At 38.6% G+C, this 121896-nt stretch overlaps 1 protein-coding gene across 1 annotated transcript; it reads left to right on the top strand.

Moving 5' to 3' along the window:
* The first annotated feature begins 1826 nt into the window (after positions 1-1826).
* On the top strand, positions 1827-115441 carry LOC113885039 (A disintegrin and metallopeptidase domain 3-like). Its single transcript, XM_027530153.1, has 21 exons — positions 1827-1914; positions 2386-2468; positions 9408-9463; positions 21622-21700; positions 28043-28119; positions 28592-28745; positions 37969-38031; positions 48613-48684; positions 49137-49303; positions 50377-50458; positions 64336-64475; positions 79499-79685; positions 84268-84366; positions 87678-87873; positions 88362-88452; positions 88752-88932; positions 96793-96879; positions 99001-99124; positions 102159-102321; positions 108967-109011; positions 115283-115441. The coding sequence occupies exons 1-21, from the start codon at positions 1857-1859 to the stop codon at positions 115290-115292; spliced, it is 2214 nt and encodes a 737-aa protein (XP_027385954.1). The 5' UTR covers positions 1827-1856; the 3' UTR covers positions 115293-115441.
* The last annotated feature ends 6455 nt before the right edge of the window (positions 115442-121896 follow it).

The following is a 121896-nucleotide window of genomic DNA, read 5'->3' as shown; positions in this document are numbered from 1 at the left end:
AAACAATCCAACAGATGACTCTATACATGGACATCACCAGTTGGTCAACACTGAAATCAGACTGATTATCTTCTTTGCAGCCAAAGATGGAGAAGCTGTTGAGTTCAGTTCAGTTCAGTCGCACAGTAGTGTCAGACTCTTTGTGACTCCATGGACTGCAGCATGCCAGGCCTCCCTGTCCATCAGCAACTCCCAGAGTTTATCCAAACTCATGTCCATTGAGTCGGTGATGCCATTGAACCATCTTATCCTCTATCTTCATCTTCTCCTCCCATCTTCAATCTTTCCCAGCATCAGGGTCTTTCCAAATGAGTCAGTTCTCCACATGAGGTGGCCAAAGTATCAGAGTTTCAGCCTCAGCATCAGTCCTTCCAATGAACATTCTGGACTGATCTCCTTTAGGATGCACTGGTTGGATCTTCTTGCAGTCCAAGGGACTCTCAAGAGTCTTCTCCAATACCACAGTTCAAAAGCATCAATTCTTCGGCACTCAGATTTCTTCACAGTCCAGCTCTCACATCCATACATGACTACTGGAAAAACCATAGCCTTGACTAGATGGACCTTTGTTGGCAAAGTAATGTCTCTGCTTTTCAATATGCTATCTAGGTTGGTCATAACTTTCCTTCCAAGAAGCAAGCATCTTTTAATTTCATGGCTGCAGTCACCATCTGCAGTGATTTTGGAGCCCCCAAAAATAAAGTCTGACACTGTTTCCACTGTTTCCCCATCTATTTCCCATGAAGTGATAGGACCAGATGCCATGATCTTCGTTTTCTGAATGTTGAGCTTTAAGCCAACTTTTTCACTCTCCTCTTTCACTTTCATCAAGAGGCTTTTTAGTTCCTTTTCACTTTCTGCCATAAGGGTGGTGTCATCTGCATATCTGAGGTTATTGATGTCTCTCCTGGCAATCTTGATTCCAGCTTGTGCTTCTTCCATGCAACTCTTTTTGAGAATATATTGAAACCCTTGCCAGTTTCACATTCCAGGAATGTTTTTCTTAAGGGCTTTGTAGCCATTTATTTGGAGAAGGCAATGGCATCCCACTCCAGTACTCTTGCCTGGAAAATCCCATGGACGGAGGAGCCTGGTAGGCTGCAATCCATGGGGTCACTGAGGGTCGGACACGACTGAGCGACTTCACTTTCACTTTTCACTTTCATGCATTGGAGAAGGAAATGGCAACCCACTCCAATGTTCTTGCCTGGAGAATCCCAGGGACAGGGGAGCCTGGTGGGCTGCCGTCTATGGGGTCGCACAGAGTCGGACACAACTGAAGTGACTTAGCAGCAGCAGCAGCCATCTATTTCAATCATAGTTTTCAAAGTTGGTTCAGTGGTAAAGAATCCGACTGCCAATGCAGGAGACCTGGGCTCCATCCCTGGGTCCCATAAGATGCTCTGAACAAGGAAATCGCAATCCACTCCAGTATTCTTGCCAGGGAAATCGATGGACACTGGAGCTTAGCAGGCTATACGCCATGAAGTCCGAAAAGAGTTCGAGGGAACTCAGAGACAAAATAAAATCCTGCCTCAGACCACACTTCGCCTTTTAGCCTCAACCGGCCAAAACCTGTTCCATTCCCCCCACCCCGCCCCCCGCCCCAAACCTCCCCTCGCAGCTCTAGCCCCGCTTCTCCTCTCTACCCTCCAGCCCTGCCCTTCTCCAACCCCACCCTCCAGCCCCGCCCCTTCTCTCTGCCCTCTAGCTTCTCCCCTCAGCCCCAGTCACGCCCCTCAGCCCCAGCCCAGCCCCGCCCCTCCGAGACCCCAGTGCCCAATCCCCTCCACGCTTGGCGAACCTCGCGAGCCAGGTCCAGTCAACCGCCTTCCCTGAGGCAGGCCGGCCACGCAATGTTATCTCTCCTGCTACTCCTCACAGGGCTGGGCCAGCTGGCCTCCGCGGGCCATCGTAAGTGAGGACCCTACCGGATAGGAGGGGGCCCCATAATCACAGTGTCCCTTGGCGCAGGGGTGGAGGCCGTTGCCCTCCTGGCCGCAGAAGCCCAGGTCAGGCTGGGGGAGCCCGGGTTTGATTGGAATCCTGCCCATTTTCAGGGTTCTGCCAGGCCCGCTGGTCGGAGGACTCAGAGCAGGAATGGGATAGTTGTCTCTCACGCCCAGACGGGGATACAGGTCTTCTAGGTAGACGGGGTAGGGGTGGAGGTAGGGAGAGGATCCTGGATGGGGTCCAGGGGACCCCTCCTTAAAACCCTACACAGCATGATATTTTGGGGGGTGTGTGTGTGTGTGTGTGTGTGCGTGCTTGGGTGCGTGCGCACTGGGGCTTGGAAGATCCACAAGTGATGTGATAGGAGAGGACAAGTAAGAAAGGATGCGGTCATGCCCTGGGGAATGCTCACTCTTGTTTTCCTTACTGCAGACTCTGAAACAGCACGTCTACAAATTACAGTGCCACGGAAGATTGAGACAAACACCAAAGATGGCAGTATTTCAGAAACGCATGTAATTAACAAATCACTTTAAAATAAAAGAGTGTTTTATTTTTACTGGAATGCAAGACCCCAGTCGATGCATGCCTTCATGACATTTTGTGTTCTACCAAGATTGTGTTCAAGAGACCTTTTGTCTGAGGAGAACAAGTGCTTTCTTTTCATTTCTCAAGTAAATATAAACCTTATGAAACAATTTTAAAATACAGATACAAAGAAAAGAGATGCCTTGAATTCGTATCACACAAAAAGGAGTCTATGGTCTACTAAATTTTCTTTTTAAATATATCTTGTATGTAAATGAAGCCATACAAATATTTAACTTGTAGCATGATTTTAAGATAACAGTATATACATAATATCTTCATGCCTGTATTTAACATATATGTGCATATGGATATGTTTGCAAAAATGAATGTTATTTTTGGTCTGACTAACATGGTAAAGTGTGTCCCTTATGTACGTTGTAAAATGAAATCTAGGCAGTGCAGAGACTTGTTAAGAAAGGGAATGGCTATCTCACTTTCTAAAGGCAGTAAATTTGAAGGAAGTTTTAGAGACATGCATACACACGCTCACATAAATTTTTAATGAGCGTGTATGAGAGTTGTAGTTGGATTTTTCTTTTATGGGTAGACTTAGGAGTTAATTTTATGATTATTAGTAACAGCCCAGTTATTATTTTTCTTAACTGTAGGGTATCTTATATGTAACATCATAAAATGTTTCAAATTATAGATGGCTAAATAGTTTCATTTCTTTTTTTCCCATGGGGATGGTCTTGATCCCTGTCTCCTGTACAATGTCACAAACCTCTGTCCATAGTTCATTAGGCACTCTGTCTATCAAACCTAGTCCCTTAAATCTATTTTTCACTTCCACTGTGTAATCATAAGGCATTTGATTTAGGTCATACCTGAATGGTCTAGTGGTTTCCCCCACTTTCTTCAATTTAGGTCTGAATATGTAAATAAGGAGTTCATGATCTGAGCCATAGTCAGCTCACGGTCTTGTTTTTGCTGACTGTATAGAGCTTCTGCATCTTTGACTGCAAAGAATATAATCAGTCTGATGTCGGTGTTGGCCATCTGGTGATGTCCATGTGTAAAGTCTTCTCGTGTTGTTGGAAGAGGGTGTTTGCTATGACCAGTGTGTTCCCTTGGCAAAACTCTATTAGCCTTTGCCCTGCTTCATACTCTACTCCAAGGCCAAATTTGCCTGTTACTCCAGGTGTTTCTTGACTTCCTACTTTTGCATTCCAGTCCCCTATAATGAAAAGGACATCTTTTTGGGGTGTTAGTTTTAAAAGGTCTTGTATGTCTTCATAGAACCATTCAACTTCAGCTTCTTCAGAGTTACTGGTCGGGGCATAGACTTAGATTTTGCTGATATTGTTTGTCATGGAAACGAACAGAGATCATTGTGTCGTTTTTGAGAGTGTATGCAAGTACTGCATTTCAGACTCTTTTGTTGACTATGATGGCTCCTCCATTTCTTCTAAGGGATTCCTGCCCACATTAGTAGATATAATGGTCTTCTGAGTTAAATACACCCATTCCAGTCCATTTTAGTTTGCTGATTCCTAGAATTTCAACATTCACTCTTGGATCTCCTGTTTGACCACTTCCAATTTGCCTTGATTCATGGACCTAACATTCCAGGTTCTAATGCAATGTTGCTCTTTACAGCATCGGACCTTCCTTCCATCACCAGTCACATCCACAACTGAGTGTTGTTTTTGGTATGGCTCCATCACTTCATTCTTTCTGAAAAAGAAATGCAGAAGGGCAAAATGGTTGTCTGAGGAGGCCTTACAAATAGCTGTGAAAGAAGAAAAGTGAAAAGCGGAGGAGAAAAGGAAAGATATAAGCACCTTAATACAGAGTTCCAAAGAATAGCAAGGAGGGATAAGAAAGTCATCCTCAGTGATCAATGCAAAGAAATAGAGGAAAAGAACAGAATGGGTAAGACTAGAGATCTCTTCAAGAAAATTAGAGATACCAAGGGAACATTTCAGGCAAAGATGGGCTCAATAGAGGACAGAAATAGTATGGACCTAGCAGAAGTAGAAGATATTAAGAGCTGGCAAGAATAGACAGAACTATGCAAAAAAGATCTTCACGACCCAGATAATCACGATGGTGTGATCACTCACCTAGAACCAGACATCCTGGAATGTGAAGTCAAGTGGGCCTTAGGAGGCATCACTATGATCAAAGCTAGTGGAGGTGATGGAATTCCAGTTGAGCTATTTCAAATCTTGAAAGATGATGCTGTCAAAGTGCTGAACTCAATATGCTAGCAAACTTGGAAAACTCGGCAATGGCCACAGCACTGGAAAAGGTCAGTTTTCATTCCAATCCCAAAGAAAGGCAATGTCAAAGAATGCTCAAACTACCTCACAATTGCACTCATCTCACATGCTAGTAGATTAATGCTCAAAATTCTCCAAGCCAGGCTTCAGCAATACATGAACCGTGAACTTCCAGATTTTTAAGCCGGTTTTAGAAAAGGCAGAGGAACCAAAGATCAAATTGCCAACATCCATTGGATCATCAAAAAAGGAAGAGCATTCAAGAAAAACATCTATTTCTGCTTTATTGACTATGCCAAAGCCTTTGACTATGTGGATCACAATAAACTGGAAAATTCTGAAAGAGATGGGAATACCAGACCACCTGACCTGCCTCTTGAGAAACCTGTATGCAGATCAAGAAGCAACAGTTAGAACTGGACATGTAACAATGCACTGGTTCCAAATAGGAAAAGGAGTACGTTAAGGCTGTATATTGTCACCCTGCTTATTTAACTTACATGCAGAGTACATCATGAGAAACACTGCACTGGATGAAGCACAAGCTGGAATCAAGATTGCCAGGAGAAATATCAATCACCTCAGATACGCAGATGACACCACCTTTATGGCAGAAAGTGAAGAAGAACTAAAAAGCCTCTTGATGACAGTGACTTCTAGTGAAAAAGTTGGCTTAAAGCTCAACATTCAGAAAACTAAGACCATGGCATCTGGTCCCATCACTTCATGGGAAATGGGGAAACAGTGGAAACAGTGGCTGGCTTTGTTTTTTAGGGCTCCAAAATCACTGCAGATGGTTATTGCAGCCATGAAATTAAAAGACACTCCTTGGAAGGAAAGTTATGACCAACATAGACAGCATATTAAAAAGCAGAGACATTACTTTGTCAATAAAGGTCCATCTAGTCAAGGCTATGGTTTTTCCTGTGGTCATGTATGGATGTGAGAGTTGGACTGAGAAGAAAGCTGAATGCTGAAGAATTAATGCTTTTGAACTGTGGTGTTGGAAAAGACTCTTGAGAGTCCCTTGGACTGCAAAGAGATCCAACCAGTCCATCCTAAAGGACAGCAGTCCTGGCTGTTCATTGGAAGGACTAATGTGAAGCTGAAACTCCAGTACTTTGGCCACCTAATGCGAAGAGCTGACTCATTTGAAAAGACCCTGATGCTGGGGAAGATGAGGGCAGGAGGAGATGGCAACGACAGAGGTTGAGATGGTTGGATGGCCTCACCGACTCAATGGATGGGTTTCAGTGAACTCCAGGAGTTGGTGATGGACAGGGAGGCCTGGTGTGCTGTTCATGGGGTCTCAAAGAGTCGGACACAGCTGAGTGACTGAAGGTTTATTTGAAGGTTTATGAATAGTTTCATAAACCTTCCTGAATAGTCATCTCAATAGAATCAAGGGTCAAACCACTGTAAAAAGTTGTTGATAAATAATGCAAAATGTCTACCAGAATAGTTGCATTATGTTTTACTCTTTTTCACAAAAATAGTGATGCCTATTGACCTGAGGCCTCTCCAGGTCTCCTCTTCAATCTTCTTATCTTTGCTCTAGTGAACACCCTCAATGAATGCTTCACGTCTAACGGGTGTTTTTCATCTAAGCCTTAACAAGAGATTGCGCATCTGTATATCAACTGTTTGAATCATTTTGATTAGTTGTCAGTCTGTTTCTGGTTTTGACTTCTCTTTTAATAAGAACTAACAGCTTTGGATAGGACACTTTGTTTTCCAGAAGGCAAAAGTGTTGATGTAAAAACATAAGAATGGGGTAGGAATCCAATTACAACCCCAGTAGCAAGATCTGAGAAGAATGTACTCAAATTTTTGTTAAATGAAAAACTGTGTTAGACATTGGAGTAGGTTTTATCGACGGAGTGGTTTACTTCTGACTGGCTCACTTTGTGGCATCAAGAAACACCAGAGATTATATATTTATAAAAGCTATAACATCCCCCAAAATGATCATCGGGAGACACTGAAATGTTCAGGAGAGTATAATGTACACTGGGAAAATGCTTCCAAAAGAAAGCATGAGGTTCCATGATCAGATCAGATCAGTCACTCAGTCGTGTCCGACTCTTTGCGACCCCATGAATCACAGCATGCCAGGCCTCCCTGTCCATCACCAACTCCCGGAGTTCACTCAGACTCATGTCCATCGAGTCAGTGATGCCATCCAGCCATCTCATCCTCTGTCGTCCCCTTCTCCTCTTGCCCCCAATCCCTCCCAGCATCAGAGTCTTTTCCAATGAGTCAACTCTTTGCATGAGGTGGCCAAAGTACTGGAGTTTCAGCTTTAGCATCATTTCTTCCAAAGAAATCCCAGGGCTGATCTCCTTTAGAATGGACTGGTTGAATCTCTTTGCAGTCCAAGGTTCCATGATAATAGCAGGAAAAAAAGAGCATTTGGTACACACACACATGCAAACACACACACATATACACACCCAATATTATGAGATAAGCATCCCTTGCTTTAAAATATTCATTTCTCAAGGAACATATAATGCTTCTAAATTTCTATGAATTTAATACAATGTCATCAGCATATATAACATGAAAACTGATGGCACAGCAGAGAGAAATTTTCAAATGCATTTCCATAGACAGATCTTTAAATTTTTTCTCACATGTTGATTGGCCAGTGTTAAAATTCTTCATGTGGGGAAGGAACATTTGAACAAGAAAAAATAAGCATTTTATTGAAGAATAAAGTGACCCCAATGAAGTTTTCCCCTTTCTGCTCTTTGTTTAGACACACTGGACTCTATGGATATCACATATGAGGGTTTTATATAAAGATAAAAGCTATGTTGCAGCAAGAAAAAGAGAATTCAGTATGTATCAGGAATCCAGGAAGCTTCCCCAGTGAGCTAGCTCCATGTCAGCCTGTGCTCTGGGAATACGTTGAGACTCTGGCTTTAAAAATCACAAGATTTATGGGAGGAATCTTGGCTTTGGGAGAACTCCTTACAAAGCTTTCAGTGACCTCTTAAGTAACCAAGCCAGCCTTTTTGAACTAGTTAGGGAAACACAACAGAAGCTAACCTTGGCCGGGGGGCGGGGGGGGGGGGGGGGGGGTTGTACTATAAACTGCAGCAATTTTAAGTCTCAATGCCCTTGTTTTAGCCAAGAGTCAGAAACATCCAAATTTGTCACTATTTCCAGAAACAGAACTTAAAAAAATTTTTTTAATATGTTTATTTATTTTAATTGGAGGCTAATCTCTTTACAATATTGTGTCAGTTTTGCCATACATCAACATGAATCTGCCACGGGTGTACACGTGTTCCCCATCCTGAGCACACCCCCACCTCTCTCCCCAAGAACTTTTCTAACCAAGCTGCATGTATGCTCTGTCTCCATTGTAAATAATGGTTCTGAAGAACAATACTTATACTTTTCAAGAATATATGATGTCATTTAATGAAATATCACAGCAAGGAAAATACATAAATAAATGAAAAACCTATAGGGATAGTACAGCACTCATTATCTGGGAACAGTACAGTTAGGTTAAAACTTAACAAAAAAACTCAGAAGTGTATTTGAAAATTTAAAAATATATTTGTACATGGTTCATGGGTTGATGGAGAGATCATAAACTGTAATCAATATTAAATAATAAACAATGAATGAGAATGAAAAATTGCAAAGAAAAACTTAAGTCATGCTCTGAAGTTCATATAATACCATAATATATACTCCTATCCACAAATAAATAGGTGACAATAAATGGTTGGAAATTTAAAAATAGAAAAATAACTATAACCTTAAAATTCTTAAAACTTTCTCCTTAAATAAAGAGGTAGAATTAATGAAAAAAATACATAAACTGAAGTAGCTCAGATTCCCAATGTCAAAAGTTGATTTCTGATAAGGTAAAACAGAACATTTGGTGAGATAGACTAAGGAAAATGAGAAGGAAGAGATGCACTGTTAGAAGTGAGACTCACACAAATATGAACTGGCCAATAGAATATGAATTCCAGATATCATCCTTTAGTAGAAGAACTGCCTTTTAGCTTTCTGAATGGTGCCTTTAGGTGAACATCAGATTTTAGTTGAATTTTATTTTATCTTAGAAAAGAACTTGCTTTGTATTCTTTAATTTTCCTTTTATTTTCTCTGGAAACTGCAAAGTAAGGAAAGATCAGAAAACTCAAATTTCTTCAAATTTTACTCAACATTTCTAAATGCAACCATTTTAAGTAAAAATTTGTTTGAGACTTTAATGCTCTTACTTTTGCAGTAGATTTATAATCCTAGATTTTATGTAACTTGGATTATGATTAATTCTGTCATATGTTCCAAGATTGAAGAAAACTGTCATGGTATATCTCTGTAGAAGTGAAGATATATAGTTTGTTTTTGTTGTTTTTAGTCTCTTAGACATTTCTGACTGTTTTGAGACTCCATGGACTGTAGCCTGCCAGGTTCCTCTGTCCATGTGATTTCACAGACAAGAATACTGGAGTTGGTTGTCATTTCCTTCTCCAGTATATATAATTTTGATACATAATATCATCCCTGTTTATATTAAAGAGTACATATTTTTTAAAATTAGGACTTTTGACTTTCAGAGATTTGAAATATCTAATAATTACTTTTTCTCTGAATCCTTTGCTATAGGTCGCCTATTCCATCCAAATTGACAAGAAAACATATACTCTCCCACTTGAAAAACAGTAAGTGGACATTCTTTCTTTCATAGAGTTGTTTTTAGTTTCTTAAGTTTGGAATGGCTTCCTGTAACTGAGTCTACATTAAAGCCTAAACATTCAAAGGCATGAGTATTTTATTTAACATGTTAAGTCTTCTTGTTAATTCATGTCAGATTAGACTTTTGAGTCATTATCATTAGATCTTAAGTCTAATATTCAGATTCAACTATAATGATATAAATATTAGAGCATATGAAATACATGAACATCATTTTATGTAACTCCTTACATTTAATTACATTACAATTGTAAATGAACTAATGTTATCTGCCCATAATTCAGTTTCTTTGTTTCATGTCATTTAACATAATTATGTGACTTTATGCATTTTGTTTGATGTTACACTCTCAGTTTGTCTCATTTTGCTATACTGTATACTTTTAATGTCTTCAGATTTCTGCTTTCATTCTGTGAGGAAGCCAACATCAATTACCTATGTGTATCACTCCATGATTTTCTAATCTAAATTTCATCTTTATCTGAAATAAAACATACAGAAACCTACCCGAAAAAGGATTTCTTTGCTCAAATGCAAATTGTCTTCTGCAAGTGTCTTATTCAATAACAGCATATATTTTCTTTCTCTGTATGTATGTTTTCTCTCATTTTTAGTAGTGAGAATGCATGGCATATAGTATTGATGGGTAATGAGGTTATTTCCAGGGATTGTCACTATAGACTCTGACAAGAAGCATCCTCATCCATGTATTTTTATATCATACAGATTTTGTTACATAACAGACTTGATATAAATTAATGGACTTCTGGATCAAGAAGGATGAATGCTAAAAATAGTCATAATAATAATAATAATAATGACAAGAACAACAGTAACTGACATTTACTGAGCAAGTACCATTTTCCAAGTGCATTTCTAGCAATTTTCATGTTGCTGAGTCATGTTTGACTCTTTGGTACCTCGTGGACTGCAGCATGCCAGGCTCTCCTGTCCTCCATTTATCTAACCATCTCATATTCCATCACGCTCATCTCCTTTTGCCTTCAATCTTTCCCTGCATCAGTGTCTTTCCAATGAGCAGATTCTTCACATCAGCTGGCCAAAGTATTGGAGCTTCAGCTTCAGCATCAGTCCTTCCACTGACTATTCATGTTTGATTGCCTTTAGGATAAACTGGCTTGATCTCTTTGCAGGCCACAGGACTCTCAAGTGTCTTCTCCAGAACCACAATTCAAAGGCATCAGTTCCTCAGCCTTCTTATGGGCCTATTTTCAAATCTGTACGTGACTACTGGAAAAACCATGACTTTGACTATACGGACCTTTGTTGGTGAAATGGTATCTCTGCTTTCTAGTACACTGTCTATGTTTGTTGTAGCTTTACTTTGAAGAAGCAAGTGTCTTTTAATGTCACGTCTGCAGTCACTGTCTTCAGTGATTATGGAGACCAAGAAAATAAAATCTGTCACTGCTTTTGCTTTTTCCACATCTATTTGCTATGAAGTGAGGGGACCAGAAGCTATGATCTTAGTTTTTTGACTGTTGAATTTTAAGCCAGCTTTTTCACTCTCCTCTTTCACCCTCATCAGGAGGTTCTTTAGTTCCTCTTCACTTTCTGCCATTACAATGGCATCATCTGCACATCTCAGGTTGTGGATATTTCTCCAGCAGTCTTCATTCCAGCTTGGGCTTCATCCAGCCCATCATTCCACATGATGTACTCTGCTTGTAAGTTTAATATGCAGGGTGACAATATACAGTCTCTTACTCCTTTCCCTATTTGCACCAGGCAGTTGTTCCATGTCTGATTCCTACTGTTGCTTCTTGACCCACATATATGTTTCCCAGAAGAGAGGTAAGGTGTTCTAGTACAAGCATTTCTTTGAGAATTTTCCACAATTTATTGTGATCCATAGTCAAAGGCTCTAGCATAGTCAATGAAGGAGAAGTCGATGTTTTTCTGTTTCTCCCTTGCTTTCTTCATGATCCAACGAATGTTGGAAATTTGATCTGTCTTCTCTACTTCTTTTAAACCCAGCTTGTACATCTGGAATTACATGGTTCATGTACTTCTGAAGTCTAACTTGAAGGATTTTGAGCATAACCTTGCTGGCATGTAAAATTAGCACAATAGTAAGGTCGTTTGAGCATTCTTTGGCACTGCCCTTTTTTGAGGTTGGAATAAAAACTGACATTTTCCACTCCTGTGGCCACTGCTGGGTTTTCCAAATTTGCTGATTTACTGAGTGCAGCACTCTAACAGCATCATCTTTTAGAATTTTGAATAATTCAGCTGGAATTCTTTTACCTCCATTAACTTTGTTCATAACAGTGCTTCCTAAGGCCTACTTGATTTCACATTCCAGCATGTCTGGCCCTAGGTGAGTGACCACACCATGGTGGTTTTTTAGGTCATTAAAACCTTTCTGGTATAGTTCCTTTGCATACTCTTGCCATCTCTTCTTAATATTTTTTGCTTCAGTTAGATCTTCAGTGTTTCCGTCCTTTATCAGGCCCATCTTTACTTGAAATATTCCCTTATCTCCAGTTTTCTTGAAGAGATCTTTAGTCTTTCCCTTTCTATTATTTTTCTCTGTTTTTTTTTTTTTGTTTGTTTGTTTGTTTGTTTTGTTTTGTTTTGTTCATTGCTCAAGAAGTCTTTCTCATCTCTCTTTGCTATTCTCTGGAACTCTGCATTCAGTTGAGTATTTCTTTCCCTTTCTCCCTAGCCTTTCACTTCTCTTCTTTCCCCAGCTATTTTTAGCACATCCTCAGACAACCACTTTGCCTTCTTGCATTTCTTCTTCTTTGGGATGGTTTTGGCATTGCCTCCTGTACAGTGTTACAAACTTCCGTCCATAGTTCTTCAGGCATTCTTCCACCAGGTCTAATCCCTTGAATTATTTGTCACCTCTACTGTATAATCATAAGGGATTTGATTTAGATCTTACCTGAATGGCCTAGTGGCTTTCCTTGCTGTCTTCAACTTTAGCCTGAATTTTGCAATAAGGAGCCACAGTCATCTCCAGGCTTTGTTTTTACTGATTGTATACAGCTTCTCCATCTTTGGCAACAAAGAACATAATCAATCTGATTTCAGTATTGACCATCTGTTGATGACCATGTGTAGACTGGTCCACTGGATTGTTTGGAAAGAGTGTTTGCTATGACCAGTGTCTTCTCTTGACAAGACTCTGTTAGCCTTTGCCTGCTTTCATTTTGTACTTCGAAGCCAAACTTGTCTCTTATTCCAGGTTTCTCTTGACTTCCTTCTTTTGCCTTCTAATCCCCTATGATGAAAAGGGCATCTTTTTTTGATCTTAGTTCTAGAAGGTATCCTAGGTCTTCATAGAACTAGTCAACTTCACTGTCTTTAACATCAGCCATTGGGGCATAGACTTGGGTTACTGTGATGTTGAATGGTTTGCCTTAGAAACGAACTGAGATCATTCTGTCATTTTTGAGATTGACCCAATTACTGCATTTTGAACTCCTTTGTTGACTATGAGGGCTACTCCGTTTCTTCTAAGGGATTCTTGCCCAAAAGAGTGGATATAATTCTCATCTGAGTTAAATACACCCTTTCCCATCCATTTTAGTTCACTGATTCCTAAGATGTTGATGTTCAATCTTACCATCTCTTGCTTGACCATTTCCAGTTTACCTTGATTCATGGACCTAACATCCCAGGTTCCTATCCAATATTGTTCTTTACAGTATTGGACTTTCATCACCAGACACATCCACAGATTAGCTTTATTCCTGCTTTGGCCAAACTGCTTCTTTCTTACTGTGCAAAAGTGCAGTCGCTCAGTTGTGACCGACTCTTTGCAACCCCAATGACTGTAGCCTACCAGCCTCCTCCGTCCATGGGATTTTCCAGGCAAGAGTACTGGAGCGGGTTGCCATTTCCTTCTCCAGGGGATCTTCCCAACCCAGGGATTGAACTTGAGTCTCCCGCATTTCAGGCAGATGCTTTAACGTCTGAGCCACATTATTAATTGCCCTTCACTCTTCCTGAGTAGCATATTGTATACCTTCAACCTGAGGGGCTCATCTTCCAGTGTCATATCTTTTTGCTTTTTTCATACGGTCTGTGGGGTTTTCCAGGTAAGAATACTGGAGTAGATTGCCGTTTCCTTCTCCAGTGTACTACATTTTGCCAGAACTCTTCACTGTGACCCATCCATCTCGGATGCATGGCTTATAGCTTCATGTAGTGACACAAGCCATCTCTGCCAAAGCAAGGCTATAATCCATGAAGGGGATTTTACCTTGGGGGTCTGGCAAATTACCAGCCCAGTTTGAGACTATGTCACTTATTTTGATGGGGCCTTCCCAGGTGGCTCAGTGGTAAAGAATCCTCCTGCCAAAGCAGGAAATGCAAGAGACTCACGTTCAGTTCCTGAGTGGGGAAGATACCCTGGAGGAAGCAATGGCAACCCACTCCAGTATTCTTGCCTGGAAAATAGCATGGACAGAGGAGCCTGGTGGGTTACAGTTCATGGGGTTTCAGTGTCAGACATAAGTGAGTGACTGAGCACTACTGCACACTTACTTTTGCCAAAGTCATGTTGGATGAATTGATTTCAACAGAGGCTTAAAAAGGTTCTCATGGTTTTCTGCTCTCCATCTTTATCTGTCATCCCCATGAGAATATGTTTTGGCTAAGCTTGCTGAAAGATTAAAGACATGCGGATCATAGCCAAAGTGTTCTATTTATGCCTGCTGCTGTTAAGTCACTTCAGCCGTGTCCAACTCTGCACGACCCCATAGACGGCAGCCCACCAGGCTCCCCTGTCCCTGGGATCTCCAGGCAAGAACACTGGAGTGGGTTGCCATTTCCTTCTCCAATGCATGAAAGTGAAAAGTGAAAGTGAAGTCACTCAGTTGTGTCCAACTCTTAGCGACTCCATGGACTGCAGCCTACCAGGCTCCTCCATCCATGGGATTTTCCAGGCAAGAGTACTGTGGGTTGCCATTCCCTACATCAGCCAATATTCAGCTGAATCCTGTACCACTGAGCAAGCCTGGCCAGTTAGCAGAGTTGTCATGGCTACTGGCACATGACCCAAAAGTGTGAGCAGTAGGTACATTTTGTTTTACCGTATGTGGTTGTGGTTGTTCATAATGGAACATTATGCATAATATCATTTGTTGAGATTCATTCATAATGATGTGTGCAAAGTGGGTTTTAATGCATATGTTGCCATCAAATTAATATATCTCATAAATTATTTATCCTCCCTTATTTACAACAAGAAAGCTTTCTAGTTGACATCCCTGGACATGACTTCCCAGGCCTCAGTGTAGCTATTGCATTATAAATAAGAAAATTTTTAAGTGTTATATACTGCCAGTTTTTTTTTTTCTTCAAAACCTTTATAACTAATTTTTATGACAATAAATTAAAGGATATTTGTTTTCTACATTCTCAACCAAATGCATATATTCACTCATTTTTGTTAATTAGTGGATAACAAATACTATTTTATTGTTGCTTTAATATGCCATTCCCTGGTTGTTAATAACATGTAGTGTCTTTCCCAGTCAAAATGTACAGTTCTCATTGACTTGCTTCCCGTAAGATTTTAAGGTAATTAGTTTCTATTCATTCAGTCAGTCCAATTCAGGTCAGTCGCTCAGTCGTGTCCGACTCTTTGCGATCCCATAGACCGCAGCACGCCAGGCCTCCCTGTCCATCACCAACTCCCGGAGTTTCTCTAAACTCATGTCCATTGAGTCGGTGATGCCATCCAACCATCTCATCTTCTGTCATCTTCTTCTTCCACCTTCAGTCTTTCCCAGCATCAGGGTCTTTTCAACCAAATGCATATATTCAACCAAATGCATATAACCAAACTCTGGTCTTTTCAGAGTCAGCTCTTCGCATCAGGTGGCCAAAGTATTGTCTTTTATTCATTAGTTTTGAGTTATTTATATTCTATGTATGGCTTTATCTTTCTGTTTTTCTACTTTTTGCTCCGTCATCAACTTGTGAGAAGTTTTGTTTTCTCTGGCTATTACCACTTAATCTTTTCTATAGTTGTGAAAATAGCATGTTGAATACTGATGTTTCCTCCTATGTTTTGGGGATTTATTGCTATAAAAAAGAATTTTCAAATAATCCTCATATTCATATTTTTTCTTATAGGTTCTCATGTTCTTCTCTTGTGTCTCTCAGATCCTAAAGTGATACCAAAACATCCTATAATTTTTAAAATTGTCTTTCCATTCGAAATGTAAATCCACTACTTTCAGTTTCTTTATCAGCTCTATTTGCATTTTCCTTCTTTTTTGAAACATTTTTTAATTGCAGTTTTCTGCTGACTCAGGTATTATTTAGTTAGAATATTTTCTAGTTAGATTATTTTCTTCAGAAGGAATATGCAAATAGCATGCGTCCCTAATACAGATCTGTGGATGTCTTTTTGTTCTCATAATTGAATAACATTTTGGCAATGTGTTGAATTTGTGAGTCATATTTCTTTTCTATAAATTTTTGTAATTTGATACAGTCTATTTTAAGTTTTCCAGTATGTTTTCTTTGTATAGGTGGGTGTGAGTTTCTGTGTATATGTATGTATATTACATTAATACTCCCTGAAATATCCAAAGTCCCTTAATGTTTTCTTTTTAATTTTCAGCCCATATACCTTATTTTCTTCCATGGGGGATTTATGCTTTCATCCTGCATCTTATTTCTCTGTGCTGTATATCATATTCTATAACTATGATCAAATCTTTATTTTTGACGTGCATTCTGCCAGCATCTTTCTTTATTGGCTAAACCTTTAATTATGTTTACAGTAAGCAAATTTTCTTGGATACATTTATTCGATTCCTTAATATTAACTGTCTGCCAATGCAGGAGACAGAAGAGATGTGGATTTGATTCCTGAGTTGGGACTGTCCCCTGGAGGAAGGCATGGCAGCCCACTCAAGTAACGTTGCTTTCAAAATTTCAAAATCTCATGGAAAAAGGAGACCAGTGGACTATAGTCTGTAGAGTCAAAGAGCTGAACACAGCTGAAGGGACATAGCATTCACACGTCGTGTATTTTAGTTTCATATTATCTTTTTTTTTCCTTCTCCAAATGGTCTGCTTGGAAAGCTTATTAATTTTTCTTGAATTTAAGACTGTTCTTGTCCATCAATGCTAGTTCATTAGAAGCTAGCTTTTAAATTTTGCCTTTGATTTGTTTTTCAATTTCCTTTTGTTGGACGTTGTTTTTCTTTCAGTGCTCACTTGTATTTCCCTTATGTGCTTAGTTGCTCAGTCATGTCTGACTCTTTGCAACCCCATAGGCTATAACCCAGCAAGCTCCTCTGTCCATGGGATTCTCCAGGCAAGAACACTGGAGTGTGTTGCCATTCCCTCCTCCAGGGAGGCTTTCCAACCCAAGGATCGAACCCAAGCCTCCTGCATTGCAGGTAGATTCTTTACCATCTGAGTTACCAAGGAAGCTTGATTTTCCTTATATCACTGATGAAGGCAGATTGGTGTGTTGTTTCATATAAAAAAGCAAAAGGTGTGGTTTTGGTAAAGAGCCTAGGATGAATAAACTTACAAACTAATTTTTTCTCATTTTAATAATTCTTGTCAAATATCTGTGAAGGTTTTTACTTCTGATTTCTTTTTTTCCAGGAATTACTGTTGGATTCCCACTCTGCCACCTCCATTTAAATGCTTACAGTTATAAAATGTAGCTCTGCCCTTGTTCCAGAATTCATGTTCTAGATGCTTTCACCTAAACCCATATGGGCCATTCAGATTCTTTAATCATTATATACACTGATATATAAAGATATACATAGTATATCATTTCAGTATATATATATGTATATATGTGTATATATATAATATATTTGAATCTTTTTGTCTTATACATCATTACAAATTAACTATACTTCACTAACAATCTTTTTTAAAAAAAGAATGAGAGCAAATAAAGTAGATATGAATTGAAAAGTAGTGATTGTAAAGTAATTAACCTCCAATTAAAATAAATAAATTAATATTTTAAATAAATAAAAACAACAAAAAAAGAAGTGATGAAGAAAGCACTCTGTTAATGCTTTAGTTTCTCTCTATCCTGGTGTTCAGAGGCTTCCTGATGTTTGGAATCCTTGAGAAATCTAGGGTCCTTGGACTCTTTAGTCAGTAGAAATTGTTAAGTGGCCAGACAAGGAATTCAGGCAAGGCTTTGTTGAGACTGGCGCTGCAGCAGGAGGGAGTGAAAACAAGCAACAGGTTCCCTTGCTCACTCTCTGAGGAGGGCAAGCTGGTTCCTCATGTGAGGTGAAAGTCAGGGGGGACTGGTGGTCCAAGGCCACTCTGCTCACCACAGGAGAGGCCAATGAATCCACGAGATGAGGGACTGAGGCAAGGAAGAGACTTTATTTGGGGAGCCAGCTGACCGAGAAGATGGCAGGCTAGCACTTCAAAATAACCGTGTTATTGGGGTCTGGATGCCAGATTCTTTTATAGATCAGAGATGGGGGGAGGTGAGGTAGCAAAGTAAAAAGACCTTGAATCTTAGAAACACCTCCTAGAATGCCAAGTCTCAGGCAGAGGATGTGTTAATTTCTTCCTTCCTGCCATCTACAGCACGTGGTTCTGAACAAAGGCACTCCAGTTTACAGTCAGTCAGAGGGGCAGGATTCTCTGAGGCAGGCCATTCAAATATAGTAACAAAAGCAATGAAAAGCAAGTCACAGAAACAGTTCCAACATGGAGTCAGAATTGGCTTCTCTGCAACAGTTTGCAGATTCCCTTGGTGGTGCTGTATACAAGCATCATGCACAGATCAGATCAGATCAGTCGCTCAGTCGTGTCTGACTCTTTGTGACCCCATGAATCGCAGCACGCCAGGCCTCCCTGTCCATCACCAACTCCCGGAGTTCACTCAGACTCACGTCCATCGAGTCAGTGATGCCATCCAGCCATCTCATCCTCTGTCATCCCCTTCTCCTCTTGCCCCCAATCCCTCCCAGCATCAGAGTCTTTTCCAATGAGTCAACTCTTCACATGAGGTGGCTAAAGTACTGGAGTTTCAGCTTTAGCATCATTCCTTCCAAAGAAATCCCAGGGCTGATCTCCTTCAGAATGGACTGGTTGGATCTCCTTGCAGTCCAAGGGCCTCTCAAGAGCCTTCTCCAATGCCACAGTTCAAAAGCATCAATTCTTTGGCGCTCAACCTTCTTCACAGTCCAACTCTCACATCCATACATGACCACAGGAAAAACCATAGCCTTAACTAGACGGACCTTTGTTGGCAAAGTAATGTCTCTGCTTTTGAATATGCTATCTAGGTTGGTCATAACTTTCCTTTCAAGGAGTAAGCATCTTTTAACTTCATGGCTGCAGTCACCATCTGCAGTGATTTTGGAGCCCCCCCAAAATAAAATCTGACACTGTTTCCAATGTTTCCCCATCTATTTCCCATGAAGTGATGGGACCGGATGCCATGATCTTCGTTTTCTGAATGTTGAGCTTTAAGCCAACTTTTTCACTCTCCACTTTCACTTTCATCAAGAGGCTTTTGAGTTCCTCTTCACTTTCTGCCATAAGGGTGGTGTCATCTGCATATCTAAGGTGATTGATATTTCTCCCGGCAATCTTGATTCCAGCTTGTGTTTCTTCCAGTCCAGCGTTTCTCATGATGTACTCTGCATATAATTTAAATAAACAGGGTGACAATATATAGCCTTGACATACTCCTTTTCCTATTTGGAACCAGTCTGTTGTCCCATGTCCAGTTCTAACTGTTGCTTCCTGACCTGCATACAAGTTTCTCAAGAGGCAGATCAGGTGGTCTGGTATTCCCATCTCTTTCAGAATTTTCCACAGTTTATTGTGATCCACACAGTCAAAGGCTTTGGCATAGTCAATAAAGCAGAAATAGATGTTGTTCATCGCAGCACTGTTTATAATAGCCAGGACATGGAAGCAACCTAGCTGTCCATCAGCAGATGAATGGATAAGAAAGCTATGGTACATATACACAATGGAATATTACTCAGCCATTAAAAAGAATACATTTGAATCAGTTCTAATGAGGTGGATGAAACTGGAGCCTATTATACAGAGTGAAGTAAGCCAGAAAGAAAAACACCAATACAGTGTACTAACGCATATATACGGAGTTTAGAAAGATGGTAACAATAACCCTGTGTACGAGACAGCAAAAGAGACACTGATGTATAGAACAGTCTTATGGACTCTGTTGGAGAGGGAGAGGGTGGGAAGATTTGGGAGAATGGCATTGAAACATGTATAATATCATGTATGAAATGAGTTGCCAGTCCAGGTTCGATGCACGATACTGGATGCTTGGGGCTGGTGCACTGGGACGACCCAGAGGGATGGTATGGGGAGGGAGGAGGGAGGAGGGCTCAGGATGGGGAACACATGTATACCTGTGGCGGATCCATTTCGATATTTGGCAAAACTAATACAATATTGTAAAGTTAAAAAAAAAAAGAAATAGATGTTTTTCTGGAACTCTCTTGCTTTTTCCATGATCCAGCAGATGCTGGCAATTTGATCTCTGCTTCCTCTTCCTTTTCTAAAACCAGCTTGAACATCAGGAAGTTCACACTTCACATATTGCTGAAGCCTGGCTTGGAGAATTTTGAGCATTACTTTACTAGCGTGTGAGATGAGTGCAATTGTGTGGTAGTTTGAACATTCTTGGCATTGCCCTTCTTTGGGATTGGAATGAAAACTGACCTTTTCCAGTCCTGTGGCCACTGCTGAGTTTTCCAAATTTGCTGGCATATTGAGTGAAGCACTTTCACAGCATCATCTTTCAGGATTTGGAATAGCTCAACTGGCATTCTATCACATCCACTAGCTTTGTTTGTAGTGATGCTTTCTAAGGCTATGCCTTGCTTTTTCTCCTGGCACCTCAGAAGTGGTGGTCACTTTGTGGCCTTTTTGTGTCTAATTTGATCATACTTACCCAGACTGCTCATGCAGGCAGTTATTTTTAGTCCCTTATAGTTCCTTTATCATTTGTTACTCATGGAGACATTTGCCCAGGTCAAGTACTCCAGTAAAGAGTTCAGGTCCCACCCTATCTCATTCCTACCATAAACATGTTAGATTGTTCCAAGGTAATCAACATCCACCTAGTAAGAAGCTTATAGCTCCAAACTCCATTTATATCACATTTATGTAAAAATAACATATGATATTTGAGCCAAAGACTAGAATCCTTCTTCCAAACAAAGACTTTGAGACGTAGTGTGTGGTTCTACAATTTTTCTCCTACTGCTTCAAGAGAAGCAGTTTCCATAGAGGGACCATGTCTTTTCCTAGGTTCCAGAAGGAAGGCATTGTGGAGTTGAATCTGCAGTAACCTTGTAAACAACATTTGTTTTAATTTTAAAGCACTGGGAATTTGGAGGTTGTTTTTTAGCCTAGGATAAGTTATGAAAAAAAAATTAATGAAATAAGCGTAAATTTTTTGTTATTTATCAACCCATGGCTGCTTATTAGCAAATTATAACAAAAGCATTTATGCCATGAGATGTATAGATGGTTGAATCTATAAAAACTTTGCTTTGGGTATTGGAAGTCCTGGATTTTATTAGACATCAATCTGTGTCATTACAGTGCCCACACTTGTATCTGGTCATTCTGGTTCTTGTTTTTTCTTATATACATAATATGCTATCAGAAAGAAAGGTAGACAATGGAGAGATGAACCCACTTCAGTTCAGTTCAGTCCTTCAGTCTTGCCTGACTCTTTGCGACCCCATGGACTTCAGAACGCCAGGCCTCCCTGTCCATCATCAACTCCCAGAACTTACTCAAACTCAGGCCATCCAACTGTCTTATTGTCTGTCACCCCCTTCTCCTCTGCCTTCGATCTTTCCCAGCATTAGGGTCTTCTCCAGTGAATCCATTCTTTGCATCAGGTGGCCAAAGTATTGGAGCTTCAGCTTCAGCATCAGTCCTTCCAGTCAATATTTAGGACTGATTTCCTTTAGGATTGGCTGGTTTGATCTTCTTGCAGTCCAAGGAAGCCATTTAATTTTTGCATATTTAAGCTCATAAATTGGAAAGTAATATTTTTTTTAAAATGTCATAACTCTGGAAATTACTTTTATTAATGCTGTTATTAAGACAAAGTTTATTGTTTTGGTTGAATTAGGTCATTTTTAGACTCTAACCTCCTGGTGTATTCATACAACAAATCGAGGGTGTTATATCCAGATTCTTCATTTATAAAGGTAAGTTTTACTTTATGTTTTGTAGATTTTTATCCTTTTGTGGTAAAGACATCATTGGTGGGAAGAATGAGCCTCCCTTATGCTCAGCCAGATTGTTGGGCAAGCAGATTGATCACAAACCCAAACATAATGTGGCTGTTGCTATGAAAACATGTTGAATAGAATGAGCATTTCAGAATGTGAAACTCAGGAATCACTTAATTGAAAAGGTCATTTACATTCTCTGGAAGTAGTTGTAGGAATTTGAGAGCAGAAAGAAGTGGGAAAAGGAACTCAAAAGCCTCTAAATACAGGGTAAAGTTTTGATGAAAGTGTCATAGAAGCTGAGCAGTGGAGGGAACAGTGGAAACCACTTCACAGAAAAAGCACAGAAAAATAAAGCTGCAATAGCATATTGAGTACTAAATCGTAATATGTTTACATGAAAACCACAGGAATTTGAATTATATCCCCCAATGCAGATAAGAGTCAAAAAAATGTTTAAAAGAATATGAAGAAGTTAGCTTTAGTCTAAGATATGTATTTTGCCAGACTAGATGATGGAGAAGATAGGAATGCGAGTGTTTGTTCAAATTCTGTTGCTGTGCTACAATTCAGAGAGAATGATTTTTAAAATATGGTAACCAGTACAGCATTTCTCTTTCTCACCACCTGCAAGTAGAAAGTAGGACAGAATTCATGAGGCACCTGGTTTCAGACATTAGACAGTTAAAAGAAAAATCAGAGATTCTTCCTCTGACAGAAAGGAAGCACAGAGGGTGAGTCTCACACTGAACTTGGTCCTCTGACTAGGAATAATGTCTTAACTATAGTACAAGAGTTGAATCAAATAGGACTTCTTACGAGTTTGGATTTTCTGAATTGTAGGGATAACGTATTCCCTACAATTGGATAATGTTAGATATAGGTTTTTGGGTTTTTTTGTTTAATATGGTCTTTACAAAGTTAAGGAAATTCACTGTTCCTAGATTGGTAAGAATCTGTTTGTTTTTCTGCCCCATGATGGGGATTGTAATTAATTGTATAAGATGGCTTTTCTGTATTAGTTGATATGATCATATGATGTTGAGATAGTGTATTGCTTTGACTGATTCTCAAATATTGATACAATACCTAGAAAATATCTTTCATACCTAGAAAAATCCAAACTTGGTCTTGTTGTATGAAATTTTTATTCATGCCTGGATTTGATTTGCTAACAATTTTTTGAGAATTTTGGGGGTCAAATTTCATGAAAAACATTGGTCTATGATTTTCTTTTTTTGTAGTGACTTTGTCTAATTTTTAGATTAGAGTAATACTGGCCTCATTAAATACATCAAAAAGTAATGCATTCTCTTTTGCTTTTCAGGAGGACATTGTATAAAATACTTGTTAATTCTTAAGGTACTTGGTAAAATTCTACAGTGAAATCCCTGGGCTTTGGGATTTTGCATGTGTGTGTGTTGGGAGCTATTACATTAGCAATTCAATTTTTTAATAGTTATAGGCTATTTTATTTATCTGTTTTTTTTTAATTGCTTTGGTAGGTTGTAGTTTTTTAAGTAATTGGTCTGTATCATCTTGGGGGCATTTCTGCATGGAATTTTGTAATAGTATTTATTATTCTTTTAATGACTTACAGGAGCTTTAGTGATGTGTTGGTTGATTTCAATCATTGATGATATGTGACTCCTCTTTCCTTAACTGTCAGTCTTACTAGAGATTTTTCAATCTATTGCACATATCAAAGAACAGACTGTTTTCTTGCTTTGATTTTCTTTACTGTTATTTTCAATGTCACAGCTTTTTGCTGTGTTTCTTTTCTCCCTGATACCTTGCTTCAGGTTTATTTGGCTCTTCTTATTCTAATATGTTAAGGACAAAACTTAATAGGTGACCATTCATCTGGAAAAGATTGAGGGAAAGAGAAGGCTTAATGTCATTTGAATCAGGAAATGCGATACCTCAGCCTTACCTTTTCGGATTTGTGTGTGGATACATAAGAATTTCAGGATCATTTTTTCTGGTTCTGTGAAAAATGCCATTAGATATTGTATAGGAATCACATTGAATTTGTAGATTGCTTTAGGTGGTATGGGTATTATCACCATAAGAATTCCTCCAGTCCATGATCACTGGATCTCTTTCCATTGTGTCATAATTTCTTTCATCACTGTACTATAGGTTTAGAGTACAGGTCTTTCTCTTCTTGGTTTAATTTAATCAAAAAATTTATTCTTTTGGATGCTATTGTAAGTGGAATTGTTTTGTTAATTTCTCTTTCTGACAGTTTGTTAGTTTGTAGAAACACAAATGATTTTCATATGTTAACTTTATACTCTGTAGCATTGCTCAATTTACCAATATTTTTCTTCTTTAACCTATGTAGTAATTGCTTTTATTACTTGAATTTTGAATGTGGAACCTCCTTTGCATATCTGGGATAAACCCCACTTGGTTTTGGTTTACAATTTTTAAATTTATTGTTGATTTTTATTTCCTAATATGTTGTTGAGAATTTTTGCATATATGCTCATAAGAGATTTTAATGTGTAGCTCTTTTTTTTTTAAGTGTTATTGGTTGTTTTGGTTTTAGTATAACATTGGCCCACATAGCATGAGTTAGAAGTATTTGTTCTGTTTCTATATTCTGAAGGAATGTGTAGAGATTTGATATGGTTTACTCAAGTGTTTGGCAGAATTCAACAGTGACAACATCTGGGCCTGCCTGCTGCTTTGTGATTTGGCAGGTGATCAATTTTATTCAACTTCTTTAAGAGAATCAGACGTAGTCAGATTGTCTATTTCCTCTTACATGAGGTTTGACAAATGGTGTGTTTCAAGTAGTTGGACCATTTTATCCAGGATTTCAAATTGGTGGACATAGAGTTGTTTATCTCATTCCTTTATTATTCTTTTAATGTACATGAGGCTATAGTTAAGATACTTCTTTTATACTACTGATGTCAGTAATTAGTATCATCTCTCTTAGCATGCCTGGCAAGAGGTTTATCAATTCTAAATCTTTCTTTGCTGTTGCTTACTTCGGATTTAATTTGCTTTTCTTTTTTTCTAGTTTCCAGAGTGGAAACTTTAATTACTATCCCATAACTCCTGTAAGATTTGATCACTTTCTACTGTCTTCCTTTGCTCCTTTGATCTGCTGGAGTTGAACTGTCTTTCTTCTGTCTGATGCAATCTGCTGTTGAAGACTTCTAGTGAATTTTTTCAGTTCAGTTATTATTCTATGGCTTCCCTGGTGGCTTAGTGGTAAAGAACCTGCCTGCCAATGCAGGAGACGGGTTCAATTTATGAGGTAAGAAAACCACTTGCAGAAGGAAATGGCAATCCACTCCAGCATTCTCATCTGGAAAGTCCCATGGGCAGAAGAGTCAGGTGGGCTACAGTCCTTGGGGTAGCAAGAGTTGGACACGACTTGGCAAGTAAACAACAGCAGCAATTATTCTACAGCTCCATGATTTCTGTTTGATACTTTTAATATTTTATCTGTTTTGTTTTTTTTTCAAACTCTCACTTGGTTCATGCATTGTTCTCCTAACCTCAATGAGCATCTTTATGGGAAAATCTTCATTTTTAATTTTTTATTAGGTACATTAATTTTATTTCACTAGTGTCAGTTTCAGCCTGTATCTTGTTCCTTTGTTTGAAATATCATTTCCTTATTCCTCATTTTACTTACCACTCTACTTTGGTGTCTGCTCATTAGGAAAGCAGTCCCCTCACAGGGTCTTCATGAGACCTTCCGTGTCCTTCCATGTACAGAAGGACACCCCCACAAACCAGCCCGGCCAGTGATTTGGGGGTCCTCTACCAGCTGTTTCTCTCTTCAGGTAGAAGCAGACCTCTGTGGGGTTTTCCTGCTCTGGCTCTGTCTTAGAAGGGATGCTCTGTCATCCCAGGTCAGTGCCTCTGTTCTCCCGCAGACTGTACCACGGCTACAGTGCTGCAAAATCGGAGGGACAGATGCTGGTTCTTGGGGTAGTACTGGTGAAGAGGGAGCACTGCATTCAATCCGTAGACGATTGTCTCCTGCAGTGGAGGCAGAGAGGTGGGCTTTTGCTTCTTCTCACTCTGTGATGAGTGTGGACAAGCAGGGAAGGGAGTCAGTGGTGTCAAGTAACCCAAGCCACGATCTCCATTGCGCTTTGGGTGACTAGACTGCCCAGGTTTGGTGACCCTGTTGCTTGCGTATTCTCCTCAAAAACACTGGGGCACTGCTTGCTTGAACAACACCCTCTTCTGGTCAATCTGGAAGCTAGATTATCTCTTTCTAATCTAATCTAATCTCTGGGGCAGATTCTCTGGTGAACAGGCATCCCAAATCTCCCTACTGGCTTTGGTGCATCTGATGTTGCATTCACCAAAAGATGTGCACAAGCCAGTCTGTTATTTCATTGTCTCTCACAGATGGAATTGGTGCATTAATTGCCACTCACTTGGTGTATTTATTGGAGGATAGCAGATCTAGGGATTTCTAAACCACCATATTTTGACCAGTATTAAGCCTTTATTTCTTTGAATAATTTTTCTACTCTGCTAATTCTTTCTGGTTCTCCTTCGTGGATTCTGACATATATTTTAAAATGTTTGGTAATGTTCCATGTGTTCTTGAAACTTTATTCACTTTCTTAATTAATTTTCCTGTGATTTATATATTGGGTAAATTTTATGCATCTGTTTCAAGTTCATTGATTCCATCCCTTGTCATCTGCACTCTGCATTTGTTCCTACCCAGTTTGGGTTGTTTTCTTTGTTTGTTTGGGTTTTTTTAATTATATTATTTGGTTCTAATTTCTTAGTTGTTATTTTTAATAGCTTCTATTTCATTTCTGAAATTTCCTTATTCTTTCAGCTTTTTCAGGATGCTTTTAAAATGTTCGTTGAATGAGTATTTTCACAGCTGCTTTAAAATCCATTGAATCATTCCAGCATGTGGCTAATCTCAATATGCAGCATCTGGTGTCTTCTCCCATTTTGTTGTGATATTCTTGGTTCTTGATATAGTATATAGTTTTATATTGTATGCTTGTCATTGAAATCTTCTATTGTTGAAGACAATCACCCAGTTTAAGTTCAAATTTAGTGTGCTTGTTGCTCCAGTGACCATTTAGCCTTCTTGGAACTTTTGATATTATTTTGTTGTCCGTCATTCTTCCTGGCTTATGTGGAGCTCACTGGATCTCTGCCAGGGCAGCCCATGGCAGGAAAAGTTTCTTTCCTGGGCCACCCTCTGTTGCTTCGTAATGTTGGTTGATGAGGGAACCATATAATGGAGAACATTTCTTCTAGCTGTATGTCAGTCACTGGCTATCAATATGCTTCTCAGTCTGTCTCTGCTAGTGCCCTTGAGAGAGGAAAGTTTTTAATCTAGGCCACTCTTTGCTGCTTTGAGTTTGGAGTGTTGAGAGTTATCTCACGAGGATCATTTTCTCTTATTGGGCATGCAAGGCCAGGAGATGCATAAACTGTGATGCTGTCTTCTGCTGGATAAAATGTTGGGACCTGGTTTGCATTCTACATCTTTGTGAAGATTTGTGGCATAGTTTACTGACACCACTGTGGGCAGAACTGGCTGCTATGTTGTCTGACAGTGGAGTGTGTATGCTCTGCCACTATCGGTTGGAGATAGGAGTTAAGTCGAGTATTGAGATGAGTGAATGCTTACTGATGGATTTGTATGTATGGACACTAATGCCATAGAATCACATCCATACATGAGAATGTGATGATAATAGCATGTTCATAGTCCAGGATTAACTGAGGAACAAGGCTGATTCTAGATATCACTACACTTCTTAAGGAAGAGAAGGAAATATTCAGTACAAGACTGTATCAGTGGAGAACGTAGGAAGAGTAATGTTTTAAAAGTCCATTGAGAAGAGACTTTCAAGTAAGGATGATCAACATGGTGAGATATTAAAAAATAGTGAAGAAATGTCAGTTAAGATAGTTTGGTCTTACTTAGAATGAAACAAATGAAATGCCCACAGTGGAAGTCAAATTAATGCTGGTGATTACCTTGAGGTAGCATTTTTAGACTATATATTCAAAATGTGGACTGAGAGCGACAAGATATAGATCAGAATGTTATTTATGGAAAGTTCAGATTTACAGCAAAAATCACTTTGGAAAGAATAGGAGTTGTGATTATTTATAGTTAGAAGAGTGTCAAGGGGAAAAGACTGTAGAAAGATAAAAAGAAAATGAAGTGTCTGTTGAATTGTATCATGGAATGCTTAAATTTGATATTTGATGATGTCTAGAATGAGGGTTATCAAAAAAACCAAACTCTTTGTTTACTAATCATTACCAATGTATCTTTATATTACTCCTGTGCAGGGCCATTGCTTTTATCAAGGATATGCCACAGAGATTCCAAATTCAGTTGTGACACTTAGTACCTGCTCTGGACTCAGGTAATGACCTATTCCAGAGATGTACCATAGTCGATATCTAGTGTATCCTTTAACTTTTAGAAACTTATTGAAGGGTAGATGGAAGACAAAGAAAATAGACACTGACACTGTGACACTGTTTCTTCTCATCTACTTTCTGTGCCTGCTTGTCTTATCTTTTCCACTATACTCTTTGTGTCTCTCCCAGGCTTGCAATTATAAAATTCATTCAGAAATAGCTGTCATTGGAATGAGAAATATCCCTATTACTGAGCCACTCTAGAACTGCAATGACTCTTAAATGCTATAATAGATAGAAGGAGGTAGAAAATTGGGTTTACACGTTGATGGAAGTAGGATGGGGCTATTATTAGATATTAGATGACAAAAGCATTATCAAATTTCTACTTAATGTTTTCTTTTAATATTTATTTATGTTTATTATTAAGAAATCCATACTTTTAATTTCTTTGTTATGTGTTTCAATATTAAGGGGATTATTGCAGTTTGAGAATGTCAGTTATGGAATTGAACCACTGGAATCTTCAACTACATATGAGCATGTTATTTATCCGTTCAGAGATAAAAAAAGTGATTTTTCTCCCATATCTGCAGATCAATCCTACAAAATTCTTGTGAAATCAAATGTAAGTAACTCGTGTATGCAAATTGTGATAAACATATTCACATTGATTTCTGTTACATTTGGAAAACAAATTTAAAGTAATACTGGTTATAATAAAGCCTCTCTTATAAGGTATTTATTTTAAATATATTTTGTGTAGTCATAATATTAAAAGTGTAACAGCTGTAAATATATAATTCAAAATTCTCACATATACCTAATTTTAAGTATTTTCTTCAGATATTCCTTTTAAGTATTTTTATGCAAATATACACAAATATTAAATGAAAATATTATGTAGAAATTTGATAATGACCTTTGTCATTTAATATCTAATAGTCCCATCTTGCTTGATTAACATGTAAATCCAGTTTTCTACCTTCTTCTATTTATTATTGCATTTAGGAGTCATTGCAATTCTAGGGTAGCACAGTTCCACTCTTAAACTGAATTTCCATCCTAAAAATATAATGGTACTCCAATTTGCTGATTGTAAGTGTCGCCTGTTTTGCCATTTAGTAACTTTATTAACTTTGTAAAAATAAAAGTTAATTTTGATAGAAAATGCAAAAGTACAAACGAGGCAAGAATTGTTCCATATCTCATTGCCTAGACATAGTGTTCTTAGAACTTTGAGGCATTGGTTCTAATTCTTTTACTGTGTCTAGTTATAAAGATGATTTATAAAGGAAGATTTAAGAAAAAAATTATCTAATCATGTATTTTTCTTTGAAATTTCATTTGTGCTATTAAGAGGATAATATAAGTTTTCACTTATCATTAAGTTACATTGCATTTCTTATTATCTTAAATGAATGTTAGTTAATATTATTAAAAATTTAAATATAAGCAGAAGGATAATAAGAACTGACCATAATACTATTCTCTAGACAAAAAGCTATTGTGAAATCCAGGACAATCATTTTGATATATTGTTTTTCATATACATATATGTTATATATATATAAATTTAAAACATATGTTTTATAACATTATGGTATATTTTGCATATTTATATTCTTAACTTCAATCAAGAAATACTGCATGAATGTACCAGATTTTCGAACATTCACACTTTTCTTAAAAATGCTTTTATCTAGAAATAGGCATATTTCCAAGATTTTTAGATATATATTCTAACTTCCTACTTAGAATGTTTGCACAACTTTACATTTTGCCATCAAAAGTTACGAAAATGAAACTCTGTCCACATATTCATATCAAAATTGGATATCCTGTTTAGAGAGGCAAAACAAAATTATAATATGAAATGTGAATTTAATTTTTTATGATCTTCATCTCATTATTGCTTTAATATTTTTTATTTTGCCAAAAATACTAGTACAAATGCAGATTTTAAAAATTACCCTTTCAGAATGTCATAAAAATGATAAAATATAGTTATATATAGAAATGAAAATGTCCTTTTTAATAGAACTGAGATGTGACTCCCAACCCTATGCCATCTGCCTGTTGCAGTACAACACTGACACAGTTGAAGACCATTTTCAAAACTGAAGCAGAGCATTGTCACATAAAATAACTTTAAAGGTTTCCATGAACCCTCCTCTATGGCAGTGGGAAAACCCAAATGGATTGACATGTTATGGCAAAGACAAATAGCCCTGCACTAGAACCCCCCAACTTGACTTGAAGAGTCAGCAATAAAAGAGGGGTTGACAGAGGCAAAGGTAACATACAATTCCAGCTGCCATAGCTTGAAGTTCTAGTCAATTAGGCTGTAGCCACAAGTATTTGGCAGAGTAATAAGGCAATGGCACCCCACTCCAGTACTCTTGCCTGGAAAATCCCATGGACGGAGGAGCCTGGTAGGCTGCAGTCCATGGGGTCGCTACGAGTCAGGCACAACTGAGCGACTTCACTTTCTCTTTTCACTTTCATTCATTGGAGAAGGAAATGGCACCCCACTCCAGTACTCTTGCCTGGAGAATCCCAGGGACGGGGGAGCCTGGTGGGCTGCCATCTATGGGGTCTCACAGAGTCGGACGCGACTGAAGTGCCTTAGCAGCAGCAGCATATTATCTTTTTATATTTAAATCTTCTCATCTGTAAAAATTCAGTAATAAAAATAATACCCAAGTCACACGGGTACTTTAAAGTTTCAATAAATTTGTAATTAAAAATTACTTAGCATAGTATGTCAGAAATGTAAGTGATTGATGAATATCAATAAATATTGCTCCTACTACTACTATTAGTATTTGCTACCAGTAGTTTCTCATGTACTGAAACAAGGTAATTGGAGCTAAATATGGAAAATTTGGATACAAAATAGAATGCAATATGAAATAAAAGACACTAAAATTTCAGAACTAAGAAGAAACCAGGGATGTCACTGCTGTTACTGATTGGTGGCCCAAGACTGGGGACCCTTGCACAAGGCAACTACTGAAATGTCTTTTTAACTATGAGTCCAAATACCTAAGGAAATGATATTAAGGGTGGGTCTAGGAAGACAGGTGGTTGAAAATAAGTTTAAAAATACATATAAAACCTAATTTCCTCTCCTAAACAATTGTTTCTGCTGTAAACTCACAGCTGGTCTAAGACTCTTTTCTTGTGTGGAATGTGTGAAGTGGGGTCACCAGGCATAGATGTCTTTGTAAATCATAATAGAAGGTGGTTATACCAAAATTTGTGTGAATATATTAAACTTGACACACTAGATGTTGGGAAATGGTTTTAAACATTCTAAGATGTTCATTAGAATCCAGGAGGGAATTGAACCACCCCAAAGAATCAAAACTAAGTATGTTGACAGCAAGGTTTCCCATTAAACATTCCAGATAATTTACCCTCTCTGAAGACAGCAGCCCATAACCTCCATATGTGGTCATGGATGTTGCAATATGCTGTCAATACCTAATATGGAGAAGAACTAGACACAGGATGAAACAATTTAATATGGTAGATATTGTCATGGAAAAATTCAAAATGTTTAATCTTGAGGCACTAAGGAATGGAGAGAGAGAGTGAAGAAAGCAACATGACAATATACTCAGAGAGGTGTGCTATGCTTAGTCTCTCAGTCATGTCCGACTCTTTGTGAACCCATGGACTGCAGCCCATCAGGCTCCTCTGTCCATGGGATTCTCCAGGCAATAACACTGAAATGGGTTGCCATGTCCTCCTCCAGGGGATTTTTCCAACCCAGGGATCAAACCCAGGTCTCCCACATTGCAGGCAGATTGTTTACTGATTAAGCCCCTAGGGAAGCCCATACTCAGAAAGGGTGAAGAAAATATTTCATCCACAAAATAAGAACAGAGCACTGTTTAAAAAATAAAATTCAGCAGATAACAGTTCTTGGGAATTAAAAGCATGCTACACAGGTGTAAAAACAGGAAAGTTCATCACAGAAAATTCCAGAAATCACACACAACTAAAGTATAAACAAAAATGACAAGGAAATTTGAGAGATAAGATATGCAATTAAAATAGCAATGCAGGTGATATAGTATGAGTTCCAATACAAATGAAATTGAGAATCAAAATGATTTAAGCAGGGGTTCTGAATCAGCATTTTTAAATATCTGATTTCTTCTGTATAAACACAATGTAGAATGGCATGAAACTACTTAGCACCAATATTGAAGATTGAAAGGCAACACAAAAATTACTTAAAATAAGGCAAGGTAGTTTTCAGCCTGTAATTATTTACCCAGTCAGAACTATATAACTGATATTTTTCATTAAAACCATTTCTTTCCTCCCTATTGTTAATACCCTTCCTAATGTGTAAAACAAACCACACTTAGAATAACAGAGAGAGACTCTAATCTCACCAGGAATGAGAAGATTAGCAGGCCACAACACAACCACATTTCTAAGGAGTAGTTGTCAAATACACTGAATTATCTGTCAAATCAGGAGATGGGACAACTTTGTAAGCTATTATCCTCAAACTGTATTCTTCATGAGTAAACACTATTAGGTCAAATACAATGAAGTGATGAATTTCTGTCAGTGGTTTAACATGATGTGTGGGCTTTGCTCATGCAAAGACCAAGGTAGATGAAAATGCTAGCTGTTTCCTTTTCCAGCTTCAACTCGGGGCCTCAAAGTGTCCCCAATAGTATTTGAATTCAGATAGGAGTAAAGGGAGAAGACTGTCTGAATCCCCATCTTGATTAACCTGAGCTGAATAGGTATCTCTCACCAACTTCTCTCTCAGAGAAGGAGCAATATCATTCTTGAAAAATTGGTCATTTCTTATGAACCAAATATAGTGTAGGTCAATTATCCCCACCATTTGTTCAACAAAAGTTTGACATGAAAGAAATGAATGTATTCTGAAAGAATAATACAAAAGTAATAAACATGGGACATAAAAACAAATATAAATATAAAATATAACACAAATTACATGATCTAAAATGAGTTAAAAACAATATTGATATTGTTATATATTTATGTACAGGGTGCCACCTGTTGTTGTAAGACCTTGACAGTATGCCCTGTCTTTCCATTTCTTTCTACAATTCTGAGAGCAAGGACAATTATCCCTCTCTTCAGAAGGAAGCAGAGACCTAGAGAGTTCAAATTATTATTGTAAGTTACAGCATTAAAATTCTAGTCTAAATAATACAACCCCAGAGATCCATTCTTTAGTACTCACAAGTCTACGCTTTCACAGTCTGTTTAAAGATCCTGGAAGTGCTCAAGAAATAGACATAAAAGAAAAACAAAGCCATTTTGAAAATGAAAGCCATTGACAATAGAACTGGTGAATAACAGAATAGACATTATCATAAAACCCTAAGGTAACTAAAATGGATGGGAATGGGTGAATTTAACTCAGATGACTATTATATCTACTACTGTGGGCAGGAATCCCTTAGAAGAAATGGAGTAGCCATCATGGTCAACAAAACAGTCCGAAATGCAGTACTTGGATGCAATCTCAAAAATGACAGAATGATCTCTGTTCGTTTCCTAGGCAAACCATTCAATATCACAGTAATCCAAGTCTATGCCCCAACCAGTAACACTGAAGAAGCTGAAGTTGAATGGTTCTATGAAGACCTACAAGACCTTTTAGAACTAACACCCAAAAAAGATGTCCTTTTTATTATAGGGGACTGGAATGCAAAAGTAGGAAGTCAAGAAACACCTGGAGTAACAGGCAAATTTGACCTTGGAATACGGAATGAAGCAGGGCAAAGGCTAATAGAGTTTTGCCAAGAGAATGCACTGGTCATAGCAAACACCCTCCTCCAACAACACAAGAGAAGACTCTACACATGGACGTCACCAGATGGTCAACACCGAAATCAGATTGATTATATTCTTTGCAGTCAAAGATGGAGAAGCTCTATACAGTCAGCAAAAACAAGACTAGGAGCTGACTGTGGTTCAGATCATGAACTCCCTATTGCCAAATTCAGACTTAAATTGAAGAAAGTAGGGGAAACTACTCAACCATTCAGGTATGACCTAAATCAAATTCCTTATGATCATACAGTGGAGGTGAGAAATAGATTTAAGGGACTAGATCTGATAAACAGAGTGCCTGATGAACTATGGACAGAGGTTCGTGACATTGTACAGGAGATAGGGATTAAGACCATACCCATGGAAAAGAAATGCAAAAAAGCAAAATGGCTGTCTGGGGAGGCCTTAAAATAGCTGTGAAAACAAGAGAAGCAAAATGCAAAGGAGAAAAGGAAAGATATAAGCATCTGAATGCATTGTTCCAAAGAATAGCAAGGAGAGATAAGAAAGCCTTCTTCAGCAATCAATGCAAAGAAATAGAGGAAAACAACAGAATGGGAAAAACTAGAGATCTCTTCAAGAAAATTAGAGATACCAAGGGAACATTTCATGCAAAGATGGACTTGATAAAGGACATAAATGCTATGGACCTAACAGAAGCAGAAGAGGTGGCAAGAAACAATACACAGAAGAACTGTACAAAAAAGATCTTCATGACCAAGATAATCACAATGGTGTGATCACTCACCTAGAGCCAGACATCGTGTCATGTGAAGTCAAGTGGACCTTAGAAAGCATCACTGCAAACAAAGGTAGTGGAGGTGATGGAATTCCAGTTGAGCTATTTCAAATCCTGAAAGATGATGCTGTGAAAGTGCTGCACTCAATATGCCAGCAAATTTCAAAAACTCAGCAGTGGCCACAGGACTGGAGAAAGTCAGTTTTCATTCCAATCCCAAAGAAAGGCAAGGTCAAAGAATGCTCAAACTACCGCACAAATGCACTCATCTCACACACTAGTTAAGTAATGCTCAAAATTCTCCAAACCAGGCTTCAGCAATACATTAACTGTGAATTTCCAGATGTTAAAGCTGGTTTTGGAAAAGGCAGAGGAACCAGAGATCAAATTGCCAACATCTGCTGGATCATGGAAAAAGCAAGACAGTTCCCAAAAACATCTATTTCTGCTTTATTGACTATGCCAAAGCCTTTGACTGTGTGGATCACAATAAACTGTGGCAAATTCTTAAAGAGATGGGAATACCAGACGACATGGCCTGCCTCTTGAGAAACCTGTATGCAGGTCAGGAAGCAACAGTTAGAACTGGACATGGAACAACAGACTGATTCCAAATAGGAAAAGGAGTACGTCAAGGCTGTACATTGTCACCCTGCTTCTTTAAATTATATGCAGAGTACATCATGAGAAACGCTGGACTGGAAGAAACACAAGCTGGAATCAAGATTGCTGGGAGAAATATAAATAACCTCAGATATGCAGATGACACCACCCTTGTGGCAGAAAGTGAAGAGGGACTAAAAATAAAAATCCTCTTGATGAAAGTGAAAGTGGAGAGTGAAAAAGTTGGCTTAAAGCTCAACATTCAGAAAATGAAGATCATGGCATCCGGTCACATCACTTCATGGGAAATAGATGGGGAAACAGTGGAAACAGTGTCAGACTTTATTTTGATGGGGCTCCAAAATCACTGCAAATGGTGACTGCAACCATGAAATTAAAAGATGCTTACTCCTTGGAAGGAAAGTTATGTCCAACCTAGATAGCATATTGAAAAGCGGAGACATTACTTTGCCAACAAAGGTCCATCTAGTCAAGGCTATGGTTTTTCCTGTGGTCATGTATGGATGTGAGAGTTGGACTAAGAAGGCTGAGCGCCGAATAATTGATCCTTTTGAACTGTGGTGTTGGAGAAGATTCTTGAGAGTCCCTTGGACTGCCAGGAGATCCAACCAGTCCATCTTAAAGGAGATCAGTCCTTGGAAGGACTGATGTTGAAGCTGAAACTCCAATACTTTGGCAACCTGATGTGAAGAGCTGACTCATTTGAAAAGACCCTGATGCTGGGAGGGATTGAGGGCAGGAGGAGAAGGGGATGACAGAGGATGAGATGGTTGGATGGCATCACCGACTCAATGGACATGAGTTTGGGTAAACTCCAGGAGTTAGTTGTGGACAGGGAAGCCTGGCATGCTGTAGTTCGTGGGGTCCAAAGAGTTGGACACAACTGAGCGACTGAACTGAACTGAGGAGGGTATACCATAGGCTATAGTTTTCTGACTTCTGCTCTGGAGATACATACTGTGCTATTGGTTTATGTGTGGAACGGTGGAATACCATAGAGGGGAGGTATAGCCATGTGCTCTTGCCCAAATGATTATATGCAAAGGTGCTAAGGTCTTTGGAAAGTAAAAAATGACGTCTTCATCAAATTATGCACAAAGATTGGATTTCCACATGGAAATCCTTATTCTAAAAAATTGAATTAGAGGGTAAACTTAAGTGTCAAACCAAACAAAATTTCTAGTAGGGGACTTAGGAAAAACCAAATTAATGAGCCAAAGGCTGTGAAAAGATGGTCAACATCATTAATTACACAGGAACTGCAAATTAAAATCTCAATGAGTTCCCAGCACATAGTTACAGGAAAGGATGCAATGCAAAAGAATGACAATACCAAATGAAGGCAAGAGTGAGGAGCAGTTGACATTAGTTCTTGGCAAAAAAAATGCAGAATGATCTAATTATTGAGTTGGCCAAAAGATCGGTTCAGACTTTTCCATTTGATGTAATGAAAAGACCTGAACAAACATTTTAGCCAACCTAATAACTTTAGAAAACAATCAAATTTTTATATTTCTATATGCATATACAGGTATCATGTCAATCAGATTTTCCAGTTCTAAACATTGAACCGAGAAAAATGAAAAACAATAAGTATCCAAAGACCTGTACATGGATATTCACATCTACATTATTTACAATAGCTAAGATGTTTAAATAATCCAAATGGTCATTAACAGTTAAATGTATTAACAAATTGTTTTATGTTTCTAAAATCTCACCCTTGGTAACAATAAAAACAAATAAATTACCAATAATCACAGCAACACGGACAAGTGCTGAGTTAAAGAAACCAGATATAGAAGAAGACATATCATATGATTTCACTTATATAAAATTCTAGGATAAGTTATTGTAACCTATGGTGAAAGAAAGCAGATCACTGGTTGCCTTGAGCCTTATAAGCTATTAACTTTATAGGGTAATGGAAACATTCTTTATTTTACTGATAGTAATGGATGCATGGTTGTATACATTGTTACCAGTTCTTGTAACTGTGTTCTTATCAAAGTATGTTTTAAAAATTGTATTTTAATGATGAAATTCAGAAGAGATATTAAGTTCCTTAGTGGCTGTTAGTCCCTTTGTAACCAAATGAAGTACAATGTAATTAATTTGAACTGTACTTAAGTAATCAAATAAAGTATAATATAATTTTAAAAAATACATGTATTTTATTGAAAGTAGGCCATGGTAAATAATTGCAAGTACAAAAATGATGACAAAATAGATGAACATTTGGGGGAAAGTTGATGGGAATTTGCTTAGCTTGAAGGTTAAATCAGGGACCTAGAAGAAGTTTTTGAGGAGAAAGAAACAAGAATCCTCCCTCGTTTTAGTGACTTTTTTTGAGGATTCTAATTATCAAGAATATAAGGCAAAAGCTTCTGATTTGTTCTCAAAATGTTTATGCAAATTCTCCCAGATTATTTACTCAGTGGGCATTGAGCCTTATATTTCTTGTAATTATATCTTTACATGTTTGCATCTGTAACTATAATCTATCTATCTATCTATCTATACCTGTGTGTGTGTGTATATAAATACATATATATATATACATATATATAATTGTATAATGTACATGATAATTACAAACAAGATAAGATTTTTAAAATCTTATCAATTCATGTCCTCTGTTTTGCAGAAAGATTCAGGTGTGCTGTTGAAAAGAGTTCTGAAAATACATGTCATTATTGATAAAGCTTTGGTAAGCATTATTGATACATTTTCCTTATACCTTTTTGTTTAAATTGAAAAGGAATATAAAGATAATCTTTGCAATGCAGAAATACATTACTCTGTTCAAAATATATGTATCAGTGTGACAGGACATAAAGACATGTTATCAGTTGGCTTTCCAATGACATAAGGGGATCAATAACAATATTTATTAGAACTAATGTAAATTTTTGTATGTAAGGGGAGATCTAGTAATCTGTTGGATTATAACTAGTTGCATATATTTCTGGGTTCACCCCCAAATTGTGGCAAAACACTTCCTTAAGTCAATTTTCATTTTAAAGTGTTTTATTTATTACTAAATTGAAGAAGATCCTTTTATTAAACATAATCTTTTATAAGAATATTTTGTGCTGTGTAATTGCTTGGGTATTCTGGTGGAAATAATCATTTTTTAGATGGCTATAGTAGTTTTATTCATATTAATAAAACTTGGAAAGAACATAGATTTTCTTTAGTAAGTGAGTGGATAAGTTGTGGTACATTCAGACAGTGTGATATTATTTAATGCTAAAAAATTAAAAAAATTAACTGCTAATTAACTATGAAAAACATAATGTTGGTGAGAGGGAGGCTATGATTTGATGGTAAACATTCTGTAGAACACACTGGGTAAATATCTAGTAAATTGTAAAGGGAGAAGAATAATACATAGGAACACATTTGATTTTGGAACTTTTCATTTATACAATTAGTTTTAGCAAACACTTAAAGAAAATAAGTTTAAAAAAAAACCTGTTTTGTCCATTATTACTAGTAATTTTGTATAAGTCAGTAAGTGTCATGATATTCTAGAATTTTTGCATAAAATGAAATTTTCAAATCTTTAAATAACTTTTATAAAAGCAATAATAGAACATGATGACATCAGCTCTGGGATCCCTGGCCCCTCCAACCAGGCTCCAGGCCCCAGCTCTGCCTATCAACAGCTAGGCACTAGCCCCAGGACCAGGCTTCACCCAGCAGTGGAAGTGCCATGGCCTTGGAATGTTCTGCACCTTGACTCCATACAGCACTGAGCCAGCACTATCCCAGAGCTCCCTGGAGTTTCACAGTCAGCTGCCTTATGACCTGGTCCTGCCAACCAGCACCTGGCAGCCAATGCATGAGGCAGAACTGCCAACCAACTGGACCAGGGGGCAAACAAGACTAACAGACCTCTCACCTAGTCAGCCTTCAGCAACAGAAAAACCCACACAGCCACACAGGGGTAGCCACTAGAGTATACACCAAAGGTGATGAAAGTTGGATCGGTTGCTGAAACACACAATGCCTGCAAAAGGCCACTTCCCAGCGTTAAGAAGTACAACCAACCTACCAGGTACATACAAATGCAAATACTTAGATAGACATGTTCCTCCCCAGCGTTAAGAAGTACAACCAACCTACCAGGTACATACAAATGCAAATACTTAGATAGACATGTTCCAGATGAAGCAACAAGAAAAAAGCCCCAAAGAATGTTTAAGTGAAATGGAGATAGGCAACCTACTCGAGAAAGAGGTTAGGGTAGTGCTTGTAAAGATGATCAAAAAACTCAGAAGAAGAATGCATACACAGAGCAAGAAAATATTAGTATGAAGAACAACCAAACATAGATGAAGAATACAACACTGAAATGAAAAATACCCGTGAAGGTGCCAATAGGAGACTAAATGATACAGAAGCATGGATCAGTGAGCTGGAAGACAGTGTAATGGAAATTACTGATGTCGAACAGAAAAAAGAAAGAATGACAAGAAATGAGAACCTTGAAAGAGAACTCTGGGACAACATTAAGCACATTAATATGTGCATTATAGGCCCCCCAAAAGGAGAAGAGAGAGATAGTAATTAAAATGACAAAAGTTAACAATGAAAAGAGGACACTGAAAGCAGGAAAAGAAAAACAACAAAAAGAACATCCATAGAGCTATCAGCTGACTTTTCAGTAGAAACTCTGCAGTCCAGAAGGGAGTGGCAGGCACAAAGTATTTAACATGCTGAAAGTGAAAAATCTACAGCCAAGAATACTCTATCCAGCAAGGCTCTTCAAATTTGATTTAGAGATCAAAATTTTTATAGACAAGTAAAACTTAAAGAGTTCAGGAACTAGCATTACAAGAAATGTTAGAGCAGTTTTACTAAGATGAACGAAAAGTCCAAAACTGGAAATACAAAAATTATGAAAGGAAAAGCTCACTAGTGGGAGCAAACATACAGTAAATGTAGGAAATCATCTCACGTGCAAAGCTGGAAGGAAGGTAGGAAGAATCTTGTCTTTTAACAAAAGCATCTATATCTATAATAAGGGGTTAGGAGATACTTAAATTAGATGTAAAATAAGATATTAAAAGCAGTAATTGCGAGGGGAGGAGAATATACATACATGGTTGTTAAAAATGTATTTGAAATGTATTTATTGTTAAAAATGTATTTGAAATGTATTTAAGAGATCAATAACTTAATCATATATAAACACATATGTGTATGTATAGATTGTTACATAAAAACATCAAGGTAACTGCAAAAATGTATACTATATACACACAAGAAAAGTAAAAGATTCCCAAATATAATATTAAGGTAGTCATCAAATCATACGAGAAGGGAACAAAAGAAGAAGAAAGGAACAAAAAAGACCTACAGAAAGAAATCCAAAGCAATGCACAAAATGGAAATGTGAACACACATATCAATAATTACTTTAAATGGAAATGAACTAAATGCTCCAAGAAAAAAGAAATAGAGTAGTTAGATGGATACATGACAAGACTCATATATGCACTGCTGAGAAGCAACTCACTTCAGATCTAAAGACTCACAGACAGAAAGTGAGGGAATGGAAAAAGGTATTCCATGCAAAAGGAAATCGAAAAAAAGTCAGGGTACCAATACTTATATCTAACAAAATAGATTTGAAAAAGAGGTTGTTACAAGAGACAAGGGCACTGCATAATGATAGGGATCAATCCAAGAAGAAGGTATAACAAATGTATATATCTGTGCACCCAGCATAGAAGCATCCAAAACCATACAGTAAATATTAATGGACATAAAAGGGGAAATTAACAGTAACTCAATAACAGTAGGCAATTTAGCACCTCACTTACATCAATGGACAGATCATCCAGACAGAAAATCAATAAGAAATCAAAAGCCTTAAATGACACATTCTATATATATGGAACATTCCATCCAAAAGATGCAGATTGCAAATTTTTCCAACTGCACATGGCACATTGTACAGAATAGATCACATGATAGCCTATGAAATCAGCCTTGGTAAATTTCAGAAATCATGCCAAGCATCATTTCTGAACACATGCAGTGAGACTAGAAATGAACTACAAGAAAAATACTCCAAAACAAAAACTAAACACATAGAGGCTAAGCAATGTACTGCTTAATATCAATGGGTCACCACAAAATCAAATCTCTGCCTGGAGACAAATGAAAACACAACCATCCATAAATCTTAGATACAACAAAAGCATTTCTAAGAGAGAAGTTTTTCACACAGGTTTTGATACAGGCTTATCTCAGGAAACAAGAAAAATCTCAGATAAACAACCTAACTTTACACCTAAGGGAATTAGTAAAAGAACAAATAAAACTCAAAATTAGTAGAAGGATAGAAATCATAAATAACAGAACTGAAACTAATGAAATAGGTACTAAAAGAAGAATAGAAGAGAGGCAGACTAATCAAGGAAAACATCTATTTCCGCTTTATTGACTATGCCAAAGCCTTTGACTGTGTGGATCACAATAAACAGTGGAAAATTCTGAAAGAGATGGGAATAACAGACCACCATACCTGCCTCTTGAGAAACCTATATGCAGGTCAGGAAGCAACAGTTAGAACTGGACATGGAACAACAGACTGGTTCCAAATAGGAAAAGGAGTACGTGAAGGCTGTATATTGTCACCCTGCTTATTTAACTTATATGCAGAGTACATCATGAGAAACGCTGGGCTGGAAGAAACACAAGCTGGAATCAAGATTTCCAGGAGAAATATCAATAACCTCAGATATGCAGATGACACCACCCTTATGGCAGAAAGTGAAGAGGAACTCAAAAGCCTCTTGATGAAAGTGAAAGTGGAGAGTGAAAAAGTTGGCTTAAAGCTCAACATTCAGAAAACGAAGATCATGGCATCTGGTCCCATCACTTCATGGGAAATAGATGGGGAAACAGTGGAAACAGTGTCAGACTTCATTTGGGGGGGGGGCTCCAAAATCACTGCAGATGGTGACTGCAGCCATGAAATTAAAAGACGCTTACTCCTTGGAAGGAAAGTTATGACCAACCTAGATAGCATATTCAAAAGCAGAGACATTACTTTGCCAACAAAGGTCCATCTAGTCAAGGCTAAGGTTTGTCCTGTGGTCATGTACGGATGTGACAGTTGAACTGTGAAGAAGGCTGAGCACCGAAGAATTGATGCTTTTGAACTGTGGTGTTGGAGAAGACTCTTGAGAGTCCCTTGGCCTGCAAGGAGATCAAACCAGTCCATTCTGAAGGAGATCAGCCCTGGGATTACTTTGGAAGGAATGATGCTAAAGTTGAAACTCCAGTACTTTGGACACCTCATGCGAAGAGTTGACTCCTTGGAAAAGACTCTAATGCTGGGAGGGATTGGGGGCAGGAGGAGAAGGGGACGACAGAGGATGAGATGGCTGGATGGCATCACTGACTCGATGGACATGAGTCTGAGTGAACTCCGGGAGTTGGTGATGGACAGGGAGGCCTGGCGTGCTGCGATTCATGGGGTCGCAAAGAGTCAGACACGACTGAGCAACTGAACTGAACTGAACTGAATCAAGGAAAAAGAAGAGAGGTCCCAAGTCAATACAATAAGAAATGAAAGAGCAGATTTACAACAAACACCAAGAAACATAAAAGATCATAAGAGACTACTCTGAACAACTATATACCAATAAAATGCACAACTTGGAAGACGTGGGAAAATTCTTAAAAATGGACAATCTCCCAAGACTGAATCAGGAAGAAATACAAAATGTGAACAGAATAATTACAAGTAATGAAATTGAATCTGCAATTATAAAACTCCCAAAAAACAAACATTTATGGCTTTACAGGTGAATTTCCCCAAAAACTTAAGAGAAGAGTTAGCATCTATCCTACTCAAACTATTCCAAAAAATTGCAGAGGATGGAACCATTCTGAACTTATTCCATGGGGACATCATCAACCTGACAGGAAAGTCAGAAAAAGATATCATGAAAAAAAGAAGAAAAGAAAATTGCGGGGATTCCCTGGTAATTCAGTTCAGTTCAGTCACTCAGTCATGTCCAACTCTTTGTGACACCATGGACTACAGAACACCAGGCTTCCCTGTCCATCACCAATGACCGAAGCTTACTCAAACTCATGTCCATCTAGTCAGTGATGCTGTCCAACCATCTCATCACCTGTCGTGCCCTTCTCCTCCCGTCTTCAATCTTTCCCAGCATCAGGGTCTTTCCTAGTGAGTCAATTCTTCACATCAGATGACCAAAGTATTGGAGTTTCAGCTTCAACATCAGCCCTTCCAATGAATAGTCAGGACTAATTTCTTTCAGGATAGACTGGTTGGATGTCTTTGCAGTCCAAGGGACTCTCAACAGTCTTCTCCAACACCACAGTTCAAAAGCATCAATTCTTCGGCACTCTGCTTTCTTTATAGTCCAACTTTCACCTCCATTGTTGACTATTGCAAAAACCATAGCTTTGACTAGATGGACTTTGCTAATAATGCCTCTGGTGTTTAATATGCTGTCTAGGCTGATCATAGCTTTCCTTCCAATGAGCAAGCATCTTAATTTCATAGCTGCAGTCACCATCTGCAGTGATTTTGGAGCCCAAGCCAGTAAAGCTTTTCACTGTTTCCATTGTTTCCCCATCTATTTGCCATGAAGTGATGGGACCGGATGCCATGATCTTAGTTTTTTGAATGTTGAGTTTCAAGCCATCTTTTTTACTCTCCCCTTTCACTTTCATCAAGAGGCTCTTTAGTTCTTCTTCGCCTTCTGCCATAAGGGTAGTTTCATCTGCTTATCTGAGGTTATTGATATTTCTCCTGGAAATCTTGTTTGCAGCTTGTGCTTCATCCAGGCTAGCATTTCGCATGATGTACTCTGAATATAAGTTAAATAAGCAGGGTGACAATATGCAGCCTTGACGTACTCCTTTCCCAATTTGGAACCAGTCTATTGTTCAATGTCCAGTTCTAACTGTTGCTCCTTGAGCTGCATACAGATTTCTCAGGAGCCAGGTCAGGTGGTCTGGTAATCCATTTGTTTCAGAATTTTCCACAGTTTATTGTGATCCACACAGTCCAAGGCTTTGGCATAGACAATAAAGCAGAAATAGATGTTTTTCTGGAACTCTCTTGCTTTTTCAATGATCAGTGGATGTTGTCAGTTTGATCTCTGGTTCCTCTGCCTTCTCTAAAACCAGCCTGAACCTCTGGAAGTTCACGGTTCATGTACTGTTGAAGCCTGGCTTGGAGAATTTTGAGCGTTATCTTACTAGCGTGTGAGATAAGTGCAATTGTGCAGTAGTTTAAACATTCTTTGGCATTGCCTTTCTTTGGGATTGGAATGAAAACTGACCTTTTCCAGTCCTGTGGCACTGCTGAGTTTTCCAAATTTGCTGGCATATTGAGTGTAGCACTTTCACAGCATCATCTTTTAGGACTTGAAATAGCTCATGTGGAATTATATCACCTCCACTAGCTCTGTTCGTAGTGATGCTTCCTAAGGCCCACTTGATTTTGTATTCCAGGATATCTGGCTCTAGGTGAGTGACAATACCGTTGTGATTATCTGGGTCATGACAATCTATTTTGTATAGTTCCTCTGTGTATTCTTGCCACCTCTTCTTAATATATCTGCTTCTCTTAGGTCCATACCATTGCTGTCCTTTATTGTGCCCATCTTTGCATGAAATGTTCCCTTGGTATCTCTAATTTTTAAGACTAGATCTCTAGTCTTTTCCATTCTATTGTTTTCCTCTTTTTTCTTTGCTTTGATCACTGAGGAAGGTTTTCTTATCTCTCCTTGCTATTCTTTGGAACTCTGCATTCAAATGGGTATATCTTTCCTTTTCTCCTTTGTCTTTAGCTTCTTTTCTTTTCATAGCTATTTGTAAGGCCTCCTCAGACAACCATTTTGCCTTTTTGCATTTCTTTTTCTTGGGATGGTCTTAATCACTGCCTCCTGTACAATTTCACAAGCCTCCATCCCTAGTTTTCCAGGCACTCTCTCTATCAGATCTAACCCCTTGAATATATTTGTCACTTCCACTGTATAATCATAAGGGACTTGATTTAGGTCATACCTGAATGGTCTGGTGGTTTTCCCTACTTTCTAAAATTTAAGTCTGAATTTGGCAACAAGGAGTTCATGATCTGAGCTACAGTCAGCTCCCAGTCTTGTTTTTTTCTGACTGTATAGAGCTTCTCCATGTTTGGCTGCAAATAATATAATCAATCTGATTTTGGTGTTGACCATCTGGTCATGTCCATGTGTTGAGTCTTCTTTTATGTTGGAAGAGGGTGTTTGCTATGACCTGTGCGTTCTTTGGCAAAACTCTGTTAGCCTTTGCCCTACTTTGTTTTGTACTCCAAGGCCAAATTTGCCTGTTACTCCAGGTATCTCTTGACTTCCTACTTTTGCATTCCAATCTCCTATAATGAAAAGGATATCGTTTTGGGGTGTTAGCTGTAGAAGGTCTTGTAGGTCTTCAACTTCAGCTTCTTCAGCATTACTGGTTGGGCCATAGACTTGGATTACTGTGATATCGAATGGTTACTGGTACTTCAGTGGATAAGAATTCACCTGCCAATGCAGGGAACATGTTCAGTCCCTGCTCTGGGAACATCCCATGTCTTCGAGCAACTAAGCCAGCAAGCCTCAACTACTGAGCCCACATCTTGGAACTACTGAAGCCTGCTGGCCGAGAGCCTGTGCTCTGCAACAAGAGAAGCCACCACAATCAGAAGCCTACACACTGCAGAGAAACTCCATGCATAGCAATGAAGATCCAACATAGCCACAAATAAATCTTTTTTAAAAAAGAAAATAGCAAGCCAATACCACTGATAAACATATACACAAAAATTCTCAACAAAATGTTAGCAAACCAGTTTCAACACTATATTAAAAGGATCATACACCACATTTCACCACAGTGAAATTTATCCCAGAGATGCAACAGTTTTTCAGTATCCACAAAAAAAATTAGTGTGGTACACCTACAGATGGCCAACAGATACATAATAACCATATGATCATCTCAGTAGATACAGAAAAAGATTTTTACAAAATTCAACTTCCATGTATGATAAAAAAAACTCTATAGAAAAGAGGCATAAATAAAATGGTCCTCAACATAATATAGCTCATGTATGACAAACCCACACCTAATATCATACTTAATGGTGAAAAGCTGAAAGCACTTCCTTGAAGATAAGGAACCATACAAGCATGTCTTTGCTTGCAAATTTTATTCAACATAGTGCTGAAAGTCCTTGCCTTAGTAATCAGTAAAGAAAAGGAAATAGAATCCAACTTGGGAAGGAAGAAAGAGAATAGTCAATGTTTTCAGATGACGTGATACTATACATAGAAAATCCTAAAGTGGAAAGAAATGAAGTCACTCAGTCATGCCCAACTCTTTGCTCCCCTATGTAGCCTACCAGGCTCCTCTGTCCATGGGATTTTCCAGGCAAGAATACTGGAGTGGGTTACCATTTCCTTCTCCAGAAAATCCTAAAGACAACACCAAAAACTACTAAAGCTAATCAATGTCTTGGTAAAGATGCTGGATGCAAAATTAATATACAGAAATTTGTTGCATTTCTGTCTACTAACAATGAACTATCAGAAGGAGAAATTAAGAAGACTATCTCCTTTACTATTGCATCAGAAAGAATAATACCTAGGAAAAAAATCTAAAGTAAAAGACTTGTACCTAAACAGATGGAAAGACACAGTGTTTTCATAGATCTCAGGAATTACTGTTGTTGAAGTGCCCATACTCCCAAGGCTATTTAAGGATTAAGTGTAACCCCTGTCAAAATACCAATGGCATTTTTCATGAAACTAGAACAAGTAATTCTAAAATTTGTATGGAAACAAAAAGATCTCAAATAGCCAAATCAATATTGAGAAATAACAGAAGAAAGTATCACACTGTGTGACTTTAGACTATACCACTAAGCTGCAGTAATCAAAATAGTATGATACAAGAATAAACACAGACACATAGGTCTATGGAGTTGAATAAAGAGCCCAGATATAAACGCATGCACTTATGGTCAATCTACAACAAAGGAGGTAAGACTATACATTGAAGAAAAAAGCAGTCCTAAAAATAAGTGATGCTGGGAAGACAAGACACCTATGTATGTAGGACTGAAAGTAGAACATTTTCTCACACCATTTACAAAAATAAATTCAAAATGAAATAAGGACTTAATGTAAGACAGGAAACCATATTACTCCTGGAATAAAATATAGGCAGAACACTCTCAGTCATTAATCATAACAGTGTTATTTTATCTGTCTCCTCAGGCAAAGAAAGTGAAAGGAAAAATAAGCAAATAGTAACTACTTAAAAGCTTTTGCACAGCAAAGGAAACAATAAACAAATGAAAAGACAGCCTGTAGAATGGGAAAAGAGTAGTTGTCAATTATGACTGATAAAGGGTTAATATCCAAACTATATAAACAGTTCATACAACTCAATATCAAAAACAACCCAATTTAAAAGTGTGCAATATTGTAAAGTAATTAGCCTCCAATTAAAATAAATAAATTTAAAAAAACATAAAAGGAAGTATATACAAAGAAAATAAACAAAAGTGTGCAAGAGAACCGAATAGACAGTTTTTAAGGAAGACCTACAGATGGTTAATAAGCACAGAAAAGATGTTCAACATCTCTGAAATGCAAATCAGAACTACTAAAAGATATCACTTCACACTTATCCGAATGGCTATAATCAAATAAGCCACAAATAACAATTGTTGCCAAGGATGTGAATAAAAAGGAACCCTTATTAATTATGCAATCTTGGAATCTTAACTTTTGATCCTAAATAACTACATGTGTAAAGAGGAATATAATCATCACCATCTCATTTTAATATTGTCATTGTTTAGTCAGTCACTAAGTCATATCCAACTGTTTTGCAACCCCGTGGACTGTAGCCCCTCCAGGCTCCTCTGTCCATGGATTTCCAGGCAAGAATGCTGGAGTGAGTTGCCATTTCCCTCTGCAGGGGATCTTCCTGACCCAGGGATCAAACCCACATCTCCTGCATTGGCAGGTAGATTCTTTAGTACTGAGCAAGTTGGGAAGCCCTATTTTGTATTATTGGTTACTATATAATGTCCCTAGGTTTAAGTCTAGAACTTATTAAGTACTTGTTAAGTCTTAATTATAATTTTGTCTTTTTGTTTGCATGCTGCATTATTTTACCATTTTTATATCCATTGAAATGTGGTAGTTTAGTCATTTTCACTGATGACTAAAAAATAAAATTTGCCTTTCAGTATCATTATATGGGTTCTGAAGTGGCACTTGCATCTGAGAAAATTATCTATGTTTTTAGTCTAATCAACACTGTGAGTATTTACGTTTCATATTTAAATAAGAAGCATTCATGTAAATACAGTAGCATTGTTTGAATAACTAGCATGTGCACTTTTTAAAATACTCATGTACTTATTTGGCTGCATTGGTTCTCAGTTGCGGCACGTGGGTTTGTTCCTCGTGCCTCACTGGCTCAATAGTTGCCATGCATGGTCTTTGTTCCTCTGTGGCATGTGGGATCTTCCTGGACCAGAAATGGAATCCACGACCCTGCAGGGAAAAGCAGATTCTTAACTACAGCCCACCAGTGAAGTCTGACATGTGCAATTTTATAAAATGTATACTCCTTCAAACTAGCTTATTCCACCAGTGAATTTCATCTGAAAAAACTATAGCTAATCAGATATATTGGCATTGCATGTAAATGTATAGTATTATATTTATGATTACTTATAGCCATATATCATGAATCTCCTATTTTTAGATGTATTCTCAGCTTCAAGTGTCTGTTATATTAACTTCTCTGGAAATCTGGTCAGATCTAAATAAGATTTCAACTGATGGGGATGCACATGATGTACTACAAAGATTTGTGTCCTGGAGAGAAAAATCTTTATTACAAAGCTCCCATGATTTGGCATACTTATTAATGTAAGTAATTTATTTTCATTGGTATAAAGTTTATCAAACTATTTGTAAGTGAACTATCAAAATTGTACACAAAATTTATTATTTAGAATAAAAAAGATAGCTCAAAAAATGACTATGTGAGTACTGTGTTGGCAGAATGCAAACTATAAATCTGATGATTCAATGTAAGATACTAAAGCATGGTAGGCCTGAGTGGTCTGCTTACTTCTGAGTTTCAAGAACTGAAAATATGGAAAGCCTTGGGAAAATATAGGGCCTGTATGGTTTTAAAGAATTTCGCAGAGGTAAATAACCAAGACCAGCATTTTAACATTAAATAAAGCATACATTAGTTAACAGAATGCAATAAATCCATATAAATCTGCTTACATTAGAAAACGTAAGTATGGTAATGTGGCGATCTTATGGAATTTCTATCCTGACCTAAGGTGTAGCTATTTAGCTGCTTGCACTGTAACTTTCAAGAGTCTTTCTATGTACTGATTTGATTATTTTGGATGGAAAAAAAACAAAAACATGATTCCAAAAGGCCTTAAGTAATATGGATACATCTATAAATCTCTGGTGTCTCTGTGGAATTTAAGGTCAGGTGTGGAGGTTCAGGAGCAGCTTTAACTAAGGATTAACGTGTGTGTGGACACTTAATGCATCCCATCTCTGTTTTTCCTGATGACTGTGCTGCACACTTTTTCTCTTTCGTCCTCCAATCCAACACTTTTTATGCCATCTGAGGTTTTACTACATGCAAATTCATGGCAGTAATCTATCCTGACTTTTATGTCTTAGGACTTTGTCCATCCAGTGTTGACAGCAATAGAGATTAATTTCTGGAAGGATGAGGCACTGCTGGATTTTAAGCTGTGCACCATACAATGTCAAAGTTGACTTTTGAACTTAATTTGGAGGCACCAGGGGAGACTACCGAAATACAAAATGATTGAGAGCATTAGACATGATACACAATATTCATGTTTTAAAGAACGCAGCTTTATTGAGGAATCTAATTCTTAAAGATCATTAAGTTATTAATAATTTAAAGTGCATTTATCCACAAGGAAAATGTTATTATTTAGTTACAGGGACCATCCTAATTATGTAGGAGCAACATATCATGGAATGGCATGTGATCCAAAGTTTGCTGCAGGACTTGCTCTGGTATGTCCCTTCTCTTCAGTAATTATATCATGTTTTGAAAGTTAGTATCTTCTTTAAGAACAAAAATGTGTATAGTATATCTAACATTTTATTAAATTAATATTTTAATACAGTGCTGTATTTTTTACTTTAAACCTCACATTGTCATTTTTAATTTTTTTTTATTTTCTTAAAATACACATTATGTAAAACTGACTATCTTAAGTATTATATGTTCACTATGCAGTAGTGTTAAGTCTGTCTGCATTGTTGTGAAGTAGATGTGTAGAATCTTTATCTTGCTTTAATGAAACTTCATACACGTTGGCCAGACAGCCTCATTTTCCATACCTCCACCCCCTGGCAACCACGATTCTCCTCTCTGCTTCTGTGAGTATGATATATTTTAGATCCCACATATAAGGTAGACCATACAATATTTGTCTTTCTGTGTCTGGCTTATTTCTCTTTGAATAATACATCCAGCTTCATCCATGTTTTTGAAAAGGGCAGGATTTCATTCTTTTTATGGCTGAATAATATTTCATGTTACTCATATACATATATAAATCATATCATATTATCCATTTGTATATATAGACATTTTCTTTATGCATTCATATATTAGCCACCACTTAGTTTGGTTCCGTATCTTGGTGGTTGTGAATAATGCTACAATTAACATGAGAGATGGGAATGCAGATATCTCTTTGAGATAGTAGCTTCAGTTATTTTGGAGATATACCTAGAAGTGGGTTTACTGGATCATATGGTATTTCTATGTTTAATATTATGAAGACTCATAATGCTGAGGTCCAGAGTGGTTGCACCATTTTATAATCCCACCAGCATTTCACATTTCATATTTCATTCATCCCACCCTCATTAACAGTTGTTATTCTTTGTTGTTGTTAATTATTCCAAGGGGTATGCAGTGATATCACATTTTGTTTTTGACTGTAGCTTTATAATCACTAGTGATATTGAGCCACCTTTTCATATCCTTTTTGGTGTTTTGTACATCATCTCTGGAGAAATAAACATTTATTCAAGACCTTAGCCCATATTTTACCTGCATTACATGATTTTCTTGTTTAGTTAAAGCAGTTCTTCTTTTTAGTATCAACACCTTTGGATATCCTGCATCCAGTTTCCCTCCTCTCAAGCTCTGCGCCCTGTATCCATAAATCTAGTCCCTTTTTTTAGTTTGCTTGTTTGTTTTGAATTATAATTGACCTATATCCCTATGTTGACTTCCCTGATGGCCCAGTTGGTAAACAGTCTGCCTGCAATGTGGGAGACCTGGGTTGGGAAGATCCCCTGGAGAAGGAAATGGCAACCCACTCCAGTATTCTTGCCTGGAGAATTCCACAGACAGAGGATCCTGGTGAGCTACAGTTCACAGGTTCACAAAGAGTCAGACATGACTAAGTGACTAACTTTCACTTCACCCCTGTGTTAGTTTCTGTTATACAAAATATTAATTCAATATTTCTATACTATTCAAAATGCTTATCACAGTAAGTCTAGAAATGATACATCATTATACAAAGGTTATTGTTCACTCACTCAGTCGTATCTGACTCTTGGCGAGCCCATGAAACTGCAGCATGCCAGGCTTCCCTGTCCTTCACCATCTCCCAGATTTTGCTCAAACTCACTTCCATGGAATCAGTGATGCCATCCAACCATCTCATCTTCTCTTGTCCCCTTCTCCTCCTGCCTTCTATCTTTCCCAGCATCAGAGTCTTTTCTAATGAATTGGCTCTTCGCATCAGGTGGCCAAAGTATCGGAGCTTCAACTTCACCATCAGACCTTCCAATGACCATTCAGAATTGATTTCCTTTAGGATTAACTGGTGTGACCTCCTTGCTGTCCAAGGGACTTTCAACCGTCTTCTCCAACACCACAGCTCAAGCATCAATTCTTTGGCATTCAGGCTCCTTTATGGTCCAACTCTCACATCCATACATGACTACTGGAAAAACCACAGTTTTGACTATACAGACCTTTGTCAGCAAATTAATGTCTCTTCTTTTTAATATGCTATCTTGGTTTGTCATAGCTTTTCTTCCAAGGAGCAAGCATCTTTTAATTTCATGGCTGCAGTCACCATCTACAGTGATTTTAGAGCCCAAGAAAATAAAGTTTCTCACTGTTTCCATTGTTTCACCATCTATTTGCCATGAAGTGATGGAACTGGATGCCATGATCTTAATTTTTTGAATGTTCAGTTTTAAGCCAGGTTTTTTTCTACTCTCCTCTTTGACTTTTATCAAAAGTTTCTTTAGTTCCTCTTCGATTTCTGCCGTAAGTGTGATGTCATCTGCATCTCTGAGGTTATTGTTTTTTCTCCCGGCAATCTTGATTTCAGTGTGGGCTTCATCCAGCCCGGCATTTCATGTGATGTACACTGCATGTAAGTTAATAAGCAGAGTGACAATATGCAGCCTTGACATATTCCTGTCTCAGTTGTGAACCAGTCTGTTGTTCTGTGTTCAGTCCTAACTGGAGGCAGGTAAGGTGGACTGGTGTTCACATCTATTGAAGAATTTTCCACAGTTTGTTGTGATCCACTCAGTCAAAGCTTTTAGCGTAGACAATGAAGCATAAGTAGAGGTTTTTCTAGAATATTGCTTTTTCTATGATCTAATTGATGTTTGTAATTTGATCTCTGGTTCCTCTGCCTTTCTAAATCAAGGTTGAACTTTTGGAAGTTCACAGTTCATGTACTGTTGAAGCCTGACTTGGAGAATTTTGAGCATTACCTTGCTAAGCTGTGAGATGAGTTCAATTGTATGGCAGTTTGAACATTCTTTGGCATTGCCCTTCTTTGGTATTGGAATGAAAACTGACCTTTTTCAGTTCTGTGGCCACTGCTGAGCTTTCCAAGTTTGCTGGCATATTGAGTGCGGCACTTTCACAGCATCATCTTTTAGGATTTGGAATAACTCAACTGGAATCCATCACCTCCACTAGCATTGTTCACAGTGATGCTTCCTAAGGCCCTCTTGACTTCAAATTCCAGGATGTCTGGCTCTAGGTGAGTGATCATACCATCGTGGTTATCTGGGTCATGATGATCTTTTTTGTATAGTTCTTCATGTATTCTTACCACCTTTTCTTAATATTTTCTGCTTCTGTTCGGTCCATACCATTTCTGTCCTTCATTGTGCCCATCTTTGCATGAAATGTTCCCTTGATATCTCCAATTTTCTTGATTGCAAATATACTACATAGGTATTAATTAGATTCCCCACACCTTGCATTTCATACCCATGACTCATTTATTTTGCAATTGGAAGTTGTATCTTTTAATCTTTTTTACCTATTTCTTTACTTCCCCCAGATGCCTCCATTCTGGAAGCCACCTGTTTCTTCTCTATATTTATAACTCTGTTTCTGTTTTATGCTTTTTCATTTGTTTTTAGATTCCACATATAAGAAAAATTATATGGTATTTATGTTTCTCTGTCTGACATATTGTGTGTGCTGAATTGTGTCCAGCTCTTTGCAACCCTATGGACAGTAGCCTGCCAGGCTCCTCTGTCTGTGGAATTTGCCAGGCAAGAATACTGGAGTGGGTTGCCATTTCCTTCTCCAGGGGATCTTTCCAACTGAGGGGTCGAACCTACATCACTTGTGTTCCCTGCATCAGCAGACATTTTCTTTACATGAGAAGCCCATTTGACATATTATTCTTAGCCAAGGGACTCTCTAGAGTCTTCTCCAGAAACAAATTTGAAGGCATCAGTTCTTCAGCATTCAGCCTTCTTTATAGTCCAACTCTTACATCCATACATGACTACTGGAAAAACCATAGCTTTGACTATACAGACCTTTGTAGGCAAAGTGATGTCTCTGATTTTTAACATGCTTTCTGGGTTTGTCATAGCTTTTCTTCCAAGGAGCAAGCATCTTATAATTTTGTGACTGCAGTCACCATCCGGAGTGATTTTGGATCCCCCCAAAAATAAAATATGTCACTGTTTATACTTTTTCCCCATCTATTTGCCATGAAGTGATGGGACAAGATGCCAAGATCTTAGTTTTTTGAATGTTGAGTTTTAAGACAGTTTTTTTCACTCTCCTCTTTCATCTTCATCAAGAAGTTCTTTAGTTCCTCTTCGTTTTCTGCCATTAGAGTGGTATCATCTGCATATCTGAAGTTGTTGATTTTTCTCCTGACAATCTTGATTCCAGCTTGTGATTCATTCAGCCTGACATTTTGCATGATGAATTCTCCACAGAAATTAAAGAAACAGGGTGACTATATACAGCCTTGGTATATTCATTTTGAATCAGTCTGTTGTTCCATGTTCAATTCTGACCCTTGCTTCTTGCCCTGCTGTGGAATGAATTTCACAGCAAGAATACTGCAGTGGGTAGCCATTCCCTTCTCCAGGGGATCTTCCTCACCCAGGGATCAATCCCAGGTCTCCTCCACTGCAGGCAGATTCTCTACCATCTGAGCTACCAGCGAAGCCCTTGGTGGTCTTATTCCTATGTATTTAATTCTTTTTGATGTGATAATCCATGAAATCGTTTCTTAAATTTCTCTTTCTCATTTTCATTGCTAGTGTGTAGAAATGCAACAAATTTGTCCATATTGATTTTGTAGCCTGCAACTTTACCAAATTCATTGATGAATTCTAGTACTTTTCTGAAACCATCCTTAGGATCCTACATGTACAATAAATATCATGTCATCTGCAAGCAGTGACAGTTTAACTTCTTCTTTTCCAGTTTGGATTCCCTTTACTTTATTTTCTTTTCTTATAGCTGTAGCTAGGACTATCATGGCATCTGGTCCCATCACTTCATGGGAAATAGATGGGGAAATGATGGAAATAGTGTCAGACTTTATTTTGGGGGGCTCCAAAATCACTGCAGATGGTGATTGCAGCCATAAAATTAAAAGACGATTACTCTTTGGAAGAAAAGTTATGACCAACCTAGATAGCATATTGAAAAGCAGAGACATTACTTTGCCAACAAAGGTCTGTCTAGTCAAGGTTATGGTTTTCCAGTGGTCATGTATGGATGCAAGAGTTGGACTCAGTGAAGAAAGCTGAGCACCGAAGAATTGATGCTTTTGAACTGTGGTGTTGGAGAAGACTCTTGAGAGTCCCTTGGCCTGCAAGGATATCCAACCAGTCCATCCAAAAGGAGATCAGCCCTGGGTGTTCTTTGGAAGGAATGATGCTAAAGCTGAAACTCCAGTACATTGCCACCTCATGCAAAGAGTTGACTCATTGGAAAAGACTCTGATGCTGGGAGGGATTGGGGGCAGGAGGAGAAGGGGACGACAGAGGTTGAGATGGCTGGATGGCATCACCGACTCGATGGACTTGAGTTTCAGTGAACTCCGGGAGTTGGTGATGGACAGGGAGGCCTGGCATGCTGCGATTCATGGGGTCGCAAAGAGTTGGACACGACTGAGCGACTGAACTGAACTGAACTGAGGACTTCCAAAGCTATGTTGAATATATGTGGTGAGAGTGGACATCCTTGTCTTTTTCCTGATCATAGAGGAAATGCTTTCAGCTTTTCACAATTAAGTATGATGTTAGCTGTAGGTTTGCCATATATGGTCATTATTATGTTGAGGTATGTTTCCACTCTGCCCAGGTTCTGGAGAGCTGTTATCATAAATATTGCTAAATTTTGTCAAAAGGTTTTCTGCATTTATTGAGATTATCATCTGGTCTTTATTCTTCAATTTGTTGATGTGATGTATCACATTGATTAATTTTCATATACTGAAAAATCCTTCCGTCCCTTGAATGAATGATCTTTCTAATGTATTGTTGGATTTGAATTGATAGTATTTTGTTGAGGATTTTTGCATCTGTATTCATCAGTGATATTGGCCTGTAATTTTGTTTTTTTGTGATATCTTTGTCTGGTATCAGAGTGATAGTGGCCTCATAGAATGAATTTGGAAGTTTTCCTTCCTCTACAATTTTTGGAACTGTTTCAGAGGATAAGTGTTAACTTCTCTAAATGTTTGATAGAATTTACCTGTGAAGCCATTGGGTCATTGACTTTTGTTTGTTGGAAGTTTTTTTTTTTTTTTTAACTGGGAAATTTTATTTTATTTTATTTTATTACTTTACAATATTGTATTGGTTTTGCCATACATCAACATGCATCCGCCACAGGTGTACACGTGTTCCCCATCCTAAACCCCCCTCCCACCTGTTGGAAGTTTTTAATCATAGTTTCAATTTCAGTGCTTGTGATTCATCTGTTCATATTTTCTGTTTCTTCCTGGTTCAGTCTTGGGAAACTGTATCTAAGAATTTGTCATTTCACCCAGGTTTTCCATTTATGATCCTTTGTATTCCTGTGAAGTCAGTTGTATCTTCCCTTTTTTCATTTCTAACTTTATTGTTTTGAGTCCTCTCACTTTTTTTTCCTGATGTGTCTGGTTTAAGATTTCTCAACTTAGTTTTATCTTTTCAAATCAGCAGCTTTTAGTTTCATTGATATTCACAGTGGTTTTCTTTGTCTATATCTCATTTATTTCTGCTGTTATCTTCATGATTCTCTTCCTTCTACTAAATTTAGGTTTCATTTCTTCTTTTTCTATTTGTTTTAGGTGTAAGCTTACATTGTTTATTTGAGATTTTTCTTATTTTTTGAGGTAGAATTTCTATAAACTTCCCTCTCAGAACTGCTTTTAACTGCATCCCATTGGTTTTGGACCATTGTGCTTTCATTTTCATTTGTCTCTAGGTAAATTTTTATTTTGTCTTTGATTTTTTTAGTGATCCATTGGTTGTTTAGTAGCATATTGTTTAGCTGTCATGTGTTTCTGGTTTTTTTAAAATAGATTTTTACTGTAGCTTATTTCAAATCTCATAGCATTGTGATCAGAAAAGATGCTTGATGTGATTTCAGGTTTTTTATATTTACCAAGGCTCACCTTGTGGCCCAGCATGTGGTCATTCCTGGAGGATGTTCCCTGTGCACTTGAGAGGAATGTGTAGTCTGTCTCTTTTGGATGGAATGTTCTAGAAATATCAGTTAAGTCCTAGTGATCTAAAGTGCATTGGAATTCAAGGCCTTTGTTTCCTTATTAGTTTTCTATAGGCATTATCAGTCCATTGAGGAAAGACGGGTGTTAAAGCCCCCACTATTATTGTGTTACTGTCAATTTCTTCCTTTATGGTTGTGTGTATTTGCCTTACATATTCAGGTGCTCCTAAGTTGGTTCTGTATACATTTATAATTGTTATATCTTTTTCTGGAATTGAACCCTTGATTATTGTGTAGGGTCCTTCTTTGTCTCTTATAACAGTTTTTGTTTTAAAGTCTACTTTTTCTGAACATATCATTCCTTCCCCAGCTTCTTTTAATTTCTATTTGTGTGGAATACCATCCCCTTACTTTCAGTCTGTAAGTTTCCCTAGCTCTGACAAGGGTCTCTTGTAGATAGCATATATACCAGTCTTGTTTTTGTATCCACTCAGGCAGTCTTTGTCTTTTGGTTGGTGCATTTAATCCATTTACATTTAAGGTAATTATCAACATGTATTATCCTATTACCATTTGGGTTTATCTTTTATAGATCTTTTCCTTCCCTTGTGTTTCCTGCCTAGAGAAGTTCCTTTAGCATTTACTGTAAAGCTGGTTTTGTGGTGCTGAATTCTCTTATGTTTTCCTTGGCTGTAAACCTTTTGATTTCTCCATCAAATCTGAACCTAGAGTCTTGCTAGGTAGAGGATTCTTGGTTGTAGTTTCTTCCTCTTCATCACTGTAAATATACTTTGCCATTGACTTCTGGCTTGTAGAGTTTCTGTTGAGAAATCAGCTGATAACCTTAAGGAAGTTTGCTTGTATGTTATTTGTCATTTTCCATGGTTACTTTTAATATATTATCTTTGTTAGTTTGATTATTAGGTGTCTCCGTGTATTCCTCTTTGGGTTTATCCTGCCTGGGACTCTCTTTACCTCTTTGACTTGGTTGACTGTTTCCTTTCCTATGTTAGGAAAATTTTCAGCTACCATCTCTTCAAATGTTTTCTTAGGTAACTTTTTCTTTTCTCCTTCTGTGATCCTTGTAATATGATGTTTGTACATTTAATGTTGCCCCAAAGGGCTCTTTAGGCTGTCTGCATTTCTTTTCATTATTTTTTTCTATTTTCTGTTTTGCGTCAGTGATTTCCACCATTTTGTCTTCCAGGGCCCTGATCCGTCCTTCTGTCTCAGTTAATTCTGCTGTGGATTGCTTCTACTGTATTGTTCCTCTCTGTTTATTCTTTAGTTCTTCTAGGTAGGGCTTTGGTAAACATTTGCATATTCTTCATTCTTTTTTCTGAGATCTTGAGTCATCTTCAATATAGTTGTCCTGGATTCTTTTTCTGGATGGTTACCTATCTCTACTTCATTTAGTTGTTTTTCTGGGATTTCATCTTTTCCTTCATCTGGAGATGTAATCCTCAACACTTCCATTTTGATTAACTTTCTGTGATTGTGATTTTTCTTTTGGAAGCTGTGGGATTACAATTCTACTTTCTTCTCTGTCTGCCCTCTGGTTGTTGAGGAAGGAACTGATGGGAGGAACTGGTAGTGTGAAAAACTGAGTCTTGCTCTGATGGGTAGGGCTGTGCTCAATTACACTTTGATCCTGTTGTCTTCTGATGGATGAGCCTGTGCTCCCTCTTTGCTAGTTGTTTGGCCTGAGGTGATGAGGCCAGGAACCTACAGGCTCTGTGGTAGGGCAAATGGTGACCTCCAAGAAGGCTCTTGCCAAGGGGAACCTCCCAGAACTGCTGCTTCAAATGTCCCTATCCTGGAAATGAGCCACTGCCAACCCATATCTCAGCAGAAAACCTTCCAAACCTAGCTGGTAGGTCTGATTCAGTCTCCTGTGTGGTCATTGCTCCTCTCCCCTGAGTCCTGTTGCACACAAGATTTTGTTTGTGTCCTGCAAGAATAGAGTCTCTGTTTGCCCCAGTCCTGTGCAAGACCTGCAGTCAAATCCTGCTCTCCTTCAAAGTCAGATTTCTTGGGGATTCCTAGTCACTTGGATAGATCCCTGGGTTGTGAAGCTTGACATGGGGCTCAGAACCTTCACAGCAATGGGAGAACTTCTTTGGTATTGTTGCTGTCCAGTTTGTGGGTCACCCAGCATCAGCTGGATATGGGATTTCATTTTGTCATGATTGCGCTCTTCCTACCATCTTGTTTGAAAAGTCAAAACAAACAAACAAAAAAGAAAACTCCTTTGTCTCTGGACATGGAGTATCCATTTTTCTGGGTTCCATCATCCTCCTATTGATGTTTGTTCAACAGCTAGTTGTGATTTTCTTTGTAGGGTCCACTTGGATTTTCCTAGTTTGAATTCCTCAAGCTTCTTAAATCTGCGTGTGCTCAGATTCCTAACATTTGTGACACTGAGTTTCTTGAATACGTTTTCTTTCCCTTTCTCTTTCTGAGACACCCATAGTGCATATGTTGGTTATTTTGTCACAGTCTTCCTCTCTACATTATGTTTTTGTTTTCTGCTTCTGTGAAAAAAAATTGTTTCAAATGACTTGTCTTCATTTCTGATTGTTTCTTTTGCCTAATAAAGTCTCTTTTTAATCAGATCAGATCAGTTGCTCAGTCGTGTCCGACTCTTTGCGACCCCATGAATCACAGCACGCCAGGCCTCCCTGTCCATCACCAACTTCCAGAGTTCACTGAGACTCACATCCGTCGAGTCAGTGATGCCATCCAGCCATCTCATCCTCTGTCGTCCCCTTCTCCTCCTGCCCCCAATCCCTCCCAGCATCAGAGTTTTTTCCAATGAGTCAACTCTTTTTAATAACCCTCAGTAAAATTTTAAGTTTATTGTTTGTATTGATACATAACCATGATTAATTTTTTAATATTTTATTACTCTACAGATATTTATTTCTGAAATTTTCAGATATTTCAGTTCAAATCAGTTCGGTCACTCAGTTGTGTCTGACTCTTTGCAACCCCATGAATTGCAGCATGCCAGGCCTCCCTGTCCATCACCATTTCCTGGAGTTCACTCAAACTCATGTCTATCAAGTCAGTGATGCCATTCAGCCATCTCATCCTCTGCCATCCCCTTCTCCTCCTGCCCCCAATCCCTCCCAGCATCAGGGTCTTTTCCAATGAGTCAGCTCTTTGCATGAGGTGGCCAAAGCAATGGAGTTTCAGCTTTAGCATGATTCCTTCCAAAGAAATCCCAGGGCTGATCTCCTTCAGAATGGACTGGTTGGATCTCCTTGAAGACTCTCAAGAGTCTTCTCCAACACCACAATTCAAAAGCATCAATTCTTTGGCACTCAGCATCCTTCACAGTCCAACTCTCACATCCATACATGACCACAGAAAAACCATAGCCTTGACTAGATGGACCTTTGTTAGCAAAGTAATGTCTCTGCTTTTCAATATGCTATCTAGGTTGGACATAACTTTCCTTCCAAGGAGTAAGTGTCTTTTAATTTCATGGCTGCAGTCACCATCTGCAGTGATTTTGGAGCCCCCCCCCCAAATGAAGTCTGACACTGTTTCCACTGTTTCCCCATCCATTTCCAATGAAGTGCTGGGACCAGATGCCATGATTTTCGTTTTCTGAATATTGAGCTTTGAGCCAACGTTTTCACTCTCCTCTTTCAATTTCATCAAGAGGCTATTGAGTTCCTCTTCACTTTCTGCCATAAGGGTGGTGTCATCTGTATATCTGAGATTATTGATATTTCTCCTGGCAATCTTGATTCCAACTTGTGCTTCTTCCAGCCCAGTGTTTCTCATGATGTACTCTGCATATAAGTTAAATAAGCAGGGTGACAGTATACAGCCTTGAGGTATTCCTTTTCCTATTTGGAACCAGTCTGTTGTTCCATGTCCAGTTCTAACTGTTCCTTCCTGACCTGCAAATAGGTTTCTCAAGAGGCAGATCAGGTGGTCTGGTATTCCCATCTCTTTCAGAATTTTCCACAGTTTATTGTGATCCACACAGTCAAAGGCTTTGGCATAGTCAATAAAGCAGAAATAGATATTTTTTTGGAACTCTCTTGCTTTTTCCATGATCCAGTGGATGTTGGCAATTTGATCTCTCGTTCCTCTGCCTTTTCAAAAACCAACTTGAACATCTGGAAGTTCACAGTTCACATATTGCTGAAGCCTGGCTTGGAGAATTTTGAGCATTACTTTACTAACGTATGAAATGAGTACAATTGTGCGGTAGTTTGAGCATTCTTTGGCATTGCCTTTCTTTGGGATTGGAATGAAAACTGACCTTTTCCAGTCCTGTGGCCACTGCTGAGTTTTCCAAATTTGCTGGCATATTGAGTGCAGCACTTTGACAGCATCATCTTTCAGGGTTTGAAATAGCTCAACTAGAATTCCATCACCTCCACTGGCTTTGTTCTTAGTGATGCTTGCTAAGGCCCACTTGACTTCACATTCCAGGATGTCTGGCTCTAGGTCAGTGATCACACCATCATGATTATCTGGGTTGTGAAGATCTTTTTTGTACAGTTCTCCTGTGTATTCTTGCCACCTTCTCTTAATATCTTCTGCTTCTGTTAGGTCCATACCATTTCTGTCCTTTATCAAGCCCATCTTTGCATGAAATGTTCCTTTTGTATCTCTAATTTTCTTGAAGAGATCTCTAGTTTTTCCCATTCTGTTGTTTTCCTCTATTTCTTTGCATTGATCACTGAGGAAGGCTTTCTTAACTCTTCTTGCTATTCTTTGGAACTCTGCATTCAGATGCTTATATCTTTCCTTTTCTCCTTTGCTTTTCGCTTCTCTTCTTCTCACAGTTATTTGTAAGGCCTCCTCAGACAGCCATTTTGCTTTTTTGCATTTCTTTTCCATGGGAATGGTCTTGATCCCTGTCTCCTGTACAATGTCACAAACCTCTGTCCATAGTTCATCAGACACTCTATCTATCAGATCTAGTCCCTTAAATCTATTTCTCACTTCCACTGTATAATCACAGGGATTTGATTTAGGTCATACCTGAATGGTCTAGTGGTTTTCCCTACTTTCTTCAATTTAAGTCTGAATTTAGTAATAAGGAGTTCATGATCTGAGCCACAGTCAGCTCCTGGTCTTGTTTTTGTTGACTGTATAGAGCTTCTCCATCTTTGGCTGCAAAGAATATAATCAATCTGATTTCAGTGTTGAGCATCTGGTGATGTCCATGTCTAGAGTCTTCTCTTGTGCTGTTGGAAGAGGGTGTTTGTTATATCCAGTGCATTTTCTTGGCAAAACTCTATTAGTCTTTGCCCTGCTTCATTCCATATTCCAAGGCCAAATTTGCCTGTTACTCCAGGTGTTTCTTGACTTCCTACTTTTGCATTCAAGTCCCCTATAATGAAAAGGACATCTTTTTTGGGTGTTAGTTCTAAAAGGTCTTGTAGGTCCTCATAGAACCATTCAACTTCAGCTTCTTCAGAGTTACTGGTTGGGGCATAGACTTGGATTACTGTGATATTGACTTGTTTGCCTTGGAAATGAACAGAGATCATTCTGTCGTTTTTGAGATTGCATCCAAGTGCTGCATTTCAGACTCTTTTGTTGACTATGATGGCTACTCCATTTCTTCTAAGGGATTCCTGCCCACAGTAGTAGATATAATGGTCTTAAGATACTTCAGATACTTAAGGATAAGTAATTATGTAAAGCCAATTAAGTTAGTTGATCCTATCATTACACTAAAATGGAAAATTATTTGATTATATCAATAGATGCAGAAAATGCATTTGACAATTTTAAGACAATTTATGATTAAGCTCACCAAAATAGTGAGAGAAGCAAACTAGAACCTCACAAAGAATCATTTAGAAAAAAATAGAGCTTACATCAAATTTAATGTTTAGAGATGAAGTGCTTCCCACTAAGATTTGGAAGAAGGCGAGAATTTAACTTGCCACTCTTATTCAGTTTTGTGCCTGTGTGCAAAACTGATGATACCAAGTATTGTGAGGACTTGGAGCAGAGGAACCGTCATTCATGTTGATGAATTAGACTTTAGACAGTTTGGTAATCTCATAAAATTCAACATTGCCTGACTTCATGATCTAGTAATTATCCCCTATACCATTTAGAAAATTTCACTGAAAACTTGTATCCACAGAAAGTTGGACCTGATTGCATATAGCAACTCTATTCATAATTGCCAGAAATTAAAAGCACACAACATGTCCTTTGATACATGAGTGGATAAAGAAACAAGACATAAAGAGAAATTTTATTCAGTATTCAGAAAATTAGTCATCAAGCAATATAAAGACATGGAGGAATTTTAAATGCATAGTGGTTAGTAAAAGAAGCCAGTTTGAAAAGTCTACACACTGTATCATTCCAAATCTACTACAATCTGGAAAAGGCAAAACTATGGAGATAGTTAAAAACATCATTGATTACCAACCAGGGCTTTGTGTGTTGCTTTCATCACTACTCAAGTTTTATTGTTTTAATGCTAGTATTTTGCCTTTAGGAAAAAACTGATTTTATCCTAAAACTATTTCTGACATTAAAACTGACTGTCAGTTAAACTCTTAAGAATCTGTGCATTTTTTCAAAGTATTCAAATTAAAAGTATTATAGTTACTGAAACAATGATTAATCTTCTCAGAATACTTTTTCAGTTTATTAGAATTAAATCAGTAGCATGTAATGAAAGCATATATTATTAATAGTATTGTTTATATATGAGTGCCATTTGTATTGAGAGTACTATTATCCTAAAAGAATAACAAAATCTAACTTTGCCAATGTTCTTAAGAAAATAATGAGCTTTATATAAAAGTTTATTAAATTTGTATTTGCATTTAGCTAATATAGCCACAATTACATGAAAAAACCAGGGATTGAAAAAAATAACTTGAGCAACCATTTTGTTTTTTATTCCCTTTAGTATTCGAAGATGATAACTTTAGAGGCATTTTCAGTTATTTTCACGCAGTTACTTGGAATTATGCTGGGATTAAAGTATAATAATAACATCTATGAATGTTCCTGTCCAGGAATTGCATGCATAATGAATCCTGAAGCAATGTAAGATGTGATTTTTATGAAAACTTTGTCTTCTTTGGGGAGATATTTATAGCATTTCTTGATGTACTATATCTTTGATATAACATAGATAAAAGCATTTTTACTAAATACCTATGAATTATTTTAATGTTTATTAAAGGAATGAGTATTTGATATTGTAGGAAATGTGCTTCATATTTCTATGCTCAGTGCTGTAGTATCAAGTCATTGATGATGAGTTCTTGTGAAGCACTGGAATCTTGATGTGAGATTTATTCATCCTATCAAAAAAATTTAAGCATGTACAGTTACAAGAATTGTGTTAGTCTGTCATATGAATGATTAATAAGATAGAAAAGTGTTATATATTTTGTATTAGTCTATCAGGGACAGAATTTTAAAGTCAACATGAGAATAAGCAAAATTTAAATGACTTATATTAAATGCCTAGAGAAAAATAAATAGGGAATACATGGAGAAGAGAAACTTTATGATAAAAAAGGGGGGTCTAGGAAGCTTTCTATGAGACAAAACTCATGTTGGGACCTGAAACAGAAAAAATAAGTCTGGTCACATGAAGAACTCGTTGAAAACTTTTCAGGGAAAGACAGTGAAGTGATACGTGGATATGAAGAAATGTTAAAAGCTCAAAAGACTGGAAAGGATAAAACAAACCAAAAGAAATAACTGAAATTATATGGAAGAATATTAAAAGCATAGAATTTTTTTAAAGATGGTAAAATACAATCAGGTTAAAGAATCATGATTCAGAGAAAGAGGTCCAGGAAGGACTAGAAAATGTAGGAAAGAAGCTAAGCAAGCAATCATGATGCAGAAATTGGGATTTTATGATAAATGTAACAAAACACATTTTAATTGATTTATGCAGCATGGATAATAAAATATGTTTTGTAACATGAATGTTAAAAATTTCTCACAGAATAACAATAGGGTAATACTGTTACTGAATTAAGTCCTATGGACCCTAGCTTCTCTGCCTGGACAGGGGATGGTTCTTGGTTTGTTTTATTCAAGAAGCAGAGTAATGAAACGGAAGCTGAGATACCTCAACAGATAAAATTTCTTCAATGGACAAAGAATGAAGAAGTTCACAGATGAACTTCTCACCCACGTGGTGATAGGGATTTACTTTTAAAAGGTAAAGACGAAGGAAGGAAGAGTAAGGCTAGTGATGCAGAAGCATATACATTAGTCCTCCAGGGAAGGGGCAGGGCTTTTTCAAAGGAGTGGGGTGCCTACATTTATCAATCCTTTTTGAACAATAATGTCCATTTATGGGCACTGGTAAGTGTGTCATTTAATACTCTAATGTAGTAAAATAAACATATAATGAGACTCACGATCTCTTGGAGTTCTGATTGCTCACCATCTTGGACCCAGCTATTTCTTTCTTTATTTTATTATTTTGTGTGTGTGGTGGGGGGGGGGGTGTTTCATTTGTTTGTTGCTTCCTTTCTTATTTCTGGACCCTTTACTTTAGAGATTTATGGTAACTCTTGCTAAATGTGCAGGGTGATAGGTTTTGAGCAAAGACTGGAGCAGATTTTGAGCAAAGATTGGAGCAGCTCTGCCAATGGTATTTGGTAAATGATGATTCTCATAGTATACAGCAGTTTTGTAAGTTTGAGAGAAAGGGAGATGAGAAAGCTCTGGTCAGAGGGACTTGCTTGCTGGGTCCCATGGGACTCTAATAATCACAATTGAAGAAGTAAGTTCTTAGCCAGCTGTCTCCCCAGGGCACTACCCAGAGAGGAGATTGAAACACACTGCAGACTTTCTGTGAAAGTGGCCTATTGTTTAACATGTCCAGGAGATTTTGTCTGAAAGGGAAGCTTCCTCTTTGGCACACATCTTATAGCCTTTGGTGATTCTCTCAACAAGCAGAGCCCAGTGGGACTAATGTCACCCTCCCATTTGCTTTCTCCAGTTCCTGAAGAAAGCACCCCAAATTTTGAGAATGCCACCCATCATTCCTCTCTATATTGCCTTCCTCTGTTGACCTGTGGAACTTATGCTTACACTCAGAAGCGTGTATAATTTGCATACTTTAAAGGCTGCTAACTGAAGGTCAGGTTTCCAATCACCCCAATCTTAGGTGCTAAGTCAGGTCCTTCATTTTAGGACATTGACAGGTCTGACCATACCCTTAACAACTCAAAGACACTGAGAATGAAATTGGCTGATGCTTGGACAATATGAAAATTTTCAAAGAAAAGCAAAATCTAGGATCGGCTTGAATGACTAGATTCATCTTGTTTATCGCCACTCCTTCAAGACTGGGAGAGATGACTGTTTTGTCTAGAGTTAGATAAACAAGAGACAATTAAGTTATATGCAGAAACAACAGAATAGATTACAAGCAAAAGAATAAGATAATATATCATAAAATGACCATAATCAAATGGATATAAATGAATTGCCCAGTAAAGAATTCAGAATAATATACTGAAAGATGCTCACCAAGAAAAGGAGAAGACTGGATGAACAATGTGAGAACATAAAACCACAGGAAATATAAAGAAATACTGCATGGAAGTCAGAGGACTGACGAATACAAAACTGAACTGAAATATACAATAGAATATTGTAGTGATAAACTAAAAAGAGCATAGAAAGGATTAACAAACTCAGCAAAAGGAAAAATTACTACACAAACATTAAGGTAAGGGAATTATAAGACAACATCATGTGGACCAATAATCACATTCTATAGGTTCCAGAAGAGTGAGAAAGGGACAGAAAACTTTTTTGAAGAAATAATGGCTGAAGTGTTCCCTAACTTGGGAAAGGAGACAGATATCCAGATTTAAAGAGCCCAGAATTGTAAATAAGGTGAATTCAATGAGACCCACACCAAGAAACATAATTAAAACATCAAACATTAAAGACAGGAACCGTCTTAGAAGCAACAGCTTGTTACATACAGGGGAACCTCTTATAAGAACATGAGGAGCTTTGACAGCAGTCACATTGCAGGCCAGTAGGTAGTAGTAAGGTAAATGCACAATGCTGAAAGAAAAAGACTACTTTTACCAAGCAAAGGTGTCATTCAGAATTGAAGGGAAGAGATAAGAGTTTTACAGACATGCAAAATCTAAAGGAGTTTAACACCATTAGTCCGACCTTAGTAGAAATAGTAAATGGAGTTCTTTAATGTTTAGAAAAGGTACTAATTAGTAAAAGGAAAACATAAGAAGTATAAGTCTCAATGGTAAAAGTAAATACATACTGAAATTCAGAATAATTGAAAAAGTAAAGTAGGCAATTGGGCTTCCCTTGTGTCTAAACTGGTAAAGAATCTGCCTACAATGTGAGAGACCTGGTTTGATCCCTGGGTTGGGAAGATCCCCTGGAGAATAGAATGGGTACCCACTCCAGTATTCTGACCTGGAGAATTGCATGGACTATATATAGTCCATGGGGTTGCAAAGAGACAGACATGACTGAGTGGCTTTCACTTTCACTTTCACTTTCAAAGCAGGTAATTAAAGGTAACATGGTTTGCATAAAAGTCAAGTGTCATGAAAATTACAACTATAATATTGTGATAAGCTATATGAAACATAACAAGTTATAAAATGTTATACAAAGCATAAAACCTGTTGAGGAAAATAAATATATTCTAAGTCAAAATATAGAGTGCATTTGAAACTTTGTTATCTACTTAGACTGTGAGAGATATATATTGTATGTGCAAGCCTCATGGTAACCATAAAACAAAAACAAAACAAAAATCAAACCAAACCCATAACCAAACAAACAAACAAACAAAAAAGTGGAAGCACAAAAGAGAAAAAAAAAAAGAAGGAATGCAAGAAGAGAGCAAGAGCAGAGGAAAGCATCAGAGGAACAACAAAATAGCCAGAAAAGAAGGAGCAAAATGACAATAAGTTCACGCCATCAATAATTACTTTTAAAGCAAATGTATCAAATTTTCCAGTCAAAAGACAGGATGGATGATGAATGAAAAGCAAGACCCACCACTCTCATACCTACAAGTGATTCCAGGCAGGCGTAAGGATACACAAACTAAAAGTGAAAGGATAGAAAAAGATATTCCACATAAAGAGAAACCCAAAGAAAGCTGGAGTGACTATACTAATATCAGATAAAAATGGACTTTAAAACAAATAATGATAATAAGAGATAAAGAAGGGTACTGCTTATTTATATCAGGAAAGAAGTAACTATATACTTACTTATATACAGTAAGAAGAAATAACATTTATTAATATACATACACTCAACATTTGTTGTTTTTATTGTTTCATTGTTTACTTGCAAAGTCATGTCCAACTCTTTTGCAGCCTCATAGACTATAGCCCACCAGGCTCATCTGTCCATGGGATTTCCTAGACTAGAATACTGGAATAGGTTGCCATTTCCTTCTCCAGGGTATCTTCCTGACCCAGGGATCATACCCACATCTCCTGCTTGGCAGACAGATTCTTTACCAATGAGTCACAGGGAAGCCTGCACTCAACACAGAATAAACTAAATACTTAAAGCAAATATGGACAGGAATAAAAGGACAAACAGACAGTAAAACAGTAATAGTAGGAAACTTTTAAGTACCTATGTATTTCATCAGATAGATCATCCAGGCAGAATGTCAAAAAAGACACATTGGCTGTAATGAAACCTTAGGCCTGATAGATTGACCCGTATTACAGAACATTCCACCCAACAGAAGTAGAACTCACATTCTTCTCAAGTGTATTTGAAGCATTCTCCTGAATAGATCATATGTTAGACCACAAAACAAGTTTCAACCAGTTAAAGAATTTCAAAACCATATTCAACATCTTTTCTAACCCCAATAGTATAAACCTGGACATAAATTAAAAGAAGAAAACTGGAAAACTCAAAAATATGTGAAGACTAAACAAGGTACCACTAAATAATCACGTGCCAACAAAGAAAGAAAAGAAAGCTCAAAAAGGACCTTGAGAGCAACAAAAATGGAAATACGACATACCGAAATTTATGCCATGCAGACAAAGCAGTTGTAAGTAGAAGTTTATGGCGATAAATCACTATTTCAGGGAAAAGCTTAAAATAAAAAAAAAAAAAAACCATCCTAATCTATACCAGAAAAAAGAAGAACAAATGAAGTCCAAGTTAGTAGATGAAAGGAAGTATCAAAAGTCACAGTGAAAATAAATGAAATAGATAATAAAAAGATACTAGAAAAAGATCAGTGAAGCCAAGAAATCGTTCTCTGAGATTTTAAACAAGATTGACAAACTTTTAGCTCAAAACTCTTCAAAAAAAAGAGCAAAAAGATTCAAATTTTAAAAATTAAAAATGAAAGACAATATGTTGCAAATAATACTACATAAAACAAAAGATTATAAGAGACTATTATAAACAATTATTATACATGAACAATTTGGAAAATCTAAGAGAAATGAATAATAATCTAGGAACATAGGACCTTCCAATACTGAATCATAAAGAAATACAAAACTTGAACAGATTGATTACCTATACGGAGACTGAATCAGGAATCAAAAACCTTCCAGCAACCAAAAGTCCAGGACCACTAGTTTCCCTGGTGAGCTATACAAAACATTCTAGAAGAATTCCTACAAATCTTCAAACTCTTCTGAAAAATAGAAGAGGAGGGAAATTTTTCAATCAATATTTTATGAGGCCAGCACTGTTTTCATACTGAAACAAACAAGGATAGCATGAAAAAAAATAAATGTTATGGTTTTGATGAATTTTGATGCAAAAGTCTTCAGCAAAATATTAGCAAGCCTAATTCAATAGTACACAGACATAGTTAAGGTGTTTGAGGAGTAGGTGGGTGTAGAGTACATCTCTCTCCATGGATGATGCGTCAGGAATACACCTTCAGTTGCAGAAGTTCTCTCAGAACACCAGTTGAAAGTGGACAGGAGTCCCTTACCACTGAAAAGGAATGTATAGATTGATGCAAAACTTGGCAGGACAAAGGAAGGAGGAGAGTGATCAGGACTGAACTTGCATCCAGAGTATAGGGGAACTGAAGCATCAGTCAGATCCTTACAGCAGGGCAATATTTTGGGACAGTGGAAGCTATAGGAGAATGCAGCAGCTGATCTATGACAGTCTGAATGGAAAGAGAACCACAGAGACAATCCTTGGGGGCAGCCCCTCCCTTCCCTGGACAGGGACACAAGGCTCTTGGAACGTGTGGCAGCTGGGAGCTGGAGCATACAGACTGGAGAGCAGTCTCAGGGTAAGGTCTGTTGTTGACTATGGGGAGACAACTTGAGGGGACGTCAGGGAGGAGATTGTGGTGGAAAAGGCCAGACAGCTGTGGAGGAAAGGCGATACTGCTGAGTCATGGACAAGGGGTGGAGCCATCACTATAGCCTCTCTCCCCACATGCCACCACCAGCAGCTGACCCAGGGAGGGTGGCCTTTTAAGTACCCAATGCAGTGAGCAATAGAGAAGGACCCTAGCCAGGGGAGCCCTTTAAGTACCTGGTACACCTTATATGCAGAGTACATCATGAGAAATGCTGGGCTGGAAGAAGCACAAGCTGGAATCAAGATTGCCAGGAGAAATATCAATAACCTCAGATATGTAGATGGCACCACCCTTATGGCAGAAAGTGAAGAGGAACTCAAAAGCCTCTTGATGAAAATGAAAGAGGAGAGTGAAAACGTTGGCTTAAAGCTCAACATTCAGAAAACGAAGATCATGGCATCTGGTCCCATCACTTCATGGGAAATAGATGGGGAAACAGTGGAAACAGTGTCAGACTTTATTTTTTTGGGCTCCAAAATCACTGCAGACAGTGACTGCAGCCATGAAATTAAAAGACGCTTACTCCTTGGAAGGAAAGTTATGTCCAACCTAGATAGCATATTGAAAAGCAGAGACATTACTTTGCCAACAAAGGTCCATCTAGTCAAGGCTATGGTTTTTCCAGTGGTCATATATGGATGTGAGAGCTGGACTGTGAAGAAAGCTGAGCACCGAAGAATTGATGCTTTTGAACTGTGGTGTTGGAGAAGACTCTTGAGAGTCCCTTGGACTCAAGGAGATCCAACCTGTCCATTCTGAAGGAGATCAGCCCTGGGATTTCTTTGGAGGGAATGATGCTGAAGCTGAAACTCCAGTACTTTGGCCGCCTCATGGGAAGTGTTGACTCATTTGAAAAGACCCTGATGCTGGGAGGGATTGGGGGCAGGAGGAGAAGGGGACGACAGAGGATGAGATGGCTGGAGGGCATCACTGACTTGATGGACATGAGTCTGGGTAAACTCCGGGAGTTGGTGATGGACAGGGAGGCCTGGCGTGCTGCGATTCATGGGGTCTCAGAGAGTTGGACATGACTGAGCGACTGAACTGAACTGAACTGAACACCAATAGAGAAAGGACCCCAGTCAGGGGAGGCACTTAAGTGCCTGACATGCTGAACAACAGAGAAGGACCAGCCAGAAAGTCTCTTTGAGCGCCAGCTGCCTGAGGCTAGAAAAGTCTATAAGTGCCATAACTCCTGCTCCTGAGGTTGCCAGGGTCCCTGCACATTGGCCCTGCCAGGGTCCCTGCAATCCAAGCGGCTCCACCACCTCCATTCTTAATCCTCAGTGAAGCAGAGGTGCCAGAGGCTTGAAAAAATCCTAGTAGCACCATATCTCCTGTCCCAATCGCTTCCGGCTCCTCTGGGTACCTGGCACTGTTAGAGGCCCTGTGTTCCAAGCTGCCACACCACCGCTACAGTAGATCCCCACTGCTGCAGAGCTGCCAGAGGCTAGAGAAAACCCCAGAAGAGCCATGTCTCCTACTCCCCTGACCTCCAGCTCCCCTGCATACCTGGAGCTGCCAGAGCACCTGTGATCCAAGCAGCTGCACCACCCCCACACCGGGTCCTCCCTGGAGCAGAACCCAGTCCTCCAGGGCAGCCTCGGGAGCAAACTCCTGTGGACAACCCACATGTAGAGGTGGAGATGAAACCACAATTGAACCCCAGGGTCAGTGTGGCTAGGGAAGAGGATTGAAAACCTTCCTATCAACTGTACAAGCTGCAGATTAAAGCCAAACAATCAACTAGGCAAACTCTGTGTCTATGAAATGTATAAAGGCACAATGAGAATTCCCACAGAACAGAAGACACTAACTCTGGCAGCTGTGGACACTGGAGGCCAGAATACGCAGGTGTAGGGCCAGAATCTGAGCTGTCCCGATAGCAGGTCCAGAGACCAGCTCAGTATTGGAGGGCATCCTAGGGATGTACAGGTGGACTGTAACTCACAGTGAGGAAAAGGACGCTTGACAACAGAGATCAGAGAAAAGCTATTATTATTATTATTATATTTTGATTTGTTCTCCAAAGAAGACATACAGATTGCTAATAAACACATGAAAAGATGCTCAACATCACTCATTATGAGAAAACTGCAAATCACAACTATAGTGAGATATCACCTCACACCAGTCAGAAGGACCGTCATCAAAAATCTACAAATAATAACCGCTAGAGAGGGCATGGAGAAAAGGGAAGCCTCTTACATTGTTGATGGGAATGGAAATAGATACAGCTGCTATAGAAGACAGTATGGAGATTCCTTAAAAAGCTAGGAATTAAACTACCATATCACACACACACACACACACACACACACACAGAGAAATCGCTCAGTCGTGTCTGACTCTTTCCGACCCCATGGGTTGTAGCCCACCAGGCTCCTCGGTCCGTGGGATTTTCCAGGCATGAATACTGGAGTGGGTTGCTGTTTCCTTCTCCAGCGGATCTTCCTGACCCAGAGATCGAACCTGGGTGTCCCGCATTGTAGGCAGATGCTTTACCGTCTGAGCTACCAGGGAAGTCCATCAAAAACACAGAAGAGTAGTAGCAAGTTTCAAAAGGATGTCAGTTGAGATCTTTTACAGATGAAATCTACTTCCTAGAAGTCAACTCGCCAATTATATGCACAGCTGGAGACAAGAGGCTGCAAAAAGGTCCAGCTGGAAAATATCTCGGGTACCCAATTAGATCCAGTTATTCTGCGTCTGTGGATTTAAAATGATCATCATCCACGGTGGAATAGATGTGTCCCTCATTGCTCAGAAAATCCACAGCTAGCTTGATTGAGGCTACGGACATGTGTTGCAGTTGGTTCTTGAGCTCCTGAAAGTTCAATCCTTCAGGTCTTGGGCAAGCCTTGATCAAATTCAGCACCTGGTTCTGGGCCACAGTGAGGCCATTTGCTGGTATGAAGTTATTCCCACCGAAATTCCCAGCTTCACCCATTCCTGGATTGCTGATAGGTGCTCTCCCTGCTGAAGGCTGGCTGTTCAACTTGCTCAGCATCATGTGTGCATTGACTACTTCCAGAATATGTGTGGTGAACTCATTCATATCCTCCAGGGGCATGATCTTAAAGGCTACCAGGCTTTTCTTGTTCCATATGACCCAACAATCCCACTACTGGGCATATACCTTGAGAGAGCCATAATTGAAATCAACCCATGTACCTCAATGTTCACTGAAGCACTATTTCTGATAGCTGGGACATGGAAGCAACCTAGATGCCCATTGACAGATGAATGGATAAAGAAGCTGTGGTACATATATGCAAATGAATATTACTCAGCCATAAAATGGAATGCATATGAGTCAGGGCTACTGAGGTGGATGAACGTAGAGCCATTAAAACAAGGTGAATTAAGTCAGAGAAAACGAAGTATTGTACATTAACATATAGATATGGAATCTAGAAAGATGGTGCTGATGAACCTATTTGCAGAGCAGCAGTGGAGACACAGACATAGAGAACAGAATTGTGGTCTCGGGGAGTGGGGCAAGGAGAGGGTGGGAGAAATGGAGACAGTAGCAAGGAAACATATTCACTCCCGTATGTCAAAGAGAGAGCCCGTGGGGATTTGATGTATGACTCAGGGAGCCCAAACCAGGGCTTGGTGACAACCTAGAAGTGTGAGATGGGGTGGGGGTGGGAAGGAGGTTCAAGAGGGAGGGGACACATATATATGTGGCTGATTCATGTTAATATATGGCAGAAACCAACATAATATTGTAAAGCAATATCTTTCAACTAAAAATAAGTAAATTTAAAAAAATTCAACAGCACATTAAAATGATCATGTGTCATGTAAGGGCTTCCCTGGCGGTGCTAGTGGTAAAGAATCCATCTATCAATGCAGGAGACTTATGAGATGAGAGTTTGATTCAGGGTCAGGAAGATCCCCTGGAGAAAGGCATGGCAACCCACTCCAGTATTCTTGCCTGGAGAATCCCATGGATGGAAAAGCCTGGTGGGCTTCAGTCCTTGAGGTCACAAAGAGTCAGCTAAGATCGAAATGTCTTGGCATGCACACACACATAACATGAAGAGAGGGGTTTATTTAAAGGGTGCAGGAGTGAGTCAACACCTGTAACTCAATATGTTATACCCCATTTACAAAAAATGATAAAAATATATTCATCTCAATAAATTTAAAAATATTTGAAAAAATTCAAATCCATTTATGATAAATACTCTTAACAAAGTAGACATGGTGGAATGTGCTTCAACTTAATATGGTTATATATGACAAACCACAGCTAACATCCTACTCAACATTGCAGGGACTTCCCTGGCAGTCCAGTGGTTAAGACTCTGAGCTTCTCCTGTAGAAATCATGGGTTCAGTCCTGGTCAGGAAACTAGGATCCTGCATGCTGCATGGTGTGCCCAAAAACAAAATATGCAAAACAAAAAACAATGTAAAGATGGGTGATTTCCTTCTAACATCTGGCAACAAGACAAGGTTGCACAGTCTTGCCACTTTTATTCAAAATGGTATTGAAAGTCCTAGGCAGAGCAGTTAGGTGGTAGAGATAAAAGTTATCTAAATCAGAAAGGAAAAGTAATACTGTCACTATATGCAGATGACATGATTTTGTACATAGTAGAAAACCCTAAAGGACTCTACCAAAAACTGTCAGAAGTAATAAGCATATTCAGGGAAGTTACAGTATGCAAAGTTAATATATAAAATACTTTGTATTGCTATATACTAAAAACACATTTTCAGAAATAGAGATTAAGAAAGAAATCCCATTTACAATAGCATCAAAAAGAATAAATTACTTAGAATAAATTTAGAGGCCAAGAAAGTGAAAGATGTGTACTGAGAAATATAAGACATTGATGAAAGGAATGAAATAATATGCTAGGAAACAAAAAATACTTCATGCTTATTTACTGGAAGAATTAATATTGTTAAACTATCCACATAAGGACTGGAAAAGGTCAGTCCTTACCCCAATTTCCAAGAAAGGTAGTACTAAAGAATGTTCCAACCATAGGATAATTGCTCTCTTCTCCCATACTAGTAAGGTCATGCTTAAAATCTAGCATGCTAGGCTTCAGTGTTATGCAAACTAAGAACTTTCAGATATCTAAGCTGGGTTTAGAAAAGGCAGAGGAACCAGAGATCAAATTGCTAACATTCGCTGGATCAGAGAGAAAACAAGGGAATTCCAGAAAAATATTAACCTCTGTTTCATCAGTTGGTCCAAAGCCTTTACTATGTGGTTCATGATAAACTGTGGAAAGCTCTTAAAGAGACAGGCATACTACACTATCTTACCTGTCTCCTGAGAAACGTTATGCAGGTCCAGAGGCAACAGTTAGAACCCTGTATGGAACAACCGATTGGTTCAAGATGGAGAAAGGAGTATGACAAAACTGTCTGCTGTCACCCTGTTGGTTTAACCTATACGCTTAGCACATCATGAGAAATGCCAGGCTGAATGAGTCACAAGCTGGAATCAAGATAGGTGGGAGAAATATCAACAACCTCAGATATATGGATGATACCACTCTAACGGCAGAAAGTTAAGAGGAACTAAGGAACTAAAGAGCCTCTTGATGAGGGTGAAGGAGGACAGTGAAAGAGCTGGCTTAAAGTTAAATATTAAACTAAGAGCATGGCATCTGGCCCCATGACTTCATGGCAAATACAAGGGGGAAAGTGGAAGTAGTGACAGATACCTTCTTCTTGGACCCTAAGATCTTTGCAGATTGTGACTGGAGCAATGAAATCAGAAGACAGTTGCTTCTAAGCAGGGAAAAAAAAGTGAAGTCACTCAGTCATGTCCAACTCTTTGCTACTCCATGGACTATAGCTTACCAAGCTCCTCTATCCATGAGATTTTCCAGGAAAGGGTACCAGAGTGGGTTGCCATTTCCTTCTCCAGAGGATCTTCCCTGGAGATCGAACCCAGGGATCGAACCCAGGTCTTCTACATTGCAGTCAGATGCTTTACCGTCTGAGCCACCAGGGAAGCTATGTCAAACCTAGACAGTGTGTTGAAAGCACAGACATTACTCTGCCGGCAAAGGTCTGTATAGACAGGGCTGTAGATGACAAGTACAGGTCATCTATACTTGTGAGAGCTGGGCCGTAAGGAAGGCAGAGCACCAAAGAATTGATGCCTTCAAACTGTGGAAGAAATGATGCTAAAGAGTCCATTGGACAGCAAGAAGATCAAACCAGTCAATCTTAGGGGATATCAACCCTGAATACTCATTGTAAGGACTGAAACTGAAGCAGAAGCTTCAGTATCTTGGGCATGTGATGCTAATATCCAGCTCATTGAAAAAGTCCCTGATGCTGGGAAAGATTGAGGGCAGAAGGAGAAGAGGGCATCGGAATATGAGATGGCTGGATGGCATCACCAATACAGTGGACATGAACTTGGGCAAATTTCGGGAGATGGCAAGGTACAGGGAGGCCTGGCCTTTTGCCATTCGCAAAGAGTTGGACACAACTGGGTGACTGAACAGCAAAAATCTATATTATCCAAATCAGTCTGCACATTCAATATAATCCCTATTCAAATTGCAATGATACTTTTCCCAGATATAAAATTAGTTCAGTTCAGTCGCTCAGTCGTGTCCAACTCTCTGAGACCCCATGAATCACAGCACGCCAGGCCTCCCTGTCCATTACCAACTCCAGGAGTTCACTCAAACTCACGTCCATCGAGTTGGTGATGCCATCCAGCCATCTCATCCTCTGTCATCCCCTTTTCCTCCTGACCTCAATCCCTCCCAGCATCAGAGTCTTTTCCAATGAGTCAACTCTTCGCATGAGGTGGTCAAAGTACTGGAGTTTCAGCTTTAGGATCATTCCCCCCAAAGAACACCCAGGGTTGATCTCCTTTAGAATGGACTGGTTGGATCTCCTTGCAGTCCAAGGGACTCTCAAGAGTCTTCTCCAACACCACGTTCAAAAGCATCAATTCTTCGGCTCTCAGCTTTCTTCACAGTCCAACTCTGACATCCATACATGACCACTGGAAAAACCATAGCCTTGACTAGACAGACCTTTGCTGGCAAAGTAATGTCTCTGCTTTTCAATATGCTATCTAGGTTGGTCATAACTTTCCTTCCAAGGAGTAAGCGTCTTTTAATTTCATGGCTGCAATCACCATCTGCAGTGATTCAATCCTAAAATTTGAATGGACCCTGAATAGCCATGATAACCTTGAGAAAGAACAAAGTTGGAGACATCATGTGCCTGATTCCAGGACTAAGATAGACAAGATACAAATAAGCCATGAGCATTTGTGTCAGAATATAAGAAGATGTTCAAAGAATTTGGATATGTGCCTCATGGACACAAAACAGTTTGAAGGAGTCTTCCAACAGGAAATCTAGGACAATCTGAAAGTCATATGTAATGTTAATTAATGATTAAAACACCTTTTAGTGTACTAGGAAAATTTGAGTCCATATTCATATAAATACATGAAAATATTATTTTGAAGTGAATAAATATATTGATGGGTATATTAAAATAAGGTTATAAAAGATATATATACATAGTGAATATATTGAAAATATAACTAGGAAGGATATATATACATAAAACTTCTCCACAAATAATTATTAAGAGATAAGGAGAGAAAGAGATGTTAGAGTATAGACTTTAATCACCTAATCAAAATGACTTTTTGCAAAAAACGTAACAAGTTGGAATCGTGTGCTGTTAGGATGCAATGGAGCAGACAGACTCAGCAACACTTCTGTGATGCATTTAACAACATACATAACCTCAGTCTAAGTACTGGGAAACATTTCACAAACCTAAACTGAGGCACATTTTCCCAAATAATCAGCCTGAGACTATAAAACTTTTGAATGTCAGAAATGCCACAAAAAAGTGTAGTCAACTAAACTAAGGCAATAGGAGTACTAAAGGCAGTGGTTGGTTCTGAAGTGGATCTTTTTAATGTAGAGTGCCAGTACCGTGATGAAGGGGAAATTTGAACCTGATAAAAGAATTAGATGTTAACAACATATCTTTGTTTCCTGTTATTGAAGGTCTGTTTTAAGAGAATTCAGTTCTCTATATGAGTTATACATTAAAATTATTATTATTCAACTTGTTTAGGAAACAAAATTTGTTTCTCATGTCATTTCTCTAAGTATGAGTTTGTTACTAATTTAAACAAAAACCCATTAAACAGTGTACTAGAAATATAGAAATATCAAACTAGAGAGAATCTAGGGTTTATGTATTCTATATACTTCATGCTGAGCTGTTTTAATTTTGTTACCAAAATAAAAATAATTCTGACTTTTAATTAATTCAATCAAACATTGTGTTTATTCTTTCAGTTTTCTATATTATCCCTAGTATGTATCATTTTCTTAATAATAATTAGTTCTTACTATAATGATTATAATCTTGACAGTGTTGTAAATAATAAGCAAAGTAATAAACAGTAAGTTGTACTTAAATAGAGCCTTTTTGTCAACAAGCACTGTTTTGTTTAACATGTCCTCAATTATGCAATCTCATTAACATCCTCTACTTATTAGATATCTGTTATACTGAATTAGAATAGAAATGAGCTTATTCTTTTATTACTAATTGAATTAAAAATAAAGCACTCTCCATTTCTTGGCTATCTCTAATGAAGAAGTAAATAATTCACAGCATGTTATTGAAGAGTGTTACTTTGATAGTGATTTCATTCCTTTTAACTAAGAAATACAATTTAATTTTAGACGTTCCCATGGCATAAAGTTTTTTAGCAGTTGCAGCATAGATGAATTTAAACATACAACTTCACAGCCTAAATTTGAATGTCTTCAGAATCGAACAGTTCCAAAAGTGGTTCCCCAAGGAAGACAATCCATTTGCGGCAATGGAGTTCTGGAGCCACCTGAACAATGTGACTGTGGTTCCATGGAGGTTAGTGGAAAAGACTGATATTTGTTTTTGTGTTTGTCACGTAATCTCACAAATGTAGATGTGACATAAAGGGGGAAAACTTGAAAAAACAATTGTTCCATATAGTCAAACATCTAAGATGGGGGGCATGTGATAACTTGACTCATCCAGAATTTGAAGTTGAACAATTTAAGAATAGGGTAAATGCAGCCCAGGGTTGAATGAAGATTTTCCTTACTGTGTAAATATTACCCATCTTTCTGTATCATAAACATCAATTCCAACAGTAGTATAATTATCACCTAAATTATCCATGAATTCCTTTAAAGTGACTGATTTAAATCACTGAGTTATTAAATGTATGCTGTTGTTCACATCTTCATCTTCTAATTTCAGTCCTTGCATTGGGGGAACTTCATTTATTTTAGCTTGGTTTCACAAAATTGAATTAAAGAACAGAGACATCACTTTGCCCACAAAGAACCATGTAGTCAAAGCTGTGGGTTTTCCAGTAGTCATGTATGGATGTGAGAGTTGGACCATAAAGGCTGAATACCAAAGAATTTATACTCTTGAATTATAAAGTTGGAGAAGACTCTTGAGAGTCCTTTGAACTGCAAGGAGATCAAACCAGTCAATTCGAAAGAAAATCAACTCTGAATAGTCATTGGAAAGACTGATGCTAAAGCTGAAGTTCCAATACTTTGGCCAACTGATGCAAACAAATTGACTCACAATACCCTGATGCTGGGAAAGATTGAAGGCAGGAGGAGAGGGGGACAACAGAGGATAAGATGGTTGGATGGCAACACCAACTCACGGGATATGAGTTTGAGCAAGCTCTGGGAGATGGTGAAGGACAGGGAAGCCTGGCACACTGCAGTCCATGGGGTTGCAAAGAGTCGGACACGACTGAGCAACTGAACTGAACTGATAGGTTCATGGATTATAATAAATGCACCACCACATCTGTTACATTCCAGTGTCATGTTATTATTTTTGGTCAACTCTCATCTCTTATTTTGGAGTTGCTTTTTATGAATATTCTTGAGCATATAAACCACCTCAGTCAGTTCAGTCACTCAGTTGTGTCCGACCCTTTGAGACCCCATGGACTGCAGCATGCCAGGCTTCCCTGTCCATCATCAACTCCCGGAGTTTGCTGAGACTCATGCCTATCGAGTCAGTGATGCCATCCAACCATTTCATCCTCTGTTGTCCCCTTCTCTTCCGGACTTCAATCTTTCCCAGCATCAGGGTCTTTTCCAATGAGTCATTTCTTCGCATCAAGTAGCCAAAGTATTGCAGTTTCAGCTTCAGCATCAGTCCTTCCAATGAGTATTCAAGACTGATTTTCTTTAGGATGGACAGGTTGTATCTCTTTGCAGTCCAAGGGACTCTCAAGAGTCTTCTCCAACACCACAGTTCAAAAGCACCAATTCTTCTGCACTCAGCTTTCTTTATAATCCAACTCTTACATCCATATATGACTACCAGAAAAACCATAGTTTTAACTACACAGGCCTTTATCAGCAAAGTAATGTCTCTGCTTTTTAATATGCTGCCTAGGTTGATCAGAGCTTTTCTTCCAAGGAGCAAGAGTCTTTTAATTTCATGGCTGCTGTCACCATCTGCAATGATTTTGGAGCCCAAAACAGTAGTCTTTCACTGTTTCCATTGTTTCCCCATCTATTTGTCATCAAGTAATGGGACAAGATACCATGATCTTAATTTTCTGAATGTTGAGCTTTAAGCCAACTTTCTCACTCTCCTCTTTCACTTTCATCAAGAGGCTCTTTAGTTCTTCTTTGCTTTCTGCCATAAGGGTGGTGTTATCTGCATATTTGAGGTTATTGATATTTCTCCCGGCAATCTTGATTCCAGCTTGTGCTTCATCCAGCCCAGCGTTTCTCATGATGTACTCTGCATATAAGTTAAATAAGCAGGGTGACAGTATACAGCCTTAACGTACTCCTTTCCCAATTTTGAACCAGTCTGTTGTTCCATGGCTGGTTCTAAGTGTTGCCTCTTGAGCTGCATACAGATTTCTCAGGAGGCAGGTCATGTAGTCTAGTATTACCATCTCTTTCAGAATTTTCCACAGTTTGTTGTGATCCACACAGTCAAAGGCTTTAGCGTAGTCAATGAAGCAGAAGTAGATGTTTTTCTGGAGTTCTTGCTTTTCCTATGATCCAGTGGATGTTGGCAAATCTAGGTCTTTAGTCTAGATTTCCATTATACATTGAGTGCTGTCAAAATACACTGTCTACTGTAGCCTCTCTCTTTGATTCTAGATTTTCGATATTAGGCTATCACGTCACTAATTTTTGTTTTATTTTCCACACTATTAATATTTAGTGAGGGTTTAATATTCCATCTTCGCTAAATTCACTTGCTGTTTTTCATTGCCATGTTTATATTGTGAAGCATAACACAATTTTATTAATAATGAAACATGAAAAAGAAAAAATGATTATTATCTGATTCTTATAGATATTACAAGTGTTAAATAAGAATAGAATTTGGGATATACTTTAGTAATATGCCATTAGTGTAACTGCATTATGTTTCATTTTATAAAGGACAAGTATCCAGGTATAATAAAATATCTAATAAATTACTATTCTATAAGAATTTTAGCAGAACAGATATATTCCACTTATAGTTACATTTACAACATACTACTCAAAATACTTAATGTAAAATAAAAATACATATATGTAGATATATATTTATATATATAACAGAAACATTTTACACCTTCACATATTTACTGGGCTTAATGTGGAAGAAAATTTTATACAGAAGCTCTTGGAACAAATCACAAAAGAAAAGTGGCAATTTTCAGATTTCACAATATCACAGTAATAAAAATATTTTTAAAACCTGCCAAAATAGAAATAAGTTGTCATGACAAATTGCAAAACAATATAAAATATATAAGTGGCTAGGGGCTAATATTATTAATACAAAAGTGCTTAGAAATAAAGGAAATAAATAGAATATCTCAACAAAAAGGATGCATAAACATATGAAATAAACTAAATTGTGAAGATATGTGAAATTGAAACAGATATAAACACTTAGTTATTTGTGCCTATTCACTTTATTCATTTTAAAATATTACTTATCAATATTGTATTGGTTTAACCTCCAATTAAAATAAGTTTATATTAAAAATAAAATTAAAAATATATTACTTATCAGTCTTATATCACTCTTACACTAACTAAACTCTATAAAAAGAAGGAAATAAATGTGTATTATGAAAGAGCTCTTCAGATCAGATCAGATCAGATCAGTCGCTCAGTCGTGTCCGACTCTTTGCGACCCCATGAATCGCAGCACACCAGGCCTCCCGGTCCATCACCAACTCCCAGAGTTCACTCAGACTCATGTCCATCGAGTCAGTGATGCCATCCAGCCATCTCATCCTCTGTCGTCCCCTTCTCCTCTTGCCCCCAATCCCTCCCAGAATCAGGGTCTTTTCCAATGAGTCCACTCTTCACATGAGGTGGCCAAAGTACTGGACTTTCAGCTTTAGCATCATTCCTTCCAAAGAAATCCCAGGGCTGATCTCCTTCAGAATGGACTGGTTGGATCTCCTTGCAGTCCAAGGGACTCGCAAGAGTCTTCTCCAACACTACAGTTCAAAAGCATCAATTCTTCGGCGCTCAGCCTTCTTCACAGTCCAACTCTCACATCCATACATGACCACAGGAAAAACCATAGCCTTGACTAGACGAACCTTTGTTGGCAAAGTAATGTCTCTGCTTTTGAATATGCTATCTAGGTTGGTCATAACTTTCCTTCCAAGAGCTCTTAACACTTTTTAATTCTTTGAACTAATAACTTTTAGAATCAATCTTTAATATACAAGAGCTAAAAAGTGAAAAAAATTTCTTTGAAATGACACAACCACAATATGCTGTTGTTATTTGGAAACCTCTATTTTGTCACATCCAAAAACACTTATATAGTCACAGAACATCTTGAGGAGAATTGATAAGACAGATAAGTAGTTTCCTAGTGGCTCAGACGGTAAAGAATCTACCTGCAATGTGGGAGACCCAGTTTTGATCCTGGATTAAGAAGATCCCTTGGAGAAGGGACGGCTACCCATTCCAGTATTCTGGCCTGGAGAATTCCATGAACAGAGGAACCTCGCAAGGCTACAGCCCATGGAGTCACAAAGAGCTAGACACGACTGAGCAAGTAACGCACACATACACACACACACACAAATGAAAAAAAAAATCTCAAAATTTATTGTCCATATGTTTATGAACACAAAAAGATTGAAATAAATTGCATTACACTTTTTAAATATAAATTTATTTATTTTAATTGGAGGTTAATTACTTTACAATATTGTATTGGTTTTGCATTACATTTTTAACAGTCAAATCTTCAGCATAGAATCATGAATGATTTCATTACCACTTTTTTCTATATCAAAATACATTGTCTAGGTGAAGAGGTGCTAAAAATAGATACAGATATAAAAATTATACTGTGATGTAGAGACATGTCTTAAGATATTATGACAATAAGTAAAATGATTTAGTTCAAAATTATTTAACTTGATTGCCTTTGCTTTCAGAATTGTGAGCATACTAAATGCTGTAATCCTTTAAACTGTGTACTGATTGGAAATGCAGACTGTGGTTCTGGACCATGTTGTGGAAAAAAAACTTGTATGGTAAGTTTTCAGAATATTGCCTTATTTTCCTCCATGAAATTCTTGCTTTTGTGGGCTTTTTAGCTTTTTTTCACATAATTTTTACTCATCTTTCAAATATATTACTGTATGTTCTTGATTCATACACAGTTGATTTCAGAATTGAGAGGTCTTTAGATCTTTTCCAATCAACTATTTAGCCCTACCTCTAACCTTATTGCTTCAATCCCTACTCAGAAAACAACTTCAGGTAATTTGGGTGTTGTGAGTTCCTCTTGGTCATAATTGAATGTAGCTCCTCACAATCTACTTATGACAAAATTATGAGTAAGCCACCCCACACACACTTGAGATACAATATTTGAATAAACAGACAATTATACTAGTAACCCCTCACTTTGGAAGTAGCAGAAAAAAAGGAATTCATAGGGAATAGTCAGCAATATGTAGCATATCTAATACTGAAGATTAACTTTGTCAATCACTCACTGAATCCTTGACTTCCCTTGGGCAGTTTTCCCGTCAATTTTCCTTCATAGCCACCTCTGATAGGAGACTGGGTAAGATCTCTATTCTAGGGAGGGCTTCATTTTAGCAGCTCACCTTTTTGTGTGTCAAATTAGGAGGCTATGACACACGTGAATGCTGATTGATTAGAGGTTTTGTCGTCAGGTCTGTTTTTCCACTGCCAATGACAATCTCTCCCCACACCGTTTGACCCTGTTCTCTGCATGCTCTTTTTCACTCAGTGGGCTAGTTCTTAAAGCCAGTGTTCATTTGTTTCAAGGCACATTAATGTAGAGGCCAGGCTAGGGTTTCCACTTCTTAGCAGTAAACTGTTGTTCTTTCCTTCCCCAGAACTCTCATCTTTGTCTTTGTGTCCAAATCAGTGAGACTGAACAGTTGAATTTTCTAAACAGTCCATTTCCATCTGGACTCCCCAGGTGGTGCTAAAGAGCCTGCCTGCCAGGAGAATCCCATGGACAGAGGAGCCTGGCCCCTGCAATCCACAGGGTTACAAAGGGTTGGAGATGATTGAAGTGACTTAGTACACACCCACCATTGCCCTCAACCTACATCTAAAGGATAATTCTTTGCAACAGAGATAATTCCTGCATTTGGTCCAGTGAAAATTCATTGTATAAGTTTCTAGGGAGAGATTCAGGGTAACAGCAGTGAAATCTGTAAAGAAGTTCCAACTAAAACCTGTAACTCCAGCTATCACCTTTTGTTTTTAACATCCAGGACTGCATTTATTGGTCTGTAGAAGGTAGCCCTGGACAGCCTTTTCATTTTTCACACTTGAAGGCACCTGTGACTCAATTCTAGTTCTGGGAATATACCCACCACCACCATCTGCCCAGGACTTTCCTCCTCAATCTTGAGGCATGCTTCAATGTCCTATGTTAGTTCCCATTAAATTTCTTACATATTATAGCATAAAATCTAGCTTTTGCTGTCTTTTCAAGGGTTGCAGGTGCCTCTCATTACTGACCATAACCTTAAAAGGCTTTTTATTTTTTTATCTGTCTACTTTCCATCCTACTTTCCACTGACATGGTCTGAAATGTAATGCTTTGATCCAGCGTTTTGTTTTTTTTTTTTCCTTATAAATTTTCAGTTTAGATGGACACAAGTCCAAGTGCAAAGATATGGAATACCAATACTTTAACGTGCTATTATCCGACACATAACAGGGACTAACATGTTTTAGCCAGTACCCAGACTTTCCTCTCTGAAGTTTTAAGAAGCTGTGTCTGGTACTGCACACCAGCAATTATCATGGGTCAGTTGTATCTTGATGATGAACAGACGAGCAAAGAATAAGAAACAAGCACTCAGGAAGCTTACATACGACATGAGTTCAGCATCATGCTCAAGTGAATCTGTTTCAAACAGGAGCAACAAGATTCTTGTGCTATACGTCAGTTGGATATCCTTGCTTTTCCTTGGCAGTTCTCAGACAAGCTTTTCCTGTGTGCAGTACTGATAGCTCAGTGCAGATCCTGGCTTTTCTAGTCTATACTATGTGGTATTTCAGAAGAGCAGAGGGATCCCCTCTTTCCCAAGAACACCTATGTCCAGCCCTGGCAGCAGCAGAAGCCCTGACCTACCATTACATTCTAAGTTAAATTTCCCACCACTGTGTCTAGGGAGAAGTGTTCTGATTGTCATCCTGAATCAGAAGCAGTTTCATAGTAGAAGTGGAGTTAGTCCTGAAAGGAAATTACTTGAAGGGCAAAAAGGACAAGGGTGTCCACTAAGAAACATTTTAGAAACCTGGAAAGACCAGCATCTGAGTTAGCTAAAATATTTCGGGAGTGCAATGGATTAGTCCCCAGGAATCAAAAGTTGAAAAACAGATATGCATAGTGTTATCTCAGATATTTTCTGTTTATCTTGAAGTGAATACTCAGGATAACCAAAGCATTGTAACTAAGAGAACATTCACTAGGGCCATTTTTAGATTGAAGTTCAAGTCACACAGTGAAAAGTTAGCCATTTTAAAGTGCATTTAGTGTGCTGAGTAGCATTCAGCGCATTCACAGTGTTGTGCAGCCACCGCCTTGACCTGGTTCCACAGTCGCTTCCTCACCCAAACAGGAGACCCCAACCCATGATGCACCTGCTCTCCTCTCTCCCTTCCCCTCAGTTCCTGGCAACCAGCACTGCATTCGGTCTCTAAGGATTTCCCTACTCTGGACATTTCATAGTACTAGAACCATACAGTGGGAAACCTTGTGTCTGGTTTCTTCACTAAATACAGTGTTTCCGAGTTTCAGTCACCTTGTACCATACATCAGTACTCCATTCCTTTATGTGGCTGAACACATTCCATTGTCCATACCACAGTTTGTTTACATATTAGGGGGCATTTGGGTTCTTTCCAAACTATTTCACCAGAACTTTTAAGCAGATTTATAGTTTAAATACTTACAAACATAACGGTAATGAAAATGATAGCTACAAATTCAATGCTGTTATTTAATTTTTTTACATTTGTTATACTACTTCAGGGAGAAGGCAATGGCACCCCACTCCAGTACTCTTGCCTGGAAAATCCCATGGACAGAGGAGCCTGGTGGGCTGCAGTCCATGGGGTTGCTAAGAGTCGGACATGACTGAGCGACTTCACTCTCACTTTTCACTTTCATGCATTGGAGAAGGAAATGGCAACCCACTCCAGTGTTCTTGCCTGGAGAATCCCAGGGACGGGAGCCTGGTGGGCTACCATCTCTGGGGTCGCACAGAGTCGGACACGACTGAAGCGACTTAGCAGCAGCAGCAGCATACTACTTCAAAGCAAATATGTGTTTTTCCTTTTCTCACAGATACTTGATAGAGGAACAGAGTGTAGGAGAAGCACTGATCCATGTGATTTTCCAGAATTTTGCAATGGGATATCTGAATTTTGTGTACCTGATATGAGAGCTGCCGACTTACAAACGTGCAATAATAAATCTTCCTATTGCTTTAGAGGAATATGCCAAGATAGAACAAAGCAGTGCATCACTTTGTTTGGAAAATGTAATAATTTATCTTTTCCTCTGAGCTTTATTTTTAAGCTATCTTTTTTCTAAAGTCAGTAAAACACCAAAATAAAAAGGACTGTTTGTTAAATCCAAATTCGAACATAAAATTGAAATCATTGTAACTTTGAACTACGTCAAGAGGTAAAACAGACCCAATAAGAACAGGAGAAAATGAATAGGATATTAGTCAAATTTGAGGTGGTTGGGAGAAAGTGAGTGGAATTTAGAATTGAAGATGAGAGAGTGCAGAAGACTGTAGGATTTCTCAATTATTTCTGCTCTAACATACCAGCTCTCCTGTTCTTAAGTGGGTAGTTTTCAGTAAGTGTTTCTTTTTCTTGTGTAGCCAATAGACAATACTGAAATTTGTAAGAGATGACATTGACGAGGCATTATTGTTTAGATATTTCAGTATTAATTTACCACAGTTTTAGTTTTTAATTTTTTAAAGATGAGTAATTGGAAATGTGTTTATGTTTTTAGATGCTAAAGAATCTAGTTATCAGTGTACAGAAGAAGTGAATTATCAAGACGATGATTTTGGAAACTGTCTAGGAAGAACTTGTTTTTTTCAGTATGTACTTAGAAATTTATACATTTTTCAAATGCCTGTGTGAGTGTCTGTGTGTTTGTATACTGCCAAGACTCACTTAATGCAAATGAAAGATTAACCTGGTTTATATAGATTAATTTATATGTTGCACTTTATTAGTTGGTGTACGTTCTGAATAGCTTTGGTGTTATGATCTCAGTAACACTTTGAATTATCCTCATATTTGGTACTGTTTTTTTATCTAATCTCTTGTGTCTCTAAGAGACCTGTGGGCATTAAGAGTTTTGTGTTTTGTTTTTTTTTTTTCCCTTTATTGATAGCCAACATCTTTGTGGAAAGTTAGTTTGCCACTGGACACATTCAGCTATAGTATCAAGGAATGACATTGATGTTCAATATACCTACCTTGGAGGCCACATATGTATGTCAGCAAATCTAAGAACCCGTAGATATCCAGACCCTACTGTTGCAGCTAATGGAAGCATGTGTGATGAAAATAAGGTAAATAAAATTTTTACTTGATTCTATACATGGTGTATGGATGTCTGTGTGTGTGTGTGTGTGTGTGAAAGAGGGAGAGAGAGAGAGAAAGAGCTTAAAATTTTTTAATTTGTAATTAATGGTATAAATTTTGGTTACTATATCATTGTAAAATTAAAAGGTCACTTTCTATTGGCTAAAGGAACCTTTACTTCACTATCTTTTTATTGTGAATTTTGCTATAGTTAGTTGAATTTGTTTTGTCACATTTGAGAATATAAACTTGTCGAGTAGGCAAGGATCTGGTCTGTGACAGTTTGTGTAATCAAAGAACAAAAAGTATCAAATAATACATGAAAAAAATGGGTCAGAACAAACTGAATAATGAGAAAAACAAGGAAAACAAAAAAAAAAAAGCCAACATTTAGCATTGCAGTATTTGACTAGAATTAGTCAAATTGCAGTATTTGACTAGAATTAAATGGAAATGAAACTAAAATATTTTCTCATTAGCCTACTCTCATAGTTCTTTCTTCAAAAACATACTTGTTTAAAATTGGACCTTCTACAAGATACAATAATAAAACAGAGTTTAAATTTTATGTATTTTTCTTAAGTACTTTGATAAACATAAATAATTTTTTAAAACAGTGCCAGTAAAAGCTAGTATATGAAAGTAAAAACGGAAACAATTATTTCACATTTTAATTAAAATAATTACATTAAAATACAGTATTTTAAAAAAGTGAATAGAGGAAATTGGAAGTGAATAGTAACCTTATCTCAGAATGGCAAAAGATAGTCTCACATAAATATAATGGCTTCCCTGGTAGCTCAGCTTGTAAAGAATCCGCCTACAATGCAGAAGACCCCAGTTCGATTCCTGGGTTGGGAAGATCCCCTAGAAAAGGGATAGGCTACCCATTCCAGTATTCTTGCCTGAAGAATTCCATGGACAGACGAGTCTAGAAGGCTACAGTTGACCCCTGGGCTGGAAAGATCCCCTGTAGAAGGGAACAGCTCTCCACTGCAGTATTCTTGCCTGAATAATTCCAGGGACAGAGGACTCTGGCAGGCTACAGTCCATGAAGCTGGCAAAGAGTTGGACAAGAGTGAGCAACTTTCACTTTCAATCACAAAGAAACATACTGATGCTGACTGCATTATGAAGTAATATGTCATCCCTCTAAGCATCATTTAAAACACAATGCAATCACGTTTACCATAAATATGGCAGAGTAAATATGTAAAATTATTAACTAATTTAATTATTCATTAAATACAAAAAAAGTAATGTAATGGTATAATAGTATAATGTGGTTTAACACACACAAGAAAATTAATTTGGGCTTTTCCCTTGATTTCTGGCCCTGAGCTCCTAAACCTTAGAATTTCCTGACAGGAATATTTGGTGGTATTCATAATGAGATTCATCCAAAGAAATCTGAATTTATGCTAATGAGGTAACAGGGTGGTGCCTCTTGATGCTTCAGAGTATGCTGGTCACCAGAAAGATGAATTGACTAATGGGGTGGAGCTTTAAGCTCCACTCACAGCATCAATAAAGGGAATGATATGGCTGGAAACTGGACTCTGTAAAAATTTTTGAATGATTAGACTCAAGATAGTTTGTAAGTTGGTGAACGCAATGTGTTGTAATGAGGATGTGCCTGGAGAGGACATGGAGACAATGACACTTCCTCTTGCCCAACAACATAACTTGACCTGTGCATCTCTTCCATTTGGATGTTCCTGAATTATATTCTTTCCCATAAATTAGTAAACATAAGTGAAGTCTTTCCCTGAGTTTTGTGAGCCAAATTAGCAAATTATCAAACCATAGAGGGAGCCATCAGTTCAGTACAGTTCAGTTCAGTTGCTCGGTCGTGTCCAACTCTTTGCGACCCCATGAATCACAGCACGCCAGGCCTCCATGTCCATCACCAACTCCCGGAGTTCACTCAGACTCACGTCCATCGAGTCAGTGATGCCATCCAGCCATCTCATCCTCTGTCGTCCCCTTCTCCTCCTGCCCCCAATCCCTCCCGGCATCAGAGTCATTTCCAATGAGTCAACTCTTCGCATGAGGGAGCCAAAGTACTGGAGTTTCAGCTTTAGCATTATTCCTTCCAAAGAAATCCCAGGGCTGATCTCCTTTAGAATGGACTGGTTGGATCTCCTTGAGTCCAAGGGACTCTCAAGAGTCTTCTCCAACACCACAGTTCAAAAGCATCAATTCTTCAGTGCTCAGCCTTCTTCACAGTCCAACTCTTACATCCATACATGACCACAGGAAAAACCATAGCCTTGACTAGATGGACCTTTGTTGGCAAAGTAATGTCTCTGCTTTTGAATATGGTATCTAGGTTGGACATAACTTTCCTTCCAAGGAGTAAGCATCTTTTAATTTCATGGCTATAGTCACCATCTGCAGTGATTTTGGAGCCCAAAAAAATAAAGTCTGACACTGTTTCCACTGTTTCCCCATCTATTTCCCATGAAGTGATGGGACCAGATGCCATGATCTTCATTTTCTGAACGTTGAGCTTTAAGCCAACTTTTTCACTCTCCACTTTCACTTTCATCAAGAGACCTTTTAGTTCCTCTTCACTTTCTGCCACAAGGATGGTGTCATCTGCATATCTGAGGTTATTGATATTTCTCCCGGCAATCTTGATTCCAGCTTGTGTTTCTTCCAGTCCAGCGTTTCTCATGATGTACTCTGCACATAAGTTAAATAAGCAGAGTGACAATATACAGCCTTGACGTACTCCCTTTCCTATTTGGAACCAGTCTGTTGTTCCATGTACAGTTCTAACTGTTGCTTCCTGACCTGCATACAGATTTCTCAAGAGGCAGGTCAGGTGGTCTGGTATTCCCATCTCTTTCAGAATTTCCCACAGTTTATTGTGATACACACAGTCAAAGGCTTTGGCATAGTCAATAAAGCAGAAATAGATGTTTTGCTGGAACTCTCTTGCTTTTTCGATGATCCAGAGCATGTTGGCAATTTGATCTCTGGTTCCTCTGCCTTTTCTAAAACCAGCTTGAACATCAGGAAGTTCACAGTTCACGTATTGCTGAACCCTGGCTTGGAGAATTCTGACCATTACTCTACTAGCATGTGAGATGAGTGCAACTGTGCGGTAGTTTGAGGATTCTTTGGCATTGCCTTTCTTTGGGATTGGAATGAAAACTGACCTTTTCCAGTCCTGTGGCCACTGCTGAGTTTTCCAAATTTGCTGGCATACTGAGTGCAGCACTTTCACAGCATCATCCTTCAGGATTTGAAATAGCTCAACTGGCATTCCATCACCTCCACTAGCTTTGTTCGTAGTGATGCTTTCTAAGGCCCACTTGACTTCACATTCCAGGATGTCTGGCTCTAGGTCAGTGATCACACCATCGTGATTATCTGGGTCGTGAAAATCTTTTTTGTACAGTTTTTCTGTGTATTCTTGCCACCTCTTCTTATATCTTCTGCTTCTGTTAGGTCCATACCATTTCTGTGCTTTATCGAGCCCATCTTTGCGTGAAATGTTCCCTTGGTATCTCTAATTTTCTTGAAGAGATCTCTAGTCTTTCCCATTCTGTTGTTTTCCTCTATCTCTTTGTGTTGATCGCTGAGGAAGGCTTTCTTCTCTCTCCTTGCTATTCTTTGGAACTCTGCATTCAGATGCTTATATCTTTCCTTTTCTCCTTTGCTTTTTGCTTCTCTTCTTTTCACAGCTATTTTTAAGGCCTCCCCAGACAGCCATTTTGCTTTTTTGCATTTCTTTTCCATGGGGATGGTCTCTGTCTCCTATACAATGTCACAAACTTCTGTCCATAGTTCATCAGGCACTCTATCTGATCTAGGCCCTTAAATCTCTTTCTCACTTCCACTGTATAATCATAAGGGATTTGATTTAGGTCATACCTGAATGGTCTAGTGGTTTTCCTTACTTTCTTCAATTTAAGTCTGAATTTAGTAATAAGGAGTACATGATCTGAGGCACAGTCAGCTCCTGGTCTTGTTTTTGTTGACTGTATAGAGCTTCTCCATCTTTGGCTGCAAAGAATATAATCAATCTGATTTCGGTGTTGAGCATCTGGTAATGTCCATGTCTAGAGTCTTCTCTTGTGTTGTTGGAAGAGGGTGTTTGTTATGACCAGTGCATTTTCTTGGCAAAACTCTATCAGTCTTTGCCATGCTTCATTCCATATTCCAAGGCCAAATTTGCCTGTTACTCCAGGTGTTTCTTGACTTCCTACTTTTGCATTCCAGTCCCCTATAATGAAAAGGACATCTTTTTTGGGTGTTAGTTCTAAAAGGTCTTGTAGGTCTTCATAGAACCGTTCAACTTCTGCTTCTTCAGCGTTACTGGTTGGGGCATAGACTTGGATTACTGTGATATTGAATGGTTCGCCTTGGAAATGAACAGAGATCATTCTGTCATTTTTGAGATTGCATCTAAGTACTGCATTTCGGACTCTTTTGTTGACCATGATGGCTACTCCATTTCTTCTGAGGGATTCCTGCCCACAGTAGTAGATATAATGGTCATCTGAGTTAAATTTACCTATTCCAGTCCATTTTAGTTCACTGATTCCTAGAATTTCGACATTCACTCTTGCCATCTCTTGTTTGACCACTTCCAATTTGCCTTGATTCATGGACCTGACATTCCAGGTTCCTATGCAATATTGCTCTATACAGCATCGGACCTTGCTTCTATCACCAGTCACATCCACAGCTGGGTATTGTTTTTGCTTTGGCTCCATCCCTTCATTCTTTCTGGAGTTATTTCTCCACTGACCTCCAGTAGCATATTGGGCACCTACTGACCTGGGGAATTCCTCTTTCAGTATCCTATCATTTTGCCTTTCCATACTGTTCATGGGGTTCTCAAGGCAAGAATACTGAAGTGGTTTGCCATTCCCTTCTCCAGTGGACCACATTCTGTCAGACCTCTCCACCATGACCCGCCCGTCTTGGGTGCCCCACGGGCATGGCTTGGTTTCATTGAATTAGATAAGGCTGTGGTCCTCGTGTGATTAGATTGACTAGGTTTATGTGAGTATGGTTTCAGTGTGTCTGCCCTCTGATGCCCCCTTGCAACACCTACTGTCTTACCTGGGTTTCTCTTACCTTGGGCATGGGGTATCTCTTCATGGCTGCTCCAGCAAAGTGCAGTCATTGCTCCTTACCTTGAAGGAGGGGTATCTCCTCACCACCGCCCTCCCTGACCTTCAACGTGGGATAGCTCCTCTAGGCCCTCCTGCGCCCGCGCAGCCACCACTCCATGGACGTGAGGTTTGTCCTCCCAGCCGCGGCCCCTGGCCTCAGGTGTGGGGTAGCTCCTCCTGGCCACCGCCCCTGACCTCGGACGCGGGGTAGCTCCTCCTGGCCGCGGCTCCTGACCTCAGACGTGGGGTAGCTCCTCCCGGTCGTTCCTGAGCCATCGCAGCCTGGCACTTTCACCCACTGCCCCTGACCTCGGACGTGGGGTAACTCCTCCTGGCCACTGCCCTTCCGGCATGGGGTCCTCCAGGCTTCTGCCCCTGACCTCGGATGTGGGGTAGCTCTTCTCGGCTGCGATTCAGTGCGCCGGTCGCAGCCACCTGCGCTTTTCTTCTAATATATAGCCAGTTGGTCAGAAGGATAAAGACATGAATCTGGTGTCTGAAAGGGGAAGAGTCTTGTCGGACTGAGCCTTTTAACTTGTGGAATTTGATTCTAACTGCAGATAGATAATGTCAGAATGAGTTGAATTGAATTCTTGGACACTTGGTTGGTATCAGAGTCATAGGTATCAGGTATCATAGTGGGTATACCCCCACTATGTGTGTGTGTATATGTACTTATATATCAGAGGAGGTGATGGCACCCCATTCCAGTACTCTTTCCTGGAAAATCCATGGACAGAGGAGCCTGGTAAGCTGCAGTCCATGGGGTCGCTAAGAGTCAGGCACGACTGAGCGACTTCACTTTCACGCATTGGAGAAGGAAATGGCAACCCACTCCAGTGTTCTTGCCTGGAGAATCCCAGGGATGGAAGAGCCTAGTGGGCTGCCATCTATGGGGTCACACAGAGTCGGACACAACTGAAGCGACTTAGCAGCATATATATGTATATATATATATATGCACATCTATGTGTACCACAATATATATGTACATGTGCACACACATGTACCCCAGTGTGTATATACATGTGTACACACACATATCCCAGTATGCATGTTCATGTGCACACACACACATATCTGAGTATATATGTACCTGTACACACACACACACACGTACCCCAGTATATATGTACATGTGCACACACACATCCCCCAGTGTATATATACACATGTGTAGACACACATATCCCAGTATGCATGTACATGTGCACACACACACATCCCAGTATATATGTACCTGTGCACACACACACACACACACCCCAGTATATATACATGTGTACACACACATGTCCCAGTATATATGTACCTGTGCACACACACACACACACACACACCCCAGTATATATGTACATGGGCACACACACATACCCCAGTGTATATATACACATGTGTAGACACACATATCCCAGTATGCATGTACATGTGCACACACACACACCCCAGTATATATATACATGTGTACACACACATATCCCAGTATATATGTACCTGGACACACACACGCACAGGACTGAGTGACTGAACTGAACACATCCTACATGACTACTGGAAAAGCCATAGCTTTGACTAGACGGACCTTTGTCCATATATTTACTTGTCAATAGTGATAGAAAATAACGAATGTTTCTAGACTTCATCATCTGTTGGATATTCTCAGATAACTTGAGAAAAGTGGGCAGACAATCTTAGAACATGTCCCCCAGAGTATTCAAATTAAATTAAAATTTTGATAGAGGAATATTAACATGCAGTCTACATCAAAATCAGGTTAAATAAATAACTAAAACACAAATTTGTATTTAGTGAGCATTTGCTATGTCCCAAACTATTTTTGTTCCTTTATGTGTAATAAATTATTTCATCCTTATAACCTATGACTTAGGTATAATTTCTATTTCAAATTCAAAGATAGATAAACTGAGGTATGAAGGAGAACATTGCTTTTGTAAAAGACAAGAGATACTGTTATTAAAGTTAGAAGAATGTAAAAATGACTGGTTGAAGCACTGGTATTGAGCATTGATCAGTGGGCTCTATGATTAAAGTAGTTCTTGCACTGAATACTGGTTCTGTCAGTCAGTGGTGACATGCCCTAAAAAGTGTACATTTAATTCTCATCAAATATAAAATGTGGATAAAAATATCTCTCTCTCAAGGTCTATGTGAGCATATATATAAAAATGCATAGAAAGTGCAAAGGCCCATTTCAAATGCTCATTAAAATTTGGCTTGTTTTGTTTTTATACCAGCTATAATTTTTAGCTTCATAATATCTATGCCTTGTAGAAAAGACATAGAAAAGTTCTATGTTTTCAGGTGTATCAAGAATGTTGTCTACTTTTATTGAGGAGACAAACTAGAGAAAATCTCTATGGCACTTGAGAAGCACTGAATGGACATTTCTTGTATTTTATTTTTAAAATCCTTTTCCACATTAAAATAAAAAACCTCCTGTAACATACCAAATTACAATACTTTAATAATTTTCATTGGCTATTAGTAAACTCACAAGCCTCCTCCTTCAATGGAAGCAATCTCTTATTGTGAAAACTTGATGTTTGACTTCAAGTTTTTTATTAGAATGAGTAGATGTTATGAAATTCAAGTTCATCCTAAGTATATATCATATTGTGTATCTAATTTCTTATAATAAGTACAGTCAATGAATTCCTGACTTTAAAGTTGTTGGTTGTTTCATCATTTTAGTTTTGTGACAATGGAGCTTGCAGGGCAATCCATCAATATACACAGTATCAGGATTGTGACCCACTTACCAAATGCAAAGGACATGGGGTATGTAATTGTTACTCTATTTTATGTATAGTTTTAAAATACATATCATAACATCCCACAAGATAATAATAAGCTTCAGATTAATGGATGTGGAAATTTCTTTGGAGAATTTCAGTTAAATGTAGAAACCAAATTTCATTATTTATACATGTGTGCATGTTCTAGGTATTCTATCAGATAACTGCACACTTCATGAGCTAAAAACTTTTAAACTTTGTACAAAATTGCAATATGAAACATAAGCTATTACAATGTTGGATAGAGACTGCATACTTTTGGAAATAGATATATTTAGTGTTACATGTATATCAGTTCAGTTCAGATCAGTCACTCAGTCATGTCCGACTCTTTGTGACCCCATGCATCGCAGCACGCCAGGCCTCCCTGTCCATCACCAACTCCTGGAGTTCACTCAAACTCATGCCCATCGAGTCAGTGATGCCATCCAACCATCTCATCCTCTGTCATCCCCTTCTCCTCCTGCCCCCAATCCCTCCCGGCATCAGAGTCTTTTCCAATGAGTCAACTCTTTGCATGAGGTGGCCAAAGTACTGGAGTTTCAGCTTTAGCATCAGTCCTTCCAAAGAAATCCCAGGGCGATCGCCTTCAGAATGGACTGGTTGGATCTCCTTGCAGTCCAAGGGACTCTCAAGAGTCTTCTCCAACACCACAGTTCAAAAGCATCAATCCTTCGGCACTCAGCTTTCTTGACAGTCCAACTCTCACATCCATACATGACCACTGGAAAAACCATAGCCTTGACTAGACGAACCTTTGTTGGCAAAGTAATGTCTCTGCTTTTCAATATGCTATCTAGGTTGGTCATAACTTTTCTTCCAAGGAGTAAGCGTCTTTTAATTTCATGGCTGCAGTCACCAACTGCAGTGATTTTGGAGCCCCAAAAAATAAAGTCTGACACTGTTTCCCCATCTATTTCCCATGAAATGATGGGACCAGATGCCATGATCTTCGTTTTCTGAATGTTGAGTTTTAAGCCAACTTTTTACTCTCCTCTTTCACTTTCATCAAGAGGCTTTTTAGTTCCTCTTCACTTTCTGCCATAAAGGTGTGTCATCTGCATATCTGAGGTTATTGATAGTTAGTATCTCCCATTATCTTGATGCTTCATATTTTCTATAGTAACCCTGGAAAAATTGACCTGTGTGTCTTGTATCAAAATTTACTTCCTATTTACACATCCTGTTTAATTTCAATTTAATTTTGCCTGAATTTATCCCTAGATTCCTTATCTGCTTCTGACCCATCTTTTGATTTATCCATAAAATCATATTTATAAATATATTCTAGCCTTCCTGTGCTGTGCTGCGCTTAGTCGCCATCATGTCCGACTCTTTGCGACCCCATGGATCATAGCCTGCCAGGCTCCTCTGTCCTTGGGGCTTATCCAGGCAAAAATACTGGAGTGAGTTGCCATGCCCTCCTCCAGGGCATCTTCCCAACCCAGGGATTGAACCCAGGTCTGCCGTGTTGCAGGCTGAATTCTTTACTGTCTCAGCTACCAGGGAAGCCCAAGAATATTGGAGTGGGTAGCCTATCCCTTCTCCAGGGGATCCTCCCAACCCAAAAATTGAACCAGGATCTCCTGCATTGCAGGTGGATTCTTTACCAGCTGAGCTACCAGGGAAGCCGCCTAGCCTTCCTATTTTCTAGCAAAATCAATTTTTCTTACTGTACCTGAATAAGTAAGCTCCACCCTTTAGTTTTCTCCCCGTGTTTCATAAAAGTTGACTCTTACAACAGTTTTATAAATATCTGGCACAATTCATAATAAATTTCAACTCCTGCTATAATTTTTAGCTTTATAATTTCTATGCCTTTTTAAAAGAGACAGTTCTATATTTTCAGGTGTATCAAGAATGTTGTCTACTTTTATTGAAGAGATAAATTAGAGAAACCCTCTGCAACATTTAAAAAGCATTGAATGGACATTTCTTGCATTGCATTTTATCTTTATACTTATTTTCCACATTAAAGTAAAAACAGCCTGTAACATACCAAATTGCATTACTTTAATCATTTGCTTTGGCTCACAATCAATACTAATCCACTTAAATTTTATATGACATATAAAATGGTCTTCTTTTTTTGGTTTCATTCCAGATTTGCAATACTCGCTTACATTGTCACTGTGATGTTGGATATGTGCCCCCAGATTGTGAGGAAATAGCCTTATCACCAGGAGGAAGTATCGATGATGGATTTTGGAATTTAGAAATTGATGAATGTTAGTAATTAAATCACTGCTCCAACAGAGCCTTCTGTATCCTTAAAGCCCCACTGTCTATGTGGCTATTAAGCACTGGACATATGGAGAATGCAATTAAGGAACTAACATTTTCACTTTATTTTACCTAATTAAATGTAAACTGTCACTTTGTAGTGCTATTATAAATAGCACAGCTATAGATTATGTTGTCAATCAAAATTTTGTATGTGCTTTTTTAATTCAAATCTAGCCATGAACATTTTAATGTGTCATCTTAATTTTAACCATGGTTTCCCAAATTTTTTGATTTATACAGCAGTTTTCTAGATTTGTTGCTGTTCAGTCACTAAGTCACATTTGACTCTTAGGCGATCCCATGAACTGCATCACTGCCAGGCTTCCCTGTCCTTCACTATCTCCTAGAGTTTGCTCACATTCATGTCCACTGAGTCAGTAATCCAACCATCTCATCTTTTGTCTCCCCCTTCTCCTTTTGCCTTCAATCTTTCCCAGCTTGAGTCAGACATCCAACCATCTCATCTTTTGTCTCCCCCTTCTCCTTTTGCCTTCAATGTTTCCCAGCTTGAGTAGGCTCTTCACATCAGGTGGCCAAAGTATTGAAACTTCAGCATCAGTCCTTCCAGTGAATATTCAGGGTTGATTTCCTTTAGGATTGACTGGTTTGATCTCCTTGCTGTACAAGGGACTCTCAAGAGTCTCCTCCAGCACCACAACTCGAAAGCATCAATTCTTCAGCACTCAGCCATCTTTATGGTCCAACTCTCATATCCGTACATGACAACTGGAAAAACAATTGTCTTGACTAGATGTACCTTTGTCAGCAAATTGATGTCTCTGCTTTTTATTTTTTTTTTTAGCTTTTTTAAAAAATTTTTTAACTTTACAATATTGTATTGGTTTTGCCACATATCAACATGAATCTGCCACAGGTATACACGTGTTCCCCATCCTGAACCCTCCTCCTTCTTCCCTCCCCATACCATCCCTCTGGGTCGTCCCAGTGCACCAGCCCCAAGCATTCAGTATCATGCATCGAACCTGGACTGGCAACTCGCTTCATATATGATATTATACATGTTTCAATGCCATTCTCCCAAATCATCCCACCCTCTCCCTGCTGTCTCTGCTTTTTAATACCCTGTCTAGGTGTGTCATAACTTTCCTTTCAAGGATCAAGTACCTTTTAATTTCATGGCTGCCTTTACCATCCCCAGTGATTTTGGAGCCCAAAGAAAGAAAATCTGACACTGCTACCACTTTTTCCCCTTCTGTTTGGCATGAAGTGATAGGACCAGATGCCATGATCTTTGTTTTCTGAGTGTTATGCTTTAAGCCAGTTTTTTCACTCTCCTCTTTCACTCTCATCAAGAGGCTCTTTAGTTCCTCTTCACTTTCTGCTGTTGGAGTGGTATCATCTGCATAGGTGAGCTTGTTGATATTTCTCCCAGCGAAAGAGATTCTTGATTCCAACTTGTGATTCATCCAGCCCAGCATTTTGCATGATGTACTCTGCATATACGTTAAAAGTTGTTTTTTGTTTGTTTGTTTGTTTTAATGTTGCAAGGTATTTAAAATGTCTTGCTACATATGGGAAAATAAAATTTGGATTCATATACAAAAGTTTTTGAAAACCAGATGCTTTTTAATTTATTTTTTAATTGGAGTATAATTGCTTTCCAATGTTGTGTTAGTTTCTGCTGTACAACAATATGAGTCAGCTATAAGTATACATATATCCCTTCCCTCTTGAGCTTCCCTCTCATCTCCACCCCTGTAGGTCATCACAGAGGCCCGAGCTGAGCTCTCTGTGATATACAGCAGCTTGGTAAATTACTTTGAATCAACATATAATTGGACTGTACCTGTGTTTCAGTGGCACAGATTCTCTTGTCATCTTGAGAGGGCATTAAATTTGTTTACACTTAATATCATGAGGTAGTGCATAGGCAAAGAATCTACCTGCCAATGCAGGAGATGCAAGAGATCTGGGTTCAATCCATGAGAGGGGAAGATCCACTGAGAAGGGAATGGCAACCCACTCCAGTATTCTTGCCTGAAAAATTCAATGGACAAAAGAACCTGGCAGGCTACAGTCCATGGGGTCACAAAGATTTAGACAATTGAGTATGTCCACGAATATACACAATATCATCATAATTGGTTTGGTGGTAATTCTGATTGCTTGATTTATATTTTTTTAATTTTAATTTTCTGGTTTATTCCTTTTGATTATTTGGACCAATAGATTTACTTTTCTAGTTTTATCCAATATCTTTGTAACACCAAGAGGAATATCAACTTTTTAAATTAATGCAATCAAAATTAAAACAATATCACTTTATATCATTTGTTATGTAAATTTAACCTCACCTACTATTACTGTTTCTTTTTAATTAGCCTCAGTTCTATCTGTAATTTTCACTAAATAATTTTTAAAACAATTCTTTTTTTTTTGGTCTTAAATACTAGTCTTTATTTTTACACAAAGCAGTGTAAAATGAGGCCATTCCCCAAAGGGTGACTTGGAACTAAAAAATCCACACTGAGAGCGAGAGTGTTAGTGTTAGTTGCTAAGTCGTGTCTGACTTTTTGCAACCCCATAGAGCCTGCCAGGCTCCTGTGTCCATGAGATTTCCCAGGCAAGAATATTGGAGTGGGTAGCCATTCCTTTCTCCCAGGGAGCTTTTTTTTTTTTTTTGCTCCTTTTTTTAAATAGAGGAATCTGTTAGATCTGTTAGGTAATATCAACCTAATATATTCTAAGTAGCAGTGCAGTATGATAGGAATATGATAGTATGATAGAATGAAATACATTAGAATGTAACACATAAACATTAAATATACATATAAAGATTAAATTATATATATTTAAAAGAAATATTTTGGGGTATAGTCACAGAAGTTTGGAAAGCTCTTTTAAGTTTGAATTTATTTATTCTATGATTATATTATTTGAATTCCAAATTTTTATAATTCAAATTACTGAAATGTATCATTTTTTAAAAGTTAAAAGATATTGTTATGTCTTCAGCTAAAACTGCATACTTGATAAAACGACGTCGTGCCTCTCAAAAAAATAACCTGATGATCAGTTTCTACGTACTCTTACCTTTCTTCATTTTAACTGCTATCATTGCTCTTAAATGGAATAAAATGAAGATATTTTGGAACAAAGAGGGAACAATAAGTGGGGGGTAAGTAAACACATTGCTTTTTATATTTAATATTTGAAAGGCTTTATGAGAAAATTCAAATGTTATTCAGAATATTATAAATAGGGACTCGTATGGATTGGCTTAATGCTTGTGTTTGTGTGTGTGTGTGTGTGTGTGTGTGTGTTCTTAGTCTCTCAGTCGTGTCAGATTCTTTGTGAATCCATTGACTGTAGCCCGCCAGGCTCCTCTTTCCATGGGGATTCTCCTGGCAGGAATACTGGAGTGATTTGCCATGCCGTCCTCCAGGGGATCTTCCCAACCCAGCGAATTGAACAGGCATCTCCAGCACCAAGGGCTTCCCTTGTGACTCAGCTTGTAAAGAATCTGCCTGCAATGCTGGAGACCTGGATTTGATCCCTGGGTTGGGAAGACTCCCTGGAGAAGGGAAAGGCTACCCACGCTAGTACTCTGGCCTGGAAAATTCCATGAACTCTCTCAAAGAGTCGGACATGACTGAGCGACTTTCACTTTCACTCCTGCACTGCAGGCAGATTCTTTACCATTTGAGCCACCAAATGGTGGCTTATAAGTCACTGATAATGCTTATAATTCTACCAAATGTTTACAAATATACCAGATTTTTTTTTTATAACTTTAGGCACGTGGGTATCCTTCATGCCCATATAGGCCCAGGAACAACTGAATTTACTCAGTTAATTCTCAGTATCTTTCTAGTAGAAAGTCATGTTGGCTATAATTGCTTTAGACGGTTCTGTATACTTCCTAAACAACCCCATTTTCCTTGTCTTGACATTTGGTGGTGCCAAGAAGCCAGAATATACTGGAAGGTAAAAGAGTTCCAGAAAAACATCTATTTCTGCTTTACTGACTATGCCAAAGCCTTTGACTGTATGGATCACAATAAACTGTGGAAAATTCTGAAAGAGATGGGAATACCAAGACCACCTGACCTACCTCTTGAGAAACCTGTATGCAAGTCAGGAAGCAACAGTTAGAACTGGACATGGAACAACAGACTGATTCCTAATAGGAATAGGAGTACATCAAGGTTGTATATTGTCACCCTCCTTATTTAACTTATATGCAGAGTACATCATGAGAAATGCTGGGCTGGAGGAAACACAAGCTGGAATCAAGATTGCCGGGAGAAATATCCAAAACCTCAGTTATGCAGAGGACACCATCCTTATGGCAGAAAGTGAGAAAGAACTAAAGAGCCTCTTGATAAGAGTGAAAGAGGAGAGTGAAAAAGTTGGCTTAAAGCTCAACATTCAGAAAATGAAGATCATGGCATCTGGTCCCATCACTTCATGGGAAATAGATGGGGAAACAGTGGCTGACTTTATTTTGGGGGGGCAGGGGCAGAGGCACTCCAAAATCACTGCAGATGGTGATTGCAGCCATGAAATTAAAAGACGCTTACTTCTTGGAAGGAACGTTATGTATGACCAAGCTAGACAGCATATTGAAAAGCAGAGACATTACTTTGTCAACAAAGGTCCATCTAGTCAAGGCCATGATTTTTCCAGTAGTCATGTATGGATATGAGAGTTGGACTATAACAAAAGCTGAGCACCAAAGAATTGATGCTTTTGAACTGTGGTGTCGGAGAAGGCTCTTGAGAGTTCCTTGGACTGCAAGGAGATCCAATCAGTCCATCCTAAAGGAGATCAGTCCTGGGTGTTCATTGGAAGGACTGATGTTGAAGCTGAAACTCCAATACCCTGGCCACTTAATGTGAAGAGCTAACTCATTTGAAAAGACCTTGATGCTGGGAAAGACTGGGGGCAGGAGGAGAAGGGGACAACAGGGGATGGGATGGTTGGATGGCATCACCAACTCAATGGACATGAGTTTGAGTAAACCCTGGGAATTGATGATGGACAGGGAGGACTGGCGTGCTGCAGTTCATGGGGTCACAAAGATTCTGACACAACTGAGTGGCTGGACTGAACTGAATGATGAATAGAGACGGGGCAGCACAGAATATGGGGCCAGAGACAATAAACAGAGATGGGTCAGCATAGAATATATGGGGCCAGTGATGTGAATTGGAATTGGTGATGGACAGGGAAGCCTGGCGTGCTATAGTCCATGGGGTTGCAAAGATTCGGACATGACTGAGCAGCTGAACTAAACTGAATGATGATGAGTAGAGATGGGGCAGTATAGAATATGGGGAAGGTGAGAAAATGTAAGATCACAAAGAGCGAGGGAAAGCACATATGAAGGACATGGCCTATGTTACACGAAATTAATATTGCTCCTGTGTTTCTGAAATTAGAGTTAAGGTACTTGCTCAGTTTTTCATTTTTTTAGAATGGAATTTAATTACTTCTTTTTTTAAAATGAGGTATAATCACCTTATATATTAGTTTCATGTGTATCATACTTTGTATATAATGTAAAATGATCATAGTCTAGTTAACATTTGTTACATAGTTGCAAATTTTTTGTTTTCCTCCTGATGAGGTCTTTTAAGATCTACTCTTTTAGAAAGTTTCATATATGCCGTTAGTTATTGTTGACTATAGTCAGCATGCTGTCCATTACATCCCCATGACATTTATTTTTTTGTATAGAAGTTGTACCTTTTGAACTTACTTACCCGTTTTTCTCATCACCAGTCCAACGCATTACCTATGGCAACCACCAATTTGTTCTCTGTATCTATGAGGTTTTTGTTTGTTTGTTTTGGTTTTTTCGATCTACATATAAATGGGATCATACATTGTCTTTCTCTGTCTGACCTTATTTCACATTCATACAGCTTTTTCTTTACTGTAGCACAAATATTGTTCACAATTTGCTTAGTAAATATTTAGGAAGATGAGAATGCAGAAGTAAGTGTAAAGATTGGGTCTCGTTTCTTCATTGTAAAGTAAATCATTTTTGTTTCTCATATGTTTATCAGAGATAAAATGATATAAAATTTCTATCAGCACCTCTGCTTACCAAGTAAGTTAATCTTAGTTATGAACAAGTTAGCAGCAACCAGTAAATTCAAGGCAGTATTCTGCATGATTCATATGGACATTTATATAATCATTCAATTGTTATAAATTGATTTAATTGAATGATATTTGGCATAAGTCTTCCTGGGCTCTTATTTAAGACACGTTCAAAAAATCTGAATAGTTGCAAAGCTGAAACTGACTTCTGGAAGAAATGGTATACTTAGATATCACTGACCATAAATAACAAAATCTGCCTAAGTTTTAAGAGCATCAGTCAATTGTTTCAGGGCTACAAGGGCAAGAAATGATGTAGAGCTGAAACACAAAAGGGTAGTAAGGAACTGGATGGTTGTGAACTTGGTCATTCTCTCCATCACCCAAAGGCTTTTATGATTGACATAATCTCTTTTTGTCTATGTTCATTCTTTCCAAAAGAACTGTTCTGCTTACAGATGGCCCAGAGTACCTCTCTCAACCATTCTAGTTTCATTTTCAAGTAAAAATCCTAAAAATCTCTCAAAACCAGCATCTGTTAGTTAAGAGACATCAACAGACAGAAAGAAATAGCTGTGCAAGTGTATATAGTTTCAACAAGTGTCCTTTCAGAATTTATAATCCCAAATTGGATGTTCAAACCTGATTTTTACCATCTGTAGCCAAAGAACTGTAGCCATTACAAGGAAACTTTACACCATAATATTACTCTTCAACAAGAACTGAGTGTGTATAGGAGCCAAAGGCAAAATGGAGGCTGTCTGAATACCACAAAGTGTAAACAGACATAAGTGAAAGAGAGGCCTCATTAAGGAGCTCATTAACAGAAGTGAGATAACTATTCACATAGTTATTTGATAGAAATAATCGAAGCCATGATAATTTAAGAATTCATGTGTAAATTGTCTTTAACTTTGGAGGAGCATTATCATAGATATTTTAATATTTCATCCTGTCTTCCATGTAGATAACATAGAGAAAAGTAATAGATGGATTTAAGTTTGAAATTTTTAAAATGCTTAACATATTTAGTTTTTAACTTTTTATTTTATGTTGAAGTATAGCAGATTAACAATGTTGTAATAGTTTCAGCTAGACAGCAAAGGGACTCGGCGGTACATATGCATGTATACTCCCCCAAACTTCCCTCCCATCCAGGCTGCCACATAACATTGAGCAGAGCTCAATATGCTATACAGTAGGACCTAATTGGTTATCCATATAAAATATAGCCGTGTGTACATATCCATCCCAAACTCACTGTCTAGGCTTTCCCCTCATCCTTACCCCCTGGAAACCATAAGTTCACTCTCTAAGTCTGTAAGTCTGTTTCTGTTTGTAAACAAGTTCATTTAGATACTGAACTTAAAGGATGTCATACAATATTTTTCCTTCTCTGTCTGACTTACTTCACATAATATGACAATCTCTAGGTCCATCCAAAATGCAGCAAATTGCTTTATTTCTTTCTTTTTGATGGCTGAGTAAAATATTCCATTGTATATATCTGTTGATGGATATTTAGGTTGTATCCATATCTTTGTTGTTATAAATAGTGCTACAAAAAAAAAATCTGCAAATCAATCAGTGTGATGTACCACATTAACAAAGTGAAGAATAAAAGCCATATGCTCATCTCAATATATGCCACAAAAGCTTTTGACAAATTCAACACCATTTATGATAAAAATTCTCCAGAAAGTGGGGATAGAGGGAACATATCTCAAAATAATAAAGGCCATATATGACAAACCTACAGCTAACATCATACTCAATGGTTAAAAGCTGAAAGCCTTTTCTCTTAAGATCAGGAAGAAGACAAGGATGTCCACTGTCACCACTTTTATTCAACAGCTTTGGAAGTTCTAGCTGTGGCAATCAGAGAAGAAACAGAAATAAAGGGAATCCTAATTGGAAAGCAAGAAGTTAAACTGTCACTGTTTGCAGATGACCTGATACTCTACATAGATCTTAAAGATGCCACCAGAAAACTAGTAGAGTTCATCAATGAATTTGTTAAAGTTGCAAGTTATAAAATTAATACACAGAAATCTCTTGCATTTATAAGATCAGAAAGAAAAATTCAAGAAGCAATTTCATTTACTATCACATCACAAAAATAAAATACCTAAGAATAAACCTATGTAAGGAGACAAATGACCTGTACTTAAACTATAAAATTGAACAAAAGAGAAACAGATGTAAAGACATACGATGTTTATGAATTGGAAAAGTCAATATTGTCAAAATGAATATACTACCTAAGGCTGGAATCAAGATTGCTGGGAGAAATATCAATAACCTCAGATATGCAGATGACACCACCCTTATGGCACAAAGTGAAGAGGAACTCAAAAGCCTCTTGATGAAAGTGAAAGTGGAGAGTGAAAAAGTTGGCTTAAAGCTCAACATTCAGAAAACTAAGATCATGGCATCCGGTCCCATCACTTCATGGGAAATAGATGGGGAAACAGTGTCAGACTTTATCTGAGACTCCAAAATCACTGCAGATGGTGACTGCAGCCATGAAATTAAAAGACGCTTACTCCTTGGAAGGAAAGTTATGACCAACCTAGACAGCATATTCAAAAGCAGAGACATTACTTTGCCAACAAAGGTCCGTCTAGTCAAGGCTATGGTTTTTCTTGTGGTCATGTACGGATGTGGGAGTTGGACTGTGAAGAAGGCTGAGCACTGAAGAATGGATGCTTTTGAACTGTGGTGTTGGAGAAGACTCTTGAGAGTCCCTTGGACTGCAAAGAGATCCAACCAGTCCATTCTGAAGGAGATCAGCCCTGGGATTTCTTTGGAGGGAATGATGCTGAAGCTGAAACTCCAGTACTTTGGCCACCTCATGCAAAGAGCTGACTCATTGGAAATGACTCTGATGCTGGGAGGGATTGGGGGCAGGAGGAGAAGGGGATGACAGAGGATGAGACGGCTGGATGGTATCACTGACTCGATGGACTTGAGTCTGAGTGAACTCTGGGAGTTTGTGATGGACAGGGAGGCCTGGCGTGCTGCGATTCATGGGGTGGCAAAGAGTCGGACACGACTGAGCGACTGAACTAAACTGAAGGCAATCTATAGATTCTGTACAATCTCTATCAAATTTTCTGTGGCATTTTTCACAGAGCTAGAACAAGAAAACCTTAAAATTTGTATGGAGACACAAAGACCCCAAATAGCCAAAGCAATCTTGAGAAAGAAAAATGGAGCTGGAGAAATCAGCCTTCCTGACTTCAGATTATACTACAAAGCTATAGTCAGCAAAACAGTATGGTACTGGCACAAAAACAGAAATACAGATCAGTGGAACAGGATACAAAGCCTTGAAATAAACCCATGCACCTATGGTCAAGTAATCTACAACAAAAGAAGCAAGAATATACAATGGAGAAAAGACAGTCTCTTCAACTAATGGTGCTAGGAGAACTGGGAAGCTGCAAGTAAAAAAGAAAAAAAAAAAAGAATTTAGATAATTATTTAAATCATCCACAAAAATGAATTTAACATATTTAAAAGTTAGGCTACCATTGGTAAATATACCCCAGTAGGATATATGATCCCTGAATGGGATATAGGATGAAAAGTGGATATTGGTACATATTAACTGAGTAATTAGTAAAAGTCTAGCTGTTTTTGTCTTCTTGAGTTCATTTAAGATTACAGTGTTTCCAAACCTTAAAACAATTCTATTTCTTTCATACAGATCTCCATCAGAAATCAGCAATAGTAACAGCAGTCAGTCTAACAGGTAAAGGTGAAGTAAAATAATCAAATTATTGACAAAATGATATAATTCATTAAATATTTTTTAAATATATTTAACAGTACTTCAGTATAGGAAATGTATTATTTCCATTTATTGTTTTCAATTATTTTATCATTTTGATATATAGTCATTACTATCATATACTAAAAGAAAGACTAAAACAAAGCATTTGGTGTTGATATTACTTTATACTTCCATAGAAACATTTCATGTTAACTCACATTATCCAGATTCATTAGCCACAATTTTTGTAAAAAGAAATTACTTTAAAGGGATTTTAAATGCATTCTTAAAATATTTATGAGCAATCATGCATTTGTTTGGTGTATTTAAGATACCAATCTGCATTAACAGCTTGTCTAAATGAGAGTTTTATACACATTGCTCCCAACACTTGTATTTCTTCCTCATTGACTCCCTGGTTATTGGTCTCCTTAATTTAGAAATAAGAAAACAGATATAAAGAATGTAAGTAATTCCCCACATGTATAGAATGGTAGTAAGTTTTTGAGCTTGAGAAAATGAAAGTGAAAATGTTAGTCTCTCAGTCGTGTCAGACTGTGAATCCATGGACTGTAGCCCGCCAGGCTCCTCTTTCCATGGGGATTCTCCTGGCAGGAATACTGGAGTGATTTGCCATGCCCTCCTCCAGGGGATCTTCCCAACCCAGGGAATTGAACAGGCATCTCCAGCACCGAGGGCTTCCTTTGTGGCTCAGCTTGTAAAGAATCTGCCTGCAATGCTGGAGACCTGGATTTGATCCCTGGGTTGGGAAGACCCCTGGAGAAGGGAAAGGCTACCCACACCAGTATTCTGGCCTGGAAAATTCCATGAACTCTCTCAAAGAGTCGGACATGACTGAGCGACTTTCACTTTCACTCCTGCACTGTAGGCAGATTCTTTACCATTTGAGCCACCAAATGGTGGCTTATAAGTCACTGATAATGCTTATAATTCTACCAAATGTTTACAAATATACCAGATTTTTTTTCAAACTTTAGGCACGTGGGTATCCTTCATGCCCAAATAGGCCCAGGAACAACTGAATTTACTCAGTAAATCCTCAGTATCTTTCTAGTAGAAAGTCATGTTGGCTATAATTGCTTTAGACAGTTCTGTCTACTTCCTAAGCAACCCCATTTTCCTTGTCTTGACATTTGGTGGTGCCAAGAAGCTAGAATATGCTGGAAGGTAAAAGAGTTCCAGAAAAACATCTATTTCTACTTTATTGACTATGCCAAAGCCTTTGACTGTATGGATCACAATAAACTGTGGAAAATTCTGAAAGAGATGGGAATACCAAGACCACCTGACCTACCTCTTGAGAAACCTGTATGCAAGTCAGGAAGCAACAGTTAGAACTGGACATGGAACAACAGACTGATTCCAAATAGGATTAGGAGTACATCAAGGTTGTATATTGTCACCCTCCTTATTTAACTTATATGCAGAGTACATCATGAGAAATGCTGGGCTGGAGGAAGCACAAGCTGGAATCAAGATTGCCGGGAGAAATATCCAAAACCTCAGATATGCAGAGGACACCATCCTTATGGCAGAAAGTGAGGAAGAACTAAAGAGCCTCTTGATGAGAGTGAAAGAGGAGAGTGAAAAAGTTGGCTTAAAGCTCAACATTCAGAAAACGAAGATCATGGCATCTGGTCCCATCACTTCATGGGAAATAGATGGGGAAACAGTGGCTGACTTTATTTTTGGGGGGGCGGGGGCAGAGGCACTCCAAAATCACTGCAGATGGTGATTGCAGCCATGAAATTAGAAGATGCTTACTTCTTGGAAGGAACGTTATGACCAAGCTAGACAGCATATTAAAAAGCAGAGACATTACTTTGTCAACAAAGGTCCATCTAGTCAAGGCTATGATTTTTCCAGTAGTTGTGTATGGATGTGAGAGTTGGACTGTGAAGAAATTGAGCGCTGAAGAATTGATGCTTTTGAACTGTGGTGTTGGAGAAGACTCTTGAGAGACCCTCGGACTGCAAGGAGATCCAACCAGTCCATCCTAAAGGAGATCAGTCCTGGGTGTTCATTGGAAGGACTGATGTTGAAGCTGAAACTCCTATACTTTGGCCATTTAATGTGAAGAGCTGACTCATTTGAAAAGACCCTGATGCTGGGAAAGATTGGGGAAGGGAGGAAAAGGGGATGACAGAGGATAAGATGGTTGGATGGCATCACCAACTCAATGGACATGAGTTTGGGTAAATCCCAGGAGTTTGTGATGGTAGGGAGGCCTGGCCTGCTGCAGTTCATGGGGTCGCAAAGAGTTGGACATGACTGACTAAACTGAACTGAACTGAATGATGAATAGAGACGGGGCAGCACAGAATATGGGGCCAGAGACAATAAATAGAGATGGGTCAGCGTAGAATGTATTGGGCCAGTTATGATGAATTGTAATTGGTGATGGACAGAGAAGCTTGGCGTGCTGCAGTCCATGGGGTCATAAAGATTTGGACACGACTGAGCGGCTGAACTAAACTGAATGATGATGAATAGAGATGGGGCAGCATAGAATATGGGGAAGGTGAGAAAATATAAGATCACAAAGAGTGAGGGAAAGCACATATTAAAGATATGGCCTATGTTACACGAAATTAATATTGCTCATTTGTTTCTGAAATTAGATTTAAGGTACCAGCTCAGTTTTTCCTTTTTTTAGAACAGAATTTAATTACTTCTTTTTCAAAAATGAGGTATAATTACCTATATGATATTAGTTTCATGAGTATAATACTTTGTATATATAATGTATATAAAATGATCATAGTAAGTCTAGTTAACATTTGTAGGATATATGACCCCTGAATAGGATATAGGAAGAAAAGTGGATATTGGTACACATTAACTGAGTAGTAAAAGTCTCTCTGTTTTTGTTTTCTTGAATTTATTTAAGATTACAGTGTTTCCTAACCTTAAAACAATTCTATTTCTTTCATACAAGTCTCCATCAGAAATCAGCAATAGTAACAGCAGTCAGTAGTACAGGTGAAGTGAAATAATCAAATTATTGACAAAATTATATAATTCATTATTTTTTTTAATATTTTAACAGTACTTCAGTATAGGAAATATATTATTTCCATTTATTCTTTTCAATTATTTCATCATTTGATATCTAGTCATTACTATCATATACTAAAAGAAAGACTAAAACAAAGCATTTGGTGTTGATATTACTTTATACTTCTATAGAAATATTTCATGTTAACTCACATTATCCAGATTCATTAGCCACAATTTTTGTAAAAAGAAATTACTTTAAAGGGATTTTAAATGCATTCTTAAAATATTTATGAGCAATCATATATTTGTTTGGTGTATTTAAGACACCAATCTGCGTTAACAGCTTGTCTAAATGAGAGTTTTATACACATTGCTCCCAACACTTGTATTTCTTCCTCATTGACTCCCTGGTTATTGTTCTCCTTATTTTAGAAATAAGAAAACAGATATAAAGAATGTAAGTAATTCCCTACGTGTATAGAATGGTAGTCAGTTTTTGAGCTTGAAATTCAGATAATCAGACTCCAGCGTTCAAACTCTTAAAAGTGAAAGTGTTAGTCAATCAATTGTGTCTGACTCTTTGCGACCCTATGGACTGTAGCCTGCCAGGCTCCTCTGTCCTTGAAAATCTCCAGGCAAGAATAGTGGAGGGGGTAGCCATTCCCCTCTCCAGGGTATTCCCTACCCAGGGATCGAGCCCAGGTCTCCTGCATTACAAGTGGATTCTTTACCATTTGAGCCACCAGGAAAGTCCTGAAACTCTTAAGAACTCCACAATTTTGCCACATATTTTCTGATATAAGACTGGGGATGGGAATGGTATGTACATTTATTGAGGACCTAGTAGATGCCAAGCAAATGCTAAAAGGCACTCACCCTCCAAGGCAGAAGAATAATTCTTTACAATAAGATGAGATAAAGAAGGCTTCTGTATATACTGTTCATATTCCTAAATCAAATGTGTAAAGAAATCATGATATATGATATTTCACGTATTAGACATCACTAGGAGTAAAGGAAAAAATCAGAAACTCATCAAAGAATGAGATCACAAGTTCATCTCTTTACTTACCTGCCATATGTGACCAATGGAATAAAGTCATTGGATCTCTATTTCATTTTCTGCCACCAAAAAAATATTTATAACTCATAGCCTCACTGTAAAGTAGTCTTATTTCTGCCTAGAGTAGCCTCTACCTCTTCTCTCAGCAAGTTATTAAAAGCCCACATCTTAGGTGAAGATTCTGGCCCTTGGCTGTCTTCTCATGTCCTACAATCGTAGTTCTGTCATCATGCTGAGTGCCTTCACCTGCACTCCTCACCTCCACACAACTTTACTCATTTTCTCCTAGAGCAATACACTGAGCTCTCCAGCTCCTGGATTTTTTTTTTTCCAACTCTTAAGTCATAGCTTCAATCTCATGCTTTCGTTTGCATTTTTTTTTCCTGTTTCTCACTTCTCCTGCCAGCAGTACTTTATGGTCATATTAAGGACACCTCCAGAATTTGACACATTCATTCCATAAACATATTTTATACGTTGATTGTAAAGTGTGCTGAAAGGTAATTCATTATATGGAAAAGATGAGAGAAGGAGGAACTGGGAGCAATTTTAAATATGGCCAACTGAGTAGGCCCTGTTGAGCAAGTGATGAATCAGTGATGAATTGAAGGGAGATACAAATAGTTATGCAGCTTAGGTGTTTGAAAGGAGTCACCTGAGTCAACTCACAGAAGGCTTTTATTTGGATGCAGCACAACGAGAGAGGAATACAGGCATATACTGGGGGCCAGAGAGACACCTCCGGCACAAAGTTCCTTATTTTAAATTGTAAACAATCCATCATAAATCCAACTGCCCTTATCTCAGCAAAAAGAGAAGCCAGGTATTCCCGCTTTCCCACAGGTAAAGAGAGAGCTTCCCACAGGTAGATTCCCAGCTCCACTGCAGCCGTAAACCACCTCTCTCTCACCCAGGCATCGAGCTGGTAGGGCTATCAATGCATGAACCCGGGTAGGAGTTTTCAAGCACATGAATGATCTAACGAGAAAAAAAAAAACAAAACACCTCAGGACTGATCCAGGAGAGAGAAAGGATGTTACCTCATACCAGGGATAGTAAAGATGGTCTTAGGAATACATTTTGAATGTGAACCAATAGAGTGAGTTGACAGTTTGGATGTAGAGTGTAAGAAACAGTGCATAAGTGATGTTCATTGCTTTTAGAGCAGGAAGACAGCAGGGCTACATAGTTAACCCAGAGCTCTCTGTTCCAAAATGTGTGCTCTTAAAATATTAAAAAATTTACTTTACAGCTTATGGATGATGAAAGAGAAGGTCTGCATAGCTAATCATGAGCTAAGTCTGATATGCCATGATACAAAGGTTGCATTTTCTCATTTATCTGAATAGGAATGTAGTTTAAGTATTTTTGAAGACGTAAAGGAGGATTTAGCATGATATGGTCTGCTTTTTACAAGTTTCACTGGGATAAATTAGAAAATGCAGTCAGATTTAGTCAGAATGGAGACTAATGAAACAGAATGAACAGTAAAATTGTGAAGAGGGCAGGACTGGATAAGACGGAAAAAATAACAAAGTGTTGAGAGACCTAACAGGAGTAGACTTGGTTGAAGTGCTGACTGGCTGGATGTATTTGGTCTAGAATAAAAGAGATCTGCAAAGAGTTAAACAGTCCAACACAATGGATAATGATACCTTTTACTATTGACATACTGTATAGCCAGTGAGAACCAGTTTGGTGTTGGAGTGATGAAGTAGAAGGGAGTAAAAAAGGAGTTTGTTTTGAAGATATGTATGTGGGACACCTGTGGGAGAGACACAGAGGACTGTTGGAAGTTCTCTTCCTCTGTATATAAAAATAGAGAAAATAATCATTATTAATAATGACGATTATTATTCCCTCTTCACATGTTGGATTGCTCATGATTTTCTTTGACCCATATAAAATTTGTGTAAATGAGACATATATTAACACTAGTTTATACCATTGCCTTTTAATGTGGCTATCACAGATGATTTAGGGGAAAAAAGAAACAAAAAAACTTGGGTTTGAAAATTGTATGGAGCAGAGATATAAATTGTGACAGTATAAATTATCTTTGTATACTATTAATTGATATGCATGTAGCTGTGAAGTGAAATTAGAAAGCTTTTATTAACAACTTATAAAATGTAGCATTTCTATTTTTCTATATTTCTTTTACAGCAATGACTAAAAAAACAAACAAACAAACACAGCTTGGAGAAAAGATATTAGCAAGAAACTGGCATGATTCAAGAAAGAAAGAAAAATCTTCTCTTCTCCCTTTTGTGATGACCCAAAGCTTTCAGTTTCACAAAGCAAAGTAAATCCTGTGAGTGAAAGCATGCAGGCTGGTGTCTATTGATTCTGTTCTCGAACCCAACTTCATGTGTCCAACTCAGAATAGAAGCTTAAGAGTTTGGAGCAGAGAAAGTTTTATTGTAAGGGCCAAGGAAAACCTTCAGCTGATGTTCAAAAACCCCAAGCTCACTGATATTTTTAGGGGAAGAGTTTTTATAGGTAAAATTTGGGGCAAGGGCTGCAAGGTGTGGAACTTCCCTCTCACTAGTTGGTGGTGAGATAACAGGGCCGTGTTCCACCCATCTCAGCCATCAGCCTTTCCAATCAGTGTGGGTCCACTTGTTTGTGCTCAGCCTCCAGTGACCTCCTCCGTCTGGGTTGAGGGGGCCCTAGTTCCTGCTGAAGAACTCAAAGACATGCACAAACTGCTAGCATATCACCCGAGGAGGGACCAGCACCAGGCCCCTTGCTGCAGCAATGTTTCCTCCTGCCTCCCCTCACTTCCCTGGTTAGCAACTGTTTGAATATGCCCCTTGGAACTCATGGAAGGTCGAGGAAGCTGAAAGCCTTATTCCTTCAAATAAGAAATTGGACACATGGAAAGACTTTTGTGTCCAGGAGGGCCCCACGGGGTCATGCTCATCTTCAGTCCTTCTACCTCCATAATCCTCTAGTAGGAAACAAGAAAGTTGGTCTCTTTCAAACCTGGAAGGTTGTTCCATCCCAAACAAACATTCCATCATGCACTCCTGCCACTGACTGCCCTCAGATTCCCAAAGTCCTGGGACTCACTCCCATCTCAAGAGAAGACCCCTGGGTCCGCTCTCTCCAATAGCTCATGATTCTCACACGCTCCCCTTCCAAGTTCCGGGATGTTGAGGGGAAGGCTCTACAACTTCTACAGAACTTAAAAGGATGATATGGGAGAAGGGTCTTTGAACAACTCTGGCCAATAAAACCAACATCTTAGAAGAAGTGGACCATTTCCATTAGAAACAGAATTTTTCTTAATAAATATAAAGAGAATATCCAAATATTTGTAAAGAAAGGAGATGTATAAGTAAAACTCAAAACATAGCAAGAAAGCAAAAACAATAAAAATCTGTCTCACAAAGAAAATCCTAAATCCAAATCGCTCTACTTTTAGAAAGCAGCCTATATGTGTAAGAAGGTTGTTTTAAGTTGCTTGTCTCTTTCCTGCCTAGAGAAGTTTCTTCAGTGTTTGTTGCAAAGCTAATCTGGTGGTGCTGAATTCTCTTATTTAGGTTTTGCTTGTCTGTACAGCTTTTGATTCCTCCATCAAATCTGAATGACAGCTTTGCTGGGAAGAATATTCTTGGTCATAGGTTCTCCAGTAACCCACTCCAATATTCTTGCCTAGAGAATCCCTCAGACAGAGGAGCCTGGTGGGCTACAGTCCATGGGGTCATAAAGAATTAGACATGATGGAAGCAACTTGGTTCTTCCCTTCATCACTTTATGCATTACTTCCCTTCATCACTTTATGCATCACTTTATGCACAGCACAGGTTCTTCCCTTCATCACTTTAAATATATCATGCCACTCCATCAGGCCTGCAGAGTTTCTGCTGAGAAATCAGCTGATGACGTTATGGGAATTCCCTTGTATATTATCATTTTTTACCTTGTTGCTTTTAATATTTTTTCTTTGTCATTAGTTTTCATCTGTTTGATTACTATGTGTCTTGGCGTGTTCCTCCTTGGGTTTGTCCTGCCTGAAACTCTCTACACATCCTGTACTTGGGTGCCTATTTCCTTTCTCATGTGAGGGAAGTTTTCAGCTGTTATCTCTTCAAATATCAGAGATGCGTGTAATATGAATACTGGTGCCTTTAATGCTGTCCCAGAAATCTCTTTAAAAATCTTCATTTATTTTCTTTATTTTGTTCTGTAGCAGTAATTTCCACCATTCCGTCTTCCAGGTTACTTATCTGTTCTGCCTCATTCGTTCTGCTATTTATTCCTCTATTTTTTTAAAATTATTTTAGCCATTGTATTGTTCATATCTGTTTGCTTATTCTTTAGTTCCTCTATGTCTTTGTTAAATACTTTTTGCATCTTCTCAATCCTTGTCTTCATTCTTTTTCTGAGATCTTGATCATCTTCACTATCATCATTCTGAATTCTTTTTCTGGGAGTTGGCTATCTCCACTTCGCTTTGTTGTTGTTCTGCAGTTTCATCTTGTTCTTTCATCTGGGACCCATTCCTCTGCCAATTTTGACTTAACTTTCTGTGATTGCAATTTCCATTCTGCAGGCTCAGGGTTGTAGTTGTTGCTTTGGCTGTCTGCCCTCTCATGGATGAAGCTAAGATGCTAGAACAGGGTTCTTGATGAGAGGAACTGATTCCTGCTCAGTGGTGGGTGTAGCTTGGTCTTGTCCCTCTTGCTAGGTGTAGGGCTATGCTAGGGAGAGTTTAAGCCACTTGTCTGTTGATAGGTGGGGCTGTGTTCCCACCCTGTTGTTTGTTTGACCCAAAGCAACCCAGCACTGGAGACCACAGGCTGCTTGATGGGCTCATGGCAGCCTCTTGGAGGGCTCACAGCAATAGATTCTTTCCCAAACTGCTGCTGCCAGTGTCTTTGTCCCTGCAGTGAGCCACAGCTGCCCCCACCTCTGCAGGAGACCCTCCAATACCAGCAGCTAGGTCTGGCTCAATGTTTTATGGGGTCACTGCTTTTTCCCCTGGGTCCTGGTGCAAATGAGACTTTGTGTGCCCCCTCCAGTAGTGGAGTTTGTTTCCCTCAGTCCTGTGGAAGTCCTGGGATCAAACCCCACTGGCCTTCAAAGCCATATTGTCTGGGGACTTTTCCTCCCATTTCCAGACCCCCCCAGGCTGGGAAGCCTGATGTGGGACTCAGGAATTTCGCTTCTGTGGTATATTGTTTTCCAGTTTGTGCGTCACCCACCTAGCTGGTATAGGATTTAATATTACCATGATTGCACCACTCCTGCAATCTTGTTGTGGTTTCTTTTTTTCTTTGGATTCAGGGGATACTTTTTTGGTAGGTTCCAGAGTTTGGGGAGGAGTTTCCAGGTGCTCAATCTGCCCGCCAATGCAGGAACTACAGGAGATGGGGATTTGATCCCTAGGTTGGGAAGATCCCCTGGGGGAGGAAATGTCCACCCACTCCAATATTCTTGCTGGGAAAATCCCATGGATAGAGGAGCCTGCCACGCTACATTCTGTAAGGTCACAAAGAGTCTGACATGACTGAGTGACTGAACACAAACAGAATTTTTTGACAATGATTGTTCAGTAGTTTGCTGTGATCTGGGTGTTTTTTTAAGAAGGGGCTGAGATCACATCCTTCTATTCTACCATCTTGAGTGAATTATCCAAATCACTCCACTTCTAAGTTTTAAGAAATAGTAAAAGAAAAAAACATCATAACATTGCTGCTGCTAAGTTGCTTCAGTTGTGTCCGACTCTGTGTGACCCCATAGACGGCAGCCCAACAGGCTCCCCCATCCCTGGGGTTCTCCAGGCAAGAACACTGGAGTGGGTTGCCATGTCCTTCTCCAATGCATGAAAGTGAAAGTGAAAGTGAAGTCGCTCAGTCGTGTCTGACTCTTATCGACCCCATGGACTGCAGCCTACCAGGCTCCTCCATCCATGGGATTTTCCAGGCAAGAGTACTGGAGTGGGGTACCATTGCCTTACACGAACTCAAAGAATAAAGGGATAATATAGCCTAATTTATTTTATAACTCCAACACATCTCTGATACCAAAAACAGTAGCTTCATTAAAGTGAAAATGACAGGCAAATATTTATGAAATTGAATGGGAAAATTCTAAAGAAAGTGATGACAGATCAATCTAGAAAAATATAAAAAGGATAATGCATCATGACAAGATAGGATGTATTCCAGGAATACAAGTCTGTTCAACACTGGAAAATCAGTAAGTTTAATTCACAACATCAACAAAAAATGGAAAAAACTATATGATCAATTTATACAAAATGAAGCTTTAGATAAAACCCAACTTCCCTGATAAGATATTTATTATGAAAATCCCAGCAAATTGGGGAAAAAGTAAATTCCTGATCTCAAATGGATATCTACAAAAGTCCAATGATACAAACTCCAGTGAAGAAGATATTTGTGACTATTATAGACAATGAAGGCATCATATCTAGAATCTATTAATAAGATCTACATGTAATAAAAGAGACACATGACCACTTAATTGGAAAATGGACCAAGTTTTCAAACAAGCATTTACCAAAACTATATAAATAGCAAATAAACATATAAACTTGTGCTAAAACTCACTAACAACCATGAAAATAAAAATTAAAACAAAAAAGTACAACATCTACACGTCCACCAAAATGACTAAAGTGAAATAAGCATTAAAACAAAAACAGGAGGCCGTCCTAAGATGGCGGAGGAATAGGACAGGGAGACCGCTTTCTCCCCCACAAATTCATCAAAAGAACATTTAAACACTGAGTAAAATCCACAGAACAACTTCTGAATGCCAGCAGAGGACATGAGGCACTCAGAAAAGCAGTCCATTGTCTTCAAAAGGAGGTAGGGAAATATGAAAGACAAAAAAAAGAGACAAAAGAGGTAGGGACGGAGCTCCATCCGGGGAAGGGAGTCTTAAAAAGAGAGAAGTTTCCAAACAACAGGAAACACTCTCACTACCGAGTCTGTGTCGAGCCTTGGAAGCACAGAGGGCAACATAATAGGGAGGAAAAATAAGTAAATAATTAAAACCCACAGATTATGAGCCCAACAGTAACTCCCCCAGCGGAGAAGCAGCGCAATGCCTGCGCACCACTAGCAAGCGGGGGCTGGGCAGGGAGGCGCGGGCTGCATTGCTTAGACTAAGGATTGGGCCTGAATGCCCCCAAGGGTAAGCAGAGCGAACTAATTTGGGCTAGCAAGCCAGACTGTGGGATAGCTACCACGCGAAAAGCCCCAAGACACCACCAGGCCCGCGCACAGAACAAAGGGCGGAACAGAACTAGCCGGCTGCAGACCACCCCCCTCCTGTGACAGGCAGCCAGAGCCAGAAGGGGGCAATCTCAGCCCCAGAGAGACGTTATCTACCAAACTGCAAGCAGGCTTCTTTGCTTACTAAGATTTCTTGGGGTTCTGGACAGTCATCCGCCTAAGAAGGTGTGCCAGTTGTACACCCAGAAAACCGAGCGGCAGGGACAGGAGAGGAGATAAGTCACAGTGACCGCGCTTGCCAAACACCTCATCACCCGAGCTGCTCGGAGCTGGGAAGGGCACAAAACGCAGGCCTGACGGAGTCTGCGCCTCTGAGGACTAGCCGAGTGCCTGGACCTGAGTGGCTTAGACCTGGGAGGTGCATGCAGCCCAGGGCCGGCCTCAGACAGTTTCCAGCGGAGCAACCTAGAGCCTGAGCTATGTGGGCAGGGAGGGTGCCGGCGCAGTGAGCGGGGACAGGCCCAGTGTGGCTGAGACACTAGAGCACACGCCAGTGTTATTTGTTTGTAGCATCCCTCCCTCCCCACAGCGCGACGGAACAAGTGAGCCTAAAAAAGTGTCCACCACCGCCCCCTTGTGTCAGGGCGGAAATCAGACACTGAAGAGACCAGCAAACAGAAGCTAAAACCGAGGGAACCGCCTTGGAAGTGACAGGTGCAATACATTAAAACCCTGTAGTTAGTACTGACTACATAGGAAGGGGCCTATAGATCTTGAGAAATATAAGCCGGACCAAGAAACTATCCGAAAATGAACTGACCCCACACTGCCCACAACACCAGAGAAAGTCCTAGGTATATTCTTACTATTTTTACGATCATTCTTTTCTTTCTTCTTCTTCTTCTTCTTCTTTTTTTTTTTTTTTTTTTGCTTTTTCTTTTTTTCTTTTCTTTGTTTTTCTTTTTAACTTTTTTTTAAGTCCTCTATTACTCCTTTAATTTTCATTTTTATAACCTACTATTACTTTTCAAAAAAAGACTATTTTTTAAAGCAAACTTCATATATATATATATATTAATAACTTTTGTGACTTTGTTTTTTTCTTCATCTTCTTCTTTTCTTTAATAGTGTACTTTTGAAAATCCAACCCGTATTCTAGAATTTTAATCTTTGCTTTTTGGTTCAGTTCAGTTCAATCGCTCAGTCGTGTCCGACTCTTTGCGACCCCATGAATCGCAGCACGCCAGGCCTCCCTGTCCATCACCAACTCCCGGAGTTCACTCAGACTCACGTCCATAGAGTCAGTGATGCCATCCAGCCATCTCATCCTCTGTCGTCCCCTTCTCCTCCTGCCCCCAATCCCTCCCAGCATCAGAGTCTTTGCCAATGAGTCAACTCTTCACATGAGGTGGCCAAAGTACTGGAGTTTCAGCTTCAGCATCATTCCCTCCAAAGAAATCCCAGGGCTGATCTCCTTCAGAATGGACTGGTTGGATCTCCTTGCAGTCCAAGGGACTCTCAACAGTCTTCTCTTTTGTACCTTTAAGAACCCAGTCTTCAGTACCT

The sequence above is a fragment of the Bos indicus x Bos taurus genome, chromosome 27 (assembly GCF_003369695.1).
Source record: "Bos indicus x Bos taurus breed Angus x Brahman F1 hybrid chromosome 27, Bos_hybrid_MaternalHap_v2.0, whole genome shotgun sequence".
NCBI lineage: Eukaryota > Metazoa > Chordata > Mammalia > Artiodactyla > Bovidae > Bos > Bos indicus x Bos taurus.
Note: the sequence above shows the minus strand (reverse complement) of the source record. Positions and strands in the feature narration are given on the sequence as shown.

Bases quoted from the DNA above. Each gene is read 5' to 3' on its own strand.
- LOC113885039 (XM_027530153.1), top strand. From the start codon at position 1,857: ATGTTATCTCTCCTGCTACTCCTCACAGGGCTGGGCCAGCTGGCCTCC. The intron at 49,304-50,376 runs GTAAGTAATTTA...GTTATTATTTAG, and splicing joins GATTTGGCATACTTATTAAT to TTACAGGGACCATCCTAATT. The intron at 50,459-64,335 runs GTATGTCCCTTC...TATTCCCTTTAG, and splicing joins TTGCTGCAGGACTTGCTCTG to TATTCGAAGATGATAACTTT.